Here is a 144,179-nt window from a genome sequence, read left to right as displayed (position 1 = left end):
AAAAATCATAAGATTGTATCAGTAAAATAAATGCAGCAAAGCCTTTGACAAAACCCATTCTTCTTTCTCTCTTTTTTTTTTTATATTTAATAGCCTTTTATTTACAGGTTATATGCATGGGTAACTTTACAGCATTAACAATTGCCAAACCTCTTGTTCCAATTTTTCACCTCTTATCCCCCACCCCCTCCCCTAGATGGCAGGATGACCAGTAGATGTTAAATACATTAAAATATAAATTAGATACACAATAAGTATACATGACCAAAATGTTATTTTGCTGTAGAAAAAGAATCAGACTCTGAAATATTAACACCCATTCTTAATTAGAAACATTAAAAAACATAGGAATAAATGAAGCTTTCTTAAAATGCTAAGTCTATCTAAAATGAAAAGCAAGCATTAACCACAATGGAGATAAACCAGTAAGATCAGGAATGAAGCAAGAATGTCCATCGTGACCAGTATTATTCAGTTATATATTTGGACTGTTAGCTATAGCAATAAAAAAAAGGAAGAAATGGAAAGAATAAAAATAAGCACTAAAGGAAAAAACTATCATTCCTAAAGAATCATCTAAAAAACTATTTGAAACAATTAACCACATCAACAGAGTTGCAGGATAAGCTCACGCAAACCATCAGCATCTCTGTATATTAACAACAAAATATAGCATGAAGAGTTATTTAAGATAGTACAACAAATATCAAATATTTGGGAGTTTACCTGCCAACATAAACCCAGGGATTATATAAACACAGTTACAAAAGACATTTCATACAAATAAAGAAACAGCCAAACATTCGAAGAAATATTAATTGCTCATGGATAGATTGAGCCAATAAAATAATAATGACACTTCTACTTAAGTTAATTCATTTATTCAGTGTCATACCAATCACAAAGAATTATTTATTGAATTGAAGAATTATTTATATAAAAAATAATAACAAATATATCTGGAAGAACAAAAAGTCAAGAATATGAAGCGAATCAATGAAAAAAATTGCTCAAAGATAGTCTGGCAGTACCAGATTTCAAACTACATTACAAAGTGGTAATAATTAAATGAATTTGTAACTGGGTAGAAATAAAATGGTGAATTATTGGAATAGATTAGGTTCATTATATATAATAGAAAATGACCATAGTAATATAGTATTTGAACTCAACATTTGACAAAACTGCTGGAAAACTGGAAAACAGTTTAGAAGAAAGTAGGAATGGACCAACTTCATACCATATATATATATATATATATGTGTGTGTGTGTGTGTGTGTGTGTGTGTGTGTATGTATGTATATATATATATATATATGACTAAAATGGATAAGTGATTTAGATAAAGAGTAATAATGAAGGTAAATTAAAGGGGCAATGAAAAAATGTACTTGCCAGATTATGGAAGAAGGAAGTATTTATGACCAAACAAGAGATAAAGAAGGTCATGGAAAGCAAAATGGATAATTTTGATTATGTGAAATTTAAAAAGGTTTGCACAAACAAAACCAATGCAACCAAAATTACAAGGAAAATAGGAGGAAAATTTATAGCAAGTTTCTCTGATAAAAGTCTCATCTCTCAAATATATAAAGAACTGAGCCAAATATACAAAAATAAAATCTATTTTCTACTTGACAAGTGGTCAAAAGATAAGAAAAAACAATTTTCAGAAGAGGAAATCAAAATTATCAATAATCACATGAAGCTTTCATTACTATTAATAAGAGATATGCACATTAAAAGAACTCTGAAGAACCACCTTATACTTATCAGATTAGTTAACATAACAGAAAAGGAAAATGACAAATGCTGGAAGGGATGTGGAAAAATTGGAATACTAATGTACTGTTGGTGAAGTTGGGAAGTGATGCAATCATTCTGGAGAATAATTTGGAACCATACCCAATGGATTATAAAATTATATGTATCTTTTAACCTGCAATAGCACTGCTAGGTCTAGCAATTATTTTGTGGTGGCAAAGAATTGAAAATTGAGGAAATGTCCATCAAAGGGGGGATGACAAAACAAGTTGTGGTATGTGATTGTGATAAAATACTATGTACTGTAAGAAATAATAAGTAGGATCCTCTCAGGAAAACCTGGGAAGATTTATATGAACTCATGCAAAGTACAGTGAGCAGATCTAAGAGAACATTGTAAAAGTAACAGCAATATTCTAAGGGTGATCATTTGTGAAAGATTCAGCTACTTTGATCAAGACAAAGATTCAGGACAATTCTAAAGGACCAAATAAATACTTACTTCGAGAGAGAAAACTGATAAATTCTGAATGTAGATTGAAACATATATTTTTGAACTCTATTTTTCTTGTTTTATTTTATCTCTTTTCTTTTTCAACTTGGCTAATACGGAATCATATTTTGCATGATTTTATACGAATAATCAATATGAAATTGCTTGCTTTCTTAAGGCAGAGGACAGGCATGGGGAGGGAAAGAATTTGGAACTTAAAATTTTAAAAACTGATTATCAAAAAATTTTCACATAATTGGGAAATATTTAATGAAATAAATTAAAACATTAAAAAAAAAGAAATGTGAAGTATAAAAAGGAAAGAAAGCATTGAGGAACAGAGGAAAGAGCAGTGGATTTCCTAAAGTCACACAAATAGAAAATGTCAAAGGACCTAGGTTTGAATCCTGCCATTTATTACCTTTGTGATATAGAGAAATCTCTTTAATTTCTCTAAGCCTATAAATGAGAGAAGAAGGGGGTTCAGGAAATGACAATTAAGATCTCTTCTGGCTTCTATATTTATGATACCTTCTTATATCTTACTAATTTAGTACCATGGTTTACCAATCTCCATCCTCATAAAATCCCTACATACTGAAAGGGGTATATTTCCCCATTTGGAATGTTTACTTTATTCTACCTCAAAACTCAAGCAAATAAAGATTAATTGTAACCAGACTAGGTAGATCATTTTTTAATTAACAGAGTCTACAGTGCTTTGAGCATATCCAGTGATTAAAAGGGACAAAAAATGGCTAATCTGTCATAGAATTTATAAGTGCCTTCTCTCCCAAATTTCAACTTTAGGTGCTTTATTTTATTCATTTGAATAGTTCTGCTCTCTAATAAAAGACAATCAGGCGACTAATGTGAGATAAAGCCCCACATTTGCAATAGCATCTATCAAAAAGAAGAAAACACCATAACCTATTTTTAATTACATCCAAGGTGTCCGTTCAATTAATCTCAGAAATAAGCATGCAAAAATTTATCCAGTCTCTGAAATATTACTTTCTTGTGCACTTGGGAAGAAATAAAGATCACAATGAATATAAAGCAAAACATAGAGACCCTTTCCTGCAATTGTTGTGCATGGTGGTTTCCCAGGAAACCAAAGATCTGCAGATGTGCACACCAGCATGCAGATCTGTATATTCTGAAGATTCCCATTGTACAGTCCCATAATAAGCCCACTCACTTCTTTCATAGACCTTCCTTCTACATGCTATAACCCTATGCAATGGAAACAAGGTCTGATATCATGAAGCACAAAGTCAATGCCATTTTCAGAGCTGCAAATTTTCCAACTCAATTTTATTTTTAAAACCCATATAAACATAAAGAATGAGCTCCATGTTGCCACTAGTAATTAGCAAGCCCACATGTAACCTCATTCTTTGGTGCCCTGGCACACAGCATTTCCCTCTCCAAATCCCCACATATCAAGGAGCTGACAGATGCATGGACAAATGCTGCATGAGTGCCTGTCTCCCATATCCAGGACTCACTTTGATTACTCCAGTGCAAATGCATTGGGGAAGGGGGGGGGGGTAAACATAATGTGTATGTGTTGGGGGGAAGAATGAGAATGGGGAGGGGCATGGAGAAGCTAAAATTGGAGTCAGGTGTCATTCAAGGAAATTACAGTCCCAGGGAGTATAGTTTGGACTTGCAGTTTGAGGTTGCCATGCTGTGTATGCCTTTCACAGCTGCCTACAGTTCATGTCATTAATAATCAGTAAATAAGATCTGCAGGTGGGCATGAAAGGCACCCTGAGCCAGGAAACTGTAGTTAAGGCTTCTGTCTGGAAGATAGGTGGCCAGGCTCATTTGCACAACCCTGCTTAGGTTGCCATGCAAAAGTGCAACTCTACTTAGCATAGCTTCAGGGAAGCTGCCCTGGTACAGGAAGGCTAATTACTGTAACCAACTGGCAGGGATGCCTCCAAAATTAAATGGCCTGGGACTGAGCAGATGAACAATTTTTTATGGCTCCTAGTTCAGAGAACCCTTGGGTACTTTGTTAAATGAACCAACTGCCTATGGTCTAAAGAGGTGAGCTGAAGTCAGTTAAAGGCCAGGTTTTGCTGGCATTCTGTATCAGTGTGGGTCTCTGGTGTTAAATGTGGTTGTTCCTGTAGTTTCATGGAGGAGTTAAGCGGAAAGGGTACAGACAACTCACAAGCAGCATACCCCAAATTCTTAAGTGACTAGGAGAAGTTGTTTCCCTATTCCTGTTGTCTTGATTTCTCAATCCAATCATACAGTGTTTGGACATCTTAATGTCTCACTGAATTAGCTACAACCAATCAATAAGCATTTATGAAGCTCCTACTGTGTGCTGGGTATTGCTAAATTCTAGGGATTCAAAAAGAGGCAAAATACAGTCCCTGCCCTCAAGAGGCTTACAATCTAATGGGGGAGACAACATGCAAACAAATAGATGTAAAGCAAATTATTGTCAAGATAAATAGGATATAATTAATAGAGGGAAGGCAATAGAATTAAGATAGGTTAAAGAAGGTTTCCTGTAAAAGTTAAAGGAAGCAAGGGAGGTCAAGAGAGCAGAGGAGGGAAAGAATTCCAACCATGGGGGGCAGTAAGAGAAAATGCCTGTAGTAGAAAGATGGAGTTTCTTGTTTTTGAACAACCAGAAGCCAGTATTCTTGGATTAAAGAATATGTGGAAAAATGTAAAATGTAAGAAGACTGGAAAAAAATTAGAAGAGGACTAGATTATGGAAAGCATTGAATGCCAAACAACATTTTGTATTTGTAAGTGGAGGCAATAGATGCCATTAGAATTTATTGACTAGGAGATTAGACCTGCCTTTTGGGGGAAATCTTTTCCCAAAAAAACTTTTGTTGTTATAGTATAATAAGGTTTTTAACTGAATTTGCAGAAATCAAGTGTTATGGATTGATTTTAATTTCTAATTTGTCACATTGTTCATACTTAATAATCCAAGCCATTTGTTTTCACTGACCCATCCAGAATTACTTTAATACCACTTCCTTCATAATAGGTATTTCCATTGTTTTTCAATCTTCTCTGACTCTTTATGACACCTTTTGGGGTTTTCTTGACAAAAATTCTGGAGTGGTCTGCCATTTTCTTTTCCTGCTCATTTTACAGATGAGGAAACAAGAAAAAAGTGACTTTGCCCAAAGTCACCCAGCAAGTAAATTCTGAGGCCAGACTTGAATTCAGGAAGATTAGTCTTTCTGACTCCAAGCCTAGCACTCTCTCCACTGTGCCACCTAGCTACCCATATGAGTTAATGGTCCCCATTTCTTTTTGAATTTAACTCTACTACTTAAGACAATTACTATTATAATTATAGTTATAATAGTGAGAAATTATGATGGGCTAGAAGTATAGGAAAGACTTAATGAGGGAGTAGGGGGTTTGAGCTGGCTTTTTAAAAGAATATAGAATTTCCATGAAAGGAAAATAGCATGGTCCAGACATATCAAAGAGGCACAAGCATTTCCATAAAATCAGAAAAACACACATTGAATGAGACTCAGAGACAGACAAGAGATAGAGACAGAGAAAGAATAACTGAGATTACCAGTTTGGGAGAAAAAAAATACTTCCCTCCATGAATCCTATAATTCAGATTTGCTTTTTTCCTGTTTCTTACACAAGATGCTCAATCCTTCATTTTGGTTGCTTTATATGGACTGTTCTTTCTAGGATTCAGTCACTCCTTACCCAACCTTCCTCTTGAAATTGCTGGTGTCCTTAAACATATAGCATAACCACCACCTTCTGGACAGATAGATGGATGGATGGATGGATGGATAGAACTTTGATTAAGTACTTACTATGTGCCAGGTCCTGGCATAGTGAGCACTAGAATTACAAATTCAAAGAAACAAAATGTTCTGTATTCTCAAAAAGCTTACATTATAATAAGAATAGATGAAATATAAAGGGGAACTAAAAAGGACTGGGACAGGAGGATACCTGCAGGTATTTTTTAAAAATTTTCAATAGTATTTTATTTTCCAAATACATGTAAAGATAGTTTTTAACAGTGATTTTTATAAAAGTTTGTGTTCCAAATTTCTCTCTCCCTCCTATACCTCTCCCCCTCAAGATAACAAGTAATCTGATATAGGTTAAATGTGTACAATTCTTTTATTTCTTTTTTTAAAGCTTTTTATTTTCAAAATATATGCATAAATAGTTTTCAGCATTTACCTTTGCAAAACTTTGTGTTGCAAATTTTTTTCTCCCTCCCTTCCTCCCACCTCCTCCCTTAGATGACAAGTAATCTCTCTCTATACAAGTCCATTGGAACTGGCATGAATCACCCTGCTGTTGAAAAGAGTCATGTCCATCAGAATTGATCATCATATAATCTTGTTATTGCTGTGTACAATGTTCTCTTGGTTCTACTTACTTCATTTCGCATCAGTTCATGTAAGTCTCTCCAGGCCTCTCTGAAATCATCCTGCTGGTCATTTCTTATAAAATAATAATATCCCATAACATTCGTATATCATAACTTATTCAGCCATTACTCAACCTTGACACTAAACAAGGGCTTGTATAATTCTTTTAAACTTATTTCCATATTTGTCTTGTTCTGCAAGTAAAATCAGGCCAAAAGGAAAAAAATATATAAGAAAGAAAAAGTGAAAATATTATGGTCAGTCTCCATAGTTCTCTCTCTGGATGTGGATAGCATGTTCCATCAGTCTATTTGAATTGCCTTGGATCACTGCATTGTTGAGAAAACCCAAGTGCATTACAATTATCACCTAATCTTGTTACTGTGTACAATATTTCCTTGGTTCTGCTTGCTTCATTATCCGTTCATGTAAGTCTTTCCAGGTTTTTTTTGAAATCAGCTTGCTCACCATGTCTTATAGAACAATAATAGAATATTATTGTGAAGGTGAAAATCTTGCCTTCCTCTAAAAGATTCCATGAAGGACTCATTTGAATCAGTTATACCAAAAGTTATGCCATTTCTGTTCAGCTTCAAAGAAGTAATACTTATTGCCACAGCCATTAGAGAAAAAAAAAGCAACAAATGATGATACTCAACTGTGGGTGCGGGTGGGTGCATTCTATTCCAATTCTGTCTTTTCTCTGTCTGTTCCTATAGTCAACACATCTAGGTGCATTCTTGCCTAAATCATTGCTGCTTTGTGGTCTGGTGATTCAGCCACCAAGTCTGTGGTTCACTTTTTTAGCAGGGAAGTTCTCTGAGGAGATAGCACCTGAGATAAGAGATAATACTGGGAGATAGGAAGACTAGAGTTTGAATTCTATCTTAAATACTCTAAAGCTATGAGAGTGTGGATATGTCTTTAATTTCTCTGTGTGTGACTTTTCTCATATATAAAATGAAGCAGTTAAAACTCAATGGGCCCTAAGGTCCCTAGAATTTAAAGATAAACTTTAAAGATAAACTCCTAAAATCCCAATCCATCTTGCATAATTAACAATTTTCAAGCCAAATCTCTACCAGAATTAGTCTTGAGAATCTCTCTTAGCTATTATTGATTATGTATCAATGTCCAAAGGATTATAGATTTGAAGGTGGAAGTAATTTTCTATCTAATTCAGAACTCTCATTTTTATAGATGAGGGCATTGAGTCCAGGAAGATTGCTAAATAACTTGCCCAGTATCACACAAGTAGTTAATGGCAAAAAGGTTCTCTGACTCCAAAACCTATAATCATCTTCAAGTTTTAACAAGACACAGAGCAGCCTCATATTGACCTTAAATACATTAATCTCTAGACCCAGTATGTAGCTCAACAGACAAATTAAATAGAGATATACAGGCACTTATGTTGCACAAGAAATGTTAAAGGAGCTTAAAGTAGGAGCTGGGGATGGAACATAAAAATACTTTTGAAACTTTATCTAACTGAAATTATATTCCACAGATCTGAAGGAAAAATAGAGCATAGAATCCTTATCTTGGACATGGAAATAGGAAGGAGCAGGATAAGAACAGAAAAATGAAAGTTACTTGGTTTTGTCAGAAAGTGGGGATACAACAAGGAAATTCATATGAGATAAGGCTGGGAATAAAAGTAGCAAATATATAAAATTTTATTGTAGAAAATTGAAATGTGCAGTTATTCTAAATTAAGCTTTGTCATAAAATAATATTTACCATTATTTTAAAAAATGCCAAGTATAAAAGTGAAATCAAATCTGTTGTATAAAGAAATTGATTCTAAAACAAAATAAAGAAAAATAATCTTTATCTTTGTTCTGAAAGGAAGTTTGTCCTTAGAGTCAAGAAAGTCTGAGTTCAAATTCTGCTAAGTTAAAGAGTGGATAGTCAGGAGATAAGAAGACCTGAATTCAAATCTAGTTTGACACTGGACAATTCATTCAATCTCTGTCTATCTCAATTGTTGTGAAGATTAAATGAATTGATATTTGTAAAGTGCTTACTTAGCACAGTGCAGGATACTTAGTAAACTCTTAATAAATCCTTGGGTTTTTTTTTCTTCTTGCTTACCTTTCTTTCTTGCTACCTCATGAGGTACCTATACAATGTACATCACAAAGTTATTAATAATAATTCAAATTAATAATCTGCTTAAAGTATTTTTCAAAATTAAAGTACTTATAAATGCGAATTATAATTTGTTTTCTGTCCTTTCTAAAATTAAAAAAAGGAAAACCAAAGTAATTTGCATTTGTGCACTTTGACTAAGCATCTGAGAAAACCTTCACAGGACCTTGAAACCCACAAACCACAAATGGCTTTGTGGAGGATTGTAGACTTGGAACTAGGAGACACCATAGAGGTCATCTTGTTCAACTCCCGCATTGTACAGGAAGGAAATTGAGGGCTATAAGTAAAAGGTATTACCCAAAGTCTCACAGGTAGCAAGTAGCATAAATGGGATTTGAACCAAGGTTCCTGATCCTAAATCCAATATTCTTTCTACGGAGTGCTACAACAGTAATTACCTCTCTACTGCTCCTTCAGTATACTAGAAGATTTCTCTTGTGAAAATAAAGCTGTAGGAGCAGCCTGAACTCTCTAAGAAGTTTAAGTTGGACAGCCAGATCAGGATTCAGTTTTTCTTCACTTGGTGTGGATAGTGACTGCTGCTGGACTAATCCAACGAATGATTGGGGCTTGACTGATAGATTCAGGTCAAGTGAATGGCCCATCCCCTGGACATGCCCTTGAATTGTCACATGCTGACTAGGAGGGACTGGTGGCTCCTATTCTCAAACCTGGGCAACTTTCACATGCTGCCTTGGCTTTCTGGAAGTGCCTCAGAGCTTTTCAGCCATAGCCAAAAAGGGTCAAAAATAAGGGGAAACAAGAAATCAAGTACAAGTGTCCTGCAAGTGCTTATCTTCTTGAGCCTTGGAAAACCGTAAGACTGATTGAAAGGTACCCTACGTCCACCCCCAAGGGATAAGGGAAGAGCAGAAGATGACAAATGAAGGATAAAAAAGCAAAAGAATTTCCATGTAGGTAGAATGCTTTAGCTGAAATCTCTAAATCTTTCCCTAGCCTTCGTGAACAAAGGTGATGTTCCTTGTTGGTGTTGGTCCCTAGGAGAATGGCTATAGCAAAGCTAATCTGTTTGCCATACTGCTTTCATGCGGGAAGCAGCCTTATGTCGCTGTGCATCCTCTTGTCTGGGAGCCCAGATGCTGCTCAGGACTGTGTTGTTTAGCCTTGCAGATAGAATGTCACTTCCACTTGCGCTGAGCCAGTCTGTCCCTGACAGCAGTGTGCCAGCAGGGTCTGTCAGATACAGCTGTTTTCCAGCTGTTTACAGCCAGGCTGCATCGCTTCAGGCTGAGCATAAGTATATCCTGGAAGTGTTTTCATCTGTCTACATGGGCTGACTTCTTCCATTCACCATTTTTTAAAACGAGTTTTTTAAATGTCGGGAGTATTCTGCGTCTAACATTCTCCATATAGTTGTGTAACATTCTGGTGACCTTCTTGGGTGCTCCTGGGGATCCAGAAGGTTAAGTGAATGCCCTACCACCTGGACATGCCCTCCAATTGTCACCTGTCAACGGGGAAGACCCTGAACAACTCCTACAGAACCTCTGACACTCCCAGATTTACATTCTTCACTTGGTTGCTTTCAGGACAAAGTCATTTGTACTTTCCCTTTACTATATGGACTGGACATGCCCCCTCTCTTCCCTAGCCCCAACCATACTATCCATTCTAACCTCCAACCACAGTAATATTTTACTACACCATGCCTGGTAAGTACTCAATATGTGTTTGCTGAATTGCTTTGAGTAAAAGATCAATAACTTCATAATTTAAACCAAGCAGTCAATGGAAATAAAGAATATTGTTCAACAAAAGTATTATCACTTTCATTTTTTTAGGAGAATAAGGGAAATATGGCACAGAAGGATTATATTTTTTCCTTTTTTTTCTTTTTTTTTGCAGAGAAAATTGGGGTTAAGTGACTTGCCCAGGGTCACACAACAAGGAAGTGTTAAGTGTCTGAGGCCAGATTTAAACTTAGGTTCTCCTGACTCCAGGGATGGTGATTCATCCACTGAGCCACCCAGCCACATACAACATTAATTATTTTATGAAAGCCATGTGGTAAATCTTTGTCAAAATGAAATCTTTTTTTTTTTACTACATTTATTCCCTACTGTGTTCATTTCAATTAAATAAATTCAACCAAGATTCATAAAGAGATAACTAAATGCAAAGCACTGTCATAGGTGTTAGGAATGTAGAGATATAATACAGTCCTTGATCACAACGTACATATAATTTAAGAACTGCAAAGGGTAGATTTGTGCTGACTTTTAAAAAATTGGTACATCATGTTTCAACACAATAGATATTTTCTAACAAAAACCCAAACAATTCTTCCTATAAAGTATTTTCCTTAGGAGACCTAGTGGGAAGGAGAAAAGGGAATAAATAAAAGCATCACTGTAAATGATAATAGAGCATTTTTCACTTTAGTCATTTACCAAATATTGATTTAAAAAAAAAGAATGTGAACTTTGAACGTATAGTCCCAATATTGTCCCTAGTATTTGACATTTTTGTTGTTAGTGTTGTTTTTTAATTTACGATGCTGTAATCACTACATATATTATTCTTTTACCTAGTACCAAATATTATACATCCATTTATAATTTTCCTAATTTATCTGAATTATTTATATTTATCATTCTTTATGTTTCATTACATTCCTCATAATAGTTTATTCATCCATTTCTCACTCATTAAGTACATATTGTTTAATTTTTTGTTACCACAAATAATGCTAATATTAATATTTTTGTATATATATATATATATATATATATATAATTTCTTGCCCTTTATAAATGTCTTGCAACCCCAATCATGAGGTCAAAGCATAATATTATGTCAATCTTTTTACAGAATTGAACTGATGTATAATTCCATCAGAAGTTACAGAATCAGTCTTTCCATTATCTCTCCAACACTGAATTTTCCCACCTTTGTTATCTTGAGGGGTAAGGGACAGAAAGAAGAAAGAAAAGGGAGAAGCGGGGGGAGGGGAGGAAATCTTGTATTAAGCATTTACTATATATATTGGGCACTGTATTAAGCACTGGAGATTTAAAAAAAAGCAAACGACAAAAGTTTGAATCTAATAGGGAAAGATAATACACGGAGTGTCTAGAGGAAAAAACAATGGGATAGTTTGGAAGTGGCAACATGGCATGGAGATGGCTGATAAGTAGAATGGGTGGTACTGGGACTAAACTAAGTGAATGAAGCTCACCAATCAGAGTCCAGAATCTCAGTTGTGCAAATCCAAGTTCTGGTAGAAGAGGAATTGGGATAAGTTTGGAAGGAAACAAGAAATTCTAAGAAGATGAAAAAGTGAAGGAAAGACTATATTCCAAGCATAGGAACTAACATGAGAAAGGTGTGAGAAAAAAAACAAAACAAAAGACCAATTGGCTAGACTATAATATTTATGAAAGGGAAAGTGGGATCCACTAGAGGAGAATTGTAAATGATTGTTGTAAATGATTTTATATTTTTCTGCATTGTATATGAGTATATGACCCCTGTGAGTCCTTGGAATTTGAAGGAAAATAAAGAGTGTTCTATATTTGGATATATACATTACAACCTTGGTTGATGGTATCAGAACTGGGATCCATATTAATCACATGTGGGCAAACCTAAAAATGAATCATATTTGGAGATTGTCTCAGAGAAACTGCTATGGAAGGGCTTAATGGGCCCAAATCAGATATGGATCTTTAAGGATTAACCCTAGAATTGAATTAAAAGGTTGCTGATGCACAAATTACACTGAATTAAAATAAATCAAGAATACAATGTACATGCACTGCTATTTATTTCAAAACTAGAAAGAGTGCAGTACAACTAAAAAAAACTTTAGAAATGGGAATAATTGATCACCTTACCTACCTTAGCAAGGTCTGTTCCCTCCAGCAGGGGAATGGGCTCTTCCCCATCCCAAACGGACATTTGTCCTCAAGTTCTTTGTAATGTCTCCAATTCTCTCTCTCTTTCAAAGTCTTTACAATCAACCTTGGGCAGTACTTTCAGTACTCTGGGATAAAGTTCATTAAGACCTGATTACTTGAACCCCCTAAATATAGCAAAGTGCATTCTGGTGCCTGACTTATTTTGGATTTGAGCTCTATGTCAATAATCTTTGTTTAATTCACCCCATCCTATAGTTTATTGTGTTTGGCAAAGAAAAATAGAAGCAAAATAAAAGTTTGATAATTTTCCATTTCTTTGTCATAAACAATATTAACACTCCCCCCCCCACTAAAAAGTAGTCAGTTTTCTTTCTCTGTTATTCCTCTTGTCCCTCAAATAGCTTTAAAAGCCCCCTTTATTTTGGTCTATCATTCAGAGTTCAGCTCAGCTTACTCTGAGCTTTAGTGGCCTTCACACTATTTTCACAGGACCATGTCTTTCTTCTGTATGTGTATTTGGTTATCTTTTCTTGCTTCCATCCTCTAGGAATACCTCATTTTAATTTAACTCCTTGACTTTTTTAGACAGTTTCACTTTTCCTTCTTCACCGGATGTTTTTGCTGCTATTGTTTTTCTATTTACAACTTCAGAATTTCATTCTTGAGAAAATTGGAAAAATAATTTTAAAATATACAACACAAAATTATGTTTGATATAATGCAATTATTCCTTGAAAGATTCAGTGCCTCTTCATCATTATGAATCTCAATTAAAATTCTGAAGTAGTGATTCTGGTTATCTGTGCTTTTTGGTGGTGTTTTATTTTATTTTTACTAATAAATTTTCTTTCTAAATGTTATATAAACAACCATAGCACCCTCAATTGAAGCTTAAACATGGTATAAATTCTGAAAATAATTAAATAAAACACCTGAATCTAATATTAGGTCTTATGCTATATTAGGGTTCATTGTTGTTGTTAGCAGAAAGAACAAAATATGTTGTATTAGTGAGTAACAATATTATCCTAATGTTTTTAGTCCTAGTTTTGTAGCCATTTAAAGTTGTCTTCATTTGTATGATTGCAATAATTGAATATATTGTTCTTTCTGTTTTGTTCATTATGCATTATTTCATGCAAGCTTTTCCATTTTCCTTAGAATTCTTTATATTCCTTTTTCCTTATAATACAATAACATTTTCTATATTTCCGCACTATATTTTTTTCTCTCATTTCTTAAGGCATATGGAAAAGTCAATGTAACAGGATCCTAACCATAGGCCAGTGAGCACAGCTCAAATGTGATAAACAAGGGCACAAAGGTATGGAAACAGTCTTATAGTACAATGAGGAAATCTCTTCTACCAGTTTGGTCAGCACATACTTTGCAAATTGCAAGCCATCTCTGTCTTTTTTAAAAAACTATCATAATACAACTACTGATTTTTTTTTTGTTTAGATTTCTCTTTTATTGTTAACAAGTATGTTGGGGTCTAAAGCCAACAGAAGAACAGCTGGCTTCAAAGAATACGAACCCTTCTATGCTTATCTTTCATTATTCTAAGTGGTTATTTAAAATGTTTTGAACAATTGACAGTTTCACTAGCAGTAAATTATTGTGCCTATTTTTTGAATGCTTGCCAACATTGACTTTTTCCATCTTCTATCATTCTCACCAGCTTGATAGGTGTAAAATGACAGCTCAAACTTATTTTAATTTATCTTTCTTTGATTATCAGCTATCTTGAGAGTTCATTAAGAAAGTTATTGGTAGTTTGTCTCTTCTTTTGAGAACTAATTATATTCTTAGGCTGGAGTATGGTTCTACTGGGGAATGACTCTTACTTAAATCTTACACATCTGAATCCAGTCATATAACTACTCTTAAGTCAAATTTTATCAGAATGTTTCATCAAAATTTCCTCTCCTCAATCTATATTCTTCTTATTCTAACTGGATTTAATCTATTTGCTCAGAAGCTGTAAAAAGAAAATTTTTATATAGGAATGCAATTTAGCATAGTAGAAAGAGGGCTCCACATCACATAGTTCTCTGAAACACATCATTTGCTTGAGGGGACAGGTGACCATTCAGACTTCGCCTTAGGGAACAAAGAGTTTCCTCAACTAGTTTACCTCTGTCCAACCTCCCAGCTCAACAAAATTTAAATAAAGAGAAGCAATTAGCTAAAATAGCATGTGGGAGCTCTGAATTATATATCTGACTGTCTTTCTATCAAGATACCTACTAGCTATCTTCGTGCAAAAAATTAAATGTACACATAGTACTCATTTCTGATCACAGTTACCTAGGCAATCAGTCAACAAAGGTTTATTGATCCTCAGTATGTGCTCAGCATTAGATACTGATTAAGGGAAACACTGTGTTAGTTATAGAAGGCTAAGATATAGTCCCTACCATCAAGGAACTTCTATTCTAGTTGAGGAATCAATACCTATTAAACCATGAGAACAGGACAAAAAACAGCCATGGTTTTATATATGTATATGTTTAACTATATGTGTATGTGTACATATATGTGGGTATATACACATACATGTATATGTGTGTGTTTCTATATACACAGATAAAAACATATGAATGTGTTTCAGCCAACCTGGTGATTTAGAGATCCAGAAGTCCCATCAGAAGGTCCATCCACAACTGAAAACAGTGAAATAGATACTTAAGAGGTAGATGACAAAAGAAGCATCTGCAAATGGATGAGGAAAGAGAATTACCCAAGCTTTGTGACAGTTTGCTAGAAGGTTTTTAGAAGGTATTGATGTTCAGGGCATAGAACAGGCCTTTATCTAAGAGAATCTTGATGAGGACTCCACAAAAGAAAAAGAGAAAAAAAGACTTCTAGAGTCACTACTTGCAAGATTCCCTCCTATTATATATTTTCCCATTATATAGGTCTCACATTCTTTAAGTTTGAGCTCTTTCTTACAAGGGACCATGTACACATGGGAGGAGAATGACCTTCTAATTTTTTACCAATTCTTCTTACTGGGGAACCTCAATAATACCTTTTGCTAAAAATTCTAATGAATTCTGTCTGTTAGAGGGAAACATACGGATAAATGATGGGTACTATTGGTTGAGGATCTTCGATGTTAAATATTGTAGACAGTGAAGGGGAAGAATTATTCTCTTCCCTTTTCCTTCTTTTTACTCTCTGGTACTAAGGAAGTTTCTATTAAGAGCTTTAAGGCCATAAATTATTAACTATCATTAAGTGCTGTGTACCAGACATTGTGCTACATATCAAAAATACAAAGTAAAAAAACTGGAATTCTTGCTCTCAAAGAGTTCACTTTCTGTCAAGGGACACACGTATAATCTATCAGTCAATCATCTTTCTATGTATATATACAGATAGATGCAAATATGGAAAAAAGGAACTCCTGCTCTCAAGGAGATTATCCTGTATGAGATGAGACACCTATCTGTCTGTCTATCTATTTATCTATCTACTTATCTATTTACCTAAAGATAAACATCTATCTATCTATCAATTATCTATCTATCTATCTATCTATCTATCTATCTATCTATCTATCTACTATCAGGATATAGGGTGTGTTCAGGGAAGACTAGTACTTCTTAGGGCTTATAGCCCTTTTCAGGGCTGCTTTCCACCTTTGGGGTCTACCTGCTCCACCTAACTCTCACCTGTGGCTCCAAGAGGCTATAGTATGCACAATGGCCATACCCTAGTAAACCATTTCAATAGACAGGCTAAACAAGATTGAGGGTAACTGAGCAGTCTCAAAATGTTCATTGAGTTGGGGTGGGGGTATCTATCCCCAATATATGAAGAATTCCCGTGAGGGAATCGGCAGAAAAGAACAATTTGTTCCAACTACCATTAAGGCAACTGAAGCAAGTGCTATTGAGTGATTAGAGATTGGTTAGATGCCAAGGTCATCCATTGCATCTTGGCCATCATCAGTCATCTTGCCTTTGTCCTGTCACTGAACAATGATGACTTCATGCAACTCTGACTCAATTAAATTCAATTAACATGCCAATAAAAGATACCATCCATACCATTTTACCATTTCTACTTATCTCAAAGTCCCATGACAACAAGCAAGTGATGGAACAGCAGGTATGGATCCACTGGGAATTGTAATCACAAGCCTGCCCAGAGGTGGCCCAGACCAAGGTTGCTTTTCACTGGAAGCATCAGTGGTATTTGACAGCCCCTTGGATATCTGAACAGCCTTGTAAGGATAATATGAGGGCGATGCTAGACCTAAAAACTGACTGTTTCCCCAATCCTGACCTGATTACCACAGCAGGTGGGGTGGGCAGAGAGAGGGAGGGAAAGGGATTCTACCCTGTGCTCAAAACACACAAAGAACGTATGAAAACTTCTGCAAAGATGATTCCACTCACCATTGGTACAGGGAATGTACACATACTTAGAGACAACATAAAACCCAATAAGCCTGAAAGAGCATTACGAGGATAATTTCAAAGTCTTCCATAAGAACTTTGGAATTGACTGTATGACTCGGGAGATACTAGCACAGGACCACTCAGCATGGCGTGCCCTCATTAGAGAATTTGCTGTGGTCTCTGAGCAAAGCAGAATCGAAGTAGCTCAAAAGAAATACAAAATGCACAAAATTAGAAAATCCAACACAAATGTTCACGTGGATTATTTGTGCTGGACCTGTGGAAGAGCATTCTAAATTCATATGTCTGACCAACTATAATTGGACACACTATAACTTAACTAGAACATTGTGATGGTATTTTGGTCCTCTTCAAGAATGAACAATAATCATCTGTTATCTATTTGTACATATATATATGTGTGTGTGTGTATATATATATATATATACACACACATACACACACACCCATACATATATATGACTATATATATATATATATATATATATATATATATATATACACATATACACACACACACATATATATATAGGTGTTATATATATATATATATATATATATATATATATATATATATATATGACCTATCCCCTGTGGTACCCTACAAAGTCATTTTTTTTTCAGAAGCTACAGGCAATTAAGACTTTATTACAAATAATTTGCTGATGAATTTCTGTGGGGTAGAAATCCCTCTACACTGATGAAATAACAGTTCTATAACATATCTACATCTACCACAAAGAAATTTTCTTCTTAGAGATTTTTACATGTTCAATTATTTTACATATCCAGCCAATCAACAATATATACATATACAACAATATACACACATATACTTATAAGTAGACGGAATAAATATAAAATAAGTACAATGTAGCTAAATATAAATGTAAAGCAGGTATCAAACTGCTCTGATAAAGAATATTTTCTCACCAGGAGTTTACTAGACCATTAAAATCACAGAATCAGTCAAAAAGAAAACTGGTAGAATGAGACAGAGGAAAGAATGATCAGCAGATCATAATTAGGATAAGACTACATGAAGAAAGTAATAAGAGCTTAACATGGAGGAATAGTTAGTATTTGAATAAGAAGAAGGGATAATCTTAGTAAGGGCAATGAGGTAGGACTATAATCACAGAGTCATATTATGAAAATAAATTTTGAATTTTATAATAAGAGAAGGGGGATTTGGTCCCCCTATCCACTCAGTTGACAGTCACAGGATATAATCACAGATGATTAGGTGTTACTGAGTTAACAAGATGTGACAACCCTGTGGTTCCTTTTTTTTTTTTTCTTTCCTAAACCTGTGTGTTGTAAACGGCAAATCTTACACCTGGATGGCTGCCTGGTGGAGTCCTTTAAAATGCTAATAATATAACTAATCAACACAGGGATAACCAAAGGCAATCCAGACCCTTACATCTATATTAGAAAGCATCTGGAGGAGGGGGAACAGGAAGGGTCATTTTCTCTCCTCCCCCTACATTGGCTGTGGGATATCCTCCCACCCAGTCATTGAAGAATCTGTTTGAATTGAGTTTGAGAGAGCATAACTGACAGAGCACAGACATACTTTCCAGATAGATATTGATATAGAGGCAGTTTTTAAAGACCTGAAGCAGCTTTGAAAAACTAGACCTCTGGCTTCGAAGAAGAAATCTGCCTAAGGCCTCAAGAGACAGCTAGCCCTGGCAATTGAGAATGGTTCTATAGAGAAGAAGAACGTCTTTGAAACCCTAGGGTCCTGGAGTTTTAAATTGCCTTGGCTACATGTGTTTCCCAGATATGTGCCTCATTAGCATTGTACTCTAAGTCTGTGCCCACACTTCCCATGGACACGGGGAAGGGGAGGGAATGAAGGGGGTTGTAGGTGGTGGTTGTCACATTTTTTTTTGTACTCTGTATTTTTATATCTATGGTTCTTATTATCCTGTCTTATTAAATGACTTTGCTGAAAGCTAATTGTGTGTATTGGCTGTTTCCTTCAACTGATGGGGGCTTCTGAGTTTCAGTGTTAGGAGTGGGTGTCCTTAGGGTATTCTTTGAATTTGAAAATATCAGCTGTCCTCTGGAGCCCCAACCAGAGAGTTTGTGTGTAAGCTGACAGGGTACCCAAGAAGAGGTGCCACACTATTAAACCATGCTCTTAGTGAATGATTCAAGTGCCAAAATAATGATTGCTAAAGAAAATCAGGTGCTGGACCCATCACTATATAAAACTAAATAGAATCATATAAACATGGAAGTGGAAAATCTACAGCCTGCTGTTCAAGGGCTCCATGTGGTTGAAAAACAGGATGCTGTTGTGGGCTAGGGTGGCCACACATAGGATGTAATTATTTGCCTTGCTTCACTACCAAGGATGGTTAAAATATGTGCTTTATTTAAATAACCCTCATTTGAATTCCTGTGTCACATTGATGCGGTATGCTTGTTCTAATCCAGCAAAAAAACAAAAACAAAAACTAGAAGGCAAATTAATGTGTTTATTTGGATGTTTTAAAAAATGGAAGTTGGGGTTTCTGAACTCAGTTCTCAACTCTGATCCTTAGATAAATTTATTTTTTAGTATCTAAAATGTCTTTTAAAATTCTTCTGGAGTGCCAGAATGATATAGTGCTAGGTAATAGCCAATATGTATATAACACCTACTATGTGATAGGGACTTGCTAAGTGCTTTACAAATGTTATCTAATTTAATCCTTACAATTGTCCTGGGAGGTAGGTGCTATTATTATCCCTAATTTACAGTTGAGAAAACTGAAGCAGAGAGCAGTTAAATTCCCCTGCCACATAGCTAGTGTTTGAAGCCAGATTTTAACTCAAGACTTCTCTATTCCAGGTCCAGTACTCCATCCACTGCACCACTTAGTTTTCTCTAAATAGATACAGGGTATGATCAAAAGATCTGTTTTTTTTGTTTTGTTTTGTTTTTTTTTTATCAAAAAGATCTCTGTTCAAATCTTAACTCTGACACTTAGCACCTGTGTTACTCTACAAAGTCATTTTTTTTCTTCCAGGAGCTACAGGCAATTAAGACTCTTGATTACAAATAATTGGCTGATGAATTTCCATGAGGTGGAAATCCCTCTACACTGATGAAATAACAGTTCTATAACATATCTACATCTACCACAAAGAAATTTTCTTATCATATACATATTCAACTATTTTACATATCTAATCAATCAACAAGCATCTTAATAGTCTACACTATACTAGGCATTGAGGATTGAGACAAAAATTAATTGTCTCTGAGATGTTAACATTCCATTAGGCAAATTATATCATATTTTATATACATATAGATACATTTATGAAATGCATAATAATTGTATTGAATACACTTTATCTTCATTAACACCAGCTTATTTTCATATTTAATGAATTAACAATCTCATCACTGTGATTTTCCATAAGGACATATCCTCCCCCATCAAAACCATTTCATTTGGGTCATTGCCTACATGTTTCTGTGAATTCTTCATAAAGAATACATACAAAATACTGGAGACTCTCTTCTCAATTTTATAATATTTAGGAAGGGGGATGTTACCAGTTCAGCACCTAGGTTGTCTTTCTATTAATCCCTCCTTTTCACTAGCATAACCCATTTTTTTATATTTTTAAATTATAATATTTTATAATATCTCACATAGTAAATCACTCAATAACAATGAATGTATTGTTAATAACAAATCTGTATTGTTTTCAAGACAAGATAAGGATTTCTTTGATACAATTATTCATTCGACAATTTACCCCTGTAATCTGGAACATCTGCATAAATTTTTGACCCCTTTCTTCATAAAAGAGAAGTCTGAATTATTATAGTATTAAAAGATAAAACATGTTGATATCACTCAATATTACATATATATTTATGCATTTCTGAGTTTCTAAATTTTTTCTGTGCTATCTAATGGCCTCTGCATATTGATTGCAATTTCTGCAAAAACTCGCTTCAAATTCCCATTCAACTTCTTATGCTGCTCCGAAATATATTATAATCATGATAGGGAAAGTCTCTACATGGAAGGATAACCATATAGGAAATCCCAATAAAGAAACTCCTTCTATCAGTGCTAATTCACAGCATCTCAGAAACTTAAAGAGAATTAGCTTGGAGTCCTAAAAGGTTAAATGATTTGCCCAGGAGTCACATACCCAGTATTTATTAGAGATCACACTTGAATCCAGGTCTTCCTAACTACAAGATTTGCTTAATATCCACTAAATCAGAATTCTGTTCCAATCAAATAGGTATGCAACAAATCAACTGCACTCATTTCATGTACCAGAAAACAAAAAGTGCTAATAATTATAAGTTCATGATTCTGTTAGTTTCACCCATGATGTAGACAACTTCTGTCCTCTAAATTAAAATAAACAATATTTAAAAGAAATTCAAGTTCTGATGCCAACATTAAATAAAATATTTCATGTCACAGACAGCAATTGCTTTAGTCTAATCATTTCTTCTAACTTCTGTCTGGTCTAACATTTGCATGATAACCAAACCAGTGGGTCAGTTCTTCCACTTAATTTTTAATAGGACTTTTATGAGTTTTTTCAGTGTCAACCACAATGCAGATGAGGAGAAAGACGGGGCAGAGAGACAGACAGACAGAAACACACACACACACACACACACACACACACACACACACAGAGAGAGAGAGAGAGAGAGAGAGAGAGAGAGAGAGAGAGAGAGAGAGAGAGAAACAGAGAGAGACACAGAGACAGACAGAGAGAGAGAGAGAAAGAGAGAGACACAGAGACAGAGAGACAAAGGGAGAGAGGGAGACAGGGAAAGAGGGAGAGAACTAGAGAGAGAGAGAGACAGATAAAGAGAGAGAGAGAAAGAAAGAGAGAGAGAGAGTGAGAGAGAGAGAGAGAGAGAGATTTTCTTTTAGGAATGAAAAATAAATGCAACTTGAGATCAATATTTATGAAGTTGTGATTAATTGACTGATGACCAAATGATTACAAAACGTCTGTCTAAAACATCTACTCAAATTTATTAGCTTTGAGCAAAAAATTAAAAAACAATCTGAACTCGGTCAATGAAAGAATAATGCATTCCTAATCAATTTTTAATAGCACTTAAGATTTTATATTTTTTAACTTGCTTTTAAATAATTTATCATAAAAATGAATCTGATTTAAACAAGGGGTAAGAGGTGTTTCATGGTTACTCAATAGGTTTCTTAGCAAAGAAATTCAATTAAGACTGACTTTTTATGATAAAACTATTTTATTAATAATAATACATTTTGCACTTACAAGAAGGCTTTGTGCCAACCATATCAAAGTACTCATCAAGATCTAAGTGTGCCATTAATTAATTTTTTTTTACTTTATTTCTTTGGATTTCATTTTCTGAATGTGGGAAATGAGGGTAGATTAGGTGATTTCTAAGGTCCCTAAAAAATCCCAGATTCTAAGTAAATTAGGAACACCTGTTTTCCTCATTCGGTTCATCTGATCATAGGTTCCCAATGAGAGGATGAACAAGAAGTCACAGTCATATAGAAAATGAGCCGTATAATCCTCATGTTTTCCAGTGCAAATATCATTTCTTAATTATGATCAGAGTACCTGTTGAGCACTCTTGTGTGAAAAATTCTGTATTTTGATTTTTCAGAAAAGGAAGAAATTATTCCCCCCCCCCCAAAGCTTGTATTTTACAAAGGAGGAATAACTAAGGTGAATTTTCATTTTTCCTAAACATTATTTGCCTTTAATGTGTTAATAATTATAAACTATGTTTATTCATTCATTCACGGAATAAGACCTTAAGCAATCTCCTAATCCAACTTTCTCATTTTATAGATGAAGACATTAAAGCCCAGAAAATTAGTTATCTTGTTTTAAGACCACACAGGAAAACAGTGTGGAGTAATGCAAAGAATGCTGGACAGAGAGAACAGGAACCCTGGATGCAGATCCCAGCTCTAAACCTTACTAGCTGTGTGACTTTTAGAAAATCAGTTAATCTCTTCAACATTCCATTTCCTCTATCATCTGGAAGAGGGATTAAGCATTTTTATATCTGCTCCCAGAGGGAAAAGCAGCAACAATAGGTGGAAGTGGAAAAGACATATTTAGGCTTGAAATCAAGAGTAAAATTTCCTTACAAATGGTTGTTGTTTAATCAAATTAGGCCTGTTAGACTTCTTGTGACCCGATTTGGGGTTTTCATGCCAAGATCTAAAGGAATTTGCCATTTCCTTTTCCAGCTCATTCAGCAAATGTAAAAACTGGGGCAAACAGAAATAGGTGACTTGCCCAGGATCACACAGCTAGTAAATGAGACTGGATTTGAACCATGGTTTTCCTGGCTGCAAGGTCATTACTCCACTGTTCCACCAAGAAGGCAAACAAATGTAGATATATGAAGGGGGGGTAAGGAGATACACATACAATTGGAAGGGCTTGGGGAGGAAAGCAGTAGATTATTTCTCTCAAAGGTCTTCAGGTGGAAGCTTGAAAGAAGGAATATCTATAGTGGAAAATTGTTTTTTGTTTATGTAAGTACAGGTTGGACTTTTCAGATAGGACTGCTGAGTTTGTAATCTGTAAATGGTGATAGTAATATCTGTACTATTTATCTCTTTAGGAAATTTTTATAAATGTTAAATCACTATATGACTAGTTTTAAGTGGCAGAGCCCAGATTTAAACTCATGACCTCTGGCTCCAAATCCATTCATTTATTTAATAACCATTCATTAAGGATCTATCATGAACAAAATATTAGTTAGGCACCAGGAGAGATACAGAGACTATATGACACACTAGGGACAGAGTTTACAATCTTGTCACATACATGAATTATGCAATAATTAATGTAGAAGAGGATGGATGGGATGGAATAAAATAAGATGGGATGGGATGGAACAGAACAAAACAGCAGAATAGATGCTTTGTGGAAGAACTTTCCACCAATGAAGAGGAAATTAAAGCAATAATTAGGGGCAATAATTGCCCAACCATATGACAACAAATAAGATAATCTAAGTGAAATAAAGGAATACTTACAAAAATATAGATTTCTCAGATTAATAGAAGAAGAAATAAATTATTTAAATAGTCTCATTTTTAAAAAAGAAATTGAACAAGCTATTAATCAACTTCCTAAGAAAAAAATCTCCAGGCCCCTATGGATTTACATGTGAATTCTACCAAACATTTAAAGAACAATTAATTCCAATACTATGCAAACTATTTGGAAAAATGGGGAAAGACCAAATTCCTTTTATGAAATAGATATGGTGCTAATATCTAAACTAGGTAGGGTCAAAACAGAGAAAGGAAATTATAGACCAATTTCTCTAATGAATATTGATGCAAAAATATTAAATAAGATATTAGCAAAGAGATTACAGCAAGTTATCCTCAGGATAATACACCATAACCAAGTAGGATTTATACTAGGAATGCGGGGCTGGTTTAATATTAGGAAAACTATGACTATATCAATAACCAAACTAACAAAAATCATATGATTATCTCAATAGATGCAGAAAATGCATTTGACAAAACCCAACACCCATTCCTATTAAAGACATTAGAGAGTATAGGAATAAATGGAGTTTTCCTTAAAATGATCAGTAGCATCTATTAAAAACCATCAGCAAGCATTATTTGTAATAGAGACAAACTAGAATCATTCCCAGTAAGATCAGAGGTGAAACAAGTTTGCCCACTATTACCATTATTATTCAGTATTGTATTAGAAATGTTGGCTTTGGTAACAAGAGAAGAAAACAGATGAAAGGAATTAGAGTAGGTAGTGAGGAAAGCAAATTATCACTCTCTGCAGATGATATGATGGTATACTTAGAGAATCCTAGAGATCAACTAAAAAACTACTAGAAACAATTCACAACTTTAGCAAAGTTTCAGGATATAAAATAAATCCATGTAAATCATCAGCATTTGTATATATTAACCAACAAAGTATAATACCAAGAGATACAAAGAGAAATCCATATAAAATAACTGTAGATAATATAAAATATTTGGGAGTCTACCTGCCAAGATAAAGTCAGGAACTATATGAACACAATTACAAAATATTTCCCACACAAATAAAATCAGATCTAACCATTTGGAAAAATATCAAGTGCTCATAAGATATCTAATGAATATGACAATACTACCTAATTAATCTACTTATTCAGTGCCATACTAATCAAACTCCCAAGAAATTAGTTTACAGAATTAGGAAAAACAATAACAAAGTTCATCTGGAAGAACAAAAGGTCAAGAATTTCAAGGGAATTAATGAAAAAAAATGCAAATGAAGGTGGCCTAGCTGTACCAGACCTGAAACTATATTATAAAGCAACGGTCATCAAAACCATTTGGTACTGGATAAGAAATAGAAATCGATCAGTGTAATAGGTTGAATGTTGAAAATTATCCATGAATATATTTTGAAAATAAAATGATTTAATTTTTTTTAAAAATAGGTGCTTTGGAGGTTTGAGACAGAAAATAAATCAGTTTTGCTGATTGAGACCAAATTTGAGAGGAAGGAAAAAGGGAGATTAGTGAAGATTCTGTGGGGGAAATTAGTTTGGGGCAGGATTTCAATAGGTAGAGATTAGGTAGGAAAGGGGCCATACAAAGCAAATAGCATGAATAAAGGTGAAGTAGCAGCAAAGCAATAGGCATCACAAAAGTTGGAGAATAGTATAATTTGGCTATGTCATTAATGCAGCTAAAGAGTAGTAGTTTGAAATAAGTCTGGGAAGATAGTGGAGGCTTTGAATACCAGCATAAGGAATTTCTCATTTGTTTAGTAAATAATCAGGAGCTGTTTAAAGACTCTGTAGAGTGTAGGGATTAAATCTATGCATAATAAAGATGAATATGGAAATAAGAATGAATCTGAGTAGAGGGAAATGAAGAAGAGTTTGAATGTCATTATAATTATCCTGGGTCAATGGTATCAAACTCAAATTTAAATAGGGGTCACTTAATCTATACATAAGTATCCATATAGGTCATATACTGACTTAAGTTTTAAAAAGTAATATTATTTATATTTTATTGTGTTTTTATTTATTTTGTTAAGTATTTCCCAGCTACATTTTAATTTGGTTCAGGCAGTACTAAAGAGTGCATATAGTCCCTTCCCTTTCAATACCACTGGGAAGTGTCAGGGAATAAAGACAAAAAATAAAGAGAACTTGTACTGGAGTAATACCAATGAAAATAAGAATAAAAGGGAATTACTAGCGACTTTTAAAGATACAAGATCCAGAAGATCCATTTGTCAATACAATATAATAATTGTATTGACAATATGATTGTCAGTACAATACAATTCAAGACAGAGGATGTGGCTGAGAATAGATTTCAGAGGGATAAGAAATCACCTTATACTATGCAGGTGACATTAACCTGAGAGACAGGTTAGTAGAGTGGAAAGAAAGAGCCTTGACTTTGGAATGAGGATGAGAGTTCAAATCCTGACTCTATCATTAAGGGCCATTGCCAATACTTTGACTTTCTGACATCCACTCATTTGCCTTGGCAGAACTACAAGCAGAAATAACGGAGATGTTGAGACAACAGGGGATCGGATAACAGGACAATGGTACTTCTATTGCTGGGTCCTAGGACTCATAAAGAAGCATCCATTCTCTGGATTAGTTTTACTAAATTTATGGCTCAATTCGGCATCTCTGCAGTTCTTATCTCAGGGTCACTGAAAGTTACTTCCAAAGATCATCACTTGCTCTTTTGGGCATTGATATAATGCTTGCTTGCAAAGGAATTAATAAGAATATGGGAAGTTTTAAATATCTATCAATATTTTCAACTGTTGGAAAAAGCACATTTTTTATCTATTATAATTCATAGAGCTGATGTTCAACTAGGTTCTTATTCACTTAGCAAAAATTTGAAAGGCTCTTTTAATTTTTCCATTTTGATATTCTGAACCATATTAAAATTTTAAAATTTTTATGAAATAGAAAAAGATCTTAAAGATCACATTTTGCTTCTTGGGGCATTGATGCCTCACTGACTCTAGAATATAGATTATTGAAAACCTGAATTCCGGCGAGCTTTTTTGAACTCACAAGGTCAGAGAATCCAATCTTTTTCACCTAAAATGGGAGAGAACAAATGTAGAAGCCAACAACTGAGGCATATTCATAGGGTCAAATGGTCTTTCAAAAGGGAAATGATCCTATGACTTGGTTTCTCACTGAAAACCAAAGAGCAGACATCAAATGAAGCAGATACTGAGGCCTCCAGGCAAAGAGCCTTTTCTTCAATATATAGCTAAAGGACCAGAACCATGTCCACTTATGCTCCCTGATTGTTCTATTCTCCATCATCATAACGCTTGGAAGCAAGCTCTCTAACTTCTTCCACAGGAGAGATACCCTGCATCTGTGTAAGATCCCCATAACATTTACTATCCTATTTGCCCATTCCTTGCAAACATGAAGATTCCCCAATGCTTCTATACAACTCTCAAAATCTTGTTTAGACAAGTAGTGATTAACTGCCTGTATCCTGTTCCTGTTTTAAGAGGAAACGGGAAGTCTAATATAATATACAATGTGGGAATTTATCATTCAGAATGCAATATGCAGCTCACAGGAACTAAATCCCATGTTGTTGTTTTTGCCTAGATTGTGGGAAGGAATAAAATTTGGTCTTTTATGACAGTTTTTTTTTTTTAATTTACTGTGTTTTTATCTAATCTAATTAAGTTGTGTGCTCAATTATGTTTGTTAGTAAACTGAAATAAATCACTGAAACAAGCCTGGGTCTGGAAAGCAGGGTCAGTAAATGAGAACAGAGCAATCCCAGTAATACTGCTATGATACAAGGGGTGAGGGTGGGGCACCACTAGCAGAACATTGGGTGATTTGACAGTTACTTGCCTTATAGTCCTGACCACACTGATACATTTCTAACCTGTGTGACATCCAGCATGATTTCTCTGTTTATCTTTCTTTCTTAGTAGAATATAAACTAATTGAAGACAGGAACTATGTCCAATAACTAGTTGGTGAAGGGGTAAAGTGATGACGCTGGAATCAGAAAGATGAGTTCAAATACAGCCTCAGTTATCTTATTAGTTGTGTAAATCTGGGCAAGTTACTAGCTCTCTACCTCAGTTTTCTCAGCTGTGAAATGAGGATAATAATTATTATCTCCCAGGGTTGTTATGAGATCAAATTTAGATAATATTTGTAAAGCACCTGGTATTTGATACAAAGTAATAAAGTTTTGTTGTTTGCCTACCTACCATTTATCACAGTGCCTGACGTATAGTAGATATTTAATTAACTTATACTATTGAAATGAATTGAATTTAAAAATGAGTGGGTCAAACTGAATCATTAGTATCAAATAGACATTGGGGCACTATATATTAGCATCCCTATAGGTCATATATTGACAATTTTAAAAATAGAATGCCATCTGTGTTTTATTATACTTTTATTGTTTTGTTAAATATTTCTCAATTATAATAAAATTTGGAGCGAATGTTATGGATCATATTAAGCCACATATTTGATACTTCTGGACCAAATATCTATAGTTCCTAAGACAACTGAGCTGTAGGAAATAGAATAGAGAAGCAACTGAATGCTAGAGCACTTCTGCCAGAGTAATCAAACCAAGGAAGAAAAGTCTTCCAGACTTAGCCTCAAAGTTACCTTCCACAACAGGCTCAGTTCCCAATTCTCTTCTAAGATTATCTTCTATCCACTCTGTATAGATCTTCTCTGAACTTCTTTATTAACATCTTATCTAATTAGAATGCATGCTACTTAAGGCAACAACTATTTTTTCCTCTATCTTTTGTACCTCTAGTGCTTGCTATAGTGTCTGTCATTTGGTAAGTGCTTATCAAATGTTTATTGACTGGCTGAATACCTGGTAATACCAAGATCCAAGTCAGTAAGGACAGGTAGTTAAAAACAAAAACAAAACTGGATGCATGAGGAAATGAGACAAGGCTTCAGCATCTACTGCATTTGACTCTAAATTCCACCCTGTGTTGTCATGCTGATTGCAGAAGTTCACAAGGATCTGTATTAGTGGGGAGGAGGTGTCATAGTTTATTTTGCTTTAAAACCTACATATAACATGTCCTATAATTAGGGAAAGAACAATGACAAAAAAGCTGTGGTTGAATTTAACTCTAGCTGTTAAATAAAAGCAGCAGAGCTTTTTTTTCACAAAATATGATATATGGAACATCAAAGCCAGTGTAAACACTCTCTACAGACATGTTCAAATCATCCCCATTAAAAAAAAAAAAAAAAAAAAACTTCACTTATCTCTGCCATCCCATTGGTCTGTAACCTTATATTTTCCTATCTTTCACTGACTAAGTCCAGAAAGAGCTTCAGTTTCCACTTCCTTAGAACCCACATCTTTGTGATTTGGTTTCTCACCACACATTGATCCACTGCAACTACTCTCAAATGACACCAGAGATCTCTTAACAGCTAAATCCACTGACCTTTTCTCAGTCCTCATCCTCCTTGAAGGTTTGCTTTTGCCTGGCTTCTCTTTTGCCTTCCCTGACTTTTCTTTTCTGACTTGGAGTTGAGAAAACAAGAGTTGAACTATTGCCTCAGACACTTTCTGGCTTTATTGCCCCATGCAAATCATTCTCTCAGAGTCTTTTCTCCTTGAAGGTCTGATTTTATCTCGATTCTCCTCCTCTGTCCCATTTGTCTAATTCCTTCTCCTCTGTGTCTTTGATTGGCTCATCATTTCTCTTCACTCCATTAATACAGATTTCCCCCAAGCCTCTAATGAAGACCCTTTTCTCTTGTCCTTTTATATTTTCTCCCTCAGTAAACCAATCTTCTCCCATGTATCTAATTATTTCTCTTCAGATAATTTTGGGCTCTTGAAGGTCCTCCATCCTCTGGCAGTTCCTACCAAGTAGGGAATAGTATACTGGGAAGAGGATTGACTCTGGAGTCAAAGGTCCTCGATTCAAATCTTGAACCTACTTAACCAAAGAATCAGAACTATAACCGAGAATTCATGTTCTTTTCTTCTCCACCTGGATCAGGAAAATGCCTTCAATGAGGAAATTAACAAATCCTGTAGAAAATCAACAATTTTCTAAGAAATTAACCAATCTGTAGAAAAGAGAAATTGAGGGAGGGAATTTGTTGGTTGTAGCATTTCCAGCTGTGAAATCACACAGGTTCCTATTTTACAATTAAATCTCTTAGAAAGAGATACAATTGGTGAGATCACCGGTATCCTAAGAGTCTATGATGCTGAATATTATGATGCCAGGCTGGTTACTGGCATAGTCCAGAGAGCAGCTGATAAAAGTTCCCTGTTGTGAACTGCAGTGAATTTATTGACTGAAAAGATTTGAGTGACTAGTTATCACAGAATCACTGGATCTATTGTTAAATTCTCCAAAATTAAAGGACACAAGTGAAAAATTAGTCCATGAAACATAAGATCCAATATAGACACAATTGGAATTATGAGTCAAATACTAGAAATGTTAACAAATTGAACCAAAATTGTTTTCGTAGTTCAGACATAAACTGCATATTAAATATGTTTTCTTCTTTTCAGCCTGCATATGCAAGGTTGCTACATATTCAAGCTTGGGCTATTAAATAAAACTAAACAAGGAACAAAAATTTCATTATATTATGTTAAACTCATTGTTCAATAACAGGTGGGCCCTTTCCACCTACTTAGGCTGCCATGCCAGTATGATTCAGTAGCTCACTCACTATAAGGGGAAAAACTGAAGCCCCGAAGTGAACAACCTATGTCAATGCTACCACATAATAAGTTCATTATATCCAGATCGACTGAACTATTTTTGTTGACCCAATCTGATAGTTCCATTTAATATTTCTGATAATCATTATATCCCCAAAGTATTAACTTAGCATTTTCTTAGGACTTTGATTGACACATTGGAGAATTTGTCTCCCCCTGCTGTCACCTTGATTTTGGATTATCTTTGGTGAATTAGAGGGAACCAGCAAATGGCAAAAGCTCTGACACCAGGTAGCCTAGGATTTTTAAACTTCTGAGTTATAGGATAAAACTATTAACCAGGGAAATATATGTAAGTGACTAAGCTATAAATCACAGAGTAGAATGGGGAAAAAAACCCCAAGGGATTTGAATCCCTGGTTTCTTTGTTTTTTAATGGCTTTCCCAGGAATTTCTGGCAGACTGCTTTTTTCCAATTTATTTTATCTTCATTTATTTCAGAACAAATCATTTACAACAGATTCTGAACCAATTAATTTCTGTATCCTCAGTGATGACGTTTTCACATCCTAACACATTTGACTGAACTAATTCCAAAAATGAGTAGTTTAACCTAATTAGAATTTCCCCTTTATTTACTGGACTCCCAGCCTCCTTCCCAAACCCAATTTCCACTATTAGACATAAACATTTTCACTATTTCCACAAGTTTTATCACTTTACTTTTGTGACTGTCTTCCATGATAGAATTAACTAGGCTTCTATGGACAGTAACTTCTCAATTCAATATAACAAGTCTTTATTAAGCCATTATTATGCTTTATGCTAGACACAAGATATACAGACAAAATCTAAGATTATGTTCTATTGAAAACATATATATTTACGTATATATATAATATTTAAATGGATAAAATGAATGCAATACAATTTGAGGAGAGAGGGTTTTTATTTTTATTTTCAGGAACTCTCGATTTTCTATCCATTGGGGTTAAGTGACTTGCCTAGGGTCACACAATTAGTAAATATTAAGTATCTGAGATCGAATTTGAACTCAAGTCTTCCTGACTCCAGGGCCAGTGTTCTATCCATTATATCATCTTCTTCAGTCTCATACAAAAAATTAATTTATTTGGATAAAGCAAAAAAATTCTGTAGCTACTTCTAAGTAGCAGGTTAAAGAAATTATCTTTAAAAGCCTGTTGTAATTTAATTTTCTCTTCTCTTCCTGTTCTAAAATGACCATTCAAGTCACTTAAAAACAACGACAACAAAACAGCAAAACCTAAATTCTACTTTTGCAGTGTCTAAATTGCCCATAACCTTTGACTCAGAGATTCTATTGCTAGGCCTATATTCCAAGGAGATTGTTGACAAAAAGAAAAGGTCTACATATATCAAAATATTTATAGGAACACTTTTTTTGCAGTAGTAGTAGTAGCAAAGAACCAGAAACAGAATGTATGTCTATCTCTTGGGGAATGGCTAAATAAATGCTGATATGGCATTGGAAAGAAATGACAAATATAGAGAAGAATGGAAAGACGTGAACTGATACAAAGTCAAATAAGCTAGATTGTGAAAGTTAACATATAAAATTATGACATTTTAAATGGAAGAACAACAAACTCATTAAAACTAAATACTGCAAAAACTGCAGAGAACAAGTATGGCCTGCAAAGGAAAAATTACAGACGTAGAGGTGGGAAAGGGTTGTTGATAGTAAACAATGAGTTACAAAGACTAAAACAAGGTAAAGAAAAAAATGATAGAAGAAAGTTAATATTATGTATGAAATATAAGTGATGAAAAAGTAATATTATATTCTATATGCTCCACACTCATTCATTCAATATAACAACGATTATACTGATAGGAATTACAACTTATTTCTATAATGCTTTAAATGGGATAACTATATGGTACTGTGGATAGAGCACAAAGCTTCAAACCAGAGTTATATCTTCATGAGTTCAAATCCAGCCTCAGATATTTATTAGATGTGTGACCTAGAGGCAAGTCATTGAACCCTGTTTGCCTCAGGTCCTCATCTGTAAAATGCACTGGAGAAAGAAATGGCATACAACTCCAGTATTTTTGCCAAGAAAACCTAAGTAGGATCTTAGAAAGATCACATCGGAAAAATTTAATAATGATATAATACTTTAAAGTATACAAAGTTAGCTATTTCTTGAGCTTTTATAAAGGGCTGAGCATCCAAATTAATGCAAAAATGAATAATGCATTCTTGTTGACCTCCAGGAGTTTGCAATCTAATAACCACACCCCTGGGTAATTGCTAAGGAATCTGAACTTTGTTTTGATTTTCCTATTTGTTGTTTCCTAGTTTGGCAAGTACACAAAGTTAGCTATTCCTTGAGTTTTTTTATAAAGAGCCGAGCATCCAAATTAAAGCAAAAATGAATAATGCATTGTTTTTGGCCTCCAGAAGTTTACAATCTAATAACCACATTCTACGTAACTGTTAAGGGATCTGAACACTTTTGGTTTATCTATTTGTTGTTTCCTGGTTTGGCAAGAATGCATCCAATTAACAAACTTAACTCTAATTTACAAAAACCTTCAATTGTTTATTCTATATCCGCAACTGTTCAGGTATTCACCCCAGTATTTAGTTCTTGAAACTGACTTATCTAAATTTCCTTTCCTTTAGCCAATACCCTATTCCTTTGCAATTGTTATTTTTGTTTTTAAATTAGTCAAACCAATCATGAGAGCTCTGTACTGGGGATACAAAGAAAAAAGTTGTGTGTCCTTTATTTATGAAGAGGATCAATAACATCAATGGTGATATTTTGATTCAAGTGTGAATTAGATTTAAGTAAGACACAATTGCACAGTCTCACTTTGTTTCAGTCACTGAATGCAAGCCACATGTCAAGATAACTGTGGATGACCAGAGATGCAGTGAATAACTTTGATATATTCAGGTCCTGCTTCAGCAGGCTTCATTGCCTTTAGAATAAATTGTTCACATTCACTTTCTTCAGGGAAAGAAAGTCTTTGCATAGTTGGGGTAGACATGCCTCTAATTCACTCATGGATTTGAGGCCTGTTGGTTGCCTCAACCTGGGTTAGTCCACCTGCCCAGCCGGTTTATGGGAGTGTGGACACCAAAGAGCAGTCCTGAAAAGAGTTCAGCAAGTCCTCACACAAAAGATACCAGTCCTTTTTGAACAATCCATATACGAAGTGTTAAACATGATTGAACAACAATATGGTTTTTCCCTATAGACAAAGAAAAAATACTAAGAGCCAAAATGAATTTATATTCTAATTAGGGGAGACAACCATACCTAAATCTGTATCTTTGAGATAAATACTGAGAAGATGAAAAATCATCTTATTCTTAAAGGAGTCTGAAGTGATAGAAGGTGGAAGTTAAGAGGGAGAGTATTTAGGACCTGGACTTGTGGGAGAATCTGCTAAAAAACTCCATATGATAACAATATACTGAGAAGAGGAAGGAGCAATGTATTAAGCAAAAAGGCACACCTTCATCAAATATCAGAATAAAAGGGCAGGGTGGGGAAGTGTAGGAGTGGACGAGGCCCTGGGAAATTGGGGGAAGAGGAAAAATGTCAGAAGGATATAAAATGAAAAAGATTGAAGAAGATGATCTTCTCCATCGTTTTGTCAGCGAAGTACAAGTCTCAGTTCTCCAACTGGGAGAGTAGGAGCCTCGAAAAGGAATTTGAGATCCTGGTAAGTAGGATAGACAAGCTGTTAAAGTAGAGTTTGTAGGATTGTCCAACAACTGTAAAAGCCCCGGTGTAATTAGCTAACCTAAGTAGTTGATTAAGTCATCTGAGTTTTATGTAAATGAAAATTTCTTTCCCCTAAAGCCACCCATAAAAATAAAACAAAAATCTTATATGAAATTAAGAAAATGTAACATTTAAAACTGCTATGATGTTTGCAATCATACCTGATTGTTATTTACCAACTGATAAAAAGGGAAGACCATGTCCAATTACCTTAAGTTATCACTAGCGTTAATCATCGTACTTATTGTTTATTTTGCCCATGCAGGATCTTATCTTTTTTTTAATCAAAGTGAAATCTGTGTGTATATTTAGTTCTGCTTTTTTTTTTTTACCCTGAATGATTATTAATTTCCTCCATTTAATAATCCCCAATGACTTTTATTTTATTTTGTTACATTCTTCATATTTGTTACACTTTGGGCTCAATAATATTCCATTAGTTCAGACAGTTTAGCCACTGTCAATAATGAAAAATCTTAATAGTAAAAGAAATGCCAATAAAAAAGTGAAATGTTAAAGTTTTCGTAACTATGAATGGAAGGGAAGAAAGAATTTCAATTAGCCACTTATCAATGAAATAAGAAAAGGTGAAATAGAAAGTCTTTTGGACATAACAATAAAGTTTTCACACAACTAAAAGTGATATGTATAGATCAGGAAAGAAGAATGTAGATTAGAAAATATTTGCATTAAACTACTGATTAAAAAACTGACAGCCCAGATCTATAAGAAATTGATGCATATCACAGACTCTCCTGAGAGGCAGTTCCCAAAGTCCTGAAGACCAAGGGGACTCAGATCCCAGGAAAATCACTTTATTTCTCATGGCCCCAGCAAGTCTCTAAAAAGACTCTCTAAATTACAAAGCAATTGATAGTTTTTTCTGATAGTAGATATTATCTCAGAGGGTATTCCCTCTACCTGTAAAACCACAAGTTTCAATCTTACTACCCCAAAAAGAACTATTCTTCTGAATCCAGATGCAGCATTCAAGATCCACTCTTGTCACTTAATTACAATCATACTCATTCTCCTTTAAGGTTTGCAAAACTTTACATCTCTTTTTTATTTTAATAGCCTTTTATTTACAGGTTATATGTATGGGTAACTTTACAGCATTGACAATTGCCAAACCTCTTGTTCCAATTTTTCACCTCTTACCCCCCCACCCCCTCCCCCAGATGGCAGGATGACCAGTAGATGTTAAATATATTAAAATAAAAATTAGATACACAATAAGTATTCATAACCAAACCGTTATTTTGCTGTACAAATAGAATCAGACTCTGAAATATTGTACAATTAGCTTGTGAAGGAAATCAAAAATGCAGGTGGGCAAAAATATAGGGATTGGGAATTCAATGTAATGGTTTTTAGTCATCTCCCAGAGTTCTTTCTCTGGGTGTAGCTGGTTCAGTTCATTACTGCTCCATTGGAAATGATTTGGTTGATCTCACTGCTGAGGATGGCCAGGTCCATCAGAACTGGTCATCATCTAGTATTATTGTTGAAGTATATAATGATCTCTTGGCCCTGCTCGTTTCACTCAGCATCAGTTCGTGTAAGTCTCTCCAGGCCTTTCTGAAATCATCCTGTTGGTCATTTCTTACAGAACAATAATATTCCATAATATTCATATACCACAATTTATTCAGCCATTCTCCAACTGATGGACATCCATTCAGTTTCCAGTTTCTAGCCACTACAAAGAGGGCTGCCACAAACATTCGTGCACATACAGGTCCCTTTCCCTTCTTTATAATCTCTTTGGGATATAATCCCAGTAGTAACACTGCTGGATCAAAGGGTATGCACAGTTTGATAACTTTTTGAGCATAGTTCCAAACTACTCTCCAGAATGGTTGGATTCGTTCACAACTCCACCAACAATGCATTAATGTCCCAGTTTTCCCGCATCCCCTCCAACAATCATCATTAATTTTTCCTGTCATTCTAGCCAGTCTGACAGGTGTGTAGTGGTATCTCAGAGTTCTCTTAATTTGCATTTCTCTGATTAATAATGACTGGGAGCATCTTTTCATATGGTTAGAAATAGTTTCAATTTCTTCATCTGAGAATTGTCTGTTCATATCCTTTGACCATTTATCACTTGGAGAATGGCTTGATTTTTTTTTTTTTTTTTTATAAATTAGAGTCAATTCTCTCTATATTTTGGAAATGAGGCCTTTATCAGAACCTTTGACTGTAAAAATGTTTTCCCAAAAACTTTACATCTCATTAGATCCTCCAAACAACCCTGGAAGGTAGATGTTCTTATTACCCCTTCCCCTGATTTTTTACAGATGAGGAAGCTGAGACAGAGGTTAAATGGCTTGGCCAGGGTCATACAGCAAATACATATTGGAGGCTGTATTTGAGGTCTTCCTGGAAGCTAGGCGTTTTATATTAGCATTTGAAGTCATTAAAGTTCTGATTGACATTGATTGGCTCAATCTAACAATCTGTAGTATTTCTTTCAGGTGGGCACTGGAATAAGAACATGAGTTCACAGAAGAGTTTGTAAACAGCTTAAACCACCAAAGAGGTTTTTGTTCCCACCTTGACTTCTCACCCACTACTGATTGTCTTTTTCACACTTTTGTGTGTATGCTGATGGCACAACCCATACCCCTGAGATTCTGGACACTCCAGGTAATATGCTGGAGCCATGAAAACAGATAGAAAAATAGAAAAAATAAATAAATAAATAGATAAATAAAATAAAAAAAACGACTCATCTACAAGAAACCATTATTGGAAGAGCTTTCTAGATTCCAGATGATCATGCATTAAGCAACTGAGAGTCTCTGGATTTTTGACTACTCCAAGTAGTAATTTAGGTATACAAAGAGCCTGATTCTTGGAAGAACTCTCTAGATTACTGTGGAAGCAAAGATGTTGATTGCTTCAGCTCTGGAGAGGAGGGGGAGGAAGAGGGGGAGGGGGAGGGGGAAAGCATTTTCCTATTCTCTCCTCTCTTGCTCCGCTTCAAATTAATGCAACACTTATTAAGCGCCTACTGTATGCCAAGTACTCCTGCAGGCACATGAAAGGGCTTTATGCCCGTTAAAATAAGTTGTGTTTTCTCACCACATTCTGCTTGCCCTCAAGTGTTTGGCTTTAGAGAGAAAGGATGCTTTAGCTTCTTTCCAGGCGATTAAAACCCCTTTACTTAACTTTCTCTCCTTTTACTTTTCTCCCTTTCAATCTTTCCCTCTAAGCTCGTGGTACCTCCCCCGCGCTCCCGACTGCTTCAGTCCCTCCCCATCCTCCAGGATCTTTAACATTTTCCCGGGGTGGGGGGAAGGGCAGGCGGGAAACTCCCTCTCCCTCTGCTCTCTCTCCTCTCCCTTCCCCCCTCCCACCACATTTCAAAAGCGCGTTTTGGGGAAGGCATTGGCCCCGAAGAGCCGCCGTAGCCCGAGCCTTCCGGCGCCCCGGAGCCGCCGCGGCCCGAGCTGGCGGCCCGCCGCGGGCGGTGGGACTTCCGTGTTGGCGGGATTCTGAACGCGACCATGGCTCAGAACGTGCAGAACGTTACATTGTCTCTCACGCTGCCCATCACGTGCCACATTTGCCTGGGGAAGGTAACGGAACGGAGCTCGGGCGGAACCGGCCGAGATTGTCGCGGAGAGCAGTGGGGGGGGCCCGAGCCCGGGCTTGCTTCTCCCAGCTGCGGATTTTCCGTGAGGAGGGGGGGGGGGCCCTCTGGGGGTGCGGAAAAAGCCTAAGCGGACGGGAGCGTGTGGGGGAGGGGGGGAGGCGGAGAGGGAACACATACGGGGGCCCTGCGCGATGGGGGATTGCGGAAGCTGATGGAGCCCCGGTGCGCGTGGGCGAAAGCCGGTGGGAGCTACCGAGGGCGCGGGAGGGGTGGGGGGTGGGGAGGCTGCAAAACGGGGACTCTCCCCTCCCCCACCCCGGGCCATCTCCCGGGTGGGCGCGCGCACCCGGACGCGATTGGCGCTCCGGCTAATTAAAATGCTAATTAGCGTCCGGGTGCGCGAGATAACAATGGCCAGTCGCCTTCCCCTCTCGGCCTTTTCCCTCCGGGGCTGGAGGCATTAGTTTTCCCCTTCTCTGTCTCTCCGCATCTGTCCGCGTCTCTAACAATTAAGGATGGCTTTTGGCTCAAACTTATCTGCCCCGAATAAATAAAATAAGCCCCTTAAATTGTGTACACAATCACAAGCCTCTAGGATGCAAACGATGTTATCTCCGCTGTAAACTCGTCGGGTGTAAAAGCTGCAGTAAATGCCTTTGTCACAAGGTAGATAGAGGAAGCTGTTAGAAGTAAGTTTTTGGTTTTTTTTTCTTAAAATAACAGCCACCTCCTTTTCATATTTCTTTACCCCTCCATGCCTCTCCCCTTAAGATTTTTAAATGCCCTTTAAGCCATTTATTAAAATGCTTACTGTGTTCAAGACGTCAATCCATGTCAGTGATTTGCAAGTCTATTCCCCATTTCTCAAATCCAAATACAGACTATATGAAACCACAGTTTAAACTTCAAAGTTAGACCCTCCAATCTCGTCAAAGTCATATATTTGAGTACTTAATATATACCAAATACCAGTTCAGGTCAGTGATTTGGACGTCTGTCTGACTCTGCTCCTCACTTCCAAATACAGATTTTGTGAAATTCCAGTTTAAATCAGAAAATGAGACCGTGCAGAATCACTATCAAATTTTTAAAGGCCACTTAAGTCAAATTTAATGAGTGCTTACTGTATGCAAAGCACCAATTCATGGGCTCCACTGCCTTTTTCTACCCAGAGGAATTATAAACTTCCTTAAAAATCACCAAATTAAGTGAGATGACTTAGAGATGAACAGATTGGCTTGGATCACCTTGGAATGGCTATGTGTGAAGTAAATCTAAATCTTTTGACATTAAAGAGGAAGCCTTGCCTGGTCATTTAAAGGTGGCAAAAGATGCAATTTCCTTATAATGGAAATTCAGATTTGGCTGAAACAGTATGCAAAATACCGCTTCTGTAATTTTACATCATATTATATCATTTTTACTCATTTGGCTATTTTGTAGATATGCTGAAAAACCTTGCTGTAGGCCAGTTAAGCAAGGAGCATCTATGTGGAAGCCAATCTGTTAATGTTATCTGACTTCTGAATGCCTCCACTGGCATTTTAAAACTAGTTTAAACAAATCATGTAAGCCCACTGTCACAATTTTAAATTAAAGGCCATTTAAGCCATGTATTAATTGAGTGCTTACTGTGTGCAAGACACCAGTGCATGTTGGTGATTTATTGGTCTTTTTCTATAACATTTCACCTACCACTTCCTTCCCCTTCCTCCCCACCCCCACTTAGTGAAATTTCAGTTCAGTCTTCAAAGTTAAGCCTTGCAAGCTCACTGTCCACCCAGTTTTTGGTGCTCTTCTCCCACACATCAGTGTTTGGAGAAAACCCTCCTTTTGTGAGGGTTTATGAAGTAGTGTGACTCCATAAGTAGTGAAGTCACTACTTCCTTTTTTAAAGGTTTAGGAAGTCAAAACTTCTGGGATTGACAATTATCATTCATGATTAATTTGTCCCAATTCAAAATTCTAATTCTTTAATTCAGGGAAAATGTGAGTTTTTTAAAAATCTCATTTGATTCTTACAACCATCCCCTGAACTGCGTAGGCTAAGGCAGGTAATTTTCTATTCATTTTTTAAAATTTCTACCCAAAGAAATTATAAACTTCCTTTAAAATCACCAAATTAGGTGAGATAAAAGATAAAACAGATTGGCTTGGATCACCTTGGAATGGCTATGTGTGAAGTAAATCGTCTTTTGACACTAAAGAGGAAGGCTTGCCAGGCCATTTAAAGATGGCAAAAGTAGTCATGATGCAATTTCCTTATAATGGAAATTCAAATTTGCCTGAAACAGTATGCAAAATACTGCTTCTGTAATTTTGCATCATAGTATATCATTTTTACTCATTTGGCTATTTTATAGATGTGCTGAAAAACCTTGCTGTAGGCCAGTTAAGCAGGGAGCACCTATGTGGAAGCCAATCTGTTAATGTTATCTGACTTCTAAAAGTCTAGACATTAGCTTTTGTATCTTTAGGGAACTCGGAACATTCTGCTGAGAACCTTTGCGTGCAGTATAATTTTATATTAAATACAGTTTACAAAGTAAAAACAAGGCCAAGCATTGGTCATAGGCATTTTCCTGTTTGTCTTTCCTGAGGAAAGCCACTTAAGTACCTCCTATACTACAGACGCTATGGGAGATAACCAAAAAAAAAAAAAAAAAAAAAAAAAAAAAAAAAAAAAAAAAAAAAAAAAGGTAGTCCCTGCTCTGAAATAGCTTACAGTCTAATGGAGATCACAAACAATATGAACGAATATGGTAGGTATACAATAAATTGGAGATAACAGAAGAAAGGCACTAGAATTAAGAGGAATTAAGAAAGACTTTTTGTAGAAAATGTGAATTTTAGTTAGAACTGGAAGGAAGCCAGAGAAAAGTTGCTTGAATAGATGACAAGATAGTTGGATTTCCAAGGCAGCATGGCTTAAAAACCTAAAAGCAGGCCTCTTCAGTCATTGCTTATAGTTAATAATATGTGAGCCTGGAGCTACTTAAACTAAGAGCTTGCACATCAGAGTTGCTGCAAGATAAATTTACTGGGTGTATTAGAACAGCCAGTCCATCTATCCAGGGTCTTCCAAGCATAAAATCTTGAAGTTAGAACTTCCCTCAGAGGTTTTGTGATAATATTGCACATTTGACGTATTTTAAGGCTTGCTGAACATTTTACATTATTTTACTTGATTCTCAGAATAGTTTGGGAAGGAAAGTGCCTCTGTATCCATTTTATAGATGGAGAAGTTGAGACTATAGAAACTAAGTGACTTGCCTGCCTTGACACAGGTCATAAGTAGGAGAGCTGTCTTGATGTCAAAGCCAGCTCTCTTGTCGAGCAATATAATGTGCTTTAAGTAGCTGGGATAGAAGCTACCTTGTTTGACAGTGGGTCAGGAGAGAGTGGGAAGATCACATTAGTAGAGTTAGTAAAACAGTAAAATTGGGAAACTGAAACTAGGCTTCAGTAATTTACTTGATATCACTCAATAGAGGATTCTATGCCCTCAAGTTTTGATGATAAGATCCCTACTGTGTTGTGTTTTTTTTTTTTTTCTCCCAAAACAAAACAACTCTTATCCAAGCTGTATTAGAAGTTGATTTTGAAAAATAGGCAAATTCATGAAGATAAAATGTTAGGAACTAGATAAGTCAGTTTGGAAATATTGCATCCTTTTTTCTTTCTGAAAAGTTCTTCATTTGTCTCTTGGAAAACTTGAAATGTAATATTTAGTTATAAACAATAAAATGGTTATTTTCCCAGTGTCAAAAGTCAGCACAAATGCACATAACAACAGCACACGATAGACTACATACAGAAAAGGTATAAAGTGCTGAGAGTTTTGGAAAAGAGCTCTTTGCATTGGATGGAATGATAAACAGGGAATCTATACGAAAGAAGTAGCATTTTTAGCTGAGTGCTGAAAGAATCATCACATTAGCAAGGATATTCTAGGCATGAAGAATGACAGAAGTGTGTTATGAACAGATGAGATGGTAAAGGTGAAACTGATTATAATCTAGTTTGATGGGAAGAGAAAATACCTAACAAGATGGGAAATGTGGGCTAGATGATTATATAGTTAGTTTCAGAAATGTTTAAACATAGACCCAAACAATAGTCAATGATTTTATGTCAGTCAGAAAGGTGGATTTTGGTAGAATTGACCTAGGCATCTGGGCTGGGTTGTTCATTGTTTAACATTTGCTTTTAGTGCTTTGGATAGAACTATATAGTCCAACCTAGTCAAATTTGAACAGGATACAGTTAAGGAGGCCTGGCTAACACAGATGATAGGTCCAGTATCCAAAAAGATCTTGCCAAACTAGAATATTGGACTGAATCTAATAACTTGATATTCAGTAGAGATAAATGTAAAGTCTTCTAGTTGGATTTAGAATATTGACTTCATAAATACAAGATGGGAAGAGAGAGATAGAAGTTTGCCTAAAAAAGAGGAGCAGTTTGGCGGAGTTAATAGGAATGATAGATTTGGAGTCTGGAAGATCAGAGTTCACATCCCATGCCAGATACTGATTGTGTGACACACACTAGCAGGTGAAGACCCTCTCAGCCTTACTTTCCTCACCTAAAAGATGGATATAGTGATAATAATAGCAGCGACCTTGCAATTGTGAAGCTCAAACAAGATGATATCAGCCACTATCATTATTATTTTTAAAGTGTTGGAATTATAATGGGTTTAGTATAAATATGACAACCAAAAAGCTTAGGTGATCTTGGGTGAAAATTTAAAAGAGTCATAGATTCTAGAGGAAAAAAAAGGTGACAAGCCCTATTGTATTGGGTCTGGTTCAGACTACATCTGAGTCCTTAAACAATAGAACTTGAATATTATTATGTTTTCAAAATAATTCTTTAACAAAACAAATTCCCATAGACCATTCTTTAAAATGTATGTCTCTTTGCATTTTAATCAACTCTCTCCTTTTACCAATGAAGAACCTGAAGCAGAGTCTAGATAATGATTCATTATCTCTGATTACCCTGAAGATAATCAGAACTGTATATCAGGAGGATTAGTCGGTACTACTATGAGATTAGATAGGAACACTGCAAAGGGGTGGAGAGGTCAGACCAGAAGCTAGTAAAGGAATGGAAAGGTGATGTATTGAGCCTCAATTTTAAAGGAAGAGCCCTCTTTGAGAGATTTCACAGGATTAATAGATGGGAACCGGAGATCTCTGCAGGGAAGAGATCCAAGATTATCCTAGGTGATTGAAAAAAATGATGGCACCATTCAAAGATATAGGAAAGTCAGAAAGAGTAACTGGTTTGAAAGTAAAAGTAATTTGGGTTTTGGATATATTGGGCATGAGATACTTGTGGAACATCCAAGAAGAGATAAACAATTGGAAATTGGAAATCCCCATCTGCAATTCAGAAAAGAAGTTAGGACTTTGGGGTTCAGCCAGTAAGATTTTAAACCTTGAAGTATGGATGACACCATGCAGATAATGAAAAGTATTGCTTATTTCCTTCAGAATGGCACTGATCTATTTGAGAGAAGATTATGGGTTTTTTAAGTTTACAAAGCTTCCAAATTAATGAAAGATACTTTTAAATTTAAAATGATGATTAATTTATTTCAGAAACTTCAGTACTTCTTATTCATAAGCTTTTACTCTCCTAAACTGTATTTAAACTCTTGAATAGAGTACATTTTTGCAGAATAAATGCAAAACTTAAACCTAATAACTACTGGTAGTAATAGCTGTAGGTGTACATCATTCCTTCTACCGTTAAATATGTAAATAAACTTTCACAATCATAAGAGTTTTTCTATCTCTTACCTATAGTATGTTGATTGTTGATTTGATAGGGTGACTTAGACTTACTTCATCACTGATTGAGCCATGCACATATCCTCTTTCAGACTGAGAATTCTTTCCAGGAAGTTACCTCAAGCCCATGCTTAGTAGAGGCAAATGAGATTCAATAGAAAAAGACTATGTGGAATCAGAGAACCTAGGTGTATATCCCAGCATTGCTACTAGGTGACTTTACCATGTCATCTCTCTAGGACTCTGGAATTCCTTATCTTTCAGAGCACTGAGTTTGGAGTCAAACAAAGCAACTCCTCCCCCCCCCCAAAAAAAAAAAAAAAAAAAAAAACACCAAACCTATGACGAATGTCCCTTTAAATGAAACTATCTCTTTGAAGGCACTAGAAAGAAGACACTTCCTTTCTTACCTCATTTTCCCCAGGCCTGGATATTGTTACTTGAAGATCAGAGTGGCCTTTTTTTTTTTTTTTTAAATAGCTGGGGAAAGAGGAATGGCACTGAAGCAGGGCACATTCCAGTCTTTGAATTGTTTCTCTCCAAAGTCTGTGTTGGGTGAATGTATTCACCTGCGAAAAGCAGTGTGTGGTTTTGTGACTTTATTGTAAAATATAGGTAAATAGCCAAGGGGAGGGTAGTTGAATATGTTTCTGGTTTTCCTCTTGTGATAGGGAAATGGGTCCAAGTGCCAGCTGTTAAGGAAAAGAAGAAAGTAAAGGCCTTTGACTAGAAAACTTGGACTCTGGTCATATAGCTTCCTTTTCTCTTTCCACTTTTTTTCCTCTGCTAATTTACCATATATTTATTTATTTTCATGAGCTTGCTTCGTATTTTGGAGATCTATCTCTGTACATATATGCAGATAATAAAAATATAGGGAAAGTTCAGTTTATTGAGCATTTAATAAATACTTTCCTTGTGTTGGGAACTGTAGTAGGCATTGAAAAGACAAAGACTGACCTACAAGGAGCTTTAGGTCAAAGGCCAATCAGAAAAACCAGATCGTCTGGGCCCTTCTCCACATAACAGCTTTTCAAATTCTTAAAGAAATGACGAACTACCCAAATTTTCTCTTTAGCCTCAATGTGTCTGATATACAGACTTGACTAAAATTCCCCATAGCTTGCAAATCACAGGACTCCCTTTCACTTTGCTTATTCATTACACCTATCTGAATAAATGAGTTCAGGTGATAAGTCATTTACTAGAAAAGAGCCTCCTTCCTTGATTACTGATTACTGTTACTTCTCTGATTTTGGACAAGTCACTTCCTGGCTGTGGACCTGAATGTCCTCAACTGTAAAATTAGAAAATTGGATTGCACAATTTCTAAAGTGTCTTCCTGCTTTAACTCCAAATCCTATGAGTTTATGTTCTTATTATTCCTATGCATTATACTAATGTAAAGAGACCTTAGAGAGCTAGTTCATTATCTCCCTACCCTTTACTGAAATTGAGGCTCATATTTGCCCAGAGCCATGCAGATTGTGCGGCTGATATCTCTGCTTCTCACTATCAGTAAGCATTTATTAAGCACCTCTTATACATTGGGGATATAAAGAAATGCAAAAGACAATCTTTGTTCTATAGGATCTCACAGGCTAATGGGAGAGATTGCATGCAAACAACTTTATCCAAACAAACTACATAAAATCTAAATCGAAAGTCACAACAGTGATAAAAAGTAAGAAAGAAAATCACTAGCATTTAATGGTGAAAAGGAAGAGAGAGAATTTTAACTGGGATTTGAAGGAAACCCAGAGAAATCGGAAGGTTGAGATGAGGAGAGAAAATGTTCTAGGCTTGGGGGCATTCAGTGAAACTACCTGCAGTCTGGAGATAAGTGCCCTGTTAGAAGAAGAGGGAGGGCAGTGTCAGTGGATTGAAGAGGATGTGATGGAATCTGAGATGTTAGAATATTATAATTGGAGAGGCAAGTTAGAAAAGCCTCTGAATGTCAAATAAAAGATTCTGTATTTGATCCTAGAGGCAATGGGGAGCCACTGGAGTTTATGGAATGGGGTGGTGACATGATCAGATAGTTTCTTTGGGAATGCTGATTTGACAGCCAAGTAGAAGATATATGAGCTGAGAGAGACTTGAGACAGAAAGACCAATCAACTCTATTTCAATAGTTTGGGTTGTGAAATTATGGGAGCTTTGTACTAGTAGAGGCTGTATTGTAGAGAAGGCCTCAGGCAAAATCAGTAAGGCTTTACTATAGATTGGATATGGGGAGTGAGGGTAAGAAATTGGGGATGATAGAGTTGATGAAGATTTGAAGTTGTGAGCCTGACTGGGAAGATTGTGGTAGAAATTTGGAAGATAAGGCCTTGGGAGGAAAGATAATGAGTTCAGTTTTGGACAATCTGAGTTGATGTCTATGAAGCACCTAGTTTAGAATATTTAATAGTTAATTTGAAGATGTGAGTTTAGGAGGTTAGGAGAGACGTTAGAGCTGTACAAGCTTTGACTTATCAGCATAGACATGATAATAGAACCATGTAAACTGAGATCACTAAGTCAAATAGTAGAAGAGGTTTGACTTGAATTCTATTGATAGTATGTCTCCAGTATCCATATTCTTTCCAGTATGTCTCAGTCGAGGAGAAAATTGTATCCTTTTAATTTGATCTCCGACATTCTAAGTTCAGGGAAGCATTTAATGATTTGGGGGTCATAGTATCGCCTTGTTCATTTAATATTTAGAAAGTTGGATTTCTAATTTGCATTATTTTATTGTTTAACACATTAATTCTGTAACATATGGTTAGAAATCAGAATTGGAAGCAAATTTTATTAAATATAAAATGGTTTCAGATAAATTATTATGTATCAGTGAATAAAGAGCCACAGGCCTTATTGGCCATAACTTTAGTTAGAGAACAAAGCTCTTCATACTTTGGTGTGGCAGAGATTGCAGGGTATATATCTGTTGGTTTCAGTCAATTTCACGTATGTAAAGAATGCATGGTCGGTAGAAACAATTTCTTTATGATTTCCTGGACAACATGGTGTCTGTGCTTGGACAGAAAAAAAAAATCATTTAACTGTTTCAAAATCAAATAGGCATTTGAATGAATGCATGGAATTTGAATTGTGATTACACTTCTGAATTGAGAAAATTAAAGCAATGTAACTTTTTTTTAAGGTCCGCCATCCTGTCATATGCACCAACAATCATGTATTCTGTTCTGTTTGTATCGATGTATGGTTGAAGAACAATAGCCAGTGCCCAGCTTGCCGTGTCCCCATCACCCCTGAAAATCCTTGCAAGGAGATTATTGGTAAGGGCACTAAATATTTGCATATATACATGTATATGTGGATGTGCACATGTATGATTACATTTTGGTCATAAGTATTTTGGCTGGAAACTAATGTGAACAAATTGCAGCAGTGTTTTCTGGATGTTTTCATACTGAAATATGGATTATTTGTTCATTATCAAATTACTGAATACTCCTTACATATGCTAGGTGCTGTGGGTGAATATAGAGACTGGATGTGTGGTTAATAGTATAGGAAAGTGTCAGGTGAAGAAAAATCCCTCAACTAGTACAGGTCTGCTTGGAGAATTGAAAAGATAAGTGACTGTTCCAGGGTCACATGGCCAGTCCAAGACGAAACCTCAACCCAGCTCTTCTGGTTCTGAACCTAGTTTTCTTTTCCCCAATTTGACGTGTGTGTGTGTGTGTGTGTGTGTGTGTGTGTGTGTGTGTAAAAGAGAGACACACACAGAGAGACAGAGGAGAATACACTTGAAGGATTGCAAAGCACAAGATATGATATATAGATCAGCTCATTTAATCCAGAATGTTTATAAGACAAAAGCCTCTTCCTTCCAAAGAGCTTTTGCTTTGTTTGGGAGTAAAGGGACAAAACTAGTTGTATGTGATAAGGAAAACTTAAAAAAGAGTTGTAGCAGGTTAATAGATGGGTTCACAAAATATTTATAGGGGAAGTAGCATTTGGAGCCTTAAAAGGTTAGCTAAGATTTTAATAATAATTAGCATTTACATGATATCTACAATTTGCATGGTGCTTTACAAATATTATCTCATTTGATCTTCACAACATCTAAAGGTAAGTGCTTTATACCCATTTTTACAGATAAGCAAATCAAGGCAGGCAGAATAGAAATAGTTTGCATAGCATCACACAGCTTAATAGCTTAATAGTGTCTGAATCTTAATTTGAACTAGTCTTGACTCCAGGTCCAGTGCTCCATTCATTCTGCTGCCTTGAGCTTTTAATGGGTGTAAGTATAGCATAGGTTATTGCAACAAGAAAACATAATATAAACAAATATTAAAGTTCAGGGGATAATAAATAACTTTCTTTGGAGAAAATCTTAGTTAAAACTCTGAAAGTAAGTATTGTCTATATGATGGACCAAAGAATTTTGACTTTATTATATTTTAGATAGTAAGGAACCGTTGAAAGTTTTTTTTTTTTTTTTTTTTTTTTTTTTTTTTTTTAACAGAGAAATGACAATTAACGTGATAACATATGGGACTCAATCTGTTGTTAAAAACAAAACAAAACACATTGCATTTAAATCAAGAAAAACAGAGACATAATTATTGAGCTCCATGGGTTTTTATCTTAGAGGAATGTTTAATTAGTATTAATAAGTCTTTGGTTAAAGAAAGGAAGGTGCTATGAAATAAAACTTCCTTAAATAAAAGAAGTCTTTATTTTTTCTACCTTGATGTAGAAAATAGCAAGATAAAATAGAACAGAAGCAAGAGTAACCTAACATCTTTTAGAGAGTATTTATTTTGAGTGTATTTGTAACAAGTCACTCTGGGTTTACAATTAACTCAGTGACTCTTAATCCATTCTAATTGGTTTGTTAGCATTCTGCATGAAAGCAGACATTAATCTTTTCAATCGTATTACCAATAGTCAAGCCAGTTTGAGTAGCTAATTGGTTTCATTCTTATTTAACATCTGATAAGTGCTCAAGAATGTACCATATATGATGTGTAATAAAAGGCCAGTCCCTGTCTTTGAGATAATTAATCACCCATGTGTTTTTAGAGTGATGGAGCCATTTATTATTTTTTCTAAATTTTGTTCTTAAAAGGCTGAAGAACCTGTGGCCTGGGGAAAGGACAGATTTATGCTGGGCTCAATAGCATGGGTCCTAATGGATTAGGGGGCTGGACTTGGAGTCAGGAAGACCTGTCTGGGTTCACTTTCTAATCTAACACTAGGTCCTAGTAAGCAGCATATTGGAGCCTTATTTCTTCATCTACAAATTGGGGATAATAATTACAAGATCTTGGATTTAGAGCTGGAAGGATTTTTAGTAATCATTTAAGCCAGTTTTCTCATTTTTCAGATGAGGAACTAAAGCTCAGAGATATTAAATGATGGGCCAGAGATCAGGAAGGTGGTACATAATAAATTTGGGATTTGAACTCGGATCCTTTTGATTCCAAATCCAATTCTCATTTCATTGCGCCACAGAGGTTGTGAAACTTAAGTGAGAGAATATATATAAAGTGCTTTGTAAATTTCAAAATGTTTTATATAATTCAGTTGGTACTATTATTATTAAGGGTTATTAAGAAAGGGGAGGGATTTGTATTACTGAAATTCAGCTTTTTGTTGTCATTTTTGTTAGATTCTCAAATTTAAAAAAAAAATTACTTTTTTTTTTTTTTTTTTTTTTTTTAAAGGAGGAACAAGTGAAAGTGAACCTATGCTTAGCCACACTGTCAGAAAACATCTCCGGAAAACTCGACTTGAATTACTCCATCGAGAATATGAGGTAATTCAATCCAGTTCAACACAAGGTTTCCTTTAAGTATCTGTTTTGTGCCGGGTACCACCCTAGGATCTGAAGACATAAAGACAAAACTAGGCAGGCTACAAAAAATGGAAGCAGCATTCTGATAAAAGATCATGTCTGAAATGGAACAGTGTGGTGATCTTCTTTAAAATAAAATGGTTCTCTCTGGGAGCAGGCTTCTCGGGGAGGTTTTCTGGAGGCAGCCTTAGTTTCAATTAAAAGTAATAATCACCTCAAACGCAGCCAGGTGATAAAAGTTCAGATCTTTATTTCTTATCTCTTTCCTTGGGCTGGGTTAGCTCAGAGGCCTATCTCTCTGCTTGGTTCCAAGAGCTCTTGCAGATTGTCCATTGCTTCTGCCCCTGCTTTCTTCAGCCAGCACCGCCTTGCCTGGGGCTGGGCAGCTTTCTGGAGAGCCTTTCAGACCTGCTTGGTCTCAGTGGGGGAAGTGCAGGAGCCCAGCCACCACAGCTGTGTGAGATGAATCTGGTTGCCACCGAGAGAGGGCTTCTCCTGAACTGACTTGATGCTCCCCTCTCAATGTTTTCAGCTCAACTTTTTTAGAGAGCCTCTGTCTGTTTCTCATATATGATCTCTTCTGAGAGAGTGGGATTATGGGTTTCTCCCAGAGTGCTCTCTGGCCCTGAGAACTTTAAGGGAGGTGTGAATTCGGATATCTCGTACTAAACCCTGAAATCTCCCAAACGTGTAAACTCCAATGAGTACTTAAATACTTCTTGCTTATATGAGCTCTCTAAAGGTGTGAACACAAGCATTGTTTCTATCAGTTGTACTTAGTACCTTGTTTCAGGTTCTGTTAACACTAGGATTCCAACAGAGCAGAATACCACATATAATGAAATTGTACATTTCTTTTATAATTATTACCCTGACTGATTGCAGTACTTTTCCTTCTTAGAAAAGAATTTCTCATCATCTATCCATATTAATCATTTCCCCCCCTTCCCAATTTTTTATTTTTTTTTACTACTCAATATGGAAGAAAGTTCACAATGAAAGTTAAAATACTTGAGTATGGCAGTAGAAGAAACCAGTTTTGTTTGCTTGTCATTTTTTAGTTGTAGTATTTTTAGCTGTAGTAAGAATAATAGTTGAAGTAAGAATTATAACAGTACTTAATTATATAGAGAGCAAAACTTAAATATATAGAGAACAAAACACTTGTTAGTTTCTAGACTGTTTTTCTTTTTTTTTTTAATTTAAAATATTTTATTTTTTCTCCATTTACATGTTAAAACTTTTTTTTTTAAACATTTGGAGGTGTTTTTTTTTTTTTTTTTTAAGAGTTTGAGTTCCAAATTCTATCCCTAAGATAGTGAGCAATCAGATGTGTTATATATGTGCAAAAGTGGGGAGGGGGAGAGGTGAAAAATAGTATGTTTCAGTCTATATTCAAAAACTATCAGTTCTTTTTCTGGATATTCTTTTAGTTTGGCATTATCTTGGATCATTCACCCTGAGCTAAATTTAGAGGGTGGTCATTTAATGGCTGGAATGCTTGGAATGTCTGAACTGTTCATTTAAAAATGGCATTGGGGGGGGGGGGAAATACAACAAAAGTTAGTTATTCTAAACACATTATTTCAGAAGTGCAAATTCAGAGATAGTGGTAGAAGATTTCTTCTACTTCTGGGTGGGAGACATAGAGGCTTTTTAGAAGCAAAAATTTCAAAAATATTAGATTTGACTGTATAATCCTTATTGGTGAACTTCCATCTTTTCTGAGACTATTCTTTTGTATTAGAAGTTATTTTCATGCTAGAGATCTGACTTTTTTTTTTATTTAAACATAATTCACTTGGATTATGCATTTACTATGGACATCATAGTGTTAAGTGCTAGACAAACTACAAAGACGAAAGTGAAAACAATCCCTTCCCTGAAGTTTATTTCTTTCTGTGCCATATACAAAGATAGATAAATGTAAACTATGTACAAATAATTTTAGTCATATGGAGAGGAAACTTTTGGAAAGGTCTTATGTGGGAAGGCTCCCTGAGCTAAATCTTGAATGGGGACTCAGATGTCAGAGAAGCCAAGAGGAGGAGGCCTGAGGAACAGAACCTCATATCCAGGAGATGGCTGGGAGGACAGAATTAGGAGGATGTGGGAGTAATAGAGAATGAGACTAGATTGGTGCTAAATTATGAAGGACTCTAACTGCCAAAGGGAGGCGTTTATATTTGGTCCTTGAGGCAGCTGGGAGTCAGTTAAACTTTTTGTGAAGGGAGTGTTATGTTTAAATTTGTGCTTCAGGGGCTGAATGCAAAGTCAGTCCACTAGCTTCTGTTTTGTACTTGCTGTGGGCTGGGTAATGTGCTAAGCACTGGGAATACAAAAAAAGCCAAGACAATTCTTGCCCTCAAATGGCTCTAGTCTAATGGGGGAGATAACATGAAAACAGTTATGCCTCTGCAAGCTGTGCACAGACTAAACTGGAGATACTCAACAGAGAGAAAAGGTACTAGCATTAAGGGGGATCCTGCTTGGCTGTGAGATGATGAGGAAGAACGTTTCAGACATGGGGGCAGCCAATATCTGTTCTGAGTCTGGAAATGGAATGTCCTGTTCAAGGGACAGCATAGAAGCCAATGTCACTGTATTGAATAATTGGGGGTTGATTGTAAATTCAGGCCAGAGTAACAGATCAATTATCAATATTATATATAAGATCAAAGAATTGAAATTTTTATTTGAAATCACAAATTCAAAATGTGTTGTATCAAAATCAACTCAGATAATAATTTGTCAATTCAGATTTTGAGAAGTTCAGTTGAACATGTTCATAGCCAGAGAAATGTCAAGATCCTTTCTCTGCCCCAGAGTCTTTTGTTTGGCTCTTGCCACATTCTTGTGGCTTTTGAGAATTGCCATGTACTTGGCCAATGGAATGTTTTGACTGGATGAATCTTCTTTCTTCCCTTTCTCTAGGATGAAATAGAAAGCCTGCAGAAGGAAGTAGAAGAGCTTCGAGGGAAGAACCTCAGCTTGGAGTCACAATTGAAGTCTGTTCTGGATCCTTTGACCCTAGGCAATCAGAATGAAGAAAGGCGGCCAGCTGCAGAGGAGAGAAGTAAGCCTCCTCCTGAAACTGTAGCCGAATGGAAAAAAAGGCTGCGGGCAGCTCATGATATCTATGAAAAAGTGAAAGATGATGTGGACAAACTCAAGGAGGTAAGTCATGAGTGGAGCTCGCTGAGTCCCATGATGGAGTAGATTTCTTTTCAGAGATGGTCATGACAAATCTGAAGTCCCATTATGTGGAACCATTAAATCATTTGTGAGGGAGAAAAATGTCTGAAAAAGTACTTACAGGAACCCAGAAAAAAAAAAATCTGCTCTTTACTTTTTCTTTCTTTCTTTGTGACCTGTTCCTATTATTTTACTGATGTAGTAACCTTTGAGGAAAGTTCTTATGCAGATCACCTGCTCTGCAAATTAAAGTCTTTATTGCCTGGGATTTTGAGGAGTTAAGGGATTTGTCCAAAATTACATAGCTGCTAATAAGGGTTAGGAGGAAGCTTGAAGCCAGATTTTTTTTTCTCTCTAAGGCTAACTTTTCTATTCTCCATCCCATGCTTCATCTACTGAAATAGTGGACAGAACAATAATCCCAGAATTAGGTTGTGTAGTCAAACCTGACCTCTGATATTTATTAATTGTGTGATCTTTGCCCAGTGTCAAGGTCATACGATCTTCATATATAAAATGAGGTGGTTATACTAGAGGACCTCTTATGTCCTTTTTAGCTCTAAATCTGAGCCTATAAAAAAAATCACATTTCTATTCTTAGTTATTATTAGAGTAATTTCTAGCTTTGTACTAGAGCTTGGGTCTTCATTTGAGAAGGTGGTATCTGGATTTTGTTCCACCACTGTGATTTAAAAAAAAAAAAAAATCTGCATAGAACTATGTTACAAAGGACCTCAGAAGTCATGTAATTTCATTTCCAGATGAGGAAATGAAAGGCCAGAGAAGCTACGTGATTATCACAATTACACAAGTATTTTGTGTAAGAGATAGAATTGGAACCCAGACCTTCAGACTCCTTTGACTCTTTCCCCTCTACTAAGAATTATATTTGTGTGTATATATAATTTTAAACATGTGTATATATAAATTTATATTTTAAAAAATTATATATGAATATATATTCCTTTGTAAATTAGTAAAGCATCATGTATATGTTTTCTCTTTTATTTCTTACCTGTGAGGTAAGTAGTATAAATGGTAGCATTCCCACTTTACAGATGAGGAAACTGAGGATTAAAGGAAACTTATAGGCTAGGAACTCTAACTCAGAACTTGAACTTGAATTTCAGTCTAATCCAGTGCTATTTCATCTGAGCATGCCTAAAGTGTGGCAGTATAGTCTCTTGGAGCTGAAGAGGACTTCAGAGGCCATCTAGTCCAAGCTTTCCCTGAACAGGACATTTCCTCTGCAGTGTTTCCAGAAAGTAGCCCTCTAGCTTCCCTATCTGTATCCCCCTCCTCCCCACACCCCCTAAGCCTTTGAGTCATAGCCTCCTACTTTTTGATGAGCTTTCATTTGTTAGGTTAGTAGAGTAGAAAGCTTGTCTTGGAGTCAGGAAACCCTTACTCTGGTACTGCCACATGTTGCATGAGTCTGAACCAGGCATCTCAATCTTTTAGCATCCTTGAAACTCTCTTTATATTCTGGTTATGGTATTTGTTGGTAGAGTAGTTTTCTCCATCAGCCATTCCTCGTATTAATGAAATCACAAATATAGTCTTAAAAAAATTGTTAGGAAGTTTTCCCAGAATCAAATTTCCCTTCCTCCTGGTGCCAAGAAGAACAATTCTAATCCCTCTCCCATAGGATGACTCTTTGTCCCAGTTATATTCCTGTTGTCATTTGAATTATGTTCTCACCTTTTTTATGCTAGGATATTTGTCTTTGAAGTCAACAGGCATAATTATTAAATGTCTGTTGTCCCAGTCAACTATTCTACCCACTGAGAATACAAATAAAAGCAAAAAGAAAGTCCCTGCTTTGAGGAAGCTTAGGTTACAATGAGGAAAAACAGAACATAAAAAATGAAAAATGAGGTGAGGGATAAGTTGAAAGTATGAGAAAGTCCTTGAATGGAAGCATGGGGGTGTGCTGGTAAGAGACATGCTAGTAGAGGCATTGACTCAAAATGGAGGAGTGGGAAGATGAAGGAATCTTCCAAGGAGGAAGCTGAGACATAATAGGGAAGTCTACATTGTGAGGAGGGAAATCATGTTCTGTTAGGGATTTAGACTTGCCCTGAGAGAGCTGGACATTGTGACCATTCCAAAGTTTGTCCCAATAGATGCAGTAGTGTTCAAAATGAAACCTCAAAACTGATCTCCAATCTTCTGCCTTTTCCATAAAGGCCTACTCCACTCCAGTGAGTTGAAATGGTTGTGTTGGCATAAATTAGGCATGTTCTTCATTGTTTCCTATCAGTTTCCTATCAGTTTCCTCACCCTAAAATCCCTGAAGAGATCCAGATGACATTCTAAAGACAGGACCTTGGATTTGGCCAGGAAAGCAGAAAAGGGCCTGGATCCATTAGCCTGCTTGGCCTGAAGCTGTTGTAAACCAAGTTATCACCATATACCTACATGCAGAATATATACTTTATTAGGGCATTGGTCTCAAGATGAAAGGAAGGGAATTTACTGCTTCTAGAGAAAAGGGCCTGCAGGCATAATCACACTGAGTGTGCATCAGCTTTAAGAGGGGAAAACGTGTGTTTTTAAAACTCAGCATTGACTGCACATTTGACATCTTGGGGTTTTTTCATGAGGAGGGAACAAAAAAAAATGAAGAAATGGTAGCTGTGGTTTTATAATCCCTCCCCCTCTCTCCACTCACTGACCATTCCTATTGATGATATCAGGCAGTAAAACTATATCTAAGTTCTCTTACTTTTCTGACCCTTCATTATGTTTCCTGCCTGAAGTATTTTTGTATATGGGATATATTGAGGAAACAGATCCATTACTTACACTTTTTAATAATAAAAAAGGACATATATCACATACATTGCTCTCCTGTTTATTTAATGTTCAGGCATTGTAGTTCTAAAGACATTTTGAACATGGGAAAGCCCTCAACTGTGGATAATGAGGACCTAAATGACAAGCATTATAACATAGGCAGTAGCGATCTGACTGGCCTTAGGCCTAGCATCAAGTTCCTTCTCTGATAAATAATTGGCAGTGTGACTTTGTTCAAGTTACTTACCTTTCAGTGCTCTAGACCAGAGGTTTCGAACACATAGCCACAACATTCCCAGGTTGTGCCTGAACACATTAAAGTAGTTCCTATATGATTTTAATATGTTGATGTATTAATGAAAAAAGAAATATATAAATACAAATAGTTTCTAAGTCAATGTGCAACCCAAGAAGATCCTTATGTAGGGTTTAGTGGTCCTTGTTTCTACTTGAATTTGACACCACTGTTCAAGGCAAGACTGTAAGTTGCCAAGAAGATGCTGATTTGCCCAGAGTTCCCTGTGTCAGTGAAACCACAGGCCTATTCCCTATATCTATCCTAATAAATACCCAGAATCTATGTAGTATGCAAGTTACTAAGCCCTTGGGGGGGGGGGGGGGGGTTTGGAGAAGAAGTAAGAGGAAATAGAGAACTGGAAAATGTAATCTCTGCCTTTTTATCAAGGCTTTTACAATCAAATAAGTACAAAGGGAGAAAAGGATCTGAATTAAAAAATAATATATATGAAGATGTGAGGGTTCAGACTAGGGGGAATAGTGGGGTGACCTTCATCTCATGGTTTTATAACAAAGGCAGATTTGGGTAGAAGAGGGAGAAAAGTAGCCCATTCTGAGAGTTAACTGATACTAAGCTAGTGATAAATCCCAGTCATAGCATAGAGCTGTAGTGAGGGGGTAGGAGAGAGAAATTAAACGAGTTAGTTTCTAATTTAAGCTTGTCAGCATCATCAAAAAGCATTTGCTAAGTGCTTCTCTCAGTGGTGCTATGCTTCAGAACTTAATTCATTGTCTGTGCATATGAGGAAGTAAATGGCTTTCTCTATATCTTAGGGGGCGGGGGGGAGGCAGTAATGGCGTTTATCAGTCACTTAATGAATTAACCCTCAGTGATCCTGATTGGTTTATAGCCAGGCAGATAAACAGGTGTCCTGTGCTCCAAAGACACCAAGATAGGCCTAAGAAAATTCAATCTTTAAGCCTAAAATAACTCTTACTCTGTTTCCCCTTATCATTGCTCATTTCTTTGATCATTTTGGGAATTTGTAATGAGGCAAGGAAAATAGAACATAGTATGTTTATATATAACATACCATACTACTGATTAGGAGAATTAGGAATATTGGGTACAGAAGAGGAAAATAACTTTTGTGAGCCTACTATAATTTTTAACAGAAGCAATTTTGGAACACATTCTTCAAAGCTTATTTAATACATTTTTGCCTCTGACAAAGAGTTTTCACAAATTTCAGCCATATATAATCAAAAAGGGGAAGGGGGTAATGGGAGACATAAGAACTGTAAGTATTTGAGGAGAATTCATGTGTAAGAAAGATGGTTCTTCTGTTTGGCCCCACGAAATAGAGCAAGGAGTAGTGGGAGGAAGTCCAGAAATTCATAGGAACCTAACTTTAGAACTGGAAAACTTCAGTGATATGCCCAAGAGCACAGCCTTTATGAGCTGATTTAAGCTTTGGCAAAAAAAAAACCCACTGCTAATAGAACTAACTAGAAAATACAGGGTATACTCCCTTATTGGGCACCCCCTCACTAGAGATTTCCAAACATTTGATGGGCACTTACTGAGGTTGTTATAGAGAGAGGTCCCTGTAAAGCAAAATTTCTTAACTTTGGGTCTGAGATTTTGTTATTTTTAATATTTTAATAACTGTCTATATACTTTAATTTTTTTTTTGCATCTAAAATCATTGCGTTATTAGATTGCCAAAGAAGAGTCCACAACACAAAAAAGATTAGGGCCCAATACCTAGTTTAGATAGTCTCTGAGGGTCCTTTAGGGTCCTTTCAACTCTGAGATTCAGTGAATATATAACTTTTCCAGAGTCTAAATCCTAGTTTTCAGTTTAATATAGGATTAGACTCCAGAAAGTCAGTTTATGGATATTACAAATGTCTCATTTGTAAAGAAAAATATCCCCATCCTCTTCTACTTTCCCTCCAGCATCTTGATTTCATCAGTGCAGGGAGTAACTATTGAAGATTTTTATCTGTCATTACAGATCAGTACTTTCTTTATAAATTAGAAGTTTAGAGAATTTCATGGGCTTACCAAGAGACTAACTTAACAAACTTTAGGTCACACAACTAGGGCATGTCTGAGAAAAATCTTAACCTTGATCTCCTGCCTCAAGAGGACAATTCTGTATCGTCTAGACCATGCTGATTATCATGGGGGGAAAAAAGAAAAAAGGAAAATTTGGAAAATTTCTTTCTGTTTCCATTTAAAACTTTTAGAAATGAACTTTCCAAATTTTTACTTTTTCCTCTTAAGAGTGTTTTGTTTGGTATTTGAAGAATATCATAAAATTGAAAGAGGAAAAGCACATCAATTGAATGTTTTATGTTATGAGATCTTAGATTTAGAGCTGGAAAGAACCTCAGTTGTGATCTACTCCAAACTCCTCATTTAAATTTTGAGAAAATTGAGACCCATGAAGGCTTTCATTTGTCCAAGGCCACACAATAACTATCAGGTTTGAGATTTGAGTCTAGGTCCAGTCAATCTAGATAAGATGTCTAACATTTTTGGGTCCAGAACCTTAATTTTAAAAACAAGCAACTGAAACACAGATGTGAAGAGGCACTCAGGTAGAGTCACATCTTTCTTCAGGGTTTCCTAGGTAACATCTGCTCATTCAAAATGCAATTACCTTTCCTTCTCTTCTGCTTTGCTTCCCTCTTTTAGAGAGTGCCTCCTGAAACAGTTGATTACAGTTCTTTGACCTGTCATAGGGTCTTAGATGGAGAGCTAAAAGGATCCCTAGAGGCCATCTAGAATAACTCCCTCCTTTTAAAGATGAGGGACAGTGACTTGCCTAATATTATACAGCTAGTTGGCAGCAAGGAATATTGCCTGTTAGGTATCTTAGGGTAACATTAGGTAATAACTGGAAAACTTTCTGTAAACAAATTTTTAAAAAAGATTATCTTATCTCAGGATAATCATTCAATGTTAATTTTGCTGATATATGCCCATGGTAATGTTATGGTGCTTTAAAGTATTAAGGTATATTGAAAAACAAGAAAACAAAAAGACATAGCTTTGCTATTTTAACATTCCCTTAACAACCCTGTGTTGATGAATATCACATTGAGGTTTTCTTCTCCCTCAGTAGGAAATTTGCTGAGTATTTTGGGAATATTAATAAAATATCCTGTAGTATCTCCAAAAGCAGTTCTCAGTGATTTTATATTGATGGCTTCGTTTGTGAGGACATAATTCTCACAGGTAATTTTCTGATATCTCTTTAAAAAACAGAAACATCACAGATGACTTGCTATAGATATTCTAAGAGCATTTATAATCATCATTTGTACTATATTATGTTTCACTTTCTTTCCTTAGGCAAATAAGAAACTAAACTTGGAAAATGGTGGCCTGATGAGGGAGAATTTGCGATTGAAGGCTGAAGTTGATAACAGATCACCCCAAAAGTATGTATTTTATTTTTATAAAACTTGTTTCAGCATTTGCTGAGTAGTTGCCACTTGAAGCTGTAGGATGTATAAGGTGTTTTGCATATTTTCTCATTTGGCCATCACAATAGCAAGAAATATAAGATGATTTGAAGGAGCTATTGAGTTTAGAGAAGGCTCAACATTCCATGAATTCTTGATTCATCTTAGTCCATCTAATGTCCTATTTTTTCTTAAGATATGGTCTTTTTGGATTGCTGTGAGAAAATCCATCATTTGATTGACTGGTGATAAAGATACTATTCATCCTTTTGGATCCTAAGTCTCAGGAAGATTTAAATGGTTTGCCCCAGGTGTCTGAACTAAAACAAATCTCATCCAAATCTTCACAGTACAAATCTAGCACCATTTTTATTCAGGTCATAGAGGCCATTATAGCATATTTGCAATTTGACTACTATTTTTTTTTATTTGAACATGCATGTTCATCATAATATTCCTTGCTTGTTTAATATTCTGTTTAGTACACTCCTAGTTTCAGCCAAAGGTTTTTGGCTGACCCATTGCTTACCACTATTTAGATTTTTTTTAAAGTTATACTTAACTAAAATAAACCCACATATTGATCATGTTTGAATATTCTGCCATCATTTTTCAAAAAAGGATTACATTCTGGAGAATTTATCTTTCTCTTTTCTGATGAAAGAAGATTTCATGTGACCAGTTTTACATTTTAAGTATATAATACCAGAGCATAGGCAAACACTGCAGTACTTCCTAAAACAGGATGTAGAAAACAGTTCTACAGATTTGGGACTGATTGCCCACTTTTTCATTAGATACTCGTTCTTTCGTAACATGCTGCCCCATGTATCCTCTAGGAAGATGGCATAAAATATTGTAAGTAGCAGAAGATCCCTTAACTGACCCTTAACACTATTTTAAGTGGTGATGGGAAAATCAGGACTGAAATCAGGACTCTTCTTAAAAGAGGAAGAGAGGAGAAAGAATAGAGGCAAGAAGGCACTTTCTCCTACTTGTTTTCATGAAGATCTCTCTTAGTGCTTTTAGGAAGGAAGTTTCAAGGGAGAGGCTGCTGAGCTCCCAGAAGTCAGGTGCCATCTCTGAGGTTAGCAGGCCAGGACTTCTGACGCTCTCCTAACCACCAGCATTCACTTCTCCCCATTAGGAAAAAAGTGAAGGCAGTAGACGGGAGACAAAGCAAATTTATCCCGCCAGAAATAGCCCAGCTTGTCAGCTGGAGAAGAGAAAGTGTTGCCTCCAGGAAAGCCAAGTGTGGTATCAGGAAATGGCAGAAGGGAGCTGTAATTATCCACCGCCAAGCTCAATTATCAGTAGAGACAGAAGCAGAGCTTTTACTTTTAAATAGTTCCTTCCCTTCCACTCCTCATCTTCATTTTTCTTCCCCTCTATTGGGATAATGTCCCACTTTGACAAATGAGTGAAATAAGCTTAGGAAATGTTGTTGTTGTTGTGTGGTGGCTTGGATCTTAGTGATGATCATTGATTGGCAGTGCTCCTCTTCAGTCAAAGTAATGGCTGTCCATTAGCTACTTCCCACAGCACAGTGAATGGAACTCAAGCTATTTTGCAGCTTTTATTCCTTGAAAAGTTGCCCACCAAATATTTCAGATGTAGTGTCAGCTAGAGAATGGTATCTTTTAAATACCTATGGCTCCAACTTCATACATTACCAAGAATCAAAAGAATCTTACCTGAAGGAAATCTGGTCATGCTTTTCAAATAACCACAGTCATTGGAACCAAACACAATAGAAGGACTCTGAATTTCCTTTCTCCCTTTCTTCCTCTTAATGTGACATGTCTCACTAGAAACGTGACTTGAACTCAACAGTATTGCAGATCAATTTGCAATGCATTGAGGTATTAAATGCATTGCATTTGATTTATAGCCTTGTTTACTCTGCATCTCCAAACCTACTGGGATTCAGAGAAGCAGCTGACCACAGCTGAAAATACCTAGGTCTGGTTCATCTGAGGAGAGAGTTCTCTTTTTGTATGGTCAAGAACAAGATAAAAATGTTGTTCCTTGGGATGGATGAGAGGATCCTTTTATAAACCAAACAAAAAATACTCACATTGTTCCTTTTATATGTCTATTCAACCAGTGTCTCCTAAACTACCTTCAGGTCTTTTTTCTCTTAGTTATGGATCTAGCTATGATGTTCTGTTTTTGATTGCTGATTTTGCATTATTTTATCTATTGAATCTTACATGTTCTTCTATTTCCAGAAGAAGGAGCTTAAGTAAATTAAAATTAGAGATGATAAATTTAAAAGAATATGGCCTTGAGAAATTGAATATAAATATTCCTTTAAAGCAGGGGTTCTTAATCTTGGATTAATATACCCCAAAGGGAAAGGGTCTGTATACTTGGATAGGAAAAAAATTCGTCTTTGTTTATTTACCTCTAGTTTTTTTTTTCCTGTTTTATTTTTTCAAATACATGTAAAGATAGTTTTCAGCATTCATTTTACTAAGATTTTGTAACAGATTTTTTCTCCTCCTTCCCTTACTTCCCCTCTCCTCAAGACAGTAAGCAATCTGATACAGGTTATATATGTACAGTAACTTTAAAAACATTTCTATATATTTGTCATGTTGTATAAGGTAAAGTAGACCAAAAGGGGGGAAAAAGCTAATATATCACAAAAAGAGACTGATCTGGCCCCTACTTTGGAAACTATTATATGAAGAGAACTTAAAGCTTTAATTCAGATAAATTATAGTTTCCTCTAGAGGAAGAGTGCCTAAGAGGAAAGGGAGTGAATAAATTCCATCCAGTGATGGAAATAGAACTTTTGTTTATCTGAACAGATAAAGCAGAGCAGAGGTATAGGTTATTAAAGTCAGTAAGTAAATCGTTATTTTTGCAAATTGTTGCTTTTGAGCTTTCTGCTATATGATTAATTGACCTGCATTCAATAGGTGGTTTTATGTGCTTGTTCATGGTTCAGATTCAAGGACTTCTCTGATATTTATTTATTAAAGGAAGCTCATAAAGGTTAGGGAACATGCTTTTTAATTAAGATAGATATACAAGAAGACCATACTGTTTTCCTATTAAGTCACATTGTTTTGGATGCCTGTTCTATACCCAAAACTATGTTATACTATGTGGAGAAGGGGAAGAAAAGTCTTTAGACTTGATTCTTGATATCAAGGAACTTAGATTCTAGATAGTGAGAGAAATATGTTGTTTCTCTCAGTAGAGTACAAGTTCCTTGAGGTCAGGGATTGTTTTATTTTTGTGTCAAGCACATAGGAAGCATAATATGTGCTTGTTAATTGAATATATAAAATAATAACCCTGAGAAAATTTCTTTGGGTGGATTAGAAGTGCTCTGGACTTTTGATTTCATAAGTGTATGAGGATTCCTAGTAAATACTTACTGAATTTCAGGCACAGTTGGTAAAGAAGTATAGTGCTAAATTACATAATATCACCTAGAATAAGTGAGAGAAAAGAGAATATGGAATGAAAAAGTCTGAAAAAATTTCATAAAGGAAATAATAATTGACTTGGACCTCAAAGGTTAAATAAGATTTGGATAAATATAAAAGGATAGAATTATGGTCCAGAAATGAGGACAAAGCATGAACAAAGACATGGGGACTGGAAATAAGCATAATATATGTGGAGGACAATGAATAAAAATGGAATGGTGTGGAGGGTAAGTGCAAAGGCAAAGGGATAAAATTAAGTTAATCATTAGAGTAAGGGCAAGTTATAGATAGATGATCTTGAAAATCCAGCAAAAGAGTTTGGAATTTAGGTACTTATGAGAGAACAAACAAATAAAGAAGAAACATGATGGATGAGCTACATAGGCTTTAACAACAGCTTCTTAATGAGAGTAAACTTAATTTATAAAATGAGGTAGAGAGCTAAATAGGTCTTCTTTTCAAGTGCATAAATTAAGTTTCAGGGACATTGAGTGGCTTGCCTAAGGTTACCTGCTTACTAAGCATCCGAAGTAGTATTTGAAGTCAGGCTTTCTGATTTCAAAATCAGGATTCTTTCTACTCCAATATACTGTTCCCCACACTTCCATTCTCATAAGAAGCTGTTGTTGAAGCCTATGTAGCTCATCCATCATGTTTCTTCTTTATTTGTTTGTTCTATGTCCATCCCATTCTGGAAATCAACTTTACCACTTGGTTAAAAAAAATAATAAGAAATTGCTATTTATTGGTGTTTAACATTCTTTTCTTTGTAAATTTTGAATTCCAAATTCTCTTGTCTCCTACTTCTCTTTCATCCATTGAGAAGGTAAGTAATATGTCAATTATACATTTGAAATAATATATAACAGTTCCATATTTGCAATATTAAAAAAATCAAAGAAAGTGAGAAAATTATATTTCAATTTGTACTGAAGAGTTCATCAGTTCTCTCTTTCTGCAGTTAAATAGCATTTTTTCCTATCATAAGTCCTTTGAAATGCCTTGGATCCTTGTATTGATCAGAGTAGTTAAGTTTTTCACATTTGAGCATTATTACAGCATTGCTCTGTGTATTGTGATGTGGTTCTTCATTTTTTCATTAGTTCATATAAGTCTTGACATGTTTTTCTGGAAAATTTCCCCTCGTTTCTCATAACACAGTAGTACATCACCACAATCCTGTATCACAACTTGTTCAGCCATTCTCCAATTAATAAGTATCTTTTCAGTTTCTTATTATTTGCTACCACAACCAACCCTATAGATGCTTTTTCTTTTTCTTTGATCTCTTTGGGATACAAACTTAGAATTCTATTGCTTGAACAAAGAGTAGGCACAATTTTACAGCTCTTTGGGCCTAGTTCCTGATTGTTCACCAGATTGGTTGAATCAGTTCATTACTCCATTAGCAATTCATTAGTATACCTATTTTCCCTCATCCCTTCCAACATTTATTATTTCTGATAGGTGTGAGAGGTATGAGGTAGTACCTTAGAGTTGTTTTTTATTTGCATTTCTCTAATCAGTAGTGATTTAGAGCATTTTTTCATGTGACTATAGATAGCTTTGATTTCTTCTGAAAATTGCTTATGCATATCTTTTGACCATTTATCAATTGGGGAATGGCTCTTATTTTTATAGATTTGACCCTATATATTTAAGAAAGAAGTACTTGTATCTGAAACATGCTTAAATTTTTTTTTTAATATTTCATCACTTTTTATATTTCTTCATTGTTTGTCAATGGTACCTTTTTAGCAAAATGTAGTTTCCCAGATTATCTCTTTTAAGTTAAGCCTGTTTTTATTTTTGCTTTGTCTGAGATCATGATTGCTACTCCATTTTTAAAAAAAATTTTAGCTGAAACATAATACATTCTGTTCTAACCCTTTAATTCTGTGTGACTTTCTGTTTCAAGCATGACCATTATTCAGAACATATTGTTGGATTATGATTTCTAATCTATTCTTCTATATGCTTCCCTTTTTTGGGTGTGTTCATCCTATTCATATACATATTTATGATAACTATATATTTTCCTCCATCCTATTTTGTTCTCTTTATCATTCTCTCTTTTTCCTTCTCAAAAGTCTGTTTTACTTCTGACCACTGCCTCCCTTACTCTGCCTTCTCTTTTCCCTTATTGCCTCTCTTTCCTATTTACCTATTGGGTAAGGTAGATTTCACTACCCAGTTGATGAGAGTAAGGCTTAAACATTATCCCATACTCCCTTTTTGCCCTTTACTAAAAAAATCTTCCTTGTGGGCTTCTTGTAGTGAGAAAATTTTTCCTATTCTACCTCTTTCTTTTCCTTTCCCCCCCTTTTTGGAGATCATCCCAACATAATCCACATACACACTTGCCCTTTGTCTACATAGGCCCCCTTTTAAGTATCATAATGATAGAATTCTTAGGAGTTAAATGAATCATCTTGCATATGGTAATATATACAGAGTCCATTGTGATTACCCTTTTGTGTTTCCCTTTTTATGTTTCTCTTAAGTTTCTGTTTGAATTTTAGATTTTTTTATTTATCTACGGGCTTTTCATCAAGAATTCTTGCAAGTCCTCTATTTCTTTATTTGTCATTTTTTTTTTTGAAGGATTTACTTAGTTTATTAGGTAGGTCACTCTTCATTGTAATCATAGTTCCTTTGCCTTCTCTAATGGGATAGCTACTAAATCTTACATGTTTCTGACTGTGGCTTCAGTTTTTGAATGATTTCTTTCTGACTTCTTTTATCTTTTATCTGAAAGCTCTGGAATTTGTGATGTTACTGGGAGTTTTCATTTTGGGATCTCTTTCAGGAGGTGATTGGTGAATTCTTTCAATTTCTGTTTTATCCCTTGGCTCTAAAATATCAGGGTAGTTTTCCTTTATAGTTTTTTGAAATAAGGTGTTTAACTCTTTTTGATCATGACTTTCTGACAGTCTAATAATTTTTAAATTATCTCAATTTATATTCTAGATTTGATAAGAGTTCACATTTTTCTTTTTTCTATTCTTTTGACTTTATTTTTTTGTTTCTTGATATCTCGGGGAGTTGTTAGATTCCTCCTGTCCAATTTTAGTGTTTTATTTTATTTATTCTTATTATTAACTATTTTTTTCAGTGAATTTTTGTATCTCTTTTTCTATTTGGCCTGGTCTCCTTTTTAAGTTCTTTTCTTCAGTGAATTTTTGTTCCTCTTTTACCAAATTGTTAAATTCCCTCTTGTGATTTTCATGCTCAGTTTTTCCCCTACTGCTCTTCTCTCTTTAATTCTTCCAGAAATAATTGAGTCCAATTAGCATTTTTCTTTGAGGTACTGTCATAATACTTCCTAATAAACACCCAAATAACTGTACAGAATCTACATTTCCTGAAAACAGTTATGTAAAACTACTTAATAGAGCAGCACTTCTCCTCCATTTGACCTTAGCTTTGACCAATCCCCTCACATCTACTTGTCTGGCTCTTTCCAGAGCTTAGAAATCTATATTGTGCATCTATTAATATCATCATCCCTGGATATTCTCTGATGAAGACAAAGGAACCTTGAATACATAACACAACACTCCCAATGCTTTAAGAGGCCCAAGCACAGTCCCAAACCAATACTGGCTTAATGCCTCATTGTGGAGTGGTTGATGGGCACGGAGGCTTCAGAAATTCCCACTGGACAGTATTTTTCCTCTGATTAGTGTATTTAAATAGGCCTTTCAGAAGAGCATCTGAAGATGGTAGCAAGGCTTCCATCTCCTCCATGGAGACTAGGACATTTCTCTCTCTTCCATGGCAATGAATTAGATGTTGTCTAAGCCCTTCTCCAATTGTATAATTGTGGTGATGTTTTTTAACTTCATTTTGGTTTTAACACAAGAGAAGCTTCCAGCAAACCTCTTTACAAAGTATATTCCCCATTAAGCTTGATTATTAATAGGAAGTAGAAATATAGTTTTTACCTTTCATATTATAATGCTAACCATTGCATCTGACCAGAACTTTATGGTCTCTTCATGTTATAATTAAAAGTTATAAAAACAATAATAAATATTTAATAGTGCTCTAAGATTTGGAGAGTACTTTACTATGTGTCTTATTTGATCTTCATAATAGCCTTGTGGAAGGTGCTATTTTTGTTCTCATTTTATAAATAAAAATTAAAATGAGTCTAAAAGGTGTTCAATAATTTGCCCAGAGTCACACAAGCAAATAAGTGTCTGAGGCAGGATTCAAGCTTTAGTCTTTATTTTTCCAATCCAGACACTTGATCCATTACATCATAATAGTTATGGTGATTGTGTATATTCTTTTGACTCTGCTTTCTTTATTCTGCATCAATTCATGCAAGTCTCCTATTGTATCTCTTATGTCTCTGCTTCCATCAATTTTTAAAACACAGTAATATTTAATTATATTTGTACAACATAATTTGTTTGGCTATACCTTAATCAATAAACAAATGTTATATTTTTCCCTTTTGCTATCACAAGTAATATATTTATAATATTCTTTGAAGTGTCTCCTCTCCACATTTGAACCTCTGACAGTGTAAAAACTGAGTTGATCTTTAAATATAGTTAGGAATTAAAAAGGCAAACAAATAGTTTCTTGGTACTCTTTGGCAGTATAAATATGGAAGAAACAGCTTATACTTTAAACTGTAAAGATATGATTGCTAAAACCTTCCTGATTCTTTTTCTTAATTTTCCTGGACCCTTCAGAATAGTTCGTTTTCGTGTTCTCCCTCTCCCTCTCTCCCTCTCTCCCTCTCTCCCTCCCTCCCTCCCTCTCTCCCTCTCTCTCTCCCCTCTCCCTCTCCCTCTCTCCCTCCTCCTCTCTCCCTCCTCCCTCCCTCTCCCTCCCTCCCTCCCTCCCTCTCCTCCTCCTCCCTCCCTCTCTCCTCTCCTCCTCCACTCCCTCCTCCCTCTCTCCTCTCTCCCTCCCTCCTCTCCCTCTCCCTCTCTCCCTCTCTCCCTCTCTCCTCTCTCCCTCCCTCCTCTCTCCCTCCCTCCTCTCTCCCTCTCTCCTCCTCCCTCCCTCCCTCCTTCCTTCCTCTCCCTCTCTCCCTCCCTCCCCTCCCTCCCTCCTCCCTCTCTCCTCCCTCCTCCTCTCTCCCTCTCTCCCTCCCTCCCTCCCTCCCTCCTCTCCTCCCTCCCTCTCTCCCTCTCTCCCTCTCCCTCTCCCTCTCTCCCTCTCCCTCTCTCCTCTCTCTCCCTCCTCCCTCCTCCTCCCTCCTCTCCTCCTCTCTCCCTCTCCCTCTCTCCCTCTCTCCTCTCTCCTCTCTCCCTCTCTCCTCTCTCCTCTCTCTCCCTCTCTCCTCTCTCCCTCTCTCCCTCTCCTCTCCCTCTCTCCCTCTCTCTCTCTCTCCTCTCTCCTCTCTCCCTCTCTCCCTCTCCCTCTCCTCTCCCCCTCCCTCTCTCCCTCTCTCCCTCTCTCCTCCTCTCTCCCTCTCTCCCTCTCTCCCCTCTCTCCACTCCTTCCTCTCTCCCTCTCTCTCCCTCTCTCCTCTCTCCTCATCTCCCTCTACTCCTCTCCCTCTCTCCCTCTCTCCCTCTCCCTCCTTCCCTCCTCCTCTCCCTCTCTCCCTCTCTCCCTCTCTCTCCTCTCTCCCTTCTCCTCTCCCTCTCCTCTCTCCCTCTCTCCCTCTCCACCTCTCCTCCTCTCCCCTCCCTCCTCCCTCTCTCTGCCACACCCTCGCTCCCTTCTATCTCCTCGATGCTAATATTCTCCTGCTCCTCCTCTAACGGTTATAACTCATGGGCTGCAGGACCTTGATGTAACATAGTTCAACTTTCTTATTTTGCAAATGAAAAAACTAAGACACAAAGTTATAAGACTTGACTAAGGTCTTATAGTGATTATGATTTGGGGACCCATGATTTGAACCCTCTCCACAGTTCACTGCTCTGAGGAAGTTGTTCCTGACGTCCTGCCTCCTAAATCTGTTCTAACTTCATAATTCCTGGCATTTGACCTTGACCTGATAAGATAACTGATTTTTGTTATGCCCTATGGTTTCCCTGGAAGGTGATCTTGTAGACTGTCAGGGGAACCTGATGGTGCCCTGGGGCCAGACTGTGACAGCAAGGTACTAAAATGAGTTGTTTACACAGGTCCTACTGCTGCCTAAGGGGCCCATCTCTAAAGACACAACTAATTGGGAGTGGGCAGAATGACCCCAAACTCTGCTTGTTCTTTTTGTAAAGCTATTGTAGTAGAGTAGTCTGTAACATATGCTAATGATTGAATAATTAGATTGTCAAATAGATTTTAAACTCCTAGAGAACTGTAGGGCTTAAAAATGATTGTTTTCTTTAAATCTTTCATCTGCCTACTGCCTTCCCCTACCCCAGCATAGAGAAATTTTGGATATCTCCTCAATTATGGTGAATTTTGATTTTAAAAATTTTGACAAATATACTAATCTTCCATGTGGCCTTTTGCAATATACAGTTTAGAAACATCTAGGTCCAAACTTAAATTTTAAGTGTGTTCCTCTTCCCCAACCCCAACCTCCACATCTGTTACAAGTATTGTGTTATTGCTGGAGTTCTATGGGATAATTGTCCAAGAGGGTTCTTTATTTGGTATTGGCAAAGAACAAAGAAGAGAAATTGATTTCTGAGCATTTCATTGCAGTCTGTACTAAATTGCTTGGGAGTAAATTTGGTCCACAATTAAAGTTTAGGGTCCCCAAAGGACATTGTTACACTGATCCATGAAAATGATAAAAATATTATTTGAAATTTTCTGGGCAATTTGGACTTAAGAATGGGGATTCAGGATTTCAGGATTGTGACTCAAACATTACTTTCCCCACTTTGCTCATCAGAATTACCAGATAGGTTACTATAGTTCTGAGTGACATTGTTTTTTGTATTTCTAGTTGGAGTTGAAGTAAAATAAATACAATTCAAAAGTAGAGAAGATGCCATTACAAAGTAAACAAAATACTCCTTCCATACCTGCACTGCAGAGAAAAGCTGGTTATATGAGGTCAGGTTGCTATGATTGGTAGCACATCGTTTTAGGAACAAGGCCAAGAATAAGAGGAGACTGGAAATTGGAAGCTTCCTGAGAGACTTCATCAGTTCCAGAGAACATTTGAAGAAGAGAACCAGTATTGAATCCAAGTTCCATAGTTATTCCTGCAGCAAGGCAATCCTGTTACACCTCCCTAATTGACTTACTATCCTACTCACCACAGCAGCGCTTTCAGACTTTTTCATCCCTCCTCAAACCTTCTATACCTCCCCTTCCTCCCTCCCTCTCAGCTGAGATCATATCATATTTCACTGGAAAAATTGATGCCCTTTGTCAAGAGCTTTCTCTCTTCCCCTCTCAATTCACATTTCCCAAATGCTTTCTGCTACTATTTCTGCCATCTCACATGAAGTTGTGGCAGAAGTGATCTCATTCCATTCCATCCCATCTTTACAGCAGATTGCTTCCTCTACTTCTCCATTTATAATCTCTGTTGAGTCTACTGAATGTTTTCTTCTGACTACAAACATGCTCCTATCTCTCATATTCCCATTTCATCCTTCCATTCCTGTTAACTATTATCTTATGTCTTCAGTTTGTGGCTCAAATCTTTGAAAAAACTATATGTACTCAGCTTCATTTTTTTCACGCTCTCAACTCTCCACTCTAACTTCCAGCTTCATCATTCAACCAAAATAATTTCTTTCTAAAGTTAATGATCTCCTAATTATAGATTCTAATGATCTTTTCTCAGTCTTCATCTTTCTTGAATTTTCTGCAACCTTTAATACTTCAATTCATCCTTTTTATCCTTGATACTCTTTATGTATTTGTGACACTATTCTCCCCTGGTTCTCCTTGTTAGATTTTCCTCCAAATCCTACTTAATAATTGTGGATGTGTCACAGGCCTCTGTCCTACGACCCTTTTTTTCTATATCATTTCATTTGATGAATTCATTAGCTGCTATGGATTCGATTTTCATCTCTGTACATGATGTATACATGTCTACACATGAATATGTACTGTTTCATATTAGTACAACTCTGATCTCTTTAATAACTTCCAGACTCACATATTAAATGCCAATTAGACAAAACTGGATATGCCATTGACATCTCAAATATAGCATGTTCAGAACAACTCATTATCTTTCTTTTTAAGGCCCCCCTCCCCAGCTTCCCCATAATTGTTGATTCTCTGAGTTTGAGCTTCCTAAAATATAGATCTGATCATATTACTATCCTACTCAGTAAATTAGAGTGGCTCCTTTATGTTTTAAAACCTTTCACAATCCGGATTCTTCCTACTTTTGTAGGCTTCTTATACCTGCCTCCCCTCTATATACTCTGTGACCGAAGACCAGCAATATTAGCCTCCTTTCTGCTCTTTTTTTCCCCCTCTGAAAGTCCTCAGGTCCTTTTTATGACTGGCCATCATACCTAGAATGCTCTCTCTCCTCACTTCTGGTTTCTTATTTCCCTCTCTTCAGGACTCAGTTTACATTGTACCTTCTGAAGAGGCCTTTTCTGATTACCTTTCCACTGAGGTGCCGTCCCATTTAAATTGTATGTATCTTCTTTGTTCAATGATGTTGGAGGATTAAGGACCACAACAGTGTTCCATATTTTCTGTCAGAATGTCAGTCTTTTAAACTTTATCTTTAAAGTAGAAAAAATGACTTTATCATTATACTAGGTATAATAAAAAACATGATAAAATGCAAACTGAGTTTTGGTTCTTGAGAAAATTCCTCTGTCGTTACAGATTAGTTGCTGGAATGGAGGCTAGAGTCATGCTATATGGTTATTTTCCCAGATTCCTAAAAGCAAAGTATCCCAAGAATTATACTTGAACCCAGGTTTTTCTTTACCCTGATTCTATATTTTGTGAACTATGCCATGCTATCACTCTGTGATCAATGAGAGCTGAAAACATTTTGCCTTTAAAAAGAATCTGGCAATGTCACAAGCACATTATCTTCTTTTCTTACAATAAGAGATGAGATTTATTAAAGTTGATTAACATCCCAGGCTCATAGATGTGGCAATTCCAAAGTATGTCTTTCATGCTTAATAGAGTTAAAACTCTTGCTTAGTTTGAGAAAATCTTGGATTCACATTCTTCCTGCATATATGTTAAAATAGCCACCTCTCTAAAGGAATGAGATCAATAGCACACATAGCCTGGGTGGCTTCATCAAGAGGAATGGTACCTAAGACATTGGAAGACAGGGAGAGAACTATTGTTCCCTATTACTTTTCATGACAGCCCATTCCTCTTTTGGATAGCCAAATTATTAGGAAGATTTCACCTGACATAATTTCCCATGGATCTTGATTCTGCAATAAGTAACAGTGAGTTGAATTGAAGTCCTTTGACATCAAAATTTTCAGTTTTCCTACTGGACCATATTGCATTTTGCTAACATTTATATAATACTTTCAGATTTACAGATTGCTGTCACAAGAATTATTTAAGGTTAAGGAGTATAAAGAAGATTATCTCTTGTTTCACTGCTTAGTAAACTTCAGTTCAGAGAACTTTAAATACACCAAAACCCAGCTTTTCTACTTGGCAGCTTACCAGCTAGTAAACTTCCCCATCTATAAAATGGAGATGTTATTGCTTGTACTACTTGGAAGAAGATAATGTAAATGATTATTCTTTGTATTAGTAAAGAGCAACATAATATGATGAGTAGAAGTTGATTTGTGGTTAAGATTACTTGAATCAGAGTGTCATGTATGAATCCAGAGTCCCCTTCTACTTGGTACGGGGCAATTTGAAATAAGATTTGAAGTGATAGAATCTGAGTTTAGCTTCCTGGTTCTAGTACTTATTTTATCTGATGACCTTGTTCAAGTTATTTTAATTCAAATTATTTTAATTGAATTTCCTTGAAAGTCAGATGACAAATATATTATCTTTGAACTTCCCATTGGTTCTAAATCCCATGATTTGGACTTATGTCAAAATAGGCTTTATGATTTTATGAAGCTGAAAATATATATTTTTGATGAAAAAACTATTTAATGATGCCAGAATTCTTGATATTTAAGGAAGATATCAAAAGCAGAAAAAAACTTTTTTCTTCTCTTAAATCTCATGTATTAATATAGGAATGGATCCATTTTAAGAGAAAAAACATTTTCGATTCATTACTGATATACTTTTTAAAAAATTGATTTCTCACATGTTCATTCTAAGAAAATCTTTTGTTTGACTATGTATAGTATGAATATTTGCTACAAGATTTTTTTTAGATGGGAGTGGAATGGGAGGGAGAAAATATATTTTTGTTAATTGAAAAAGAATTTTAAAAACAAACAACCTTGTGTCATCACTGGTTGAATACTTATATGGCCACTGCTTGGTGATTAATGGTCACCACTTTAATGTGGTAGTCAATTGAGATCATGCCTGGATTATTACAGTAGTCTGCTGTTTGGACTCATGTCTCTCCTATCCCCAATTTATCCTCCACATAGCTGTAAAAGTACTTTCCCTAAAGCACAGATATTGTCAGGTCACTTTCATGTTTAGTAAATTCCACTGACTCCCTGTTTACTCTACAATATGCTAATAACAGTAGTGGTAGCAGCAGCAGTGCTCATTTTCACAGCTTTTTAAGTTTACAAAGTGCTTTATAAATGTCCATAACAATCCTAAGAAGTAGGTGCTATCTTCATTCAAATTTTATAGAAGAGGAAATTGAAGCAGATGTTAAGTGACTTGCCCAGGAGCAGTCACATAGCTAGTTAGTATCTGAATTTAGATTTGAATTTGGGTCTGCCTGCTTAAACTCTAGTGATATATCTACTATATTACCTAGCTATCTTAATACAAATTCTCTTTTTGACATTTGAAGTCCTTTACAGCCTGGATTCAACTTACCTTTCCAATCTTAATATATATAATTCACCTTTATTTACTATTTGTTCCGGGCAGAATGGCCTTTTTGCCATTCTTGATTATATATAATAACATTTCCCATATTCATACTTTTGTGCAGGCTACTCCCCATGTCTGGAATGTGCCCTCTGCTTCTTAGAAATTGAGTTTTCTTCAAAGATCAGGTCAAATTCTGTTAACTACATGAGGCCTTCATTAGCCCAACCCAAAAATTCCTAGTTCCATTCCCCCATATTATACACACACACACACACACACACACATACGTCTCCTTTGAGAATGTAAGTGCTTTGAGCACATGTCCGTTTTTTTGTCTTTGCATTTCCAGTGTCCACAGCACATAGTAGGCTTTTAATAAATAATTGTTCATTGACTTAGGCTACTGGTCTTTTTAATAATCCAAGTATTATTGATCCAAAGGCTTGATGAGCTCTTGTCTAGGACATTTTAGAGATTTATCTATCAGGAAATGTATAGGTTAGAACCATGGTCTAATTTAAAAGGAGATTAGATATCACCTGATTTATTCTGATTTTATAGATGAGAAGACTGAGTCCTAGAGGGAGGCACAAAATAGTATCAGAATCAGAGATTTAAACATGGAAGACTCTTCCTTGTTCATCTCATCTAACCTCTTCAGTTTACAAATAAGAAAACTGAGGCCCAAAGATGTTAAATACCTTTCCCAAAGGCACATGTTCATTATGTACCAGAGCTTGGACAGATAACTTGCCCTAAGCTAGCCTTGAATAGTATTCAGGTCCCCTGCACCATGATTCTTTCTTGGCTGAGACTTCCAAGGGATGTTTTTTGATTTATTTTCATTCTCAGGCTTTCATCTCATAATATGTCAGTTTTCTGTCTCAGGATGCAAAGAATTACAATAGGTTTCACTTATGTTGGCATTTTGATTTCCTTTCAGTGAATCTGTTGATGAGCATTTGAAAAATTAACTTGAAGCTTTAGAACAAATAAATGGAGAATTATAAAATTATATCTAAACCAAAATCTAATTACATCACAGAAGTTTTTTTTTTTATACATTTTCTTTACTATCACAAAGGACTTTCACATTCTTTTTCTCATTTCTTTGCAAGTATTCTTAAAGGCATACAGTATAAGCATTATCATTCCCGTTTTACAGATGAGGTGAAATTCCAAAGTCAGAATTTGAACTCAAGTCTTTTGCCTCAGTTGAACCACACAGCTTTTCATGAGCTAAAATTTTCTGAGGTTGGGGGGAAAGAATGCTCTTTCTAACATTTCCTTATAAAAGCCTCTTCTGTCTTCCTCTATATTCCTCTGCAGCAGTTCATATATTGCCTATTGTTATTACCAGATTTTGAGCATCTGATTTTTTACCTAAGGACACTAGCTATAAAAATTATATTTGAGAATGCAAAACTTGGGGCAGCTAGTTGGCATAGTGGACAGAGTGCCAGCTCTGAAGTCAGTAGAATCTGAGTTCACATCTGGCCTTAGACACTTAACATTTACAATCTGTGTGACCCTGGGCAATTCTCTTAACTCCAGTTGCTCCCCCCCAAAAAAAAAGGGGGGGGAGGAAGAATATAAAACTCTCGTGCTAAGCAAATTAGAGATTGCCATTTTTATTCTTTGCATTAAACAAACATATTACATAGTTATCACCATTAAAAAAAACTTGCCAGGTGTATATGTAAAGGTGAAAAAAATCTCTTTCTTAAAATAGTCTAGAAATTTTATTTCAAGTTGCCTCCTACAATTATTGTGCACATTGATCAAGGATTGATTTTTTTTTTTAAATATGAGGGTTCAATGTTTGAAGTATCTATTAAGGGAACTGCAACATGTATTGGCATTATATTTAAATATTCCAATTCGCAAATTTTATCTTTCTTAACTTTCCTATCCCCAAAATATATCCTCTTTGTCAAAAAAGATAGATTGTTTTTCTTTTTTTTTTAGAAGCTAAAGGGAATATGCTTTCTTTTGGAAATATAATTAATTTCAAAGAGAAAATCATTATTAGGAAATCACATGTACCTCAGACCTCTCCTTTTAGGGCCACACAGGTTGCAACTCTTTTAACTCTTCCAGACTAAATAGGAACACCAGAACACAGGCTCCTTGGTGACCTGGATGACTAATGGTTGCCTCTAAATTAGAATGCAACTTAGCACAAAAGAAAAAGGAAGGTATTTTTTTGTTTTGTTTTCAATAAAAATGGGGTAGAGACTAACACAGATATGTCTATTTGCAACAACAAATTCAATTTGGCAAGTATGTATTAGCTGCCTCTTATATTTAAAGTGCTAAAGATGGAGAGAGACAGAGACAGAATGGGGGGAAGGGAGTGTGTGTGTGTAATGATAGTCATAATAGTATCTGCTCACCAGGAACTAATATTTTATTTAGGCATTAGTTCTGAATTTTATTTTTTTTCATGGACATATTCAGAGTAATGTATCCTCAGAATAATGGTTTGTTGTCTATATTCGTAATTGAAGGACGTGATAAATTTTATTTAGAGGATTATTAAAAAGGTCATTTTTCCCATCCTAGTTCACAGATTCCCCCTAAAATCTATCTATGCACACCTTAGTGACCATGAGCTTTAGTTGTGAACCCTTGAATTAAGGGGATTCTAATCTTTAAACAGATTAGTAGGGAATGATGGATACAAAAGACAAGGCTAGAAAAAGAAATATGTAAAATGGGAGTAATCTATTTTTGTTTTTGTTTGGGAGTCAGTAGGAGAGGCAAAGGGATGAAGGAAAGGTATGTTTCAGCTATTGAAGATGGTCTATCAAGATTGGAGATGTCATGTCAAGTTCTGGGGGACATCTGGTGGTTGGTCTAGTGTCTCTTAGAATTTGCCATCATAATTGTCAGAAGCATATAGGTACTTAATTGGTACTTGTTCCAGTTCTGACAGAGAGTTTGATTCATATCAGAATAGAATAGGAAGCAGGGTAGGTAGGAGTGTAGCATTATTATAGAAGCAAGTACAGTCAAAGAAAGCAATACCATAGGTTTAAAGAGTTATAAGAAATTCTGAGAAGATACCCTAGCACCACCAGGCAAGGGTACCACTGAAATGCCCCATACAAATAAATAGGTGTCTAAGGTTTAGAAAATATTTTGAATGTGTGTATATTTGGAAAAGGAATAATCTTTAAATAGGAAGTAGGGAAATATAGAAGGAAAGTAGAGGCAGAGTAGCCTTTTATGCTTACATTCATTATCCAATCAGAAAGCATTTGATTCTTGCAAGATATATGGATTTACCTAATACACTTATCAGTATACTAATGCATTCATCTTACTAATACCTACTTTTTGAGGGAAAAGTCGGTGAAAACAAAATGTGATGAAAGGATGATTTTCTGATGTGTTCTTTTCAACCTCAATTTTAAGTTCTTGTGTTCAGGAACAGTATGAAAATATTTTTATGTGGAATCTGTCTGAGCCACAAGCACAGATTTTGTATTTCAAAGTTGGAAGAAATGAGATTGATGTCCCACACAATAGTAAAATGCCAAAAATAAGTAGCTCTGGAATGAGTTAAAGCACAGGACTCAGCAAGGCTGAGTAAAAAGCTGTAGATCTAGGAGGCCTGTAATTGAAAGGACCAAATAAGTATTTAAAACCATCTCTCCTCAGGACTGTTAAGATTTCTGAATTTCAAATTGGCATTTTATATTTGACAAGGTGACATTGTGTAAGAAATGTATTGTAAAACACGGCTGTACGATAGGAAAATGATTGAATGTAAATATTTCAAGATGTGGACTACTGTTCAAATGTTATCACAAATCTTTGCCATTGTTTTAGGGGATAACTCTTCATGCATATTTGAAGTGAATTGATAGGTCTAACTTTTGGAAGGATAATCTTCGGATAGTTTCCACCTCAGTGCAACTAATAGTCTGATTTCATTAGTAAAGAATACTGTTAGCTATTCACCATTGTTATTTTCTACCTCTTAGTATATAGGAAAAGTCATTATTAATATTAAATAAGGGAAAATACCAATGGTGGAGTCTGTTTATGTCCCCATTTGCTGAGGAGCCTGAAATTTCAATGTTATCTTTGTGAAATCAGAAAAAAAGTATAAGAACTTACTTCAGTTGGGAAATTAATTGTCCTTCCATTTCTTGCAGGTTTGGCAGGTTTACAGTTGCTGCTCTTCAGTCCAAGGTAGAACAGTATGAGCGAGAAACAAATCGCCTAAAGAAAGCCCTGGAACGAAGTGATAAATATATAGAAGAATTAGAATCTCAAATCTCATTGCTAAAAAGCTCAAGTGAAGAAACTGAAACGTCAAATTCTATTAGCCAAAGAGTGCTTTCTGCAGAAAGCCAAGGAAACAGTCACCCTGAGGAAAATACCACAACTTTAACAAGTCAGGTAGATTGTGTTGGAAAGCAGCCTGTTCCAGCCAACCCAACCTCTACACACCTAACACAGTCTTCGTGTAGTAGGCTTTCAGATAATAACTCTGCTACTCAAGAAGGCTCAAGTGAGAGAGAAACAGAGTGTTGTAAGAATAAAGAACTCTTCCCAGAACAGTTGAAAATTCTGTTAGATGTTACTGATACAAGGATGGATGCCTGTTTGGAAAGACAATGGAATAATAAAACTGGGAATTGTGATTCTTATAAAGATGAGGAACTTTATGATCTCCCAGCTCCCTGTACCCCTTCTTTATCTCTTAGTTGTCTTCAGCTCAATACCCCAGATAACAAAGAAGGCTCTCTGGTCAAAACAGAGAGTATTAGAAAGCACTCACACCACCTAAGAAAATTGGTATTTGATGATTTTTGTGGCACCTCAAGCAGTTGTGGAAAAGATCCCCTCCAGGACAATGCAAGTAGTGAAAATGGAAAGAAGTCGGAAAGTTTCACTTCCCCAAAGTCAGTGTTTTGGGATTGTTGCCCTACCAATTTTGCCCAAAACTTAGATTTTGATAGTTCAGAGCAGAACCCAGTTGCAAGTTCTTCTGGAGAACTGTCAATGAAATCCAATGAGAAAGCAGGCTCCTGTTTATCTAAAAGATTAAATTCTATTCGCTCCTTTGAAATGAATCGTACTAGAACATCCAGTGAAGCATCAATGGATGCAGCTTATCTTGATAAGATCTCTGAGCTGGATTCCATGATGTCTGAATCAGACAACAGTAAGAGTCCCTATAACAATTTTAAATCCACCGACATGGAAACCCCAACAAAATTAGTACAAAATAGTGAATTTTTGGATGATTCTGATAAACTAGAAGAAAGAACTAAACCAAACCTTACAAAATGTTCTCAGCTGCTTGATCAGCCTGGAAATAGAAATGAGTGGAAACCCACTTCTTTTTTCATTCTTTCACCATCTGACCAAGAGATGAATGAACATTTTCCACTCCTCCCCTCTCCCAATTCAGGAACAAGTGAAATCAAACCCCAGAACTGTTTGTTTCAGAGGGAGTTTTCCCAGAGTTTTTTGTTTAGTAACTCACATAAGCTGTTTGATGATCAGAGATTTGGGCCATCTTTTTTCAAGATGTCCTCAGAGATGCACAATGTTCACAATCACCTTCAGTCCCCATGGTCTGCCTCATTTGTGCCTGAAAAGAGGAATAAGAGTATGAATCAGTCAGCAAAAAGAAAAATCCAGAGTAGCCTTTCTAGTGCCAGCCCATCCAAAGCAACTAAAAGTTGATTATTGAAAAGGTACTTTGTCTTGAGAGGAAAAATAAAGTTTTTTTTTTAACTGTTTTCCTCCCTGCCCTTCTGAGTGTCCCCTCACCCCAGACATTTTTAATTGATCCTTTTAACCAAAAACTAAATCAAAGATGAATGGGCTAGTCTTTATTTTTATATTTTTGAGAACCTCCTTTTGAATAATGTCAGAAATTTGGTGGTGTTTTTCTTTTAACATCAGCATCATTATTTTTTGTGATGTATCAGGGTGGATATATTTCATATTTTTTTTTATTTTGTCAGGTGCAGTAGCCTGCTGGTAAAAAGCAGCTTGTACATCTTCTTAAATAAAAGTCCTAGAGATGTCTGCATTGTCCATAAAACATTTTGTTTTCGTAATGCTTCTCTCAGTATGTTTCTTTTACCTGCCACTTTTATTTTATTATAGTAATGGCCTGACTTTAAGCAAATTCACACATTGTGAATTAGCACTATAGACCTGAAAACAATGGAGGCCTGATATCCTATGTGATTTTTTAATTTGAGATTTTGTGGGGCCTTTCTTGTTTTTGTGTGTGTGTATGTATGTGTGTGTGTGTGTGTGTGTGTGTGTGTGTGTGTGTGTGTTTTGTTTTTTTGTTTTTTGTTTTTTGTCTTTGACTAGCCAGTGTAGGGTACAACTTCAGAAATTAAAGAACCATGTTTTTAAATGTCAAAGTGGTTGGTTTGGGGTTTGGTCTTTTGTTTGTTCTCTCCCCTGATATAGCTAAGTCTATTTACCTACCTCTTTGTGGAAAACTAGAAATTCAGCCTACTCTGTGTGGGGAAGTATGTTAACTTCACGGCTTGGATATAGAGCACTCAAATTTTCAGTCCCAAATTCTAACTCTGATGATGCCCCTGGGCTACTTATTGAAATACTGAACTTGCTGTTTGCATGGCACTGTGCTTTATCGAAACCACAGTCTTTGTGCATGCTAGCATTCTTGCTTGCTCTGTTTTCCATGCTAAGGAAAGTTAAGTTTTGGTTAGTAATAGAATGTCTCTTTTATGTAAGTTACAAGTGCTTCTTTTCATTTGTGGTGAGTAGGTAGGGGGTGGGGAGGGGAAAAGTGAAGCACAATTTTTAATTTAGGTTTGGAAAAGCATTTGTTATTCCAAACATTCAGTCTCCCTATACAGGCCTTTAAAAATGGGTTTGTATGCTAATGACTTGTTTACCTAATGTGCACTGAACATTTTACATTAATACTGTACTGTTTTACATTAATACTGCATGCTTTTCTATGTGAATTGAATAAAGATGTCATAAGCACTGTTATCCTTGATGTTACTTCAGATATGGAAATACCATTCTAAAACCAGGAAAACTGCCCTTATCACTTTTAATTGATCTGAAAGTCTGAAATAAGTCAGTCATAAATCTTTTCTCCCAAATCGGAAAGTTCACATTTTCCTTATGTGCAATGAGTGTTTTTTAATTGGTCATTATGGACCATGTTTTATGTTAACAGGCATCTCCTATAAGGGTTCTTGATCATTTTGCCTCAATACCATGTTGATAGAGCAGCTAGTGGGTGCAGTGAATAGAGCACTGAGCTTAGAATCAGGAAGACATCTTTCTGAGTTCAAATCTGAGTGACCCTGGTCAAGTCACTTAATCCTGTTTGCCTCATTTCCGCATCTGAAACATGGGCTAGAAAAGGAAATGGAAAACTATTCCTGTATCCCTGGTAAAAAACCCTTCTCCCCTCCCCTCCCTCCCGCAAAAAAAAAAAAAAAAAGACTAGGCTACAATTGAAACTCCTGAACTACCATGTTGATAAGTCTGAACTCTACCTAAAAGCGTTTGAAATTGTAGTGAAAACTGGTACTCAAAGGGTAAAAAATTTTCGTAATTCTGTTTATGGTTCAAAGAAACAAATTCATTTCCTAAGGATATATTTGTTTTTAAAATGCGGGCACTAAAATTGTCTCTAAAATGTTTTAACATCCATATAGTAAATTCAGATGTGTCCTTTCACTTCCTTTAGGTGATGAGGGTCTGTCATATGAATTACCATTCTTTTCTTCTCTCTCCTACCTGTTCCCAAAAGTATTTCACAATTATTAATTAAAACTAATAAATTCATAGTCAGGAGAACTGCAGGACATATTTTAATATACTATTCTTATTTTGAATATTGACTTTTTAAAATTAGCAGATCACCATATTCTGATTTGATATTTTAAAAAAAATACATACCCATGATGGCAAAAAGACAAAATAGTTGAATAATTACATAATGGAAAGATGTGATATTTCTTAAGAATTGCTTTTAAGACAACATCAATTTATTTGAGCTTTTTTTCCCAAATAGTTCATATTAGAATGCATTTGAAATGCAGAATATACTTTTAGAAGAAAATCATTTAAATCTCACAAAATCTGCATGCTAGTACATACAGGTACTAGCACTTGGTCTGTGGCCCAAGTTTCTGCATGAATAGACAGTCCTTGTTAATAGCTAAATTGATTTGATTACATTACGTAATTTGTTGGATTTTACTTTATGGCCACTATAGTCTGTATATGACAAGTTCTAGCACATACAGGTTCCCAAAATCAAACTGCTAAACTTAAAAATAGAGTAAATTTTTTTGAAATTCCTATTATTGGTTAAAGAATGTTACTTTTTAACATGTTTTTTTAATTAGTATACTTCATGCTGTATCCCTTTATACCCAACTTTTCTGTTGACTATGTGATATAATAAGTTTATACAAGTTTACATAAACACTTTTAAAGTTAAACATTAGATCAAGGTTGTCAGGAGTATTAAATTCATTCTTCTCTATTACCTTTTCAGGGACAAATAATTAGTAATCAAATAAGGAACTTTCACACCAAAAATACTATAAACAAACATAATAGCAACTGAATTTTTAAAATGCCATTACAAATCCTTAATAGGTAATTTGATTTCATATAGGAAGTTAGGAAATAACAGGACTTAATTTTTTTTTTGGGGGGGAGGGGGAGAGCCTGGTAGAGGACATAAAGATTCAGTTTAAATATATCCATGGCGGTTTACATCACTCAAAGTACAGAGCTTTTCCATTTTCTGAGAAATTTGAGTTCCAGCTTCTTGAGTATATTTAAAATGCTACTTTCATTAACAAAAGTTAGCTTCTTTAATAGAAAGTTGTCTGTTGCTTCATGACAATATAGAACTGACCTTCACTTGATTGACATTAACAGCTCATCTCTAACAGTCTTAGAGGGATCCCTCATAAAATGAAAAAATGACTTGCCCACAATCATGCAGATTCTTACATGCAGGACTTAAACTCAAGTTTCCCATATTTCATGTGCCCTCATCTATTATACCACATTTTCACTTTAGGTTTCTTCCCCAAACACAATTATACTTATTGTTTACCATCTTCTGTTTTAATGTTCAGTCCTGTCTTGAGATTTCATGTACTTGTCGACTGTAGCATGCCAGTATTATCCGTGAAGTTTTCTTGGCAAAGATTAACTAGAGTTGTTTTTTTATTTCCTTTTTTCAGTGGATTAAGGCAAACAGCTTAGGTGACTTGCCCAGGATCACATAACTAACAAGGGTCTGAGATTATTTTTGAATTTAGTTCTTCCTGATTCTAGGCCCAGCTCTGTTAACATTTGAGCCACCTAGCTGTTCCGATCCTCTTCTATAACTGACAAAATATTGAGTGCCTGCTCTATCACATATGTTCTATTTAAAGTGTTACAGGTTCTAAAGACAAAATTGATTCACAACCATAATAAAACATTTCAAGAGCAATTGCTAATTTTTTTTTGCTTTGCTAATATTAGTTTGCCCGTGTCACTGATTATGATAACAGGGTATTAAGTTCTTTGGAAAGAGATTATTAGGTGAAAAGGAAGAATAACAGAAAGGGGGAGATAGTTCTGATGGGACCACTGTTATAAATGGGTAATTGATGATTCCAGTTTTCAGGTGTATTAACAACTATTCTGTAATGTCATTGGCCAAGGTACAGTGATTCACACTATGCCACTGTATTTGCCACCCTAAAATGAGTCAGGATGTTGAACTATACCTTAGACTTAAAAAAAAAATTCCTTTGCTTTACTTGATTCTTTAGGATGATGTCTGGTGTCAGTCTCCAACTATGGTTTGTGAGTTGTGGAACATAACTTAGCCCTTGGGTTAGAAGGGTTTCCTGAAGTCTCCTGTGAATGTCTTCTATTCCTATTTGTGCGAGTTCTACAACTCAACCTTTGTCCATCATGTTGAAACTCTATCTCTTTAATAATACTTGGCAGATGGAATGCCTTTTAAGCAGTGATCTCAAAGTGCATTGTGAACATTTACTGCCTAATTCTCGGAACCCCACTCTGAGCTAGGAAGCATCTATTATCATCCAGATTTTTTAAAGAACCCATCTATCTTGGAGCAGAGGTGCTTTGAAGCTCTTTTGGGCCTGTTTAATAATATGACTGAGTCATTCTCAAGTGCTTTGTACTGTATTTGCTTTACTTTCTGTCCTAGTCCTTTTTTTGGACGGACTTTACAACCCAGCACCTGAAGAAGAAAGTCTCTGCCCCCCTTTTCCCTCCTGCCTCTTACTACCTCTTATTTTTGTATAACCTTGAATATAAATCTCTAATTGGCACTTCACTATCCCCTCCCCTCCCCGAAAAGGGAATATAAGTAGAAACACCTTTTCAAGCAATTCTTGGTTTGGCAGTACTCAGGCCTTCCCTTTCAAGTAGTTATCCAAGGGATTTGCTCCTTATGGGGGTGGGGAAAAGAGACTTGTAAGGAGTATTTTGGGGATGATAGTATTAACGATGTGTAGTCTTTTCAGAGGCCAGGACAAGAAAGCTCGCCTGGTGTGTGTGTGTGTGTGTGTGTGTGTGTGTGTGTGTGTGTGTGTGTGTGTGTGTGTGTGTGTGTGTGGTTTCCCTTTCCCCTCCCTGCTAATGGTCCCGCGTTCACTGCCTGGGGCAGGCGGCCTGGTGGCTAGACAGCTGTTCCCTGGGCTCTAGAAAGGGTCAGGCGGTGGCCACGCTTGCAAATCACTTTCTCCATTAAGCAAAAGCCTGCTCTCCCAGTGAGTAGAAGGGGCGCCCCGCCTCGAAGACGTTTATTGTCTTCCATGTGCCTTTGCCTGAACCAATCTGGACCACCTCCGGGGTCAGGGATGGGGACCTTGGCTTCTTGCGTCCTCCCTGGAAATAGCCTCTTCCACCACGAGTTCCATTCAGATCTTAGCCTCTCCTTTGGGGCACCTTCAAACTTTATCCCAGGTATTACGAGCGAGCCCGCGCTCCGACCCGCTCACTCGCTGTCCCGCACCTTCGCTGCCTGCTTTCCGCGTCCCTTGGTCCCTCACTCCTGGCATGGACCGATCTTGAACTTGATCGCGTAGTTTCCGTGCCGGGCGTTCGCAAAAATTCTAAGGGTACAGCACTGCCCGTGTCCCCAGCCCCACGCACGGGCCGGGAGAAGTCCCTTCTGCGATTTATTAGTAGTATTTTTACTGCTAACCAAACCTGGTGATTAAGACGCGGAACTAACAAAGAGTTTTCCTTCCACCTTAACCTTGCACACAATCCTTTAACAAATTAATTAATCCTAATGAATTAACACTTCATTTATTTAAACGCGCTACAGTCCATGAATTAAATTTTCATGCAGTGATTAAAGGCTGTTAAAATATGCATGATTTCGTTAAAATTTTATAATAAATCAGGGCAATGTGTTACATGACAAGGCAACTATTTCCCAGCCCCTCGGAACGAGCTTTGATTCGTGCGGGGAGAAAGGAGGGGGTTGCTAGGGGAGCGCGCAGTTGCTCTTCTGGCGACGGAACCCAGGCTCAGATCTCTCTTCCTCTTAACTTGCGGCGTCATTGTTCCTTCTTCGCTTTCCAGATCTTTTCCCGAGTCTGTCTTAACGGAAGGAGAAAGCATCTTCTGCTCCCCTCCACGGCTGGGGGAGGGGAAGATGGAAAGGGAGGAGGTGTCAGGAGGGGGATACGAGGCAGAGGACTCCACCAAGTGCAACTCCCTGGTTAGGTGTGTTCAGCTGATGTTTAACTAAATCAACTGCATATTTACCTAAGCAGCTAAGAATCTCCACTTCGGGATCCTGGGAGCTGATGCTTGGGGGCTCTTCCCTGTTGTTCTTTTAATTAATCCGTATTTGTGTCAGACTAGTAGTTTATTTGAGGGCGCCGGAGAAAAAGGTGAAACTTTTATAAAGAACAGAATCACCCTAAAGTGAGTTTTCTTTTTACTCGGGGACCTCTAAGTAGATCCTCCAGGCAACTTACTCTCCCAGCCATGAGAGGGGGAGGGCTTTCGAGGGGGAACTTCTTGCCTACCCAGAGACTTAAATCACCAATTGAGCTTTTCTATTTTTAATAGGACACCATTCTACACTTTGACTGCAAAAGCAATTATGGCAGCGTGTACACCGGTAATTAGCAGGCCTTTGCTGATATAAGGAAGGTCCTCATTAGGACATGGAAATAGTCTTTTATGCGTTCACCCATAGGGCTTTCTGAAGGTAGGTTGGTTTTGTTATACGCAGGGGAAGAGGTTTTTATATATGTACACTTTTAATAGCTAAATAGAATATAGTGATTGTTAGTGAATTTTACTTAAAAAAAAAAAAAACCTGCACATATGATAGTGGTTTTTTTTTTTGTTTTTTTTTTTTTAAGTGTTGCTACCTTTAAGTAATACTTTGGGAAGCTCAAGATATGCTTAACTGCACTGGATAATGTTGGGAAGCAACTAATGGAAGTTGTATTTGAATAAAATGGGAACTGGAAACAAAACAGCAGCGGCTTATTCCTATAGATTACTCATGAATCCCCAAATCACTCCTTTTTCCTGAGTAGAGCAAAATCTTCTATGAGGTGTTAGTATTTAATATTCTAATCTGTAGTATATTCGTCTTTGGGGAACCTTAAAAGAGGAAATCAAATACAATGGGTTACAATAACATATAAATCCTTATGCTTTGGGAATAGAGGGTGAATGGAATGGTTACTGGTGACAGGCAGGTAGAGTACAATAGGGAAATTCGGCTCTTTGAAATTTGGAGCAGAACAAAACTAGCGGAAAAGTAGATGCTTTCTCGTTGCCTGCTTCACCCTCCTTTTACTGAAATTGCTGGGACATTAAAATAGAGTTACTGCCCAGGCGCTTCCCTAATGAACAAGACCTCAAAGCTTCCGATTTACTGCGAGGAGTAGGCTGGCGCTTCTCTCCATGAATGCGAATGTTCCCGGCAGGAATACGATGAACAGCGAGTTTTGAGGAGGCATTAAAAATGCACCACCAAAATTGTGAGCCGGCCAGAATGCTGCAAACTTGGGAGCCAGATTTGGAAAAGGAAGGAGATGAGCTACGAAGGAGAGGAGTTGAAAGGACAGTAGAAATAAAGCTAGTTGGCGGGAGTGGAGTGGGGAGGGGGAAGTGATAGGAAGGGCAAAGGGAGATTAAAAAGACTGTATCAGTCTGAAAGGGAAAGCTGAAAGAATAAGGAGTAAAGAAGTAGAAGCTTTTCCCTAGAGAAAGAAACAGAGACAGACAGAGAGACTGGTTGAAAGGAGGGAGGGAAAGAGGGGAAAAGGGACGGAGGGAGGAACGAAGAGAACGATGGAGAGAAATGGAGAGAGACAGAGACAAGAGAAGAGAAAACTAGTCTTCTTTTTCAGCCCGCCCCTCTCTTGCCAAGAGAAAGTGTCCAAGTAGGGGAGTGTTCCGAAATTTAATCTTCCTCAAGAAAATTGACCCAAACAACAATTTCCTCCACCTCCTCCCCTATCTTCCTTCATTGTATTATTTTTGTTTTATTTTGTTTTGTGAATTGCTTAAATCTGGGATTGAAAGTAGAAATTTCTTGAGTTTCCAACAAATGCAAGTTGACCTTTTAACTTTTCCACATTCTCAAGGCTCAAGTTTTGTGTCAGAAAGTGATTGTTTTGAAACAAAATTTTTGACAAAACTAGTACTACCAGATAAACTTAAGAAACTATTAAAAGGAAATGGTCTGAGAGAATCACCCTAGGTCAATTTTGTAGCTTTTGCAGTGTTCTATATAATTAGCAAGAGTTCTAGTCACAAAAATTTTATGTGGTTTCTGTCACCAAAGAAGAAAGTAAGTTGTTTAAGTTCAGTGAGCTTTTTGAATGAGGGAGGAAACTGTCTAGAAAGGTAGCTTCTGAAGCTCCAAAGCTGAAGGGACATCTTAATCAGATACCCTACACAATACTGTATAGATATTAGGAAAATGAGAGGGAACCAGTTAATATGGTGTGGTCATATATTTTAAATCTTTCCTCTTTGAAAAGTCAAAGTCCATGTTCATATTCTTATCCTGTCAGGTAAGAAACTTTCAAACTCTCATGAAACCCTAGATGGGCTTTCTCCCCCTTTGAATCTGAGCTGACCAAGAACTGAATGTAATGCATCTTCCTATAATAAAGGGAAAAAATCAGCACTGGAGAGTGGACAGCAGCTGCCATTTCAACTGATGACTGAGAAGATGGGGGTGGGGAGAAGGACAAGGGAGCAAACGACATACATGGTGACAATTTGGACCCCCACCCAATCTGACAAGGATTTTTTTTTCCCCTCTGAGAATGAAAAAGAGGCTGCCAGAGGAAATGTGGCATTTGGCCTGCCACAGGAGGAGGAGAAAATTAATTAATGAGGGAAAGAAATGTGTCTCCGATCCAGCTGATAGACTCCCTGCCCCTAGAGGCGGAAATTCCTTAGAAATCAATAGCTGGTGTTCTTGTTATCCCCCTATTGATAAGATACAACGCCATGAGATTGTGGGTTATTTTGGTGGTGTTCATTAAAAGGGGATGCTCATTAAAAGGGGTGGGGGAGGGGACTGGAATCTGTGCCCAGTCTGAGACCCCATGCTAGCATAATTAGCACAAGCAGGGGCTATCTGAAGTAGTGCATCAATTGTAGCTTGCCCGTGATTGCCAAACCAGTGGAAACAAAGCAGTAAAATATTACTAAGTCATGCTCAGACCTTTCCATAACCTTCCCATCCTCACATATACATATCCCATTTCTCCATGCCCCTGGAAAAACCTGAGAAGAGTGAGGCAGGGGGAATGAAAAGATTGACACACACAAAAAAGCAGATTTTTAAATCATAATTTACAATTAAGTGAGTTTAGTTTCTGTTAAAGGTATACCACTCCCTCACCAGTTTCCAAATCAGAGGATAGCAATCCACATACTTAAGGAAAGAAGGAAAAATCTTATCTCCATTCCAATACCCTTCCCCTCTGCTCTTTCTCCCATCATCAATCAACAAATACTTATTGAGTGCCTGCTATATACTCAACACTGCACTAAGTACTGTAGATGAATATAAAGAGGTATGAGACTGAGCTCTTGTTCTTGGAAGGGCTTGCAATCTAGTTAAGACAAGCGGCAAACACATAGAGAACCTATTAGTCACCAAATACATTTCCATTTAAGGGTTTGCTCCCTTATTTTAGGAAAATTCCTACACACATACACAGATCTTTATGATACTTTGTTCACCCCTCTCTCTTGGAGTTTATGTGATTTTCTGATTAGCCAAATGGAATCGAACTGAGAAAAACAAACAAATGAAAGTGAATGGGACAACTGGGAAACAAAGCCACAATCTTCTCATCCTAACTTTTGCCACTCTTCTCTCAAAAATGTTCCTCATGAGTATATATGGTGATTTATAGACATAATCTTTCTGCCTACATTGTGGTTGACCAGAGGTGTTGGTTGGAGCCCCTCGTCTGTCTTTTCTACTAATGTTTTCCACAGAAGGCTATATTGTTTTTTTTTTTTAATCTCATACAATCACTCTTCTGTTTCACAAGTGTGAAATGACACCTGACGTGTTTACATAGTGCTCATCAGGCTGAGGAGGAGACAGTGTCCCCAGACTCCCAAATTCCAAGTTTGTCCATTTGGAATAAACCTTCTTTTCATCAATTGATATAGTTTAGTTAAAATGAGAGTGTATTTCAGTTAGGATCTGGTTGATCTTGTACATTCATAATGATGAATACCATGGAACTTTCTCTTCTCAGCCAGAAATGTTCTGTTTCTATTCCATTCCCCATCGAGATAAAGTTGCATTCAGTGATCCCAGGGGGCACCATAATGGATGAAAACACAGCTCCCTCTTGCCCAAGTAATTGAACATGCTTCTCAATTCCCTCTTAGACTGGAAGGGGAGCATAGGGGGGAAAAACATGATAAGAAAAATGGACTTTAAAAAATTTGGCTTATGAATGAGCACATATTAATGATACAAATGTTCATGGGGTATAATACAGAGGTGACAAAAGCCTATGAATCGATATTTGGGTTGTAGAAGTGCGTGTGTGTGTGTGTGTGTGTGTGTGTGTAGATTCATTTAAATTTAGAATATGAAAGATCCAGTTAGTCTTGAAATGACAACAGATTCATTATCTGATCACTGCTTCTTAAAAACAGTCCCTTGCCCTTTTCCTTTAACACTTCTGTCACAGATATGATAATATCTAGATTGTTATTATCACTCAGAGTAAGCATTAGCATCCATTGGGATTCCCTTCACCTATTATTTCCCCAGGGATTCATTTGGCCTGGGCCAAATAACAGGTTGGATAATTGAAAGATTTTTTTTTGGTAGTCTTTGGTCTTAATATATTGTTACCATTTTGATCAATACTAATAATTAAGATTGGGTTAGGGCCAGGTCCTTTTCTAATTTGTTTTAAATTAATATTCTGATTAGTAGGGGTTTTTCTAAAAGTAGGTTTGTTCCAGTTTTCTATTGAAGAAAAAAAGCAAACAAGCAAACAGGAAAAAATACAAAAGCAACTAAATTGGTTTAAAAGTTACATTTCTGGCTGTTTATTCCTTTACTCTGCACTGTTTTCGTGCAGTTTCCACTACAAGAAGTGTGTGTATGTGTGTGTTTTGAAGGGGTTGTGGAGGAATCCCAACTACACACTGTTAAGTATTTTTCCTTTTGATTACTCTATGCTTCAGAACACCTACAGCACGTTTGAAATGTGGGTTTGTACACGGTTAAAGGAGACAAACAATAAAGAAAACGCCCAATTTCACTTCAACAGCTTTTCTTAAGTAGAAAGCACATGCTCCTTCCTTGTGGCTCCTAAGTGGCTGTCACTGGCAGTGCCTGCTACAATAATAATCGCAACAAAAGTATGTGGAGGAAATTAAATTATATGGAAATCAATAGCATCTGACTGCTTCAAACAAATGTCTGTCACTATGATTATTCTCAAGGAGCCCATTTATAATTCTTAAAAGTAACAGGTTCTCACCGAAAAGACATCACCTTCTGTATTTATGTGTTGTTATTTATACTACATACAAAGGAATGTGCGGGCATAATTTAGCATATAAATGCCCAGCTGTATGCATTGCATAACATCTCGTTAGACACTCAGGCATAGATATGTATCTAACTAATGGGTATATGTGTGTTTAGAAATTTAAAAATATATATTTAAGATACATAAAAATTGGAACACAAGTAGGGATGTATACATGCATTTTCTCCCTATTCTTTCTTTCTTCAAAAAAAAAAACCCATAAATGATATATACAACGAAGATAATATTTCTTTTCTGAACCTACAGGTTTGATCTTTATAGACAGATGTGGAGAAAGGTGACGCGTTTAGTGCGCATGCCTTGCAGCCACAGGTGTAACACCTGCACTGTCCTTCCTGGTGGTCATTATAAGAGCAGCTCCCACGCTCCGGTACCCGTTAGACGTGCAAGTGCGCAAGAAGATGCAACAAGGCACAGGGAGAGGGAGGGAGAGGGAGTGAGTGAGAGGGCGAGAGACAGCCGATGTCTATCAAAGCGGTGGAGCAACAAGCTCTCGCGAGAGATTGCCGGGCTCTAGCAACGAGATGTGGGGGCTCAGGTGTAAGAGGAGCGCATCTCATCCCAGCATTAGGATAGAGCAGACAGATAAGTGAGACCGAGAGGCTGGAGGGAGGCACACTGTGCGGTCCTAGCGAGCTCCAAGCTTCCAGCAGCAACAGCAGAAGCAGAAGCAGAAGCAGCAGCAGCAGCAGTAGCAACAACAGCCACAGCAATAGGAGCAGCAGCAGCAGCAGCAACAGTAGCAGTAGCAGCAGCAGCAGCAGCAGCATCCGCCTCCACCACTACAGGAGCTGGTACTCCTTTATCACCATCCCAAACAAGAGGAGGGTATCAAGAGCACTTTCCCCCTTACTTCAGGAGTGTTTTTGGATTTACATGCAAAGCCTTCAAGATGATGTCCATGAACAGCAAACAGCCGCATTTTGCCATGCATCCCACCCTACCTGAACACAAATACCCCTCTCTACATTCCAGCTCCGAAGCAATACGAAGAGCCTGTCTACCAACTCCACCGGTAAGGGACCCCCCCTACCCCCCACCCCCACCTCCAACCACTGCAAAGCCTTTCCCTCGCTTTCTCTCTCTTTCTCTCCTTTCCCCACTCCTTCTCTTTCCTGTATACGGCATGTATGTATGTGCATTAATAAAAAAACCGCTGCGAGGCACATTTTGACAAGCGGCGCTTAATGTTTTTTTCATGTCTTCCTCTGCAATCATCTGAGCGCCTGTGATCTTTTTTGAAAGTGGTGTTCACACGAGTCTCCGACTTCATCCACTTTCTGTATTAATTTTTATGACTCGGCCTCTGAAAGGAATTTTCTTTATGTGCTCTTGTGTTTGACACAATTCCCCAGCTGAGAGTTACATATCCATTTCTTCTTCTTCCCCCCCTTTTCTCCCCAATCTTTCCTCCTCCTTTCCCCCTTTCTTCTCAATGTTTTCATTTTACCCCTTCTTTGACTTGTTCTCCTCTCTTTACCTCTCCTCCCTCCATCCTCTCTCCTTTTGCTATTCTCTCTTTTAATTTGCCCCTGATCTTCCCGTCGTTCTTATTTTACCCTCCCCTCCCTTCTTGCCTTCATCCCTTCCCCTTGGCCTACCCTTTGCCCTCTGTTATTATTCGGTTGCTTTTTGTTTTGCCTTTTTTTTGTTTTGTTTTGTTTTGTTTTTGTTTTTGTTTTGTTTTTGGTTTGGTTTCGTTTATGTTGATTGCAGCTGCAGAGCAATATCTTCGCCAGCCTGGACGAGACCCTGCTGGCCCGGGCCGAGGCTCTGGCGGCCGTGGACATCGCCGTGTCCCAAGGCAAGAGCCACCCCTTCAAGCCCGATGCCACCTACCACACCATGAACAGCGTGCCGTGCACCTCCACCTCCACCGTGCCGCTGGCGCACCATCATCACCATCACCACCACCACCACCAGGCGCTCGAACCCGGCGACCTGCTGGACCACATCTCCTCGCCGTCCCTAGCGCTCATGGCCGGCGGCGGGGCCGGCGGCGGGGGCGGCGGCGGCGGCGGGCACGAAGGGGCCGGCGCGGGAGGCACGGCAGCGGCAGGCGGCCGGCAGCGGCGGCAGGCCGGGCGGCAGCAGGGCCGGGAGCCGGCGGCGGGCAGGCGGCGGCGGCGGCCTCTTGGGCGGCTCGGCCCACCCGCACTCGCACATGCACGGCCTGGGCCACCTGTCGCACCCGGCGGCGGCCGCCATGAACATGCCCTCGGGGTTGCCGCACCCGGGGCTGGTGGCTGCGGCGGCGCACCACGGAGCGGCCGCGGCGGCGGCGGCGGCGGCGGCCGGCCAAGTGGCCGCGGCGTCGGCGGCGGCCGCGGTGGTCGGAGCGGCGGGGCTGGCCTCCATCTGCGACTCGGACACGGACCCCCGGGAGCTGGAGGCCTTCGCCGAGCGCTTCAAGCAGCGGCGGATCAAGCTCGGGGTGACGCAGGCCGACGTGGGCTCGGCCCTGGCCAACCTCAAGATCCCCGGGGTGGGCTCGCTGAGCCAGAGCACCATCTGCCGCTTCGAGTCACTCACGCTGTCGCACAACAACATGATCGCGCTGAAGCCCATCCTGCAGGCGTGGCTGGAGGAGGCCGAGGGCGCGCAGCGCGAGAAAATGAACAAGCCCGAGCTCTTCAACGGAGGCGAGAAGAAGCGCAAGCGGACTTCCATCGCCGCCCCGGAGAAGCGCTCCCTCGAGGCCTACTTCGCCGTGCAGCCCCGGCCCTCCTCCGAGAAGATCGCCGCCATCGCCGAGAAATTGGACCTCAAAAAGAATGTGGTGCGGGTTTGGTTTTGCAACCAGAGACAGAAGCAGAAAAGGATGAAATTCTCCGCCACCTACTGAATTTGGGGGCTGGGGGGAGGGGAAGATATTTGGGGAAGAGGGAGGTGGGGAGGGGATGCTGAGGCTCGCGCGTGTTTTGTGTTGGGGGGCTTCCCCCCTTCCTTCTTTCCCCTTGGTTTGATTTTCATTAACCTCTCAAAACAAATTTTTTTTTTACTTTTCCCTCCCCATCCCCCTCCTCTTTCCTCACTTTCTCCTTCTCTGCGCTCCTCTCCACCCAATTTCCCGGTCCCCTCCTTCTTCCCCTCCTCCTCTTTTCCTCCTCCCCCCCCCCCTTCCCTCGCCCTCCGCCCGGAGGAAAGAGAATGCTGGGTGTGGAGAGGAGGTGGGGAAGTAGTGGTGGGAATGGGAGGGAGGAGAGGTTTTACTGGGTGGGGGAGCAGGGGTGGAAAGAAATAACAGAAGAAAGAGGAGTTGTGAGGAAACGGGCTGGGGGTTTTTGGGGGGAGGCTAGGTTGGGAGGGCTGTATGGGAAGGGAGGGGAAATTGACTTGTTCTTGACCAGAGACACTTATAAAAATATCCTGGGGACCAAGGAACAATGTACAAAAACCAACCAACCACCAAAAAACAAAAACAAAAAAAAAAAACAAAAAAACAAAAAAATCTATAGAAATAAAGTAATACTATAAGCAAAAGCAAACGCTTTAGAAATCTAACTCCGGGGATACGTCCTCTGCAGCTTGATTTCCCCCCCCCAAGGAAGAGAGTTAAGAACACCATCACCACTATACTACCACCTCCCAAATCATAAACGCACACACATATGCACACAAACGAACTAAATCACAAATTTGAAGAAAAACAATCAGAAGGTGAAACTTGGTATCTGTGCTAATACTAATTGTTTTGAGCTTTGATTTTATTTTTCTAAGTTTCACCTCCACCCCACCCATTTTGGCTTTGATTTTAAATTTAATCTTCCCTTTTCATGAGGCTTCATGATGGTGGTTCTCTGTATCGTGGGGATTTGGGTGGGTCGAGAGAGTGGGTTGGAGGCTATTTATTGCATAGTTGTAAGGGGTAACAGTTTTCAGGTGGCCCAGCCTAACCTTGTCAGGTTCTGACTTAGCAAAGGTGGGCTTTGGCAGGGGTTGACTAAAACTGTTCAGATGATGAGCCCCTGGTTTCAACTCGTGAAGACTAAGAGGCAGAGCATTGAGTCTCGTACAGATTTTACTCTGGGGGGAAAAAGTAATTTTTGTTTCCTTCTGCCCTCACATTTGATTCAGATCTAGGAAACAAACCATTTTTAATAGTTTTCTCTAAGCGAAAGTTACCTCACCGTTGCCTCCTTTTTTTTCTTTTGTGGGTGTGGTTTGTTTTAAAATATATCTATATATTTATATATTTTTTCTAGCTGTTCAAATATACAGATTGCAACTGTTAGCAGTAGAGGATGACAGGAGAGATGCTCTGCCCACATTGAGGCCGAGGGACAAGATGCACTCGGATCCTGTAGGTTCCTTTTCCATTTTGCTCGTGAGGTTGAAGAGGATATTGCAATGTTAAAAGTTCCTGATTTCCAGCTATAGGACAGGACCTAGTTATTATGAAACCAACGAAATCAACACTTGAAAGAGGCAATATTTAATGTGGCTGGTTTGTTTCTGAGGGGTCTGCATGTTGTTTGGGGGGGAGGGAAACAGAATAATTGGATTTTCTTCGGAAAAAAATCGTTTGTTGTCGGTAATAAACATTGGGTAGTGGAAACTTTTTTTATTTGCACTATCGGTCTCCCGAATGAAAAGAAAAATATGGAAATCATTTCACGGTAATAAATCGTAAAACTCGGATGGAAAAATCAAGACAGAGATAGTTAAAGGTGGTTAGTTAAATGTCGGCTTTGTAAAGGCACAAGATGCTCTTTGAATCTCCTGATATGATGGTGTATAGCCATCCTTCACCAAGGTTAAGGAATTTCTAAAAACAGAACAAATAAGGGGGGGAGGGGTGATAGAGAACCTGCCATTTAACAAGACTGAAATCATGCATGACCTGAAAGGCACAGAAAGAGCCGTGATTAGGTCTCACTCTGATTATTTATTATTTATTTATTTTGTGTATCATTGTTTGCAGCGCAAACATTCTATGCATTTGAAACTGAGCACTAAATAGACTAGCTTCTGGTAGACCTTTTCGTGGGTGGTGTGATTTCACAGTTTTACTGCCTGTTTTCACCGAAAACACATTCTTGTCACATTATTGTATTTAGAAAAGAAAAAGGAAGATTATTGTAAATATTTTCTTTAATGCACACAAAAAAAAGAGAATACAAATTGCAACCACGTGTAGCTCCTGAAATGTCTCACTGATTTATCTACCTGTCCATGTATGTTTGCTGAGCTTTCTCCTTGGTTGTGTCTTTCCTATATTCCTTTTTATTTCTATCAGAAATATTTCTGTAAGCCAAAATACAACAGGGAGATGTGTCCCAGCACACTTACAAATAAAACACAATTGAAACCAGAACAGTTTTATTATTATTGGCTGCATTTTTGTTTCTGATGTAAGGCTGATAAAAGTCCAGGTAGAGCCGTTCAACAAATGAGACTTAATTCAACCAAAAAGAGGAAGGAAAAAAAAAATGAAAGGGGGGAAGGAAAAAAAAGGGGGGATGGTGAAAAGATGTATTTTTCTGCCGAATCAGAATTCATTACTTTGAGATAGCTCTTATGTGAAAAGCGGTGCTCTGAATAAAATGAACTATATATTAGCTGCCTGTGTTTCTTGAAGTTTATTTTACCTGCAGAAAATCTTAACTCAATCTACCAATCAAACAACATCACTCTCTTTAGTGTTCTGGAGGCAATATGCACCTTTGAAGTCAGTGTTGCGCTTTGGTGGTTTGAGGTTTTATATGTGTTGTATTGGCCTAATTGCACTTCTAATAATGATGTAACTATATGCTTTATTTTTATTTGGAGGTTAACAAATATAAAAACCATTAACTGCTCTGTCCTGATACGTTGTAAGACACAATTGTTCATTTGGAACGTACAGGATGCCACCTACTGCTTCAAGTGATCCAAGACCCTCTGTTTATTTCTGATGACCTGTGACTAGATCAGATGCCAAATGTACAAAAGTTTCTTAATATCTGGGATTATTTCTTCTGGAGACATCCTATTTTAGCCAAATCTTTTTAATTTCACCGGTAAATCTGTGAACCAAGACACTTACTTGATGTTCAGAAAAGAATAATTCATAAAAGCTGTGATTTTAAACAATTGTTAATGTTTAAAAAAAAGCACTAAAGGTATTTTTAAAATAGATCTCTTCCATCAGAAATTGACTTGTTTCTGTTGTTATTGACTTGAATTGTCATCAGAGTTTTTAATAAATGCATTTGTAAAAATATTATTTTATAGAAAAGTATGATGAGATTTCATTTTTGGAGAGCCAGGAATGAACAAATAAAAGAGAATTACAAAAGCTGTTTTTTTTTTTAATCTGCCCAAAACTGAAATGTTGCAGGCAAACACATTTGTATTATACAATAATGAACAATGTATGTATTTAAATCTTAATCTGTTTTGTATTAAGTAAATCCTAACGAATTACAAAGAAAATACTATGTTAATAAAACAAAATGAAAATATATGATTTGCAGAGTTTCCTATTTTATGTAGTAGGAAACTGTGCAAAACATGAGTGCTTTGCTTTCTATTAAATGGATGAGTATTTAATGGAAGATTTAAGTTCTTTATTAATATCTTTAATAGGCAATCCTTTGGGGATATGTGTGTTTGTACATACATAAAAATATGTTACAGGAAATTGTATAGTGATTTGTCATACAGTAGTAGCTTTGCCTTTCCATGGTTGCAAATCTAAAAGCGGTTGAAGACAGAAAGTTTATTCAACTTGTAGTCACGGTCCAGTCACTGGACTTGATTATAAATATTTGTCTCAAAGTCTCTGTAAGAGTGGCTCAGAGGAAGCCACAGTGACAGGGGAGGAATAGGCAAGTGGATTACAATGAACACTTGATCCTCTCAGGAAATCCAGGATGTGGTGAAGAAAGGAAAAGAGCAGGCATAACTTTTACATCAGCTTTATATTTCCATTTCTTCCCCTACTCCCAGTTCTCCTTTCCATATTATAGCTTTAGGGTTTCTACCCCTTTCCCTTGAGAGGATCTAAAGTAAAGTCCCTTTCACTCAACCGACTTGTGGAATGTCTCTTTAACACTTGTTCTCCACTTGAAAACACGTTTTCAAGTTAGATTATAACGTCACTAAACGAATGCTAAACACCCTCAGCAAGTATAGCATTGATTCTCTCCACGCTTCCCCCCCCCCCCCCCCCCCCCCCCCCCCATGTAATATTAAGACCAATTCGGTCTTTTTTCAATAAGTTAACTTCCTGGAAGCAGGAGAAAGAACTGTCTAAATAGCAGAAGTTTATCCCATAGTGATGGATTCTTTTCTTCTCAAACCTCCTTCCTTTTTCTGTCTTCCCCTTGCAAAACAAATTTGTTGAAAGGTAATTTTTTTTTCTTCCGTGGGGCTGGTTTCCAAGTTAAGTCGTCTTGTTTTCTCTGTGTTTTTGCGGGTTTTCTTTCCTTAGATCATTTCAACGTCTTCAGTATAGTTGTCTGGGGAAAGGATTTATTTAATACGATCATACCATTCATATTATCACCTTGGTATTATCATTACGAGGAAAGCCTACTGTATTTGCTTGCTGTTTTGAAGATGACAAGCTTAATTGATTTTTTTTTTTAATAGCGACCAAATCTCGATTCTCCTGGGGATCTCTTCCCAATAGCAAGATAAGCCTATTCTCAATAATTATGTTATTTAATATTTGATAAAATATTCGCTCTTGCTGCTGTCTAGGCCCGTTTCACGCGCTCAGTATTTATAAATGGGACTCACTCCAAAAGAGAACTCCTCTCCGGGAGTGCTCATATCCAACCACGTGCTCTACAAAAGGATCGCTGCAAATACAATTACAGAGCGGCCTTTAATAATTCATGACCTGAGATCCTGAAAATTAATAAAATGAACTATAACAAGAGACTAATTAAAAACTTTCGTAATTGTTGTCAAGTCAGCTTGATGGGAGGTGGACAGCACACCTACCTCCCTTCCCTCGCCAAAAAAAAATCCTAATGGGAAAGAGGTCAAGGCTCTGGCAAGCACGAATTTGGGACTGGAGAGGGTGTACTTCCTTTGAAAACCTCTAAAATGTATCTTTTGAAAATGTGCAGAGAAAGCAGCTCTAATTCCCAGAGTTATTTTTGAGATGGTCTCCATATGACCCACTGTTGAAGGACAGTCTTTCCCCCTGCTCCTACTCCCACCTCCCACAGTGGTAGGAATGTGATAGTCAAGTTCTCAAGTATTGAGTTGCTTAATAATAATAATAACAGCTTTCTTTTTATTGGGATTGGGTGAATAGTTGGATTTTTTTTTTTTTTTGAGGGAGGCGTTTGTTTTGCTCCTGCCCCTGTAAAAAATACACAGCTGACAGGGTCATCTAATTCCCATCCAGGAGCACACACTCCAAAACGAAGTACCTTTCCGGCTTCGTTCCAGAAATCTCCCTTGAGGGCCATTTACCCCAGAGAAAGAACTTCTCTCTCTACGGTCCATTCTTGGCCACAGGCTTGGACTCGTCGGTCTCTCCCTCTTCTCTAAGGTAGCGCCGAGAAGTCCGAGCTTCTTTTTCTTCTTTGTGAGCAAATCCTGTAGGGAAGGGGGCGAGAGCAACGTCTTACTGTGTGCAGTCTCTTCTTAGAGGTTCTCTGCGGGAGCCTACGGATCTAAGACCAAGCCAAACGGCTTTCAGTTCCCTGACCACAGCGGCAGGGCTTGAATTGGCTCAAGCGGACTGCGGATCCAGCTTAGCTTTATAGAAGCAAGGGTGAGAGGCAAAGAGCGGGGCGCTAGGAGAGATGCCCTGCATAAGTCCGCCGGGTCCTGGACCTTTATCTGTCCCAATAGCTGCTAGAGAGCATTTATTTGCTAAGGCTCTGGCATAGAGAACCTGTGGAAAACCAGATTGGATTAATCGCTACAAATGACCCCATTTCTCGGGTCCCTGCATAAATTGGTTGATTTGCGATAAATGAAACAGCAGTACCCTGGACTTAGCCGGGGTGGGGGTGGGGGGTGGAGATGATCGATCCGGTTCAAGGGAGATAGAGCAAAGGCAAAGTCGGTCCGCTGAGCGTGCCAGGCTGCTGCTATCTACCGCACATGCGCGGCGTGCACCTTCCGTCTCCTTGTAAAGGTAGTTGCCCGAATACCTCCCGGATACTTCTAGCTTTTTTGGGTGGAGGTTACTTGAAAACAAGTTCCTCTCTGTCACTCTCCAAGGTCCTCCATTAACATCAGAGTCCTTCCTTCGAGAAAAATGAATTGGGCATTTTCTTATTGAAGATAAATATGATTATTCCCCCCTCCCTAGTTAGCAAGTTAACAGAAGCTCCCTCACCCCCGCCCACCCTTGACACCGCCTCCAAAATTTACAGCCTCTGTCCATTTAAAGACTAGAAAGACCCAGTTGTTAGAAATCAAAATCTTGTGCGTTGTTTTAATTGTTGTTGCTTTTGCTGTGGTGACTGTTATTGTTGTTGTTGTTGTTGGTGGTTTGTGTGTCTGTCCGTGCGCGTGCGTGTGCTTGTGTTTAAGGTTGAGACAGCGGGGACAAGTTTGGCAAGTATTTTGTCGATGAATAAAGTACTCACATTAGGGGCGGAAGGGTGCGCAAGGAAATGTAAACTAGAAGCCCGGACACTGACGTGAAATTAATGGAGTCGTTGTACCCAGGCCTGCTCTTGTCACCCAAGTGAGATCAAAACTTTGTGTCTTAAAAAGTGATTTAAGAGAAGTAGGTAAATCTAAAACTAGAAAGTCCACCCTTTGGCTCTAGATGAAACAGAGACTTCCGGAACTAACCTGGAATGATTTGAATGTCGGAGGTGGGGTGGAGTGGAAAATGGGTCTTAGATTCAGATTCTACGTCCTTATTTTAAAGTTTTATTTCCTTTAGATCGCAGCACTTTTGCGCAATATTTAATCCACAGGAGGGGAGAGAGGAAGAGGGAGAAGAAGAAAGAGGGGGGGGGGGGGGGAGAGAAGAGAGAGAGAGAGAGAGAGAGAGAGAGAGAGAGAGAGAGAGAGAGAGAGATGGAGAGAGAGATTCGTTAAGATCTTTTTGTAAACCAGTTTACAAACAAAAGTTTGTTTGGTAACTCTAATTATCACACTAAATCTCCGCCTGGCTTAGTTCCGCATAATGTATACTAACTTTGGTACACATGGATCAGAATAAAACAAAGTGTTGACAATATCCAGCCGTGGAAATTCACTTATACCAGACTTTTTTTTTTTTTTTTTTTTTCACTGAAGTGTTGACAATAAACATTTAATGAAGGCAGAGACTTGAATGTCTCCAGACAGTGTCAGAATACTTTAAACAGACCATTAGCATGGCTTCTTGTACTTCAAACACAGCACACTATACCATAACATTATAAAAAATACAAAGTATGAAACAAATAATCTGTTTATACAGAGATATCTTAAGTGGTTTGCACTAGTTCTGACATCTCCTGTACTTAGTAAGAGAAACTTACTCATTTCAGATTACTCGCGCTTAAAAATGTTAAATACAGTTAATGCAATATTAATCGCCCTTTGGTGATATAAAATGCAATATTTTCAGGCAGCTATCGAGCTTTTCTAGAGGAAGAGCTGATGAAAAGAGTCACAGCTGAATAGTGGAGAGAAAAAAGCTCTGTATTTATTGCTTTTGTTTGGCTTTTGGCTACAGAGACAGGAACATTCTAATGGGGTAAGGACATTTATTTTATCTGCAATCTATTGCTGCTAGAGCAGGAGTGGCAGATGGGGTTTGGTGTTATATTCACAGAGTAATTTAGAGCAAATCCTAATAACTAATAATGATTTATGTTAATTCTGATCACTTATGTGACTTTATTAAAGCAGGATGATAAAACAAGAAAAAGGGAGCGAGACAGAAAGCTCCGAGGATGAGGTGCTAATCCAATTGTCCTATACTTTGAGAAATCTTAAATGGGCGTTATGAGTTATAAGGGGAAACGCAGACATTTTTTAAAGCAGGTAGGAATAATTTGAAATAGGCAATCGGAAGGTCATTGTTCCCAATCCCCTCCAACACTGAAGTCTTCTGAAAATGGATTTAAATACGACGGATTGTAAAACCTTAAAAGATGAGTAACTTTCATCTGTATTTAAGAGAAATAAGATTTTCCTTATTTCAATTATTTGCATCCAACTAAGCAGTTATTTGCAGAGAGTTGCGTAATTGTGTGTGTGTGTGTGTGTGTGTGTGTGTGTGTGTGTGTGTGTCTGGTGTAGTGTGTATGTTTGTGCCTATATTTTCTCCCCATAAAGTGGTTTCATATGGACTCTAATTTTTTTTTCTGAAAAACAAGAGCATTCCCCCAAACTTCCATAGCGTTATATTCAAAAGTTTTCTTAATGGGTTTTCTCTTCATCTGCAATTTCTGCCTGCAGACAATTCCTCTCCTTTCAAGTTTTTTCTTTGTTTGTTTGTATGCTTACTTAAAATTATTTTTTTCCTGCCTAAAGTTTCATATGAAACTTCTAGCTACTATTACACTTTATGGGCATATATAAACCAGTCGCCTAAAATGCCTTCTTTTCTGTCTTCTAAAGGTAGCAACGACTCAGATATACCAGGATTACTAGTATTTCTGGGAAAAAAAAGAGGGATTTGGAGTAAAGTAGTTTTGTATTGCGGTGTAGTTTGGGTAAGGCTAGGCTAAGCTAGTACCTGATAATGCGATTCCACAGTATATTGAAAGGGAGAGTGATCTTTGCTTCTGGCCATTTATTTTTCCGTTACCTTAATGCCTTTTTTTGCCTTGGGGCTATACAGATTCGAAAGTAAGACAACATCAAAGCTCCTTATTAATAAGGGTTTTCCTGAAATCAGAGGAATCTACTTTAAAGGTTTAATCAGGCGGAACATCATTTATTTGCTAAGTAAACTGTCAAAATAAAGTTCAAAAGTTGCAGAACTGTTGATGCTCTGCAGACTAAAGAAAAAGGTGGGAACCTCGATTTTAAGTTTCAGTCAAAACGCTGATATGGATTAAATAAACCTTAAGTGGGATGCAAGCTTTGATTTTAAATTATCACTCTAATCTCCAAAGAACTGATAGGAATAACATATAAAACATCCATATGTTTTCTCTGCCTCCTAAAACTGCTATCTACAAGTTTCGATTCCTCCCTCCCCCCAGGACTTTTTCAAAACTTTAGTTTTCAAAACTATTTACAGAACTGTTACTTCTGCAAAAGCTAGTAATGTATTTGGTATTCTAAAAAAATTTTTTTTTTGGGGGGGAGGGTGGGTGGGAGTGGGATTGTTTTTTTAAATGTTTTCTTCGGAGTTTCTATTATAAAAACATATTTTAAAGGTGTGGGGGGGCGAGTCTTCAGGATCAGAGTCGGGTTTTTAAAACCGACTCTGATCCTGAAGACTTTAAAAAAAAAAAAAAAAGGTTTTGCAATGTCTCAGTCTGCAACTGTACCTACTGGTTGGTACTTTACAGAGATCTAACTCCCTCTGTGGCTCTTCTTGATTGTAAAGGACAAGAAAACCGATGGAACTCAGGTTCACAACTCTTTAGTGATATTTACTAGGGGTTAGTATGAGAGCCTGCATTTCTGTATGTACATGCATAGACGTATACAAACATATGTAAGCACATTTTTGATAAGTGTAACTGAGCCTTAAAAAATATAAAACTTTATTTGGGTTCTGCTCCTGTGTTTCTCAGCACTAGGAGCAACTCCCTTAAAATTGAAGAGTGATGCATTATTGAAAGACTATATCAAACAGCTCTGGGGTGCAGCCTTTTCTGTGTTGGGCTCTAGATGAAGTCTGACTGTCTGAGTGCACATAAGCCTCTAATATGTTAATGGCCGTAGGGGATGCCTAAGGTACCATCTCAAGCTGCTTCGCACACCATATGTCAGGCCGTTAGCCACATGGATCTATTAATCAAAAAGGGGGATGGAGGGAGGGACGGAGAAGGAAAGAGAGGAAGAAAGATGGAAGGAGGGAGGGAGGGAGAGAGAAGGAGAGAGAGAGAGAGAGAGAGAGAGAGAGAGAGAGAGAGAGATTTTGACCTCACCGTTTGCATTTTTTTTCATTAAAAGTGTGAAGATATAAAAATCATAGGTTTTTTTAAAAAAAGAAACTAGACAAAACATTCTGTCGAGTTAAATACTCTTTTATACATTTCCACATAAGGAAGATCCATTTTTATCTACTTCTTTTGAAGAAAAGAAATTTTACCTCCAATGGTCTCTTTTAGTGTTTCTTTATTGTTGAAATTTGTTATGAAAGACTATCCTTGTATCAAAAGCAAGTGTATATAGTGTACATATGTGATTATTTCATGATTATATTTGAAGTGAGTGAGAATAGGGGAAAAACTAGGGAAAAGAGAAGTGGGAGAATTGTGATGTATAAAAGAGAATCCTCAAGGTTTTGCAAGCAACACCCTATTCTTAAACTCTTCTTTTAAAATGGGGGAGGAGGGACGAGCGCTCCCGCACTTGCGATGGAGTGCGTGTGTATGACACTGTAGTTTTCAACACTTCTAGGTTCTCGATAGTAATTTTATATTTTTCCTCCTTTAAATTGACATTGTGATGAAGGAAGCATAGAATCCAAATGATAACAAAATATATTTAATTCATTTAGGATAGCTCTGTAAAGAAAATACTTTATTCTGAAAGAAAAGAATAGCTCTTACCCTGAATGATTAAAAGTTTTCAAAGAAGCAACTCTTATCTATTGAGTTTCAGGCATGGGAATAATTAGAAAACTGTCTCAAGTTATTTTGAGTTAATTATACATTCCACATGGAAACAGGGGCAAAATACTTTCTTGAAATGGTAAATATCCTTAAAACTATAGGCATACAAATCCAGAGGTTCCAAATGTATTCATATAGAGAGAGCACCTCAGAAATTATACAAAAATTAAACCACATATGGATATATAGCCACAAACTAGAAAAAATTATACATAAGAATAGTAAAAAATTAATATTGCAGGTAAATTGAGGGGGAAAGGGGAGAAATCAATTTGGCTTTTAATGTTTAAAACACATTGTACAGATGATTTATAGAGTAGAATTTGGAGCATAGCCTTAAAATTATTTTAAAACATTAAGTTATAAGTGTATATAAGTTATACACAGAAATAGTCAATTTACACAATATAGAATAAATAAAAGTTTAAAGGTTCTTGTTATTTAATACCCAAAGGACTTATAGCTTGTGAAGCTCTGTGACATAGTCCACACTATGTTTATCTACTTCACCCTTTTCCTCTCATATCCTTTTTTCTATGGACATACATAGTACATATGTACTTAATGATCAAGGAAAGAAGTGAATAAAATCTACCTTAGAAATATATGAGAAGGGGAAAACAGAAAAAAACATTGTTTTAAGAGATCTAAGAATAAAACACAACAGAGTGGTACATAGAATATGAGAAAATCTCTTACATTAGATATATACATTTCATGTAATCTTTGAACTTTAAGTTGATTTCTAATAAATTATCTATTTTATATAGATTTTTATGTTTCTCTTATATGAGATAGTGATTTATTAGTACAGAACAAAAAAAGTTAAGAGGAGTAGTTATCTTTTTTAAATTAAAAAGAAAGTTTAAGACCTTGAGTTTGTCTGGAAAAAAACATATCTGTATATGTGTATGTAAATATGATGTTAGTAAACTGAGTCAAGGAATAAATACTAGGTATCCAAAGCAATATATTACATGAGGGAGGAGATAAATATATACAGTACAACATAATCTTGAATTTCTAGGCATGAAAAAGCACTGGTTATCTTTAAATTTTGGTATACTCTATGAACCATCATTTCTTTCCTTTTAGTTAAAAGGTAGCTCATATATCTGTCGCTTTAGGTTTCCAAAGACTCGTAACTTAATTCCTTCAGGCTATTCATCAGCACAGTAATTAAACTAGCAAATGGATGTAAATAAAGTGAAATTGGTTTCATGACAGATGAGGCGAAGAGGCCTCTGACATGAAGCAAGGCAGGACAATAATGATTTCTGCAGCATCAGGCTATAGAAGGAACCCCATCTGGATTTATTAGGTGCTGCAAGTGATTTGCTGCAAGCGGGCAAGACAGGAGGACTCACTTTAATTTGACAGAAATTTTGCATCCTAAAGAGGCTGTGGAAATGTAAATACTGGAAGGAAGTTGAGCCAAACTGTAAACATATATATTGTTCCAATGGAAGTATTGGCTATTCATTGTAAAACAATCAAAACTCTTGAAATTAAAAATACTAACTAAAAGGGCATTAATTATACAACCTGCCCCAATATTAGGCAGCAATGAATGATTAACATATTATTAATTCTACAGTAATCTTTAGATTACTCATGTATAGAAGTCATTTTTACTCCTGAACCAGCCATCTCTAAATTACAATGATTTAAAAAAAATGGCAATTTAAAAACAAAGGTTCATTCCTATTTTGTATATGTTTCTCTCTATGTGATGATAGAGAGGGTGGGAGAGAAAGCTCTGGAGTGGGATGGGGTGAGGGGAGTACCATTAAATTACTTTGATATTTGTTTTATCTTTACTAGTTATTTCTGAAGACAAATACAAACCGGGTTGTAGACATGATAGCTGTTGTTTGCCTCTAGCATTTTGTACTTAGTTGTCCAGAAAGCAAGTTTTTTTAATCTATAAAAGGAAAGACTTTTGAAGTCCTCTTTCAGACAAATGCCATCAAAAATCAGATGAGAATTTCTAGGGACAAGAAGAAATGAGTCTCATAAATGAAGTCCATGTATGGCACTGAGTTCTGGGTGGGAATGGGAGATGGAGGAAGTAGAAAAGGAGACATGGCTCATTTTAACATGATTCAAGTCAAATTTGACTCACCAAATCCACAACAAGATGAATGTAATATAAAGAATAAATACAAGGAGAGTTTTCTCAGCGGGGGAAGATTAGTCTCTTTCTCCCTGAAAAGATGAGAAATGCACTGCTTTTTGTTTAAATGTACTTTCAATTATTTAAGCTCCTCTTCGTGATTAGCAAGCGAAAGTAACGGTGCAAAGTGCAGGGAATGGGGGTGGGGTGGGGTGGGGGGAGAAATCTAGGTAAGTAAGGCCTGTAGGTTTTCATACTTAGGCCAGCTCCCCATGGTTCTACATCCTCAAACCAGGGCGTTCAACCCAGTTAGATCTATATAAAGGTGAGGATGGAAAAGCCTGCAGGAGGAAGGTGAAGTTGATCAATGTATCAGTGAAATTTTACCGCCACAGAAGCAAAGACACTTATTATTTCACCATGGATTCGTATTTTCCAGTTTAAGGCTAGGAGTGGGAAGAGCACAAAATGTCTCAGCTCTTCAGAGCTTTTAGACTGACAAAAAGATATTTAAATGAAAATTGTGGAAAACAAGATGATAAAGAATGCATCAGATATAGTCTTTTGCAATTATATGGCTTAAAAAAATGCCATCATCCACCCATAGCCTGTCTCCCTGTGGGTAACTTTTAGAATACTAAGGTATCTGTATTTATAATGGAATTCAGTTGTTCTCTAAGATTCTGCTTTTTAAACATAAAAAATAGCCTAATTATTTTAAAGTTATTTTAAAATCAGAAGACATAGCGCAGTCTTTTAATTAGAATACTGTATGAATTAGAGGTAGCATATGGAGGAGAATGTCAAGAGGAGGGTGCCAGGGGCAGATCGTCGAAAATCTGTATTCATTTCTGTCTCTTATTTGTTCAGTAATCTCTACCATCATAACTAAATCTTGAAGCACTGATGTAGTTCGAGTTGTTGTTGACTCAACGTCAAAATTCAATCACTGGGGGTTTTGCATCAGCCGGGCTACTTATTTGTCTAATAAATCCGTCATTTTGTAAGAAAAATATTTGAGCAGCCGTACTTGACCTCTTGGTATCCACAAGTCACATTTATTTCTACCAGTTTACAAATGCAAAATCGAGATGATCATCTAACGCCTGGAGGAACTGTGTTGATTTCTGATTGGATTTTAGATGGAAATGTCTATTTTAAATACCTTGTGATTAAATTGTACATATAATAGAATTCATGCATTTAAAACTGATTCCTGCTTTGAAACTTAAAAGCCTGGATTACTTCTCACACATACCAATGCAAAATTAAAACAAACAATAAATAAAAACCTAGGTCATCTCCTATTATAAGACTTTATTAAAGCCAGAGCTCTACTGCAAAAGTTATTCTTTCCTAGAAATAGCTCTTTCACTCACTGATGTTAGATAAAGAAATACCTAAAAGTTTCAAGCTTTGTAAGTACAGAATCCACTGGAAAATTCATTGTTGATATTTTAAATCTCATTGCTACAATGGTAGACATATTGCCAATGTGTGTCTAAAATATCAGTTAATGAAAACGATACACAAATCAGAACATTGATAATCTGACATCTCATTACACTACTTATGTGATTGGATTACTTTTACCTCTCAATTTACTCTCCAGATAAGAGAATTAGGTGACTACCTGAAAACATTCTATATTCTTCAAGCCAAAAAGACTCTTGTAAAAATTTGGAATCTTTCTGCATACTTTGGAAAAAGCAAATCATTCATTAGAGACCCATTCTGTATGATATTGGAAGAAATAAAACATGATAGTTCTCTATTTTTTTGTATTCAAAATGCGCAATCACCTTTAGTTTACAATACCAAATTAAAGATGCATTAAGAAGTACCTTCTCCTTCAGAAAAGAGAATTGAAAGGTCAGCACCAAAACAATGGGGAAAAAAACCCAAACCTTTTTTCCCCCTAATTTGGAATGAGGTTTAGACATATTTGATCATCTTAAAATCAAAGAAAAGCTGAGAAGATCCTGAAGTAACTTCTATTGACCAGTGACTCAGTCCTTTTGGGGAAATCTTGGACTTATAATTCTTTGGAGGAAATGGGATAGAAGTGGGGGCCAGTGACTGATGGAATGTAATCTCAGAGAAAAGATGAGTAAAATAGATGGAATTGAGAATTATCTGTGGAAGTTAACATATAAAGTGATGTAAGTTGCTAATAACAGTTACCGGGCAGTAAATAGCTCTCCTAAGATGATAGAACTAGTTCAAATTCCTTAAGGATAAGAATAAGAAAAGTCATACCCAGAAATGTTTAATGATTGTTCCAGGTCATATAGATAGGTGTAAATAGGAGAAGAGCTTATTTTGGAACTCAGCTAATCTAATTATAATTCAAAGGTATGTTACACCACATAGTAACTGGGCAAGGGTATAAAAAAAGGACAGAAAAAAAATGCATGTACATTTCCTTTACTTTCCTTTTAACTTATTCTGTCTCTTACATGAATTTAATGATTTGACATTCAAACTGGGCCAAACTTAGCTGTCATATATTTTAGCCTAGCTTTGACAAATAACACCTCAACATACTCTTCTATAGTTTATTCTTCTATCTCTCCCCTTTAGAATTTCATTCTTCTCCTTGGGCATGATTTTTTTTTTTTTTTTTTTTTTTTTTTTTTTTTTTTTTTTTTTTGGTCTCTACCCCTAGTCTTGTCCTAGAGTTATCTCTCATTATCAGAACCTTGGGCTTCTGGATGGTGAATGCCTCAAGTTCAGGAAGGTAGATGAGCATTAGTTTAGTGTAGTATAGAGACCAAGAAGTATAGTAGAGATACAAAAACCCTAGTGTCAACATGGAGATACTCTTCTTCAGGTCTAATGAGGAGTGGAGAAGGGGGTTCTGGGGAAAAGGGGGCCGAAGAAAATGTTATTTCGGAACCCTTTCTTTGATCTTTGGTGTCCAGTAAGGAGCTGGGCCAAGGTATCCAAACAGAGTTGGCTCCTTAATGGAACTAAGGACAAGCAACAAGGCCATGACTGCTTTGCCTCTGTTTCTCTCAGTGAGTGACTAATGATTCCATGATCTTTTGGAAAGCTACTCCTTTAACAGGTTTAAAAATTTCAATTTCTAACATTTTGCTCAGGATGTTATATGACTTCCTTAATAATTTTATTTCTTAAACTCCATGTCCAAAACTCTTTCATATTTAGCTGTCAGGGCTCCATCTCATTGTGAATAATGTCTGAAATCTGAAAAAAGTTTATGCCTTTATTCCTTCTCACACTACTAACTTCTGAGTCTTCCAACTCTCCTTACCTATTTATGCTTAGCTTCGCATTTCTAATCCTTAATCCTCTAAGCTGTTCTGCTGAGAATAATACTTCACTCTTGGGACATGGGGTTGAGACATTTACAATGTATTTAATAAAGGATTACAAGGACATTCATGCAAAATTTTAAAGCCCTACTCTTCCTCTTCCCACTTATATAGAACACTACAGGATTGTGGAAACACACTTTTATAAACTTTCTCCCTATTAAGAAAAAAAAAAAATACAAGAGATCTCTCAAAGAACATATAGAAAATGAGGTGGCATCTTATAATGGAAAACAGACTGAATCTGGAAATCAGATCATTTTCTCATCTATAAAATGAGACAATCCAATTAAATGGCTCCTGAGAGCCCTTCCAGTTCTATAACTATGATGAAATGACTTGTAGATAAGGAAAAAGAGCCCTGCTAATCATACAGGTGGTTTAGCAAACAGACAACTTTTGAAACACAATCGTCTTAACCTCCTTTTAAAAATGATTCTTTTGTCAAATCCTTTGTTGGAAATGGAGCGTGGGTGCAAGAGAATGAAAGAATAAGTTATTCAGTAAGCTTTCTGTCAGAATGACCCAAAAAATTACTGGCTATTAGTGTAGTTTATCTCTGTTTTAACTCCTACCCAGGTTTTGTGAAGAGATGATGCTGGATGGACTTGGATTTTCACCTCTAATTATTTACTTAATCTTGAGGCATGTAGGCTAACTCAGAAAATTGGGTTTGGTGGCTGGGTACAGTTTTGAATCAACTTGATTAAATCAATTTTAAAGGCTTTACAAAAAGTTCTCTTTGACTTTTCAATTATTCTTTTACGTTAGCTTAACTTAAGTTTCCTTTTATATCCCTGTGTCAAAGCATCAATCAACAAGTATTTATGCCACACTTATTATATGTAAGATACTTGGTTTGGCACAGTGGACTTTGTTGCAGATAGCAAAGATTGGAAATAGGAAAAGAGGTGAGTGCTGGAAGAATTTTTTCCTTCCTTTCCAGCTTCCAGCATCCAGGATGTTTTTATTTGATTGCAGTAATTCCAGAACAACATAGAATTAGATATCATTGCTCAGAAAGTCCAATCCATGTGTATAAAAGCTCTAGGACAAGATAGTTCCTTTTAAAATTGGCTTTCAGCAGCCTTAAGTAGTTTCCAGTGTGAAGTTTTTAATGAGAAGAATACCAGAGGAGAAAGAAGGAAATGTTCCAGCAGATTGAAAATATTAATGTTAGCTTGTGGAAATAGATGTAATAGGCTTCAGTTATTAACAACTTATAAAAGCTTAAATCAATATAAATTAATTTAATTATGATTTGTAATTGCATTATGCATGATCAATTTGAAACACTACATTAAAGATAATTAGAGCTGGGTGCCAGTCACTCATCACTTCCCTAATAGCTTAATGAAAAGGAATGTCATGTACCACCTTTGGGTTGAACCTGTAAATTAGGATAAATGCTTATTTTCCAATAAAAAGTGTGGTAAAAATAATTGTACTTTTAATAGACATTTTTATGACTCAATTGTAAATTTGTAATGGATTTTTTGTATTTTTATTATTATTTTTCCATGAACTTAGTTAAGTATTTATTAGGGTTGATTAAGCTGTTGGAATGTTTCAGCATCAGACCTCAAGGATTTGAATGAAGACTAACTTTTATGTAAAAATATCATGCTGTCCTCGGGAAGCTTGTGCCAAGAGGTCACTGCAGATGGAGGTCCTAACTTAGCATAATGGGTTTAACATTTCCATGACATCATCAGGGAATCTGAAAGGAGTCTAAGGATAATCAGAGTGGTCATTCAGAAGTACAGTAAATATTTTATGAGGATATATAGAAGACAGGAAAGATGGTCAGAAAGGTGAATCTATGCTCCTTAGTGCTCTGAGAAGGAGGCTTTTCAGTTATCATCAGTATTGAAAGAACCACTGCATATTCTTATATTAATAAGACATAGCTTGACTCTATGAGCAGGACCAAAATTAGTTTTTCATTTATCCTGGCTAATTTTTATTTCCTGAAGTCTACATTTTGGTGAACTTTATGCCTGCATCTTGGGATATGAATATAGGATGAGAAGTCTATTCATTATCTCCCTCAATACTTTATAATGCAATTTGCTGATAGCCTAGAAGCTTCTAGCTTTGAAATAAAAGCCCATTTACTGTTAACTTGATAACAATTGAAATAAACTGACATATTCTAAAAGGTATCAGGCTTATGACTTGGATTAATATAGTAAGCTGCATCAATTTATTAGTTCTATTTTCTTACCTCTGCTAAACAATTGGCTTAGTACTTACAATGTATTGCTTGGTGGGACATTAATTTTGACACATTTTCCAAGTAATGTTTTTATCAGGAAAACCACAGTCAATAACTCTTGAATTCTCCTTTCTTAGTTTATAGTGTCTTTGTATTTCTAAAATTAACTCAGACATTATCATTTTAATATTCGAAAAGTCATCCTTTTTCATTGTTCAGATGTCTACAAAAATCAAATCTAATTGCTTCTCACCCTCCCCAAGTTGAGATTCTAAAGTTTGCTTGTTCTTTTCATTAAGCTTTGCTAACAAATTTAGTATTAATGATTTGAATCATATAGGCTGAATGTAGCAATAACATTAAAGTTGTACAGGGTTTTTTTTTTTTTAATTAAAGAATAAGTACTTATTTCAGAACTTCTGATTGGAATGAGTCCTCTTTTCCCTTAAATTTAACTTTCTTCTTCATATAAAACATTATATTTATGTCATTGGAAATCACACTCCTAATTTTTTTCTCTGTAATGGAGATTTAAAGAAATAAATGGAGAAAAGAGTTAGGGATCTAAAATTTCATCACAATTAATGAAGTTTGATTTTCTGTGCTCTCAAAATTATTATTTTATGTTGTGACCTCTCTCTGGAGCTTTAGCAATATGCTGGAAATCACCTGAATGTCCTATTCTCAGCTCAAACTAAACATGTAAACATTAGAATCATTATCTTCCTCCCCACCCCACCCAGTTTAGGGACTTCTGTATTCTCTATTTTTGTAAATAACTCCATTCTCTTAATCATAAAGATACAAAATTTGCTTGTCACTTATGAGTCTTCCTTCTGTTTTATGTTCTCCCCACCTACCTAGTTACCAAGAACCATCTTTTTTTTTTTTTAAATCTCCCTAAAGACTAACATTCATACACTATGTTCCCACTGAGACTATTCTAGTTCAAATGTTCATTACCTTTCATCTGAAGGTTTTACAGTCACCTTTTTAATAGGTCTCCTCCCTCAGGCCTTCAGATTATTTCTCCTAAAGCATCACTCCAAGCATGTCACTCTTCTACCCAAACATCCTCAAATGTTTCTCACTGACTATTGACTTAAGGTCAGACTGTAAAGTCTGGCATTCAAGACTTCACAGTTTGACCTCCGTCTCCTTTTCCAACAAGCTTATTTCCTGCTTCATACACATACACACATATGTATATATGCACACACACACGCACACACACTTAAATGTTTTCTAGTAGCTCCAATAATGTATACTTGTCTTCTTACTCTTCTGTAAAACTACTCAGGTTATTTTCTGTTTCTCAGGTATATACATTTATCTTTCCCACCTTTTGCCTTTTCCAATATTTTTTCACTCCACCTGGAATGCCCCACACTTCACAAAGAAATGTGAATTATCCTATCTTTCAATGACAAATTAAAGTCACATCTCTTTCTTGAAGCTTTTCCAACTAAAAATGATCCCCTTCTCTGAATTTCTCCAGTATAGAGTTTTGAATTATATACTTCTGCACATTGTATCTTTCCTGCTAGTCTCTCAGAACCTTGATTGGGGGGGGTGGGGAATCACTTTATCCTTGCATCTTCTTGTAGTTTCTAGCAAGGTGCCTTGAACATAGAAGATGCTGAATAATTTTTAGTTGAAAGAATGAATGATGAATGATACTTTCCTCAATGCTCATATACTATAGTGCCATTCTCCCATTTTATGTTCTCTCTTATTCTGATGATTTTTTTTTCAGAAAGATAAATGGTGACAACAATCTTTTTGAACCTGAATTAGCCTCTTCTTTATATTTATATCTCATAATTACATTGTGTCAATGAGAATTCAGTCTCCCTTGAGTTTTCACTTTAAAACAATTTAAAATAAGTTAATATTTCAAATGTTATAATTTTGTTTTCTTCATTTACAGGAACATGATTTGAACAATTTTAATATGTCATTGTATTCTATTATGGATTGATTTCATAACTCAAAACCTAATGAACTTTATTTGGATTGAAAATCTAATTGTTGTCACTGAGGAACTTGGTTGTTTCTAAGGAAAACCCTCAAATGCACCCCTTCCTTTGCTCCCTTTTATGAAAATCTCTGTTCTTGAAATTTAGTCGATTTGCCATATTCTAATTCAAGACAATTCTCTGCTTGATTTATGTCTTCTTTCTCCCCTGTACAGCCACTGAATATTGCAATGTAATGGTTTCCAGCAAGTGGACTAGTCAAAAGTCAAATAAATCATTTCTTTATAAGACTCAGATTTGAAAGTTTCAGTTAGATGGTTTTGCTTCTTGGCAAAGGGACTCAGCAAATTTTTCTGCCTGACACAGTTTATAACTCTTCAGAGCAGGTATGTCACTAACTACAGATGACAGTACCCTTTCCTTCTTTCATCTACCCTATATACTTTGGTGCCATTAGTCCATTCTAAGAATGTTTTTTGATGGTAACCAACTAATTGTTCTTGATTGAGCCTACATTTCACTCAGCATGTCATATGGAACAATGTCATTTTACAGGACCCTGGCACCTATTGGTTTTCAGTAAGTAAAATAGCTTTGAGTAACTGTTATCCCCAGTGCATCACTAACATAAAGTGAGGTTTACTGTGTCTATTGTCACATTGTGAAACACAAACAAATCTCGCTCTAGCTTAAAAAGCAGAGAGAAATTGCAGTTAAACTTCTTTTGATTCCAATTGTTGTGTTTAGGATGTGTTTTCTGCTGTTCTGAGGGTTTTTTTTAACCCTTAATATGGAAATACAAAATATTTTATACCAGGTTGTTTTCAAACTAAATAGGCTAATCAGAAAAAAAAAAAAAAAAAAAAAAGAAAAGAACTGGTCTGTAGACCTTCCACAAAATGTATGAACAGGAGCTACAGCTAGCAACTATTTTGTTTAATCTAAATTAAGGTTTTCTTCATAATTTCAACTGTGCTGTGCATTATGGAGGCCAACCAAAGAAAATTGTAAAAAAAAAAAAAAAAAGAAAGAAAGAAAGAAAGAAAGAAAGAGAAAAAGAAAAGAAAAGCCCCTCAAAGCTACATCTCTACAGCAAAATGTAGAAATGTTAAAAAAAATTGGATTAGGAAATAGATGAATATAATGACCTTCCTTACTCTCAATCATATGCTGCCAGCTAAGTGTTTGAGTCTGAAAAATTGCACTAATGAAGCTATTTGAAGGCTTTTGTGGACAACTGCTTCCTCTTTGAAGATTAAATGAATGATGTTGATGTGATTAATCTTAGTACAGGGAGTGATGCAGCAGCCAGAAAATACCTTGGTGATTTTCATAATTAAACTGAATCAACATTTCAAAGAAATGCCAGTGTTATCACTTGTATATTAGAATTATATTCATTAGACAGAAGAAACAAATAATTTGAGCAAACAAGATTTCCTTTCAGTGTACTGAGACTTCTGTCATGTCTCAGAGTATCTGACTATAAATCATTGTTACTGTTTAATTTCAGTCTGACCTTTTTAGTTGTTTTTGTTGTTTGTTAATGATCCTAATCAGTTTTCTTGTTCCATATTTTTCTTATTTTTAGGACTATCATTTTTCTCCTTTTCTAGTGACTTCATGATGACATCCTTATCTGCAAAGTGGGGATGAAAATACCTCCCAACCCCAGAAAGCTGTGTGTAGCAAAGCATTTGCAATTTCGAAAGCTCATGATAACTGTGAATTCTTGCTATTGTGATCTTTCATTTGGAACATAGGTAGTATGCTTAGCCTTGATATGTTCATGTTTTTTAAAAATAAAGTATCATTTAGTTTTAGTTTTCTGACAGGATATAAAAAATGTGATTATTGGCATCTTTGTTTTTACATGTTTGGTCTGTCAGTGAAAAGTTATTGTCACTTTTTTATTTATTTACTATTAAAAAATTTAAAAAATGGTAAATTTTCTTCCCTTTTACTTGGAATACACAAGGAGAACAATCTAACAGTGGACCAAATGTCTAGAGTTTAGAGTCTAGTTAATCCGAGGAAGAAATCATGCACTCCATTTCCAAACTGAGGAACTAGAGGAAATTGGATGGGTAGACCAACTGGAAACTGTCTTCCTACCATCTTAATAGAAGTACAAGTGAGGTCCAAGGGTTAATGATTTGCACATCAATAGAAATCCAGTATTTGACTAGTTCTATCACCACTTTAAATTATTTTAAAGGTTTCTGGGTGACTTTTGGTAAGTAACCCTGATATTTGCAGTGTTCTTTTAGCTAGTGCACAATCTTTCCCTTCCTAGTTATTTAATAGAAAAAGAGGAATGACTTCTTTAACTTAGTGGATAAAGAACTGGGGTTTCTCTTCAGGGAGCCCAATTTTAGTTCAACTTATAATCTTAAGCGAAATGAGTTTGGGTTGCTGTCTCCAAGTCAGTTGAGTCTGTAAAGCCACAGATACAAATTATTTTGCCTTGGTCTTAGAGGACAAGAAAATGTTATAGTGATAAGATGCAAGGTTTTTCTATGACAAGTAACTCTGGAACAAAACTTCTCATAATATTACATGCCAATGTGATTGAAGATGCCTGTGCATACACATGCACCGCTAGAAGGAATTGGCTAAAACATCATTTCACAACCTGGAACCTGTTGGGATTCTTTAGGTATTTGTCTTCACGAGTGTGCCTGTGATGCCAGACAGTCACCCCATACCTAGAAGTTGCCAGTTAATTATGACAGCGGATGAAAAATGAGACCTAGCTCAACATGTGCAGGACTGTGGGATGCTCACTTGAAACATCCTTTACAGTACTCTCAGGCTACCCAAATCAAGTCAAAACTGTTAGGGTACCAGAAACTCAATTTTATAACACATCATTCCTCTTTCTTGCTAAGCATCTCATCAGCTGCAGTAACAGTAATCTAGAGTGAGAAAAGTATAACAGGAACCACAGAAAGCTGGGATGAAGAACTGATAAAGACTAACTGAAAGCATATGGCTCAGGCACAGCACATTTTAAGTGATGATCTTCAGAGGAGGATAAATAGGTCAGATGAGAGGTCTTTTGGACTGGAAAGAATCTACCTTGCTGCACAGAAATGAAAAGGAACTATGCTCAGCCTTTGCAAAAGTGAGTGGGGTTATCAATTCCTTCCCATCTCAAAATTTTGTACTTTAGTGAAAATGCTCGGTTGTCCTTCAACGTGAAAATTAAATATCTGCCCCTGAATCTTTGGTTTAAATTCAGCAATATATCAAGGATACATGACCATAGCCATCATCTCAAAACATGGTATGTCTTAACCTTAAGTTATGAAGATAAGTTCATGCTTATCTTCAATCTCTCCATGGTGTGCAAAGCAGAAGAGGCTGTGGGCAAAGGCTACACATGATTTCTCATACTTTGTTATATAACTTCAGAAGTGGTAAGGTTTTTTTTTTTGGGGGGGGGGAGGGAGTATGCTTTCAATTTTTGCCTTAAGATCTATATTTTCGGCCTTACCAATGTTCAAATCGGAAGAAAAATAATCGTTTTATCTGTTGAATCTATATGCTTTGGAGTCTTTGAACTTTACATTGTAACATTATATTTAAATTTGGTAATAGATGAAAGATTGGTTCATCACTGACTAGGGAATCATCTCTTATAAGACTTTGCTACTAGCTGTTTATTTTATCTATATATCTCTACAAAGGGGTAAACTTGGTAGGGGCTTTTTTTTTTTTTTTTACAAAATTCAAGAATGCAAGAATTATACAGAGTGTACAATGTGTATGTGTGTAAATTTACATATAAACATATTTTTATACATATAATTATACATGTTATATGTGAGTGTGGTGCTATTAAGTTAGTAAGTAAATTATGATGCCAACCATATGTTTATCTCATCCAAATACCTCTATTTTTACTTTAATTTTCCTATATAAGTGTATGTTTTCTTTTTTCAGTTTCTCTGTATCATCTTATATCTTTATCTATAACCTACATATTTTTCATAAAGAGTTTCTTCACTAGGAACTTCCCTCACCAATGAAAAGTCACAAGCCCAGAAATCCTAACTCAGGAATTATGGATCATTTAACGTTGCCGGACTAGTATATTACTTATCACCTAATATAAGAGGGAATGTGGAAAGAGTTTTACACAGATGATCTGACCAAGTAAAGACAATCCAGCCTAGAAGCGAATGAACTGAAATTGAAATGTGAGACGTTTTACTTATAAGTGTTTCTGTTTGGATGTATGGGAGAGAGTGGCAGTTGTGGAAAGAAAATGGGTCTTTTGAAAAGAGTAAAGGTAAGCAGGGAGGAAGAAGGGAGAGGTGAAAAATATATTAAGAAAATGGTCCTTCCCTCATTTAATAAAGATAGAACACTATATTGCTCAAGACACTCCCTGTCTGGAAGGTTTTGCATTTATCCAAGGGAAGATCTTCAGGAGACCCTCCCACAAGTATAATTTACAGAGTTGTCTGATGTCCAATTCTATAGGGCAGAGGGCAGAAAAAGATAATTGCTCAATAAATCATTCCTACTAAGTAACATTTTTTCTTTTCTGGAACACTTTAAAAAGTTGGAAGCAATTGAGAGGTTATGAAATTGCTCCCCATTCTCCATCCAATATTCTGGTAATGATCTTGAGTTTCTGAGCTATCCTCCTGGTCCCTGTATCTTAGGTTTACCATTAGCAAGTCTAACATTCTGTGCTTTCTTCCTCTTCATCCTGTTGCTTGCAAGGTGTTTCTATGTGTGAGTATTTTCTTCCTGAAGAATCAGATCATTTAATACATCCCTCCTACCTTCCCCCAATCTATCCTTTATTCTGTTGGGTTACATATCACTGCATTTAGATTGGAGTTGAAAAATGGTCTTTGGGAATAAATAATTTATATTGAAAAAAATATCTGACACTTTATCATCCATAACTTGGGACAAAAACAAATATTTTGGATTGATCTTCCAACCTATCTATGACTTAGCATCTTAGTCCAGTAGAGTTAGCTGAGACTCACAGAAGTTCAATAACTTATCTAGGGCCCCCCAGATAGTAATTGTAGGATGATTTTTAACCTAGGTTTTCCTGATTCCAAATACATTGCTCTAACCATTATACGTTCTGTTTATATGTTTAGATAGCCACATATCTATATCAAATCAAGGTCTGTGCTCAGATTAATAGATAACTATAAGGAGTAAAGATGACAAAATTTGATAGATGGTTAAATGGATAGAAGGTATCTACAGGAAACTTCTACACCTATACTATATATTATTTCCTTCTACCCTTTTTTCCAGATGAGTTTTCCTTTTCTTGAGTTTTTCTTGTTATCTGTTTTTTTTTTTTTTTTTTGGTTGTTGTTGTTGTTGTTGTTGTTTTTTAACTTACTTCAGTTGTTAAAAGAATAGAAGGAGATAATATAGTGTTTATCCTCTGCCTCTAGGGTCCTTCCTTTTCACTGAAAGGTGAAGCCTCCTCCCAGAACCTCCATTTAAAGAGGGTGCCCAAATCAGCCATCCTTTCATTTCCCATCAGACTATCTACCTTTGGACTTCTCTGGACTTCTCCATCACACCAGGTACCCTATCCCCATTTTTCAATTTTATTTAGTGTGTTGTCTTTCCCATTAGAATGAAAACTCCTTGAGGGAAAGGACTTTCTTTTTACTTTCTATTTGCAGTACTACTACCCTGCCTAGTACTGAATGATTGGTGACTGAGTGGATGAATGTAGTTATTCAGAATATCCTTTATTCATGTTGTAGTATCCTGTATTCATGTATTCATGTACGTTCTAAGATTGATGTTTTTATATAAGCACATTTTATGTTGAGTCAGAGGGTACTACCTATAAAAATGCACTTATAAAAGACTTATGAAAGCCTTCCATTATTTCTTCCCATTCCTTCAAACAAACTTATTTTCCAGCATTTCCCACCCCAAGCCATCCATTTCAGTTAGACTTATTTTATTGTTGTTCCATGAATACACTATATTCATTCCCATCTTTGTGCTTTTCCATAAATAAATTCCCCTTAATTGAAATATCAACCTGCTTCTCCTCTGTCTGCTCTCTACTCATTCTTCAAAACAAGCTCAATTTTTGACTTTTCAATGAAGCCCCTTTTAATACCTTCAGCCCTTATTTATTTCCTTCCAATTTCTTACAGAAATATAGTCTATAACAAATCCTTAATTATGGATTGCCTTATATAGCACATTTTATCTTCCCAATCTACCACAACTTGGGGGTAGTAAGCATGTTTCACAGTTCTGTTATTTACAGCAGGGCTTCTTAAACTTTTCCCACTTGTGACCCCTTTTTGCCTGAGAAATTTTTACACAACTTTGGGTATGTAGATATATAAAATAGGCATACAAATCAGACATTTACTGATATTAAATCATAATTTTTGGCCCACACATTCAGTTACATGATTTCATGTGGAGTTGTAACCCAAAGTTTAAGAAGCATTGATCTACAAAACCTTCCTAACACAATGTTGAGGATCTAGCAGGTACTCAACAAATATATATATTTTTATAATTATACAGAAAAAGTCATTTCTAGAGTACCAAATAGTATGGGAAATTCACCATCAGTGCCATTTTGAGAGTCACTTTTTTTATCACTTTCATTCTACACGGTCTGGGTTTTCTGTTTACCCAATTACAAGAAACTGACCAAAATAGGACTCAGTTCAAAGATAGAATAATCAACAATACTTATTTCACTTTTTTTGAGATTTTTATGCCTGTAGGTTCATTTGTTGATTTCAAAAGCAACACTGACATAACCAATCAAAAAGTAATCTATCTGGGCTGCAATGGCCACTTGAAATATTAAAATGAAAGCTAAAGAAATATATCTAGTCTATGATGCAAGGACACAATGGAGATATACCAATGACCCCTTGAGGGACCAGAATTATCTTTGTATTTTAGATTGCAATATTTAGCATCGCTCCAAATCCTATGCTGAATGTCTCATTGTGATATCGTGACAGAGGTAAACTGGGCTTTTGAGGGTTATACTATGCCATAAGGTGTGGGAAACCATAAAGGCTTTGAATACAGGAAAACCAATGGATTATGTGTCTAATTTGTGAGGAGGCAGCTAGATGGCTCAAGGAATAGAAGGCTGGATTTGGGCAAGAGAATGAGTTTAAATGTCCTATGTGAGATCTTTGGCAAGTCACTTTATCTGCCTCAGTTTCCTTAGCTGTAAAATAAAGACAACAATAGCATCTGTCTCCCAGGGTTACTGTAAGAATAAAATGAGATAACATTTATAAAGCATTTTACAAATCTTAAAGTATTACATAAAAACTATGATGATGATGACCTACCTTGCTAAGCTCAAAGAAACTTATTGTTACATAGTTGACAATTGTTATTATGCATTATTCTGCCCCCCCCAAAAAAAAAAACTCATGAAGAGTATGTACCATATCATGGAGGTGTTGAATTCTTTTTTGATGGAGGAAGTATCAAACACAATAAAATCACAGGATTTTAAAATGATAAAATGTCAACACTTTAGAACTCCAACCTTGACCTGTTTCTGAGCATGAATTTGGAATAGTGGTGCTTAAATCATATAGGAGATATAGTTGGAATATGACTATGCTTGTTTTCCAACTGAGAAGCTACCTTTAGATGCACTACAAAGATATTTTTTGTATCAAGTTATTTTTCTCTTATTTAGGATCCATATATAGTTGTTTACTTAGAGAATAGAGAAACTTCTATTAGGCAATAATCACAAATGAATTGCTCTCATTATCATAATAATCCTAGCTCATTCTTTAATGAAACATTTTTTTATTGATTTCTTGAATTTCCATACCACTTCCTTTTCCCTGTATATCCTTGTAGTTCACATTTTCATAGTACTTTATAGGTTACACAGAACAACTAACTTTATTAAATGAGTAATAGAAATTCAATATTCATATTTTCCAGTAGAGAATAGTTGAGAATAGAGGTTGTACTGCAAATCTTGTATTCTGAAGCTACAAGACTCCCTTCCTATGTGAAAAGGAAAACAATTGAATTCATGATCTGATTTGAGTATCATAACATTTCTGTGGAGTGTGTAAGTTGTTGGTCACTTGTGCTCAACCATTGAAGAAAGGGATGGGGATAAACCAATTTAAATAGAGTGTTGAATTTAATTCTCTTCCTTATAAGTAGCATCCTGAATGCAGGGGGGAGATTTCATAAAGAAATTTTACATTCTTTATAATAAGCAGAGCTTTGAATTGACAATATAACTTAGGAAGGTGATATGAACCTGGCAAAGTATGCATCTTTTGCATGTGTGTAAGTATGTGTATGTGTTTGTAGGCAAGGGAAAAGGAAGGAGAGACTTGAAGTAATGGAACAAAATCACTGTGAGGAAAATATCATACTATGCTCCTGTACTTTATCCTTCAACTACAACGGGGCACTCCATCTGCTGCTCAGGCTATAAATTAATGAGACTTTATCACTTTTAGCTGAACTCAGAACTATATCCTTGTTGCTCCTCTGTTATCTTCATGCACTGACTTCATGTCCCTTTGTTTTCCCCCTCCAATTCCATTTGTGTTTCTGGGAATAATAACAAATTAACACTACTATTATGTATAGGACTTTGTTAATCAATTAGCCTATGATTTCATTCACCATCACCTTGACTTCCTAGACCTTCCTTGGACTGTTGTTAAGCTTGGGGTATACTTTTTCAAGATATAATTTTTAAACAATATATTTATTTTTAATTTATGGAATAAAACAAGCATTTCCATAACATAGTATAATGTTATGGATGATTGCACACGAAACTACAACTCTTTTATGTACAATTTCCTATTCCTTTTAAATAAATAATATAATTATACTATAAATTTCTTTTTTTCTTCCCTTTCTCTCCCCCTCTTCCCTAGGGATGGCAACTATTAAACACAAATAGGATATATGTATTTGCCACCTGCCACCTACCTGTATTTAAATTGATATCCCCAATGCTTAGCACCATGCCTCCTATGTCATAAACACTTAATATATGCTTTTAAATTCATTTATAACAATGAACCTTCTGAATATGGAATGAAATTCTTAGGAAGGTAGTGAGTCTCCTTTAGCTGGAGGTCTTTGGGAGTCTGGAAAGACCATTCCTTGGATATGTCTTAGAGATGTTCTTGCTCTGATATAGTATGAACTAGATGTTCATTAAGGATCCCTCTAAATCTGACATAATGTTACTCTCTGCATCCAGGGTGACAAATGGCTATATACTGCATAAATTCAGAAAACTCATCATTACTTTTCCACATTTGTACCTTTTTTTTTCCACAAAAATTATCATTAGGACAATAAAAAATGAAGCCTCAGTGATTTCAGTATATTTTATGTTTGTGTTTGGTAGGCTGGTTTATTTCTGAAAACTTTTTATGCATAGAGAAAAGGGTGTGACAGGAAAAAGAGGAAGGCTGCCCAACAAAAGGGCTTGATTTATCATCTTCTAAGAATTTTTCATTCAGTAGGATGATCCATTAAAAACAAATGCCATTTTCAAATACACAGTCTACCAAAATGTATCTAAAATGTGTTACAATTCAAATGGCCTTTGCCACAGAACCCTTAAATAGCACTAGATTTTTATATAACTCCAATCAGACCCAGATATCCAGTGTTGGTAACTGTGTAGCTCAGATCTTCCTCTTATTTCTTTTTCAGAACACATGTATCAACATAGCCCTCTATTGAAGCTGCTTCTAGAGGTCACACAACCAATTCGGCTTCCTGTCTCTCTTTCCCAGCTCAACCTTATTCCCTGACCTAAATACATTTCTGCTGGACTTCAAGATTCAGAACATCTGTCTACAACCTTTTGCGAAGTCTCTCTAGAGGCCTAGTTTTGCTTTTTTTTTTTTTTTTATTATATATTTCTGACCACAGAGGAAGCCATGAACACACTTAGTTTCTCTACCTGTATCAGAATGCTTTACTGTTAGGGACGATAATTTATGCCTTCATGACCAGTCTCTATGGATATTCCTAATCTGTATTATCACCCAGGAATAATGCAATAGTTTGTTGGAGGGAACACCTGTTTCCTTCACAAATCTGTCTACAATGTGAATTTCAATATTTTTATTTTTGGGGGGCAGAGAGAGATCATTCTATCCTTTTTCCAAATCATTGGATTGAAAATCAGAATGCTTTCTATAACTATTTACCCGTAGTCATAGAATTTATTGAAACTGTAGAAAAAAAGGAAAGAAGGATAACAGAAAAGACTGACTATACCTGACATTTAAATAATCCTTTAAGGTTTGCAAAGGATTTTAGGTAGCATAATCATTGGATCTGCATGACAGCCTTGTGAAATGAGTAGGAACAGGTCCTATTATTAACTTCATTTTACTGATGAGGACATGGAGACCTTAAGTGAGCTGGCCAAGATTACACAGCTAGTAAATGTTAGAGGGTAGCTAGGTGACCATGTGGATGAAGTGCTGGACCCAGAGTCTGGAAGACTCATATGAGCTTAAATCTGGCCTCAGATACTTACCAGCTTTGTGTTCCTGGGCAAGACACTTACCCCTGGTTATCTGAAAAATGGGCTGGAGAAGGAAATGGCAAAACATTTTAGTATTTTTGCCAAGAAAACACCAAATGGAATCATAAAGAGTCATGAAGAAATGATTGAATAACAGCAATCATAGCAAATATCAGAGGGGAAAATGTAAGAATGTATCTCTTGACTCAAGACCAGCTCTGTCCTCTATGACATAATCAAAATAAATGATCCAAGATAAGACAACACAAGAGTGTTGTTTTTCTATGGCACTGCATATTTATAAAACCATAGAATCATATCATAAATTAAGAGATGAAAGGGAGTTTAGAGGCCACCTAAATCAATCTTTTTGCTTTATAGATAAGGAAACTGAGGCCAATTTTTTTCTGAACTTGGGTGACTTATCTGAGGTCACACAAGTATCTCTTGATAGATAATATTTAGCATAACATTTTGAAGCAAGACACATTGGTTATTCAAATGGATAACCAAAGCCACAAGATTATTGTCATTTCCTTAAAATCCCTCCAGAGTATAGTAGCTCTGAATCAGAATTCTTTCTGCTCTACTTGCTGCTTAGTCTGCTGAGTCCTGCCCTTTCTCCCTTTTTTCTGGCAAGAAAACAAACTTGGGAGAATGAAGGAATCCTAGGAAGTCTAATGGGAACTATCTGGATCAGCACCATCTGGTTTTGAGCAGGGGGATGAAAATCAAAACCCCTGAGTGTGAAAAGGGGTTGGTGCATACTAAGAGATGCTTAATCAAAGCAGAGCCAGTTACAATTCCCCTGAAAAGCTAGAATCCAAAGAGCAAGAGACATCTGATGTGACTTTTTGAAGGCCTGCTCAAAGATTTACGGTAAAGCAAAGCCCATTGGGAATGGAAAAGAGGGGAAGAATCAAACAAGGATATGCTGCATTAGTTAAAGGCTTTAGGGAAAGGATGCGGGCAGCTAAAAGCAGAATGGGTTAATGCTAACAAAGGGGGTTACAGAGCTTAAGGACTTTCATGAATACAGTGTATCAAGGGATAAAGAAGCACCAGAGGTAAAATAAGCTATGTATGTAGGTCCATGAAATTAATAATGATGCTAAGATGGCTGGTGTATTGAGCACAGGGAAATGCAGCAGGACTTAGCAGTTTGGAAAATGGACTGTCATTTAAGTTAGATGGATTCCATTATTCCATCTATCACTAATTGTCTAGATGACAAGGCAAAGGCAACTTACTCCTTTTAATGGCTTAGTTTCTCCAGCTGTAAAATGAGACAATCTCTACCTACTTTTTGTGGAATTCTAAGGATTAGTGAAATCATTAGAAAGTAAAGAAGGCCTTGAAATATATAGGGGTAAACAAAAGTGTTACTCATTAAGGAGTCTGATGTGAATATTTATAAAATAACAAAATGAGGTTCATCTAAGGGAAAATGAAAATGGATATATCAAAGGCAGATGTTTTAGGAGTGGGGCTAACAGTTAGCTGTGTTTATTTCTTTTTTTCTGTTGTCTGAAATAAATTCCTTATTTTTTTTGTTATACATTGTATAATCTGAGGTTTACTGAGATGTGATGCTCCATTCAAAAAGAGTGAAAGCACATCAACATTTTGATGGAGAGGTCTAGAGGATCTAAGAGGTAGAAAGCTGGAAAGTATGATCCAGCGCATAACTCCAAGAAGGACTAACCTCAGTCATTTGGGGAAGGTAAGTGTCCATCTCCCCTTTGGAAGGAGATTTCTGGAGAGGCGACTTAAGCAGGTTTGCTTCCAAACTCAGACATTTAGTCTGGTTCCTCTTACCTTCCACTCTTAGGAATGACTTGGTCCTCAAATGGGACAGTCTGTCCACAAAATTCCACCTTACCTGAGAGCTAAAGGAAACTTTTATGAATCTTTTTTCCCCCAAAGCAAGACGTACATACAAGATCCAGGACAGCTGTACCTGTCCCTATTCGATCATCAAAAGCCATTAGTAGGAGAAAATGAACACCTAGTTTGTATCTAGCAGGCATTCAATAAGTGATTGCTGAATGAAAGAAAGAATGCCTTCAATTATCTTATTTCTAGACATTCATTATGGTATTCAATTGAAATATAAGTCAGATGCAACTGAACAGAACCTGTTGCACAACATCTTTAACTAAGATATTCTTCAGGGTCAAATTGCTTGTCTTACAACAGTCCCTTGGGCCAAGGGTTATTCCTGTAATACAAGATGGACTGACTAAAAAATTGTCCTGGGTGTAGAACTTGGATTTTTTAAAACTTCTTTTGCATGACTCCTGGCATACACTGTATCAGGATTTGCACTGTGTGTGTGTGTGTGTGTGTGTGTGTGTGTGTGTGTGATGTGATCAAGGAGATGAATATTGAGGGAAGTGGCACATAATGAGTACATTAGACTACAGGATCATAATATGCTTCAAGTGAGAAGGTACCTTAGAAGTTTCTTAGTCTTGTTTTACACATGCAGACACTGAAGCCTAGAAAAATAAAATGATTTGCCTAAGGTCACTTCACTAGAAAATAATAGAGCTATGATTTTAATATGAATTTAAAATAGTAGAACTATGATTTAATATAGATTTATATCTCCAGATTCAGTGATCTTTATATTATTTATTTAAATATGATAAAAAAACACAAAAAAGCCAAATGAGAATGGCTTGACTATTGTTATAGGTGGCAAAAAAAAAAAATAAACTATGTACCAGTGATTATAAAAGCTTTCATTTTATGTAGTAGTTTATAGGTAAAAATTAGAGGTACACTTTTCTGCCTTTTAAGGAAGAAACTTTACAGAAATGTTTCTAGAATAGAATACAAATTTATAACAAAGGGGGCTTAAGTTCTTATTTCAAGACTTTTGTTCACAAAATTATTTATTTGAATTATTTCATTTGATTCTCCCAATTATGCCTTGAGATGAAGTGTCATTAGGTCTATTTTGCAGATCAAGAAACTGAGACCCATAGTGGCTGATCTGTCAGAATTTATTCAGTTGAAAAATACTGGGGAAGGCACCAATCACATTTTGTGATTCTAGGTTTGTTGTACTTTCCCTCACATTTTGCTGCCTCTATGTTCATTTATGATTGTATAATAAATATAATTCAAGTAGGTATTAAATATAAACTTCAGGAAATTGATTCTGAATCCAAGTATGTTGAATATCCGTCAGGCTACAATAGGGTACTATTGATCTCTGTCTAGTATATCATCTGGTGAGAGTTTCAGAATGAGGATAGTATAGATCAAATGAAGAATTACAGAATGTTAGTGCATGATAAAAGCTTAAAGATCGTAGAACTTGAAGAGACCTTAGACAATATACAGTCTAATTCCCTATCCTGAGCAAACTGAGATCCAAGAGAGGTTATGTGATGAGAAACCACATGACTTGCCTAAGATCATATAAGTGACAGAGTTAAGATTTGAACACAGGTCCTAGAATTCAAATCTATTGTACAATACTGCATCTCTACTGAATTCTTTTCTGGGCTCTTTGAAAGTGATCACATGTTTAGAAAATTTGACTTGTTACAAGACAGGAAAAGAATGAAAGTTATTTAGCCTGCAAATTAAAACAAATTAAAACAACTCCGAGATACCACTTTACCCTATCAGAGTGGCAAATATGACAAAAGTGGAAAATATTGGCTGTTGAAGGGGATATAGGATATATCCTTTGATCCATCAATATTATTGCTAGGTCTATGTCCCAAAGATATACAAAAAGGGGAAATGGATCCATCTGTGCAAAAATATTTACAGCAGTTCCTTTTGTGATATGCAAGAATAATGGATACATATTAACTGGAGTATGGCTAAGCAAGCTGTGGTACATGGTTGTAATGTAATATTATTAGGCTATAAGAGAAATGATAAGCAGGATGATTTCAGAAAAACCTAGAAAGACATACATGAACTGAAGAATAGTGACATGAACAGAATTAGGACAATATTGTGCACATAACAGCAATATTGTTCAATGTTCTAACTTAGTTATTGTCAGCTATACAATAATCCAAAACAATCCCAAAGATTACTGATGAAGCATACTATCCATCTTCAGAGAAAGAATTGATAGTTTGATTGAATATAGACTGAAGTATGCTATTTTAAATTTTCTTTAATTTTATATAAGTCCTTGTACAAAACAACAATAACATGGAAATGTTTTATGTAATTGCACAAATATAATCTATATCTGCTTTACTGTTTCAGAGAGGGATAGAATTTGGAATTCAAAACTTTAAATAAATATGTTAAAAATTTGAAAAAAGAATAAAGTTGTTTAGTCTAGAGATTTTTTTAAAAGTCCAAATCATCCATTTTCCTTTTATTGATCACATGAAAGGAGATATATAGAACATATTGACCAACTAGATTTTCCCTGAAGATGGAAAAGTAAAATCATTGATATTGGATTAAAAATAAAGTTTCTTACATCACTGAGAAAAAAATAAAACAAACCAAACATTAAACGAAGAGAAACAAAATAATTCTTTGAACTAACAAATAGGCTATGGTCTATATTTTTAGGCATACTTGGGAAAATATGAGTTTTGGGGAAAATAGTAAGATAACTTTTTTATGGAAGTGAACCCATGCTAAGCACTATACCAATTGTTGGGGAAATATACAAAAAGGCAAAATAGCCCTTGCCTTCAAGGAGCTCACATTTAATGGGGGAAGGTCAAAAAGGCGAGAATGATAATGTGAATAAGGGAACATGGTGAGAAAATAGCCAGGAAGAAGCACAGGAGACTGCTCCTTGATATTATTTGTCAAAAGCTCATTGGGGATCCAAGAGAAGACTTAAAGGTTTTGATGAGATGAGAAAGGAATGAGAGCATATATGTAAAAAGAAGGCCAGGAAATTCAGAAGCCTGGATTCAAATCCATGATACATTTTGTAATCAATAGCATATTAAGCAAGCATAGCAATCTTGTTGTCCTTTGATGATCTGTCAGGATTTTCCTCCAAAGGATATTCTATTAGTGAGCCCCATTACATATACTACCTATGAGTATACTTAAGTACTCAAATACATGTACTATCTTAGTGCACATTAATTTTTATTAACTATGGCTCTCTGGTAACTCCTTGGAAATGATAGAAATGTTTTGTTTTTCCTCTTTATTCTTTGCCACATATGGTAATTTTCTGAATTCATTATTTTTATAGCATGTCATTTAAGTATGAATATTTTAAAAGTTAATTGCAAGGATCATAAATGTGATAGCTGAGAAAAGCACACCGAAACAAGTCATATCATTTTAAGCCAGAATCTGAAGAAAATACTTTTTCTTCCTCAGGATGTTCATCAGTTCACATTTCTTACCCTTGCACAGGCCTTTTGCTAATGGCTATAGTTGTACCCTTCTTTTCCTTCTGTGAATATCCACAATTCTCCGCTCACAACACTCAGATGTGAGAAAAGTTAACTTAGGTTTTATTTGTCAAAATCCTTTATGAGCATGGAAGTTTGCATTCAGTCACGTTGGCTGCAACACAGATTTATCTACAAGTTTCATCAGTAACAGATTTTTAAAAGGCTGAATTATTCAGATAAATGTGTCAACTCTCCATTCACCTTGTCTGTGCATGTGCATGCTATTTTAGTTAAGATTCTCAGTTGCACTCTACCTATAACTGTTAATTAAACTCAGTGAAAACCTGCAGCTCCTACTAATATGGTATTTGCCTACCGTTTATTTCCATCCAGATTTATGATTCAACTACTCAGCAGAAGGGCTGAAGAAAATGTTCCTAGTTATGACTCAAACTACTTTTTAGCAGCAGACAGATGGTATCTTAAATATCATCAAAGGGGAGAAGAGACCACATGGTATCACAGGAAAGAGTATTGACCAAGGAGTCCAGAAAACTAAGTTCTAAACCCTGACTTTGCACCTATCTGTGTGTGTATGTGACCAAAGGACCCAAACTAGGATCCAAGGAGTCCTTTGAGTCCTAGTTTTTTCATCTGTAAAATGGAAGAGTTAGAGCAGATCCTGTCCAACATTCCTTCTTTGAAATGATCATAGGTTTAGAACTGGAAAGAACTCTTTAAAAATCTAGTTTAATCCTTTCATTATGCATTAAAATACCAGACAAAATTAAGTGATTTGTTTTAGATTTCACAAGTAGTCAGTAGCAGAGCCAGTATTTGATATTAGGTCTTTTAGTCTACTGCCTCTATGCAGCTAGATAATACAGGGAATAGAATTCCAAGCCTGGAGTCAAGAGGACCTGAGTTCAAATTAGGTCTCAGATACTAATTATATGACTCTGGCCAACTCATTTAACAGTTTGCCTCAGTTTCCTCATCTGCAAAATGAGCTGGAGAAATAAATGGTCAACCACTCAGTGTTTTTGCCAAGAAAACCTCAAATGGGTTCAAAAAGAATTAGACTTAGTTAAGGGAATAAATACTGTCTATATACTACTATTTCCCAGCATTCAGCTTCTTTCTTCAGATTCTGTAAGTTTAGTAATCACTGTTGCCAAATAAGATTAAGTTGACCCTCATTTCTTTTATTTTAGCTGTTCTGAGCTGTTGTCTAGTATCAGGTACATAATAGGTACTAACCAAATGCTTGTTAAATTGGATTTTTCCTTCCATGATGATGAATTTGTGTGGTTTGTCACTTAGTCTCTCTTGTAACTAATATAGCACAACCAAAAACATTCATAATAGCCTTTTTAAAAAAATGTAGTGCTTTATGGCCACATAGTGGACACATTTCTTCTTTTGCTCCTGGCAACAATCCTGTGATATGGGTATTATCACATGTATTTTTCAGATGGGATAGCTAAAGTCTTTATTAACTAAGCCAGGAACTCTACTAATATAAGGAAAGAAACTCAGAGAGAGCTATTGGCTTGCCCTTAGTCATAGTTTGTAACAATCTGATGTAGGTAGATCCAGTGGTCTTAGCACTATATTATGATGCTTCAAATCATTGACTGGGGTTCCCTCTGTGAGTCTGAAAAGAACAAAGTCTGTACATAATGATTTTGGCCTTGTGAGGAGAGGGAACACAAAATCACAGATTTAGAATTGAGAGGGACCTTTCAGGCCATCAAGGTTTACAGATGAGGAAACTGAGGCACAGAGACATCAAGATACTTGCACTTTGTTATGCTGCTTCAAATGACCAATTATATAGTTCTCTCTGTGGTGATGCAAATAGCTAAATGTTTCACAATAGAATCTTGGCCTTTGGAGAGAGCTCTTTGTAGCTGACCAAACAACCACTGACCATAAGAAAGCTAGATATTTTCATCATATCAATTATATTCAGTAAACATTTATAAAGTACCTACTATGTGCCAGGCACTGTACTAGGTGCTTAGGACACACAAAAAAAGATATGGCAGTTTCTGCTTTCAAAGAGGGCAATCTAATGGAGGAAGAGAACATATAAAAAAAAGCTGAAAGGAAAAGGGCAGGATACTCAGTGTAGGGAACATGATAAAGTCCTGCACCTAAGGTAGGAAATGGTGAGATAAATTCCCTGGACATTCTCTTTGGTAGAATATTTGGGAGGAGTTCTCTGGTGTACATTCTCTAGCCTCTCAATTAAAAGGAGATAAAGGCTCCAGAGGCAAGGGGTCTGAGGAACAGTTTCAGAGTTGATTTCATCTCACAGAATGATAAGTTTCTGGAGATCATGAAGTCTAGGAGAACAACCAACTGGGAAACTATGAGGCATGATGAAGTCTTTGAGGCCTGTCATTTCAAATGAGAGCTTTCACAGACATTCAGAAAACTGGGTGCAACTAAGTAGTACAGTAGATAGAGTACCAGGTTTGAAGTTAGGAAGATCTGAGTTCAAATCCAGCCTCAGATATTTAATAGCTGGATGTCCCTGGGCAAGTTACTTTACCATGATTGCTTCAGTTTCCCATGTGTAAAATGAGCTGGAGAAAGTATCTTTGACAAGAAAACCCTGAATGGGGTGCCACATTAACTTAAACTTACTTAAAAAATGATTGGACAACAAAAAACAATATAGTATTTTTCATTATATATCATTCGATCTTAACAACCCTGAGACAGAAATGCTATTATTATTATTTTACAGATGAGGAAACTGAGACAAAAAGGTAAAGAATCTTGAGGTCACATAGCTAGTGAATGAGGCAATTTTTCTTTTTTTTTATTTTTATTTATTTATTTTTTGAATGAGGCAATTTTTCATTAAAGGTCTTCTTGATTCCCAATCTAATGCTCTAACCAGTAGTACATCACCCAGCTCTCTCTAAAGTCCCTTTTTGACCTAGGAGGAATTGCTTAATTTAGATGATTCCCACCAAATTTCAATCTATGATTGTGTGAAAACATCAAATGGTGAATCTCCTTTTTATAGCTTTCTCCTCAAAGATAGATTTCTCCTCAGAAAGGAGAGAGAGAGAGAGAGAGAAAGAGAGAGAGAGAGAGAGAGAGAGAGAGAGAGAGAGAGAGAGAAGAGAGAAGAGAGAAAGAGGGGGGGAGAGAGAGAAGGGGAGAAGGGGAGAAGAAGAAAAAGGGAGAGAGAAGGGGAAAGGGGAAGAAAGAGAGAAAGAGCAAAGGGGAGAAGGGGAGAGGGAGAGACAGGGAGAGAGGAGGGGAGAGGAAGATAGGAGAGGGAGAGAGAAAAAAGGAAAAAGAGGGGGAGAGGGGGAGATGGGCAGAGGGGAAGAGAGGGGGAGAAGAGAGGAAAGGAAGAGAGGAGAAGAAAGGGGGAGAGGGAGAAAAGGGGAGGGAAGGAGGGAAAGAAGGAGGAAACATTTTTTGTTTAATTTATTTTTTCCCCCAGAATTTACCTAGGGAGTTGAAATCCATGAGCACTTGTTAAATATCTCTTTAAGTGCTCATTTTAATTCAGTTTAATTCGGGGTGCCAGGTCCTGGACACTGATTTGAACATACAGATTGAATGCTTCAGTTTGGTAGACTGGGAATGAAGAGGAAGATTCTTTGATAACTGGCCTCTGACGTGGCCATTGGGTGTGCTGAGACTGAGTGATGGGCATCCTGTAGGTTCTGTTACATTGGGACAGAGCCTGGATCAGCCACAGGTTTTAGTCATTTACCCAGGAGAGAGCGATTGAATGAGTGGAAAGCACCAAGGTTAATTTGTTGATTAAAATTATAATTCTGCATTTACATTTTCAAAGTGCTTTATAATTGCTAATGAGTTTTTCCCTTAAAGTAGGCCTTCAAGGAAGGTCAGTGCAATTGTCCCCATTATACAAATGAGGAAACTGAGACACTTAAATGTTAAGTGACAAGCTCAAGGTCACACAGCAAAGTAAGCTGATGGGAAAGCTGAGGTTAGAACTTTAAAAAATTCCATTTTACTGCTAAACTTAATGTCACTGGCTCTTCTTCAAGTGCAGTTTCTTTCTCCTGAGGCTTTTACCCACACATGGCTTTGATATGGGCTCAAGAGCCTTTCATAATTTAATCATAACTCACATTAATATAGAGCTCTATGGTTTACAAAGCCTTTTTTAAAAGCGTGCAGTGGGAAATACATTTGATAAGATCTAATGCAATTGGCAGGTAAATTTCTTTTTCTGACAGTTGAAAAGGGTGATCAGAAAAGCACTGCCTTTTTTTTTTTTTTTAAATTTCTGATGTTTGATTATATGGGACTATAGATATTCACTATTATCTCTATGCAAGATTATCCAAAGAGGTATAGAATAAATGTTTCCTCTTGTGTAATGAATAATAATGACAAATGATCATGTTTATATAGCACTTTATATTTTATAAACCACCTTCCTGACAACTCAGATTTTAAAGCATGGATTTAGAACTCAACAACACATCATTTGGTCCAAATTCATTTTACAGAAAATATATTAAAATTTAGGACGAGATTTGCCTACAGTGCTACTGACCTAGGAGGCAAGAGTCTTCTTCCACATTGCCTACATTTAGATTACATAGTAATCCTCATACCAATAGCAGTAATAAGAGGAACTAGCCCTGGATATGGAGAACCAGAGCTTATCTTTGAATCCTGGCTCTGCCCTTCACACTCAGGAGTAGAAATGTAGGATTTTGGAGTCAGGAAGATAAGAGTTCAAATGTGATCTCATCCAGTTCTGTGACCCTAGGCTAGCCATTTAATTTTATCAGCCTCAATTTCTTCAACTGTAAAATGGGAATCATAGTATCCACCTCCCAGGATTGGAGGAGGTGAAGGTTGTGAAGATTCAATGAGATACTATTTGTTAAGTGCTTAGCACAGTTCCTGGCATCCAGTAAGCACTAAATAAATGCTTGTTTCTCTACCTTTCTCCCCTTTACTGACTGGCCTTGGGTAAATGAGGGAGTTGGATTTGATATTCTCTAAGGTCTTTTGTTTTCTCCCTGTATACACTGAAGCAGTTTGCAAGCCCTCTACTTATTAGTTTCTGTGACTGAAGGAAAACTCACCTGCGGACAAATGTAATGTTGGTAAATTCGTCGATCTTGGTGACTTAGGTCTTCAAACTACTGACCTCCAGCAAAGAACACTGATAAGCCTTTACTTGAAATATAGGTCACTTGTAGGGCCATCTCCAGATTATGATGTGGCACTGATGGGAAATTTAAGTGGAGGAACCATAATAGTACAAGATTTTCCATTCAATAGGTAGAACTATTAGACTTTCCACATAATGAAAAAAATCTATCGGCACCATTTTATGGGTTCAGTCTATGTTGTTGTTTGCTTGCTTTTAATCATATTCTCATATCCAGAACTTGATTACTAGCCATGCATTATCCCTGAAAATAAAAGGAACTCAATATGGAACTGCATTTATTTGTTGTCAGGAATTGAAATCTTCCATACAAGAATGTTTTTCAGGTAACTAAAGCTAACCCACTTGATGCTATCATTTAGATGGAAATTTTCATGTTTCTTTACTTTCTTTATCCAAGGATACTGAATGCAATTTAACCTTTCCTTGATGAGTCAGTCTTCACTTAATTCTGAATAGCAATTTTTTTACTGCTGGGACAGTGATAACCTCAGGGCCTATTGAAATGTGAAGAGTTATTTGTTCCTTATAATTATTATAATTTATATTTGTGAATGATTGTATTAATATATTATCATAGATATATTAAAATATAATTTATTGCTTTTTTTTTTCTTGCTTTTTGGCTGTTAGGTTGTCAGCTATCACATACCTCAGATAAAAATATGGTATGCCTACCTACTTCTTAGCAATCAGTCTCCTAATCCTTTATTATGCTGAATTTTCTATGGTTGGAAATCCAGAAAACTCTATTAAGAATGATATGTAAAGTATGAGTAAATAGATTCTGACTGAGAGGAGGAAGTTTGCTATGAGTGAAGTATGTGAGTTTTAATGTTGTAATGTTTTTATATTTATTTTGGTGACTTAGGGGACTTACAGTTGAAAAAAATTAACTTCCCTCCTCTTTCTGAGTCCGGACATCCACTGGATGACTTCAGTAGAAGTATTCATAAGTATGATTCTATGTAATAATAAATTAATAAAATGTGTTGGTTTCAATGTCTTTCTTTATCTGTGGTTATCAGCCCCTTCGTTTTTCTTAGAGAATTTTTTTTCTTATACTTTCTTATATCTCATTTTAATATGGCACCTGCCTTTACTCTGGTCAGAGGGAGGTGTGGAATTATTTACATGTTTTCAGTTTGACAACATATCAGAAATTTATTGGTATTTTCTTTTTTAAAGTGTTTTTTTTTATCTATGACTGTGAATAACTGTAGCATTTAACACACATGCATATTTGATGATTAACTTTGGTTATGAGCTACCCTACCTCAGTTCACATCATAAATTCAAGCAATGAAGAAATATCTTGGACAAAATACTCAGACTTAGATCTGAGCAGAAATAACTTATGATGTTTATTTTATATTCCATGATGCAAATGTAACCTAGTTAAATAATCTAAGATTTTAAAGAAATCAATAAACATTTGGAATTCAGGGAGAATTTTAATACATCATTTCATGTTGTTGGGTAATGTGAAATCTAATATGCTTTGCCATTTCCAGGAATCCCTCTCCTGGGCTCTGTTTGCCCAGAAGGCGCTCAGTTATTACATACTCTGATTGGTGGGCCCTTTGGAAAAGTAGTTGAGTAGTTGGCCCTGAGCCATCACACCTCCCCCACTTCTCTAACTTGGTTTAGAGTAAGTGGCAATTAGTAGTCCATCATCTTTTATAGTCTCCTTCTGATGACACAAGCTGGACACAGACTTCTACTCCCTTATTTTCTTCTTTGTCCCCCTCCCCATGTGTGCATTGATTTGGGGGTATTGGATTTTGAGATGTAGGTACTCAAAGATAGAACTTTTTTTTGTTAGCTAACTAGTTATTTTCCTAAATAGCATAAAAGTACTAAAAAGCCATTTAAGGCAAGAACCCTGATTGACTAAAATTTACAAGGAATGGATGTCTAATTTTCTGCCTAACATTTTCCCTAAATCTTGTTCCCTTATATATCCTCTCACCATTTCTTCTTAATTTCCTCAAAAAGTGCTCTTGAAAGTACACAATTTTTTGAGTATTTTCCACCCATTGGCAACAACCTAATAATACAGAGGAACAGAACATAGGGTATCAGACACAAAATATCATCAAGAGATAATAAATGGGTACTCTGGGAAGGGGGATTATTACTCCTGATGAACAAAAGACCAGAAAATGCTTATAGTCTTCCAGAGATTAAGAGGTAATGGTAGTGGTATCATAGGTTTTGGGGAGTAGGGAATTTAAGGGGTTTAACCTGAAACTTAGAGACAAGATGACAGAAACCATATAGTCCTAATGACTACAACCAAGAAAAGTATTCAGAGCAACAGTCAGCAATAAGAGATAAGCTTGTATGGTATTCTTTTAATTCAATTCAACTTATATTTATTAAGTTATCTACTATGTGAGAGGTACTGAGAATGTGAAAACACACAAAATCCTTGCCTACATGAAGCTTACCTTTTTAATGGGAGGGAATAGGGACAGGAGAAGAACATATGTATGAAAATATATTTTACTAATAATATTAAATTGTATAAATAGTATTTATATAGTGCTTTAAGCTTCAAAACATGCTTTGCAAATTTTATACCATTTCATTCTTACAACATTGAGAGGTAGGAACTTTGAGGAACAATAGGAACATTGAGATTAAGGAACTTGCCCAGTATTATACAACTTGTAACTGTCTGAAGCTGTCTTCAAATTCATCTTCCTCATCCTAGGTCTACTCTTTGGTGCACTATGCCATCTAGCTCTCTCTCTCTCTCTCTCTCTCTCTCTCTCTCTCTCTCTTATATATATATATATATATATATATATTCTATTATATATATATATATAATATTTTAATGTATGAGCAATAATAAGTATATATATATATATATATATATACTTATTATTGCTCATACATTAAAATATTATTTACTGATTCTTTCCTTGATTTCTGGCTATTAGGTTGTCAGCTGTCACAGACCAGATAAAAACATGGGATTCCTGCCTACCTCTTAGCATTTGTGCCTTTACATGGTTCTGGGTAATGGGGTCCCCTAGTTTTTTTGGAAAGTAGAAAGCATGAAGGGGATTAATTTGAAATATGGATAGGGCAGCTAAATGACACACAGCATCTAGGTGGTTCCGTGGATAGAGCACTGGGCTTGGAATCAGGAAGACTCACCTTCATGAGTTCAAATCGAGGCTCAGATACTTAGTAGCTATGGGACACTAGGCAAATCACTTAACTCTGTTTGCCTCAGTTCTTCATCTGCAAAGTGAACTGGAAAAAGAAATGGCAAACTACTTGGCAAAGTATCTTTGCCAAGAAAATCCCAAATGAGATAGGAAGAGTCAAACAACTGAATAAGACAGTTTTTGAAAAGATATTCATTTAACAACTCCTTATTGAGTTCCTTCCAGGGGAAAAGCAAAGTACCAGATATTGTATCCAATGAAAAATAAAACATGTTCCCAGCCTGAGTTTCATTTTAATTTGTATAGGTTCCTGAGGAATGGATAGAATCCAATGTTTTCAGCCAGTACTAATCTAGGTAATATCAACTGTACATGTGAGATGTTTGAGCCAAATGTGTTCTGTACCCTTCAGTTTTATGATATTAATATCAAATTTAGGTAGATACTTGAGCTATGGGTATGACCATGTGTTAGCAATGCTAGAATAGATAAAATATACAAAGGTTCCTTGTTTCCTTTGGAACAAAATACACTATTTAGTATTTAAAGCCATTCACAAACTAGCTCCAATTTTCTTTTCAAGACCAATTTTCTAGTCGACAACCACTAGTGACTTCCCTTCTCAGGCTATTTTCTGTTCACTTTGAATACCTTTTGCATGTAATTTCATGTTATTTATCCCACTAAAATATGAGTTTCTTGAGGAAGGCTCTTTTTAGGACTTTATTTGTATCCTCAGTGATGAAATAAGTGCCTGATGAAGAATACTTAACAAAGGCTTATTAATTGACTAGCTAATCTCATCTTACTCCCTCTCACACATTTTATCCTGCAGTTAAATGTATTTGGAGTGTATCAAGTGTTCAGGGGGAGGAACAGCTTTGGTATGAGGGCTTACTAAGCCCTTTTCAGGGATGGTCATCCACCTTTGGCATCTACCTTCATTCACCTCTCACCTGTGGCTCCAAGAAGCTGTAGCTCGTGCTGCTGCCACACCCTGGTAAAACAGCTTCAGCAGATGGGCTGGACCAGGTTGAGGGGAACCCACAGGTCTCAAACTCATTGGTGAGTTGGGGAGGGATGTCTACCCCAAGCATGTGAAGGCTTTTCCCCAGAGAATGAGCAGATGAGAACAATTTGTTCCAACAGCCATAAAGGCTGTGGAGTGCTTAAAGCTTGGAAAGACATGGCCGACACAAAGGTCATCCACTGCATCCCAGGCCATTTCCAATCATCCTGATTTTTTTTTTTTTTTTGCCAGTGAACTTTAATAACTCTGAAAGAAAGAATGCGATTGATGGCTTTGTGCAACTCTGCCTCACTTAAAATCAATCAAGAATTCATCTGTGATTTCATTGGTTCTTTTCAGAAATGAAGAATGAACAACAACAATTATGTGTCAGGTATTATGGGATACAAATAAAATGAATGAAACAATCCCTAAAGAGTGGACACAAACTACAAAGGCAAATCCACAACACACATATGCACAGATATACACACACACATGGGTGTGTGTATATAATCATGAAAATATACACGTGTTTATAGTATATACATATATGTTCATATATATATTATATACACATTTATATGGAACATATGGGCCAACTCAATATATATGTGGAACATATAGGCCAAGTTAATTCACAATTCCAGAACTAAAGGGCCTTAATTAATTTCTCTCCTCATTGAGTCCTCTGTGGCCAATCTCTCTTGAGTCTATGTACTAAGTCCTCTTCTCTGCTGCCAGAGTTCATATTTCTTAAAGATGTTTACTTGTTGAGGTAGAGGTCTCTCTTTATCTATGAAGTATGTGCCTTTATTTTATCCAGAGGGACTCAAACTCTTGAAATGACTTTTCAACTGCTTGATAGATGTGCCTTTTTGGGCAAGCAAATCTTCTAGCTATTCTCCAATAGCTAGAAACACTTTCCATCTTCCTTTCTTCTATCTACAATTACTCTGACCCTTGACTGTTGTTCACTCTTGAGGTGCTAGATGCCTTGAATTTATATGAGTGTATATCCAAATGGTTATATTGTGATATATCCATATATCTATACCTAGATACATGAATATATGGGCACATGGACATATGGAGATATAGATAGATAGTTATAGATGTCTATCTAACTATTTATGCATAGATATCTATACACATATCTATAAACCTCCAAAAAGGTATTATTGATTCAGGTATTCACTAGATGTGTCTTTTGTTTAAGATCCAAAGCCTAGGATTATAAGCAAAACTTGATTAACAGACTGTTTCATACGTTGTTCTGAAATAGTAAAACTTTTATATCAGAAAGACATAACCTAAAATAACAAGAGACTAAACCCAGAATAATAATCATGTTATTTGTATTATGTTGTAATTACAAATGCTTTCAGACACATTTTAGACAAACTTCACTGTTAAGGGACAGGTCAATTCTGCGAGAGCCTCCAGAGCTGTGGATCATAGCATCTGAAGGAGCTGCAGGGCAGCCTTTGCTGACACAGGTGTTGTGGACTGGGAATCAGATAAATTGGAGGCAGAGGGAAGAGGAGAGAGGCCAGACAATGCAATGGTCTCTCAGTCAGAGAGGTCAGAGAACAGCAACTGCCTCTTAGTCTCCTTGTATCATCCTCTCACAAGAGGAGATCCATTCTGGGTTGGATCTCCAGCAGCCACTGTCAGGTGGTTCCTGTGTATTCCAACACTTCACAATTACTTTAAGAGGAAAGTAATGACAACATTATTACAGTATTGCTATATTCCAAATGAAGACCTTGGAACTTGGATAGGTCACCCAGGTAATAGCTAGAAATCCTAGGACTGAAACTCAGGCTTTCTGATTCCACCAAGTTTGTTCATTTGTTCATTCGTTCTTCTTGCTCTCTCCCTCCCTCTCCTTTTGTCTTTCTCTCTCTGTGTGTCTTTCTCTATATGTCTCTCTGTCTTTCTCTCTTTCCCCATCCCCCTCTCTCTGTTCCTCCTTCCTCTCTTTCTCCCTTCCCTCTCTTTTTTCTCTTTTTCTCCCTCCCTCCTTCCCTCTGCCCCCTCTCTCTTCCCCTCTCTTCCTGTCCCTCTCTCTTATGCTCCTTCTCCTTTTCTCTGGGAACACAGAGTGAACAAGTAAATATTCTGTCAACACAAACTGTAGCCTACAATAGTGGTGCCAATATATACTACTGTGCTAATGTTTAATATCAATTATCTTTGGAAAGACTTTGTGTCAGAAGGGCTGGATGGCCAGTCTTGAAACAAAGAAAACTTGAATTCAAGTCCCATCTCTCTCTAACACATAGGGTCTATGTGACCATCGTAATTCTAAGTGCTCTATGTAACCCCTTAAGACTATAAATTTTAAAGAAAATTAATACCTGCATTAGTAGAAAGAGTTTTTTCACCCCGGAGTTGTTCCTATACTAATGAAATTACAGAGCCAGTCACGGTCTTTATCTGAATTTCTAGGACATTGAGAAGAAAAAATGATCTGACCTTTGACTACCAAAGCAACAGTTACAGCAAGTAGTCCCCTGATGAATTTAAAGAGCTAATGTAATTAGAGGCTACATGGTGTAATGGATAGAGAGCTATCCCCAATGTCTGGAAGGGGAGGGTTCTAGTCTCATCTTGATATATGCTGTCTCCATGACTGTGGATAAGTCATTTAATTTCTCAGTGCTCCAGGCAACCCCCTAAAATGAGCCTTTATGTGGCAGATGCTGACTTATTCATATGAACTCTATCACAACAGGGGCTCCTTATTTTGAAGAGATCATATTGTACTTTTCTAACACTTAAATTACAATTATGAAGGGCCTTAGCCATTTCGGGGAGAACCTATCTCATTAGGGAAATGACTATTTAGGCTCTCCAGCTCCTTCTAAGGCAGTCTGTCTTTCATGAAACTGAATTTACTTTAGTTGGAAGGCGCTTAATAAATATTTGTGGAACTGACATTTTATTCTTTGAAGTTGCATAAATTATTGTCATAGCTGTTGAAGATCCAGCAATAAAAATTCTTGCCACCACAGTCCTTAATGCTATCCAGTGATTCAATATCAGAAACTGATATGATTTTATCAATGGGAATGGTATTTAAAAAAGCATTATCATCTGCTTTGCTGCCATACCCTAAGGACAGTGGAACCTTTTCATCTGAAGGGAAACAATACCTTTTATATATGGCACCCTCTTCCCCTCAGAATATGGACTCTTTGAGAGTAGGGGAATTGCCTTGCTTTTCCATCTGTATCCCCAACTCTTAGCATACCCCAGTTCTATGTGTTTTGAGCATAGTTAGCCTTTAATAATTGCTTCGTTCATTGATTCATTCATTTAACTATTCATTCACAGAATGACTATTTTATCCATTGACATCATTAGTTCATTCAATAAATACTTCAAAGTGTGATGGGTATTAGGGATGGGGGTGGGGGACAGTTGGAGAGATTTTCTTAAAGCAAAAGGGAAAAAAATATTCTGTGATATCTTTTTTTCCTGAAAGTAAAGGATTTAGTTCAATTCAGAGCTTCTTTTCTCGGGTACTGAATTGTTTTATAGTTCTGACAGCCGAAGGCAAGAGCCAGTAGACAATCTTTCAGTAAAGGCTGCCAAGACTTCATTTATTCACTCTCATTTGTGGTATCAAGAGCCAACAATCTTTATTCCTTTCCAGAGATCGGGTGGATAGGGAACCTCCACATCAGCCTGGAGCCAGGTCATTTGGAAAGCAATTACATTATGGATATGCTAATGTTTATCTTGAGAGGACAAAAATATCCTGTAAAATAGAATGTGACTTCTTGGCCATGAAGTAGACTAATGGTGTCAGATCTGGCTAAAATCATGAAGTAGGCATAACGTGTATGTCTGTCTCCTTGCCTTACTCTTTCTAACTCTAACTCTGAGGGCTATTTTCTTGTTCCCTGCTTAGGTCTCTGTTTCTTCAAGTTCCCTGGACCCCTACTGAAATTTCTCAAAGAGAAGCTTATACTGTGCTAAGGGCTGATAATTTAAAGATTCATTACCCTAAAAAGGTTGAAGTTTCTGGCATCAGTGAACAGATAAAAAGGGAGTCTCTCCCAGAATTAATTTTGTCCTCCATAAAGAGTTTGCAAGAGAAAACATGGAAAAGTGCAAAAAAAAAATGCTGCATCTGGTGTAAGGAATAAACAGAGTCATATTTCTGTCTCTGATGCTCGGTTGGTACATGTCCAAAGATAATCCATTCCTTGCCTCCACAGTCCTTGTTGCTGTCTAGCGATTCAATATCAGGAACTGACATGATTTTATCAATGGGAATGATTTTTTAAATTAAAGCTTCTTATTTTCAAAACACATGCATAGATAATTTTCAACATATACCCTTGCATAACCTTGTGTTCCAAATTTTTTCTCCCTCTCTTCCTCCCCCTTCCCTAGATGACAAGTAATCCAATATATGTTATATATATATATATATATATATATATATAACTAACATATATTGTATAT

At 36.5% G+C, this 144,179-nt stretch overlaps 2 protein-coding genes across 4 annotated transcripts; both read left to right on the top strand.

The window, feature by feature from the left end:
* Positions 1-34,460: 34,460 nt before the first annotated feature.
* OBI1 (ORC ubiquitin ligase 1) lies at positions 34,461-80,949 on the top strand. Of its 3 annotated transcripts, XM_031958538.1 has the most exons (7): positions 34,563-34,624; positions 37,167-37,338; positions 47,246-47,381; positions 49,785-49,876; positions 52,850-53,092; positions 59,514-59,602; positions 78,105-80,949. In XM_031958538.1, exons 2-7 carry the CDS (start codon positions 37,294-37,296, stop codon positions 79,645-79,647), a joined length of 2,148 nt encoding a protein of 715 aa, XP_031814398.1. In that variant the 5' UTR covers positions 34,563-34,624; positions 37,167-37,293; the 3' UTR covers positions 79,648-80,949. The 3 variants fall into 3 exon arrangements, with proteins under 3 accessions (XP_031814396.1, XP_031814398.1, XP_031814397.1); XM_031958536.1 differs by lacking the exon at positions 37,167-37,338 and having other exon boundaries at positions 34,461-34,624; XM_031958537.1 differs by lacking the exons at positions 34,563-34,624; positions 37,167-37,338 and adding an exon at positions 38,053-38,273.
* Positions 80,950-91,947: 10,998 nt separating this feature from the next.
* POU4F1 (POU class 4 homeobox 1) lies at positions 91,948-94,039 on the top strand. The gene is given in 3 exon segments (XM_031958535.1): positions 91,948-92,070; positions 92,772-93,118; positions 93,120-94,039. Coding segments are annotated over 3 exon segments (1,251 nt in total). The 3' UTR covers positions 93,901-94,039.
* The last annotated feature ends 50,140 nt before the right edge of the window (positions 94,040-144,179 follow it).

The sequence above is a fragment of the Sarcophilus harrisii genome, chromosome 3, assembly GCF_902635505.1.
Source record: "Sarcophilus harrisii chromosome 3, mSarHar1.11, whole genome shotgun sequence".
NCBI classification, from domain to species: domain Eukaryota; kingdom Metazoa; phylum Chordata; class Mammalia; order Dasyuromorphia; family Dasyuridae; genus Sarcophilus; species Sarcophilus harrisii.
The sequence above is the reverse complement of the archived record's forward strand: the minus strand, read 5'-3'. Positions and strand labels throughout refer to the sequence as shown.

Bases quoted from the DNA above. Each gene is read 5' to 3' on its own strand.
- OBI1 (XM_031958536.1), top strand. From the start codon at position 34,535: ATGATCTTCTCCATCGTTTTGTCAGCGAAGTACAAGTCTCAGTTCTCC. The intron at 34,625-47,245 runs GTAAGTAGGATA...CTTTTTTTTAAG, and splicing joins AAAAGGAATTTGAGATCCTG to GTCCGCCATCCTGTCATATG. The intron at 47,382-49,784 runs GTAAGGGCACTA...TTTTTTTTAAAG, and splicing joins TCCTTGCAAGGAGATTATTG to GAGGAACAAGTGAAAGTGAA.